The sequence below is a fragment of the Xiphophorus couchianus genome, chromosome 12, assembly GCF_001444195.1.
Source record: "Xiphophorus couchianus chromosome 12, X_couchianus-1.0, whole genome shotgun sequence".
In the NCBI taxonomy this organism is placed as follows: Eukaryota; Metazoa; Chordata; class Actinopteri; order Cyprinodontiformes; family Poeciliidae; genus Xiphophorus; species Xiphophorus couchianus.
In genome coordinates this window covers 1,259,814-1,400,811 of record NC_040239.1, presented here as the reverse complement: position 1 = coordinate 1,400,811, position 140,998 = coordinate 1,259,814, and the positions used below count along the sequence as shown (strand labels likewise).

Sequence of the window (140,998 nt, the reverse complement as noted above, 5' to 3'; positions counted from 1 at the left end):
GTTTAGCTAACAGGCGGAGCTAACAGGCGGAGCTAACAGGTTTAGCTAACAGGCGGAGCTAACAGGCGGAGCTAACAGGTGGAGCTAACAGGTTTAGCTAACAGACGCAGCTAACAGGCGGAGCTAACGGGTTTAGCTAACAGGCCGAGCTAACAGGTTTAGCTAACAGGTTTAGCTAACAGGTTCAGCTAACAGGTGGAGCTAACAGGTTTAGCTAACAGGTGGAGCTAACGGGTTTAGCTAACAGACGGAGCTAACAGGCTGAACTAAAAGGTGGAGCTAACAGGCCAAGCTAACAGGCTGAGCTAACAGGTGGAGCTAACAGGCCGAGCTAACAGGTTTAGCTAACAGGTGGAGCTAACAGGTTTAGCTAACAGGCGGAGCTAACAGGTGGAGCTAACAGGTTTAGCTAACAGACGCAGCTAACAGGCAGAGCTAACGGGTTTAGCTAACAGGCGGAGCAAACAGGTTTAGCTAACAGGCCGAGCTAACAGGTTTAGCTAACAGGCGGGGCTAACAGGTTTAGCTAACAGACGGGGCTAACAGGCTGAGCTAAAAGGTGGAGCTAACAGGCCGAGCTAACAGGTTTAGCTAACAGGTTTAGGTAACAGGTGGAGCTATCAGGTTTAGCTAACAGGCGGAGCTAACAGGTGGAGCTAACAGGTTTAGCTAACAGGCGGAACTAACGGGTTTAGCTAACAGGCGGAGCAAACAGGTTTAGCTAACAGGCCGAGCTAACAGGTTTAGCTAACAGGCGGAGCTAACAGGTTTAGCTAACAGGTTCAGCTAACAGGTTTAGCTAACAGGTGGAGCTAACAGGTTTAGCTAACAGGCGGAGCTAACAGGTGGAGCTAACAGGTTTAGCTAACAGGTGGAGCTAACAGGCCGAGCTAACAGGTTTAGCTAACAGGTGGAGCTAACAGGTTTAGCTAACAGACGCAGCTAACAGGTGGAGCTAACAGGTTTAGCTAACAGACGCAGCTAACAGGCGGAGCTAACGGGTTTAGCTAACAGGCGGAGCAAACAGGTTTAGCTAACAGGCCGAGCTAACAGGTTTAGCTAACAGGCGGAGCTAACAGGTTCAGCTAACAGGTGGAGCTAACAGGTTTAGCTAACAGGTGGAGCTAACGGGTTTAGCTAACAGACGGAGCTAACAGGCTGAACTAAAAGGTGGAGCTAACAGGCCAAGCTAACAGGTTTAGCTAACAGGCTGAGCTAACAGGTGGAGCTAACAGGCCGAGCTAACAGGTGGAGCTAACAGGTTTAGCTAACAGGCGGAGCTAACAGGTGGAGCTAACAGGTTTAGCTAACAGGCGGAGCTAACAGGTGGAGCTAACAGGTTTAGCTAACAGACGCAGCTAACAGGCAGAGCTAACGGGTTTAGCTAACAGGCGGAGCAAACAGGTTTAGCTAACAGGCCGAGCTAACAGGTTTAGCTAACAGGCGGAGCAAACAGGTTTAGCTAACAGGCCGAGCTAACAGGTTTAGCTAACAGGCGGGGCTAACAGGTTTAGCTAACAGACGGGGCTAACAGGCTGAGCTAAAAGGTGGAGCTAACAGGCCGAGCTAACAGGTTTAGCTAACAGGTTTAGGTAACAGGTGGAGCTATCAGGTTTAGCTAACAGGCGGAGCTAACAGGTGGAGCTAACAGGTTTAGCTAACAGGCGGAACTAACGGGTTTAGCTAACAGGCGGAGCAAACAGGTTTAGCTAACAGGCCGAGCTAACAGGTTTAGCTAACAGGCGGAGCTAACAGGTTTAGCTAACAGGTTCAGCTAACAGGCGGAGCTAACAGGTTTTGGTAACAGGCGGAGCTAACAGGTTTAGCTAACAGGTGGTGCTAACGGGTTTAGCTAACAGACGGGGCAAACAGGCTGAGCTAACAGGTGGAGCTAACAGGCCGAGCTAACAGGCCGAGCTAACAGGTGGAGCTAACAGGTTTAGCTAACAGGCGGAGCTAACAGGTTTAGCTAACAGGTGGAGCTAACAGGTTTAGCTAACAGGCGGAGCTAACAGGTGGAGCTAACAGGTTTAGCTAACAGGTGGAGCTAACAGGCCGAGCTAACAGGTTTAGCTAACAGGTGGAGCTAACAGGTTTAGCTAACAGACGCAGCTAACAGGTGGAGCTAACAGGTTTAGCTAACAGACGCAGCTAACAGGTGGAGCTAACAGGTTTAGCTAACAGACGCAGCTAACAGGCGGAGCAAACAGGTTTAGCTAACAGGCCGAGCTAACAGGTTTAGCTAACAGGCGGAGCTAACAGGTTTAGCTAACAGGTTCAGCTAACAGGTGGAGCTAACAGGTTTAGCTAACAGGTGGAGCTAACGGGTTTAGCTAACAGACGGAGCTAACAGGCTGAACTAAAAGGTGGAGCTAACAGGCCAAGCTAACAGGTTTAGCTAACAGGCTGAGCTAACAGGTGGAGCTAACAGGCCGAGCTAACAGGTGGAGCTAACAGGTTTAGCTAACAGGCGGAGCTAACAGGTGGAGCTAACAGGTTTAGCTAACAGGCGGAGCTAACAGGTGGAGCTAACAGGTTTAGCTAACAGGCGGAACTAACGGGTTTAGCTAACAGGCGGAGCAAACAGGTTTAGCTAACAGGCCGAGCTAACAGGTTTAGCTAACAGGCGGAGCTAACAGGTTTAGCTAACAGGTTCAGCTAACAGGCGGAGCTAACAGGTTTTGGTAACAGGCGGAGCTAACAGGTTTAGCTAACAGGTGGAGCTAACGGGTTTAGCTAACAGACGGGGCAAACAGGCTGAGCTAACAGGTGGAGCTAACAGGCCGAGCTAACAGGCCGAGCTAACAGGTTTAGCTAACAGGCGGAGCTAACAGGTTTAGCTAACAGGCGGAGCTAACAGGTTTAGCTAACAGGTGGAGCTAACAGGTTTAGCTAACAGGCGGAGCTAACAGGTGGAGCTAACAGGTTTAGCTAACAGGCTGAGCTAACAGGTGGAGCTAACAGGCCGAGCTAACAGGTTTAGCTAACAGGTGAAGCTAACAGGTTTAGCTAACAGGCGGAGCTAACAGGTGGAGCTAACAGGTTTAGCTAACAGGCTGAGCTAACAGGTGGAGCTAACAGGCCGAGCTAACAGGTTTAGCTAACAGGTGAAGCTAACAGGTTTAGCTAACAGGCGGAGCTAACAGGTGGAGCTAACAGGTTTAGCTAACAGACGCAGCTAACAGGTGGAGCTAACAGGTTTAGCTAACAGACGCAGCTAACAGGCGGAGCTAACGGGTTTAGCTAACAGGCGGAGCAAACAGGTTTAGCTAACAGGCCGAGCTAACAGGTTTAGCTAACAGGCGGAGCTAACAGGTTTAGCTAACAGGTTCAGCTAACAGGTGGAGCTAACAGGTTTAGCTAACAGGTGGAGCTAACGGGTTTAGCTAACAGACGGAGCTAACAGGCTGAACTAAAAGGTGGAGCTAACAGGCCAAGCTAACAGGTTTAGCTAACAGGCTGAGCTAACAGGTGGAGCTAACAGGCCGAGCTAACGGGTTTAGCTAACAGGCGGAGCAAACAGGTTTAGCTAACAGGCCGAGCTAACAGGTTTAGCTAACAGGCGGAGCTAACAGGTTTAGCTAACAGACGGGGCAAACAGGCTGAGCTAACAGGTGGAGCTAACAGGCCGAGCTAACAGGCCGAGCTAACAGGTTTAGCTAACAGGCGGAGCTAACAGGTTTAGCTAACAGGCGGAGCTAACAGGTTTAGCTAACAGGTGCAGCTAACAGGTTTAGCTAACAGGCGGAGCTAACAGGTGGAGCTAACAGGTTTAGCTAACAGGCTGAGCTAACAGGTGGAGCTAACAGGCCGAGCTAACAGGTTTAGCTAACAGGTGAAGCTAACAGGTTTAGCTAACAGGCGGAGCTAACAGGTGGAGCTAACAGGTTTAGCTAACAGACGCAGCTAACAGGTGGAGCTAACAGGTTTAGCTAACAGACGCAGCTAACAGGCGGAGCTAACGGGTTTAGCTAACAGGCGGAGCAAACAGGTTTAGCTAACAGGCCGAGCTAACAGGTTTAGCTAACAGGCGGAGCTAACAGGTTTAGCTAACAGGTTCAGCTAACAGGTGGAGCTAACAGGTTTAGCTAACAGGTGGAGCTAACGGGTTTAGCTAACAGACGGAGCTAACAGGCTGAACTAAAAGGTGGAGCTAACAGGCCAAGCTAACAGGTTTAGCTAACAGGCTGAGCTAACAGGTGGAGCTAACAGGCCGAGCTAACAGGTGGAGCTAACAGGTTTAGCTAACAGACGCAGCTAACAGGCGGAGCTAACGGGTTTAGCTAACAGGCGGAGCAAACAGGTTTAGCTAACAGGCCGAGCTAACAGGTTTAGCTAACAGGCGGAGCTAACAGGTTTAGCTAACAGGCGGAGCTAACAGGTTTAGCTAACAGGTGGAGCTAACAGGTTTAGCTAACAGGCGGAGCTAACAGGTGGAGCTAACAGGTTTAGCTAACAGGCTGAGCTAACAGGTGGAGCTAACAGGCCGAGCTAACAGGTTTAGCTAACAGGTGAAGCTAACAGGTTTAGCTAACAGGCGGAGCTAACAGGTGGAGCTAACAGGTTTAGCTAACAGACGCAGCTAACAGGTGGAGCTAACAGGTTTAGCTAACAGACGCAGCTAACAGGCGGAGCTAACGGGTTTAGCTAACAGGCGGAGCAAACAGGTTTAGCTAACAGGCCGAGCTAACAGGTTTAGCTAACAGGTTTAGCTAACAGGTTCAGCTAACAGGTTTAGCTAACAGGTGGAGCTAACGGGTTTAGCTAACAGACGGAGCTAACAGGCTGAACTAAAAGGTGGAGCTAACGGGTTTAGCTAACAGGCCGAGCTAACAGGTTTAGCTAACAGGTTTAGCTAACAGGTTCAGCTAACAGGTTTAGCTAACAGGTGGAGCTAACGGGTTTAGCTAACAGACGGAGCTAACAGGCTGAACTAAAAGGTGGAGCTAACAGGCCAAGCTAACAGGCTGAGCTAACAGGTGGAGCTAACAGGCCGAGCTAACAGGTTTAGCTAACAGGTGGAGCTAACAGGTTTAGCTAACAGGCGGAGCTAACAGGTGGAGCTAACAGGTTTAGCTAACAGACGCAGCTAACAGGCGGAGCTAACGGGTTTAGCTAACAGGCGGAGCAAACAGGTTTAGCTAACAGGCCGAGCTAACAGGTTTAGCTAACAGACGGGGCTAACAGGCTGAGCTAAAAGGTGGAGCTAACAGGCGGAGCTAACAGGTGGAGCTAACAGGTTTAGCTAACAGGCGGAACTAACGGGTTTAGCTAACAGGCGGAGCAAACAGGTTTAGCTAACAGGCCGAGCTAACAGGTGGAGCTAACAGGCGGAGCAAACAGGTTTAGCTAACAGGTGGAGCTAACAAACGGGGCTAACAGGCGGAGCTAACGGGTTTAGCTAACAGGTGGAGCTAACAGGCGGAGCTAACAGGTTTAGCTAACAGACGGGGCTAACAGGTTTTGGTAACAGGCGGAGCTAACAGGTTTTGGTAACAGGCGGAGCTAACAGGTTTAGCTAACAGGTGGAGCTAACGGGTTTAGCTAACAGTCGGGGCAAACAGGCTGAGCTAACAGGTGGAGCTAACAGGCCGAGCTAACAGGCCGAGCTAACAGGTTTAGCTAACAGGCGGAGCTAACAGGTTTAGCTAACAGGCGGAGCTAACAGGTTTAGCTAACAGGTGGAGCTAACAGGTTTAGCTAACCGGCGGAGCTAACAGGTGGAGCTAACAGGTTTAGCTAACAGGCTGAGCTAACAGGCCGAGCTAACAGGTTTAGGTAACAGGCGGAGCTAACAGGTTTAGCTAACAGGCGGAGCTAACAGGTGGAGCTAACAGGTTTAGCTAACAGACGCAGCTAACAGGTGGAGCTAACAGGTTTAGCTAACAGACGGAGCTAACGGGTTTAGCTAACAGGCGGAGCAAACAGGTTTAGCTAACAGGCCGAGCTAACAGGTTTAGCTAACAGGCGGAGCTAACAGGTTTAGCTAACAGGTTCAGCTAACAGGTGGAGCTAACAGGTTTAGCTAACAGGTGGAGCTAACGGGTTTAGCTAACAGACGGAGCTAACAGGTTTAGCTAACAGGTTCAGCTAACAGGTGGAGCTAACAGGTTTAGCTAACAGGTGGAGCTAACGGGTTTAGCTAACAGACGGAGCTAACAGGCTGAACTAAAAGGTGGAGCTAACAGGCCAAGCTAACAGGTTTAGCTAACAGGCTGAGCTAACAAGCGGAGCTAACGGGTTTAGCTAACAGACGGGGCTAACAAGTTTAGCTAACAGGTGGAGCTAACAGGCGGAGCAAACAGGTTTAGCTAACAGGTGGAGCTAACAAACGGGGCTAACAGGCGGAGCTAACGGGTTTAGCTAACAGGTGGAGCTAACAGGCGGAGCTAACAGGTTTAGCTAACAGACGGGGCTAACAGGCGGAGCTAACGGGTTTAGCTAACAGGCGGAGCAAACAAGTTTAGCTAACAGGCGGAGCTAACAGGCCGAGCTAACAGGTTTAGCTAACAGGTTTAGCTAACAGGCGGAGCTAACAGGCGGAGCTAACAGGTGGAGCTAACAGGTTTAGCTAACAGACGCAGCTAACAGGCGGAGCTAACGGGTTTAGCTAACAGGCCGAGCTAACAGGTTTAGCTAACAGGTTTAGCTAACAGGTTCAGCTAACAGGTTTAGCTAACAGGTGGAGCTAACGGGTTTAGCTAACAGACGGAGCTAACAGGCTGAACTAAAAGGTGGAGCTAACGGGTTTAGCTAACAGGCCGAGCTAACAGGTTTAGCTAACAGGTTTAGCTAACAGGTTCAGCTAACAGGTTTAGCTAACAGGTGGAGCTAACGGGTTTAGCTAACAGACGGAGCTAACAGGCTGAACTAAAAGGTGGAGCTAACAGGCCAAGCTAACAGGCTGAGCTAACAGGTGGAGCTAACAGGCCGAGCTAACAGGTTTAGCTAACAGGTGGAGCTAACAGGTTTAGCTAACAGGCGGAGCTAACAGGTGGAGCTAACAGGTTTAGCTAACAGACGCAGCTAACAGGCGGAGCTAACGGGTTTAGCTAACAGGCGGAGCAAACAGGTTTAGCTAACAGGCCGAGCTAACAGGTTTAGCTAACAGACGGGGCTAACAGGCTGAGCTAAAAGGTGGAGCTAACAGGCGGAGCTAACAGGTGGAGCTAACAGGTTTAGCTAACAGGCGGAACTAACGGGTTTAGCTAACAGGCGGAGCAAACAGGTTTAGCTAACAGGCCGAGCTAACAGGTTTAGCTAACAGGCGGAGCTAACAGGTTTAGCTAACAGGTTCAGCTAACAGGCGGAGCTAACAGGTTTTGGTAACAGGCGGAGCTAACAGGTTTAGCTAACAGGTGGAGCTAACGGGTTTAGCTAACAGTCGGGGCAAACAGGCTGAGCTAACAGGTGGAGCTAACAGGCCGAGCTAACAGGCCGAGCTAACAGGTTTAGCTAACAGGCGGAGCTAACAGGTTTAGCTAACAGGCGGAGCTAACAGGTTTAGCTAACAGGTGGAGCTAACAGGTTTAGCTAACCGGCGGAGCTAACAGGTGGAGCTAACAGGTTTAGCTAACAGGCTGAGCTAACAGGCCGAGCTAACAGGTTTAGCTAACAGGTGAAGCTAACAGGTTTAGCTAACAGGCGGAGCTAACAGGTGGAGCTAACAGGTTTAGCTAACAGACGCAGCTAACAGGTGGAGCTAACAGGTTTAGCTAACAGACGGAGCTAACGGGTTTAGCTAACAGGCGGAGCAAACAGGTTTAGCTAACAGGCCGAGCTAACAGGTTTAGCTAACAGGCGGAGCTAACAGGTTTAGCTAACAGGTTCAGCTAACAGGTGGAGCTAACAGGTTTAGCTAACAGGTGGAGCTAACAGGTTTAGCTAACAGACGGAGCTAACAGGCTGAACTAAAAGGTGGAGCTAACAGGCCAAGCTAACAGGTTTAGCTAACAGGCTGAGCTAACAGGTGGAGCTAACAGGCCGAGCTAACAGGTTTAGCTAACAGGCGGAGCTAACAGGTTTAGGTAACAGGCGGAGCTAACAGGTTTAGCTAACAGGTGGAGCTAACAGGTTTAGCTAACAGGCGGAGCTAACAGGCGGAGCTAACAGGTTTAGGTAACAGGTGGAGCTAACAGGTTTAGCTAACAGACGGAGCTAACAGGTGGAGCTAACAGGTTTAGCTAATAGGCGGAGCTAACAGATGGAGCTAACAGGTTTAGCTAACAGACGGAGCTAACAGGTTTAGCTAACAGGCGGAGCTAACAAGCGGAGCTAACAGGTTAAGGTAACAGACGGAGCTAACAGGCGGAGCTAACAAGTGGAGCTAAAAGGTGGAGCTAACAGGTTTAGCTAACAGGTTTAGCTAACAGACGGAGCTAACAGGTGGAGCTAACAGGTTTAGCTAATAGGCGGAGCTAACAGATGGAGCTAACAGACGGAGCTAACAGGTTTAGCTAACAGACGGGGCTAACAGGCGGAGCTAACAAGTTTAGCTAACAGGTGGAGCTAACGGGTTTAGCTAACAGACGGGGCAAACAGGCTGAGCTAACAGGTGGAGCTAACAGGCCGAGCTAACAGGTTTAGCTAACAGACGCAGCTAACAAGCGGAGCTAACAGGTGGAGCTAACAGGTTTAGCTAACAGACGGGGCTAACAGGCGGAGCTAACAAGTTTAGCTAACAGGCGGAGCTAACAAGCGGAGCTAACAGGCGGAGCTAACAGACCGAGCTAACAGGTTTAGGTAACAGGCGGAGCTAACAGGTTTAGCTAACAGGTGGAGCTAACGGGTTTAGCTAACAGACGGGGCAAACAGGCTGAGCTAACAGGTGGAGCTAACAGGTCGAGCTAACAGGTTTAGCTAACAGACACAGCTAACAGGCGGAGCTAACGGGTTTAGCTAACAGGCCGAGCTAACAGGTTTAGCTAACAGGCGGAGCTAACAGGCGGAGCTAACAGGTTTAGCTAACAGGCGGGAGCTAACAGGTGGAGCTAACAGGTTTAGCTAACAGACACAGCTAACAGGCGGAGCTAACGGGTTTAGCTAACAGGCCGAGCTAACAGGTTTAGCTAACAGGCGGAGCTAACAGGTTTAGCTAACAGGTTCAGCTAACAGGTGGAGCTAACAGGTTTAGCTAACAGGTGGAGCTAACGGGTTTAGCTAACAGACGGAGCTAACAGGCTGAGCTAACAGGCCGAGCTAACAGGTTTAGCTAACAGGCTGAGCTAACAGGTGGAGCTAACAGGCCGAGCTAACAGGTTTAGCTAACAGGCGGAGCTAACAGGTGGAGCTAACAGGTTTAGCTAACAGACGCAGCTAACAGGCCGAGCTAACAGGTTTAGCTAACAGGCGGAGCTAACAGGTTTAGCTAACAGACGCAGCTAACAAGCGGAGCTAACAGGTTTAGCTAACAGACGGGGCTAACAGGCGGAGCTAACAAGTTTAGCTAACAGGCGGAGCTAACAGGTTTAGCTAACAGACGCAGCTAACAAGCGGAGCTAACAGGTGGAGCTAACAGGCGGAGCTAACAGGTTTAGCTAACAGACGCAGCTAACAAGCGGAGCTAACAGGTGGAGCTAACAGGTTTAGCTAACAGACGGGGCTAACAGGCGGAGCTAACAAGTTTAGCTAACAGGCGGAGCTAACAAGCGGAGCTAACGGGTTTAGCTAACAGACGGGGCTAACAGGCGGAGCAAACAAGTTTAGCTAACAGGTGGAGCTAACAGGCGGAGCAAACAGGTTTAGCTAACAGGTGGAGCTAACAAGCGGAGCTAACAGGTTTAGCTATCAACGGGGCTAACAGGCGGAGCTAACGGGTTTAGCTAACAGGTTTAGCTAACAGACGGGGCTAACAGGCGGAGCTAACGGGCGGAGCAAACAAGTTTAGCTAACAGGCGGAGCTAACAGGCCGAGCTAACAGGTTTAGGTAACAGGCGGAGCTAACAGGTTTAGCTAACAGGTGGAGCTAACGGGTTTAGCTAACAGACGGGGCAAACAGGCTGAGCTAACAGGTGGAGCTAACAGGTCGAGCTAACAGGCCGAGCTAACAGGTTTAGCTAACAGGTTTAGCTAACAGGCGGAGCTAACAGGTGGAGCTAACAGGTTTAGCTAACAGGCGGAGCTAACAGGTGGAGCTAACAGGTTTAGCTAACAGACACAGCTAACAGGCGGAGCTAACGGGTTTAGCTAACAGGCCGAGCTAACAGGTTTAGCTAACAGGCGGAGCTAACAGGTTTAGCTAACAGGTTCAGCTAACAGGTGGAGCTAACAGGTTTAGCTAACAGGTGGAGCTAACGGGTTTAGCTAACAGACGGAGCTAACAGGCTGAGCTAAAAGGTGGAGCTAACAGGCCGAGCTAACAGGTTTAGCTAACAGGCTGAGCTAACAGGTGGAGCTAACAGGCCGAGCTAACAGGTTTAGCTAACAGGCGGAGCTAACAGGTGGAGCTAACAGGTTTAGCTAACAGACGCAGCTAACAGGCCGAGCTAACAGGTTTAGCTAACAGGCGGAGCTAACAGGTTTAGCTAACAGACGCAGCTAACAGGCCGAGCTAACAGGTTTAGCTAACAGACGCAGCTAACAGGCCGAGCTAACAGGTTTAGCTAACAGGCGGAGCTAACAGGTTTAGCTAACAGACGCAGCTAACAAGCGGAGCTAACAGGTTTAGCTAACAGACGGGGCTAACAGGCGGAGCTAACAAGTTTAGCTAACAGGCGGAGCTAACAAGCGGAGCTAACGGGTTTAGCTAACAGACGGGGCTAACAGGCGGAGCAAACAAGTTTAGCTAACAGGTGGAGCTAACAGGTTTAGCTAACAGGTGGAGCTAACAAGCGGAGCTAACAGGTTTAGCTATCAAACGGGGCTAACAGGCGGAGCTAACGGGTTTAGCTAACAGGTTTAGCTAACAGACGGGGCTAACAGGCGGAGCTAACGGGTTTAGCTAACAGGCGGAGCAAACAAGTTTAGCTAACAGGCGGAGCTAACAGGCCGAGCTAACAGGTTTAGCTAACAGGCGGAGCTAACAGGTTTAGCTAACAGGTTCAGCTAACAGGCGGAGCTAACAGGTTTAGGTAACAGGCGGAGCTAACAGGTTTAGCTAACAGGTGGAGCTAACGGGTTTAGCTAACAGACGGGGCAAACAGGCTGAGCTAACAGGTGGAGCTAACAGGCCGAGCTAACAGGTTTAGCTAACAGGTTTAGCTAACAGGCGGAGCTAACAGGTGGAGCTAACAGGTTTAGCTAACAGGCGGAGCTAACAGGTGGAGCTAACAGGTTTAGCTAACAGACACAGCTAACAGGCGGAGCTAACGGGTTTAGCTAACAGGCCGAGCTAACAGGTTTAGCTAACAGGCGGAGCTAACAGGTTTAGCTAACAGGTTCAGCTAACAGGTGGAGCTAACAGGTTTAGCTAACAGGTGGAGCTAACGGGTTTAGCTAACAGACGGAGCTAACAGGCTGAGCTAAAAGGTGGAGCTAACAGGCCGAGCTAACAGGTTTAGCTAACAGGCTGAGCTAACAGGTGGAGCTAACAGGCCGAGCTAACAGGTTTAGCTAACAGGCGGAGCTAACAGGCCGAGCTAACAGGTTTAGCTAACAGGCGGAGCTAACAGGTTTAGCTAACAGACGCAGCTAACAAGCGGAGCTAACAGGTGGAGCTAACAGGTTTAGCTAACAGACGGGGCTAACAGGCGGAGCTAACAAGTTTAGCTAACAGGTGGAGCTAACGGGTTTAGCTAACAGACGGGGCAAACAGGCTGAGCTAACAGGTGGAGCTAACAGGCCGAGCTAACAGGCCGAGCTAACAGGTGGAGCTAACAGGTTTAGCTAACAGGCTGAGCTAACAGGTGGAGCTAACAGGCCGAGCTAACAGGTTTAGCTAACAGGTGAAGCTAACAGGTTTAGCTAACAGGCGGAGCTAACAGGTGGAGCTAACAGGTTTAGCTAACAGACGCAGCTAACAGGTGGAGCTAACAGGTTTAGCTAACAGACGCAGCTAACAGGCGGAGCTAACGGGTTTAGCTAACAGGCGGAGCAAACAGGTTTAGCTAACAGGCCGAGCTAACAGGTTTAGCTAACAGGCGGAGCTAACAGGTTTAGCTAACAGGTTCAGCTAACAGGTGGAGCTAACAGGTTTAGCTAACAGACGCAGCTAACAGGTGGAGCTAACAGGTTTAGCTAACAGACGCAGCTAACAGGCGGAGCTAACGGGTTTAGCTAACAGGCGGAGCAAACAGGTTTAGCTAACAGGCCGAGCTAACAGGTTTAGCTAACAGGCGGAGCTAACAGGTTTAGCTAACAGGTTCAGCTAACAGGTGGAGCTAACAGGTTTAGCTAACAGGTGGAGCTAACGGGTTTAGCTAACAGACGGAGCTAACAGGCTGAACTAAAAGGTGGAGCTAACAGGCCAAGCTAACAGGTTTAGCTAACAGGCTGAGCTAACAGGTGGAGCTAACAGGCCGAGCTAACAGGTGGAGCTAACAGGTTTAGCTAACAGGCGGAGCTAACAGGTGGAGCTAACAGGTTTAGCTAACAGACGCAGCTAACAGGCGGAGCTAACGGGTTTAGCTAACAGGCGGAGCAAACAGGTTTAGCTAACAGGCCGAGCTAACAGGTTTAGCTAACAGGCGGGGCTAACAGGTTTAGCTAACAGACGGGGCTAACAGGTTTAGCTAACAGACGGAGCTAACAGGCTGAGCTAAAAGGTGGAGCTAACAGGCCGAGCTAACAGGTTTAGCTAACAGGCGGAGCAAACAGGTTTAGCTAACAGGCCGAGCTAACAGGTTTAGCTAACAGGTTTAGCTAACAGGTTCAGCTAACAGGTTTAGCTAACAGGCCGAGCTAACAGGTTTAGCTAACAGGCGGAGCTAACAGGTTTAGCTAACAGACGCAGCTAACAAGCGGAGCTAACAGGTGGAGCTAACAGGTTTAGCTAACAGACGGGGCTAACAGGCGGAGCTAACAAGTTTAGCTAACAGGCGGAGCTAACAAGCGGAGCTAACGGGTTTAGCTAACAGACGGGGCTAACAGGCGGAGCAAACAAGTTTAGCTAACAGGTGGAGCTAACAGGCGGAGCAAACAGGTTTAGCTAACAGGTGGAGCTAACAGGTTTAGCTATCAAACGGGGCTAACAGGCGGAGCTAACGGGTTTAGCTAACAGGTTTAGCTAACAGACGGGGCTAACAGGCGGAGCTAACGGGTTTAGCTAACAGGCGGAGCAAACAAGTTTAGCTAACAGGCGGAGCTAACAGGCCGAGCTAACAGGTTTAGGTAACAGGCGGAGCTAACAGGTTTAGCTAACAGGTGGAGCTAACGGGTTTAGCTAACAGACGGGGCAAACAGGCTGAGCTAACAGGTGGAGCTAACAGGTCGAGCTAACAGGCCGAGCTAACAGGTTTAGCTAACAGGTTTAGCTAACAGGCGGAGCTAACAGGTGGAGCTAACAGGTTTAGCTAACAGGCGGAGCTAACAGGTGGAGCTAACAGGTTTAGCTAACAGACACAGCTAACAGGCGGAGCTAACGGGTTTTAGCTAACAGGCCGAGCTAACAGGTTTAGCTAACAGGCGGAGCTAACAGGTTTAGCTAACAGGCGGAGCTAACAGGTGGAGCTAACAGGTTTAGCTAACAGACGCAGCTAACAGGCGGAGCTAACGGGTTTAGCTAACAGGCGGAGCAAACAGGTTTAGCTAACAGGCCGAGCTAACAGGTTTAGCTAACAGGCGGGGCTAACAGGTTTAGCTAACAGACGGGGCTAACAGGTTTAGCTAACAGACGGAGCTAACAGGCTGAGCTAAAAGGTGGAGCTAACAGGCCGAGCTAACAGGTTTAGCTAACAGGCGGAGCAAACAGGTTTAGCTAACAGGCCGAGCTAACAGGTTTAGCTAACAGGTTTAGCTAACAGGTTCAGCTAACAGGTGGAGCTAACAGGTTTAGCTAACAGGTTCAGCTAACAGGCCGAGCTAACAGGTTTAGCTAACAGGCGGAGCTAACAGGTTTAGCTAACAGACGCAGCTAACAAGCGGAGCTAACAGGTGGAGCTAACAGGTTTAGCTAACAGACGGGGCTAACAGGCGGAGCTAACAAGTTTAGCTAACAGGCGGAGCTAACAAGCGGAGCTAACGGGTTTAGCTAACAGACGGGGCTAACAGGCGGAGCAAACAAGTTTAGCTAACAGGTGGAGCTAACAGGCGGAGCAAACAGGTTTAGCTAACAGGTGGAGCTAACAAGCGGAGCTAACAGGTTTAGCTATCAAACGGGGCTAACAGGCGGAGCTAACGGGTTTAGCTAACAGGTTTAGCTAACAGACGGGGCTAACAGGCAGAGCTAACGGGTTTAGCTAACAGGCGGAGCAAACAAGTTTAGCTAACAGGCGGAGCTAACAGGCCGAGCTAACAGGTTTAGGTAACAGGCGGAGCTAACAGGTTTAGCTAACAGGTGGAGCTAACGGGTTTAGCTAACAGACGGGGCAAACAGGCTGAGCTAACAGGTGGAGCTAACAGGTCGAGCTAACAGGCCGAGCTAACAGGTTTAGCTAACAGGTTTAGCTAACAGGCGGAGCTAACAGGTGGAGCTAACAGGTTTAGCTAACAGGCGGAGCTAACAGGTGGAGCTAACAGGTTTAGCTAACAGACACAGCTAACAGGCGGAGCTAACGGGTTTAGCTAACAGGCCGAGCTAACAGGTTTAGCTAACAGGCGGAGCTAACAGGTTTAGCTAACAGGTTCAGCTAACAGGTGGAGCTAACAGGTTTAGCTAACAGGTGGAGCTAACGGGTTTAGCTAACAGACGGAGCTAACAGGCTGAGCTAAAAGGTGGAGCTAACAGGCCGAGCTAACAGGTTTAGCTAACAGGCTGAGCTAACAGGTGGAGCTAACAGGCCGAGCTAACAGGTTTAGCTAACAGGCGGAGCTAACAGGTGGAGCTAACAGGTTTAGCTAACAGACGCAGCTAACAGGCCGAGCTAACAGGTTTAGCTAACAGGCGGAGCTAACAGGTTTAGCTAACAGACGCAGCTAACAGGCCGAGCTAACAGGTTTAGCTAACAGGCGGAGCTAACAGGTTTAGCTAACAGACGCAGCTAACAAGCGGAGCTAACAGGTTTAGCTAACAGACGGGGCTAACAGGCGGAGCTAACAAGTTTAGCTAACAGGCGGAGCTAACAAGCGGAGCTAACGGGTTTAGCTAACAGACGGGGCTAACAGGCGGAGCAAACAAGTTTAGCTAACAGGTGGAGCTAACAGGTTTAGCTAACAGGTGGAGCTAACAAGCGGAGCTAACAGGTTTAGCTATCAAACGGGGGCTAACAGGCGGAGCTAACGGGTTTAGCTAACAGGTTTAGCTAACAGACGGGGCTAACAGGCGGAGCTAACGGGTTTAGCTAACAGGCGGAGCAAACAAGTTTAGCTAACAGGCGGAGCTAACAGGCCGAGCTAACAGGTTTAGCTAACAGGCGGAGCTAACAGGTTTAGCTAACAGGTTCAGCTAACAGGCGGAGCTAACAGGTTTAGGTAACAGGCGGAGCTAACAGGTTTAGCTAACAGGTGGAGCTAACGGGTTTAGCTAACAGACGGGGCAAACAGGCTGAGCTAACAGGTGGAGCTAACAGGCCGAGCTAACAGGTTTAGCTAACAGGTTTAGCTAACAGGCGGAGCTAACAGGTGGAGCTAACAGGTTTAGCTAACAGGCGGAGCTAACAGGTGGAGCTAACAGGTTTAGCTAACAGACACAGCTAACAGGCGGAGCTAACGGGTTTAGCTAACAGGCCGAGCTAACAGGTTTAGCTAACAGGCGGAGCTAACAGGTTTAGCTAACAGGTTCAGCTAACAGGTGGAGCTAACAGGTTTAGCTAACAGGTGGAGCTAACGGGTTTAGCTAACAGACGGAGCTAACAGGCTGAGCTAAAAGGTGGAGCTAACAGGCCGAGCTAACAGGTTTAGCTAACAGGCTGAGCTAACAGGTGGAGCTAACAGGCCGAGCTAACAGGTTTAGCTAACAGGCGGAGCTAACAGGCCGAGCTAACAGGTTTAGCTAACAGGCGGAGCTAACAGGTTTAGCTAACAGACGCAGCTAACAAGCGGAGCTAACAGGTGGAGCTAACAGGTTTAGCTAACAGACGGGGCTAACAGGCGGAGCTAACAAGTTTAGCTAACAGGTGGAGCTAACGGGTTTAGCTAACAGACGGGGCAAACAGGCTGAGCTAACAGGTGGAGCTAACAGGCCGAGCTAACAGGCCGAGCTAACAGGTGGAGCTAACAGGTTTAGCTAACAGGCTGAGCTAACAGGTGGAGCTAACAGGCCGAGCTAACAGGTTTAGCTAACAGGTGAAGCTAACAGGTTTAGCTAACAGGCGGAGCTAACAGGTGGAGCTAACAGGTTTAGCTAACAGACGCAGCTAACAGGTGGAGCTAACAGGTTTAGCTAACAGACGCAGCTAACAGGCGGAGCTAACGGGTTTAGCTAACAGGCGGAGCAAACAGGTTTAGCTAACAGGCCGAGCTAACAGGTTTAGCTAACAGGCGGAGCTAACAGGTTTAGCTAACAGGTTCAGCTAACAGGTGGAGCTAACAGGTTTAGCTAACAGGTGGAGCTAACGGGTTTAGCTAACAGACGGAGCTAACAGGCTGAACTAAAAGGTGGAGCTAACAGGCCAAGCTAACAGGTTTAGCTAACAGGCTGAGCTAACAGGTGGAGCTAACAGGCCGAGCTAACAGGTGGAGCTAACAGGTTTAGCTAACAGGCGGAGCTAACAGGTGGAGCTAACAGGTTTAGCTAACAGACGCAGCTAACAGGCGGAGCTAACGGGTTTAGCTAACAGGCGGAGCAAACAGGTTTAGCTAACAGGCCGAGCTAACAGGTTTAGCTAACAGGCGGGGCTAACAGGTTTAGCTAACAGACGGGGCTAACAGGTTTAGCTAACAGACGGAGCTAACAGGCTGAGCTAAAAGGTGGAGCTAACAGGCCGAGCTAACAGGTTTAGCTAACAGGCGGAGCAAACAGGTTTAGCTAACAGGCCGAGCTAACAGGTTTAGCTAACAGGTTTAGCTAACAGGTTCAGCTAACAGGTTTAGCTAACAGGCCGAGCTAACAGGTTTAGCTAACAGGCGGAGCTAACAGGTTTAGCTAACAGACGCAGCTAACAAGCGGAGCTAACAGGTGGAGCTAACAGGTTTAGCTAACAGACGGGGCTAACAGGCGGAGCTAACAAGTTTAGCTAACAGGCGGAGCTAACAAGCGGAGCTAACGGGTTTAGCTAACAGACGGGGCTAACAGGCGGAGCAAACAAGTTTAGCTAACAGGTGGAGCTAACAGGCGGAGCAAACAGGTTTAGCTAACAGGTGGAGCTAACAGGTTTAGCTATCAAACGGGGCTAACAGGCGGAGCTAACGGGTTTAGCTAACAGGTTTAGCTAACAGACGGGGCTAACAGGCGGAGCTAACGGGTTTAGCTAACAGGCGGAGCAAACAAGTTTAGCTAACAGGCGGAGCTAACAGGCCGAGCTAACAGGTTTAGGTAACAGGCGGAGCTAACAGGTTTAGCTAACAGGTGGAGCTAACGGGTTTAGCTAACAGACGGGGCAAACAGGCTGAGCTAACAGGTGGAGCTAACAGGTCGAGCTAACAGGCCGAGCTAACAGGTTTAGCTAACAGGTTTAGCTAACAGGCGGAGCTAACAGGTGGAGCTAACAGGTTTAGCTAACAGGCGGAGCTAACAGGTGGAGCTAACAGGTTTAGCTAACAGACACAGCTAACAGGCGGAGCTAACGGGTTTAGCTAACAGGCCGAGCTAACAGGTTTAGCTAACAGGCGGAGCTAACAGGTTTAGCTAACAGGCGGAGCTAACAGGTGGAGCTAACAGGTTTAGCTAACAGACGCAGCTAACAGGCGGAGCTAACGGGTTTAGCTAACAGGCGGAGCAAACAGGTTTAGCTAACAGGCCGAGCTAACAGGTTTAGCTAACAGGCGGGGCTAACAGGTTTAGCTAACAGACGGGGCTAACAGGTTTAGCTAACAGACGGAGCTAACAGGCTGAGCTAAAAGGTGGAGCTAACAGGCCGAGCTAACAGGTTTAGCTAACAGGCGGAGCAAACAGGTTTAGCTAACAGGCCGAGCTAACAGGTTTAGCTAACAGGTTTAGCTAACAGGTTCAGCTAACAGGTGGAGCTAACAGGTTTAGCTAACAGGTTCAGCTAACAGGCCGAGCTAACAGGTTTAGCTAACAGGCGGAGCTAACAGGTTTAGCTAACAGACGCAGCTAACAAGCGGAGCTAACAGGTGGAGCTAACAGGTTTAGCTAACAGACGGGGCTAACAGGCGGAGCTAACAAGTTTAGCTAACAGGCGGAGCTAACAAGCGGAGCTAACGGGTTTAGCTAACAGACGGGGGCTAACAGGCGGAGCAAACAAGTTTAGCTAACAGGTGGAGCTAACAGGCGGAGCAAACAGGTTTAGCTAACAGGTGGAGCTAACAAGCGGAGCTAACAGGTTTAGCTATCAAACGGGGCTAACAGGCGGAGCTAACGGGTTTAGCTAACAGGTTTAGCTAACAGACGGGGCTAACAGGCAGAGCTAACGGGTTTAGCTAACAGGCGGAGCAAACAAGTTTAGCTAACAGGCGGAGCTAACAGGCCGAGCTAACAGGTTTAGGTAACAGGCGGAGCTAACAGGTTTAGCTAACAGGTGGAGCTAACGGGTTTAGCTAACAGACGGGGCAAACAGGCTGAGCTAACAGGTGGAGCTAAACAGGTCGAGCTAACAGGCCGAGCTAACAGGTTTAGCTAACAGGTTTAGCTAACAGGCGGAGCTAACAGGTGGAGCTAACAGGTTTAGCTAACAGGCGGAGCTAACAGGTGGAGCTAACAGGTTTAGCTAACAGACACAGCTAACAGGCGGAGCTAACGGGTTTAGCTAACAGGCCGAGCTAACAGGTTTAGCTAACAGGCGGAGCTAACAGGTTTAGCTAACAGGTTCAGCTAACAGGTGGAGCTAACAGGTTTAGCTAACAGGTGGAGCTAACGGGTTTAGCTAACAGACGGAGCTAACAGGCTGAGCTAAAAGGTGGAGCTAACAGGCCGAGCTAACAGGTTTAGCTAACAGGCTGAGCTAACAGGTGGAGCTAACAGGCCGAGCTAACAGGTTTAGCTAACAGGCGGAGCTAACAGGTGGAGCTAACAGGTTTAGCTAACAGACGCAGCTAACAGGCCGAGCTAACAGGTTTAGCTAACAGGCGGAGCTAACAGGTTTAGCTAACAGACGCAGCTAACAGGCCGAGCTAACAGGTTTAGCTAACAGGCGGAGCTAACAGGTTTAGCTAACAGACGCAGCTAACAAGCGGAGCTAACAGGTTTAGCTAACAGACGGGGCTAACAGGCGGAGCTAACAAGTTTAGCTAACAGGCGGAGCTAACAAGCGGAGCTAACGGGTTTAGCTAACAGACGGGGCTAACAGGCGGAGCAAACAAGTTTAGCTAACAGGTGGAGCTAACAGGTTTAGCTAACAGGTGGAGCTAACAAGCGGAGCTAACAGGTTTAGCTATCAAACGGGGCTAACAGGCGGAGCTAACGGGTTTAGCTAACAGGTTTAGCTAACAGACGGGGCTAACAGGCGGAGCTAACGGGTTTAGCTAACAGGCGGAGCAAACAAGTTTAGCTAACAGGCGGAGCTAACAGGCCGAGCTAACAGGTTTAGCTAACAGGCGGAGCTAACAGGTTTAGCTAACAGGTTCAGCTAACAGGCGGAGCTAACAGGTTTAGGTAACAGGCGGAGCTAACAGGTTTAGCTAACAGGTGGAGCTAACGGGTTTAGCTAACAGACGGGGCAAACAGGCTGAGCTAACAGGTGGAGCTAACAGGCCGAGCTAACAGGTTTAGCTAACAGGTTTAGCTAACAGGCGGAGCTAACAGGTGGAGCTAACAGGTTTAGCTAACAGGCGGAGCTAACAGGTGGAGCTAACAGGTTTAGCTAACAGACACAGCTAACAGGCGGAGCTAACGGGTTTAGCTAACAGGCCGAGCTAACAGGTTTAGCTAACAGGCGGAGCTAACAGGTTTAGCTAACAGGTTCAGCTAACAGGTGGAGCTAACAGGTTTAGCTAACAGGTGGAGCTAACGGGTTTAGCTAACAGACGGAGCTAACAGGCTGAGCTAAAAGGTGGAGCTAACAGGCCGAGCTAACAGGTTTAGCTAACAGGCTGAGCTAACAGGTGGAGCTAACAGGCCGAGCTAACAGGTTTAGCTAACAGGCGGAGCTAACAGGCCGAGCTAACAGGTTTAGCTAACAGACGGAGCTAACAGGTGGAGCTAACAGGTTTAGCTAATAGGCGGAGCTAACAGATGGAGCTAACAGACGGAGCTAACAGGTTTAGCTAACAGACGGGGCTAACAGGCGGAGCTAACAAGTTTAGCTAACAGGTGGAGCTAACGGGTTTAGCTAACAGACGGGGCAAACAGGCTGAGCTAACAGGTGGAGCTAACAGGCCGAGCTAACAGGTTTAGCTAACAGACGCAGCTAACAAGCGGAGCTAACAGGTGGAGCTAACAGGTTTAGCTAACAGACGGGGCTAACAGGCGGAGCTAACAAGTTTAGCTAACAGGCGGAGCTAACAAGCGGAGCTAACAGGCGGAGCTAACAGACCGAGCTAACAGGTTTAGGTAACAGGCGGAGCTAACAGGTTTAGCTAACAGGTGGAGCTAACGGGTTTAGCTAACAGACGGGGCAAACAGGCTGAGCTAACAGGTGGAGCTAACAGGTCGAGCTAACAGGTTTAGCTAACAGACACAGCTAACAGGCGGAGCTAACGGGTTTAGCTAACAGGCCGAGCTAACAGGTTTAGCTAACAGGCGGAGCTAACAGGCGGAGCTAACAGGTTTAGCTAACAGGCGGAGCTAACAGGTGGAGCTAACAGGTTTAGCTAACAGACACAGCTAACAGGCGGAGCTAACGGGTTTAGCTAACAGGCCGAGCTAACAGGTTTAGCTAACAGGCGGAGCTAACAGGTTTAGCTAACAGGTTCAGCTAACAGGTGGAGCTAACAGGTTTAGCTAACAGGTGGAGCTAACGGGTTTAGCTAACAGACGGAGCTAACAGGCTGAGCTAACAGGCCGAGCTAACAGGTTTAGCTAACAGGCTGAGCTAACAGGTGGAGCTAACAGGCCGAGCTAACAGGTTTAGCTAACAGGCGGAGCTAACAGGTGGAGCTAACAGGTTTAGCTAACAGACGCAGCTAACAGGCCGAGCTAACAGGTTTAGCTAACAGGCGGAGCTAACAGGTTTAGCTAACAGACGCAGCTAACAAGCGGAGCTAACAGGTTTAGCTAACAGACGGGGCTAACAGGCGGAGCTAACAAGTTTAGCTAACAGGCGGAGCTAACAGGTTTAGCTAACAGACGCAGCTAACAAGCGGAGCTAACAGGTGGAGCTAACAGGCGGAGCTAACAGGTTTAGCTAACAGACGCAGCTAACAAGCGGAGCTAACAGGTGGAGCTAACAGGTTTAGCTAACAGACGGGGCTAACAGGCGGAGCTAACAAGTTTAGCTAACAGGCGGAGCTAACAAGCGGAGCTAACGGGTTTAGCTAACAGACGGGGCTAACAGGCGGAGCAAACAAGTTTAGCTAACAGGTGGAGCTAACAGGCGGAGCAAACAGGTTTAGCTAACAGGTGGAGCTAACAAGCGGAGCTAACAGGTTTAGCTATCAAACGGGGCTAACAGGCGGAGCTAACGGGTTTAGCTAACAGGTTTAGCTAACAGACGGGGCTAACAGGCGGAGCTAACGGGCGGAGCAAACAAGTTTAGCTAACAGGCGGAGCTAACAGGCCGAGCTAACAGGTTTAGGTAACAGGCGGAGCTAACAGGTTTAGCTAACAGGTGGAGCTAACGGGTTTAGCTAACAGACGGGGCAAACAGGCTGAGCTAACAGGTGGAGCTAACAGGTCGAGCTAACAGGCCGAGCTAACAGGTTTAGCTAACAGGTTTAGCTAACAGGCGGAGCTAACAGGTGGAGCTAACAGGTTTAGCTAACAGGCGGAGCTAACAGGTGGAGCTAACAGGTTTAGCTAACAGACACAGCTAACAGGCGGAGCTAACGGGTTTAGCTAACAGGCCGAGCTAACAGGTTTAGCTAACAGGCGGAGCTAACAGGTTTAGCTAACAGGTTCAGCTAACAGGTGGAGCTAACAGGTTTAGCTAACAGGTGGAGCTAACGGGTTTAGCTAACAGACGGAGCTAACAGGCTGAGCTAAAAGGTGGAGCTAACAGGCCGAGCTAACAGGTTTAGCTAACAGGCTGAGCTAACAGGTGGAGCTAACAGGCCGAGCTAACAGGTTTAGCTAACAGGCGGAGCTAACAGGTGGAGCTAACAGGTTTAGCTAACAGACGCAGCTAACAGGCCGAGCTAACAGGTTTAGCTAACAGGCGGAGCTAACAGGTTTAGCTAACAGACGCAGCTAACAAGCGGAGCTAACAGGTTTAGCTAACAGACGGGGCTAACAGGCGGAGCTAACAAGTTTAGCTAACAGGCGGAGCTAACAAGCGGAGGCTAACGGGTTTAGCTAACAGACGGGGCTAACAGGCGGAGCAAACAAGTTTAGCTAACAGGTGGAGCTAACAGGTTTAGCTAACAGGTGGAGCTAACAAGCGGAGCTAACAGGTTTAGCTATCAAACGGGGCTAACAGGCGGAGCTAACGGGTTTAGCTAACAGGTTTAGCTAACAGACGGGGCTAACAGGCGGAGCTAACGGGTTTAGCTAACAGGCGGAGCAAACAAGTTTAGCTAACAGGCGGAGCTAACAGGCCGAGCTAACAGGTTTAGCTAACAGGCGGAGCTAACAGGTTTAGCTAACAGGTTCAGCTAACAGGCGGAGCTAACAGGTTTAGGTAACAGGCGGAGCTAACAGGTTTAGCTAACAGGTGGAGCTAACGGGTTTAGCTAACAGACGGGGCAAACAGGCTGAGCTAACAGGTGGAGCTAACAGGCCGAGCTAACAGGTTTAGCTAACAGGTTTAGCTAACAGGCGGAGCTAACAGGTGGAGCTAACAGGTTTAGCTAACAGGCGGAGCTAACAGGTGGAGCTAACAGGTTTAGCTAACAGGCGGAGCTAACAGGTTTAGCTAACAGACGCAGCTAACAAGCGGAGCTAACAGGTGGAGCTAACAGGTTTAGCTAACAGACGGGGCTAACAGGCGGAGCTAACAAGTTTAGCTAACAGGTGGAGCTAACGGGTTTAGCTAACAGACGGGGCAAACAGGCTGAGCTAACAGGTGGAGCTAACAGGCCGAGCTAACAGGCCGAGGCTAACAGGTGGAGCTAACAGGTTTAGCTAACAGGCTGAGCTAACAGGTGGAGCTAACAGGCCGAGCTAACAGGTTTAGCTAACAGGTGAAGCTAACAGGTTTAGCTAACAGGCGGAGCTAACAGGTGGAGCTAACAGGTTTAGCTAACAGACGCAGCTAACAGGTGGAGCTAACAGGTTTAGCTAACAGACGCAGCTAACAGGCGGAGCTAACGGGTTTAGCTAACAGGCGGAGCAAACAGGTTTAGCTAAACAGGCCGAGCTAACAGGTTTAGCTAACAGGCGGAGCTAACAGGTTTAGCTAACAGGTTCAGCTAACAGGTGGAGCTAAAAGGTTTAGCTAACAGGTGGAGCTAACGGTTTAGCTAACAGACGGAGCTAACAGGCTGAACTAAAAGGTGGAGCTAACCAGGCCAAGCTAACAGGTTTAGCTAACAGGCTGAGCTAACAGGTGGAGAGCTAACAGGCCGAGCTAACAGGTGGAGCTAACAGGTTAGCTAACAGGCGGAGCTAACAGGTGGAGCTAACAGGTTTAGCTAACAGACGCAGCTAACAGGCGGAGCTAACGGGTTTAGCTAACAGGCGGAGCAAACAGGTTTAGCTAACAGGCCGAGCTAACAGGTTTAGCTAACAGGCGGGGCTAACAGGTTTAGCTAACAGACGGGGCTAACAGGTTTAGCTAACAGACGGAGCTAACAGGCTGAGCTAAAAGGTGGAGCTAACAGGCCGAGCTAACAGGTTTAGCTAACAGGCGGAGCAAACAGGTTTAGCTAACAGGCCGAGCTAACAGGTTTAGCTAACAGGTTTAGCTAACAGGTTCAGCTAACAGGTTTAGCTAACAGGCCGAGCTAACAGGTTTAGCTAACAGGCGGAGCTAACAGGTTTAGCTAACAGACGCAGCTAACAAGCGGAGCTAACAGGTGGAGCTAACAGGTTTAGCTAACAGACGGGGCTAACAGGCGGAGCTAACAAGTTTAGCTAACAGGCGGAGCTAACAAGCGGAGCTAACGGGTTTAGCTAACAGACGGGGCTAACAGGCGGAGCAAACAAGTTTAGCTAACAGGTGGAGCTAACAGGCGGAGCAAACAGGTTTAGCTAACAGGTGGAGCTAACAGGTTTAGCTATCAAACGGGGCTAACAGGCGGAGCTAACGGGTTTAGCTAACAGGTTAGCTAACAGACGGGGCTAACAGGCGGAGCTAACGGGTTTAGCTAACAGGCGGAGCAAACAAGTTTAGCTAACAGGCGGAGCTAACAGGCCGAGCTAACAGGTTTAGGTAACAGGCGGAGCTAACAGGTTTAGCTAACAGGTGGAGCTAACGGGTTTAGCTAACAGACGGGGCAAACAGGCTGAGCTAACAGGTGGAGCTAACAGGTCGAGCTAACAGGCCGAGCTAACAGGTTTAGCTAACAGGTTTAGCTAACAGGCGGAGCTAACAGGTGGAGCTAACAGGTTTAGCTAACAGGCGGAGCTAACAGGTGGAGCTAACAGGTTTAGCTAACAGACACAGCTAACAGGCGGAGCTAACGGGTTTAGCTAACAGGCCGAGCTAACAGGTTTAGCTAACAGGCGGAGCTAACAGGTTTAGCTAACAGGCGGAGCTAACAGGTGGAGCTAACAGGTTTAGCTAACAGACGCAGCTAACAGGCGGAGCTAACGGGTTTAGCTAACAGGCGGAGCAAACAGGTTTAGCTAACAGGCCGAGCTAACAGGTTTAGCTAACAGGCGGGGCTAACAGGTTTAGCTAACAGACGGGGCTAACAGGTTTAGCTAACAGACGGAGCTAACAGGCTGAGCTAAAAGGTGGAGCTAACAGGCCGAGCTAACAGGTTTAGCTAACAGGCGGAGCAAACAGGTTTAGCTAACAGGCCGAGCTAACAGGTTTAGCTAACAGGTTTAGCTAACAGGTTCAGCTAACAGGTGGAGCTAACAGGTTTAGCTAACAGGTTCAGCTAACAGGCCGAGCTAACAGGTTTAGCTAACAGGCGGAGCTAACAGGTTTAGCTAACAGACGCAGCTAACAAGCGGAGCTAACAGGTGGAGCTAACAGGTTTAGCTAACAGACGGGGCTAACAGGCGGAGCTAACAAGTTTAGCTAACAGGCGGAGCTAACAAGCGGAGCTAACGGGTTTAGCTAACAGACGGGGCTAACAGGCGGAGCAAACAAGTTTAGCTAACAGGTGGAGCTAACAGGCGGAGCAAACAGGTTTAGCTAACAGGTGGAGCTAACAAGCGGAGCTAACAGGTTTAGCTATCAAACGGGGCTAACAGGCGGAGCTAACGGGTTTAGCTAACAGGTTTAGCTAACAGACGGGGCTAACAGGCAGAGCTAACGGGTTTAGCTAACAGGCGGAGCAAACAAGTTTAGCTAACAGGCGGAGCTAACAGGCCGAGCTAACAGGTTTAGGTAACAGGCGGAGCTAACAGGTTTAGCTAACAGGTGGAGCTAACGGGTTTAGCTAACAGACGGGGCAAACAGGCTGAGCTAACAGGTGGAGCTAACAGGTCGAGCTAACAGGCCGAGCTAACAGGTTTAGCTAACAGGTTTAGCTAACAGGCGGAGCTAACAGGTGGAGCTAACAGGTTTAGCTAACAGGCGGAGCTAACAGGTGGAGCTAACAGGTTTAGCTAACAGACACAGCTAACAGGCGGAGCTAACGGGTTTAGCTAACAGGCCGAGCTAACAGGTTTAGCTAACAGGCGGAGCTAACAGGTTTAGCTAACAGGTTCAGCTAACAGGTGGAGCTAACAGGTTTAGCTAACAGGTGGAGCTAACGGGTTTAGCTAACAGACGGAGCTAACAGGCTGAGCTAAAAGGTGGAGCTAACAGGCCGAGCTAACAGGTTTAGCTAACAGGCTGAGCTAACAGGTGGAGCTAACAGGCCGAGCTAACAGGTTTAGCTAACAGGCGGAGCTAACAGGTGGAGCTAACAGGTTTAGCTAACAGACGCAGCTAACAGGCCGAGCTAACAGGTTTAGCTAACAGGCGGAGCTAACAGGTTTAGCTAACAGACGCAGCTAACAGGCCGAGCTAACAGGTTTAGCTAACAGGCGGAGCTAACAGGTTTAGCTAACAGACGCAGCTAACAAGCGGAGCTAACAGGTTTAGCTAACAGACGGGGCTAACAGGCGGAGCTAACAAGTTTAGCTAACAGGCGGAGCTAACAAGCGGAGCTAACGGGTTTAGCTAACAGACGGGGCTAACAGGCGGAGCAAACAAGTTTAGCTAACAGGTGGAGCTAACAGGTTTAGCTAACAGGTGGAAGCTAACAAGCGGAGCTAACAGGTTTAGCTATCAAACGGGGCTAACAGGCGGAGCTAACGGGTTTAGCTAACAGGTTTAGCTAACAGACGGGGCTAACAGGCGGAGCTAACGGGTTTAGCTAACAGGCGGAGCAAACAAGTTTAGCTAACAGGCGGAGCTAACAGGCCGAGGCTAACAGGTTTAGCTAACAGGCGGAGCTAACAGGTTTAGCTAACAGGTTCAGCTAACAGGCGGAGCTAACAGGTTTAGGTAACAGGCGGAGCTAACAGGTTTAGCTAACAGGTGGAGCTAACGGGTTTAGCTAACAGACGGGGCAAACAGGCTGAGCTAACAGGTGGAGCTAACAGGCCGAGCTAACAGGTTTAGCTAACAGGTTTAGCTAACAGGCGGAGCTAACAGGTGGAGCTAACAGGTTTAGCTAACAGGCGGAGCTAACAGGTGGAGCTAACAGGTTTAGCTAACAGACACAGCTAACAGGCGGAGCTAACGGGTTTAGCTAACAGGCCGAGCTAACAGGTTTAGCTAACAGGCGGAGCTAACAGGTTTAGCTAACAGGTTCAGCTAACAGGTGGAGCTAACAGGTTTAGCTAACAGGTGGAGCTAACGGGTTTAGCTAACAGACGGAGCTAACAGGCTGAGCTAAAAGGTGGAGCTAACAGGCCGAGCTAACAGGTTTAGCTAACAGGCTGAGCTAACAGGTGGAGCTAACAGGCCGAGCTAACAGGTTTAGCTAACAGGCGGAGCTAACAGGCCGAGCTAACAGGTTTAGCTAACAGGCGGAGCTAACAGGTTTAGCTAACAGACGCAGCTAACAAGCGGAGCTAACAGGTGGAGCTAACAGGTTTAGCTAACAGACGGGGCTAACAGGCGGAGCTAACAAGTTTAGCTAACAGGTGGAGCTAACGGGTTTAGCTAACAGACGGGGCAAACAGGCTGAGCTAACAGGTGGAGCTAACAGGTTTAGCTAACAGGTTTAGCTAACAGGCTGAGCTAACAGGTGGAGCTAACAGGCCGAGCTAACAGGTTTAGCTAACAGGTGAAGCTAACAGGTTTAGCTAACAGGCGGAGCTAACAGGTGGAGCTAACGGGTTTAGCTAACAGACGGGGCTAACAGGCGGAGCAAACAAGTTTAGCTAACAGGTGGAGCTAACAGGCGGAGCAAACAGGTTTAGCTAACAGGTTTAGCTAACAGGCGGAGCTAACAGGCCGAGCTAACAGGTTTAGCTAACAGGCGGAGCTAACAGGTTTAGCTAACAGGTTCAGCTAACAGGTGGAGCTAACAGGTTTAGCTAACAGGTGGAGCTAACGGGTTTAGCTAACAGACGGAGCTAACAGGCTGAGCTAACAGGCCGAGCTAACAGGTTTAGCTAACAGGCTGAGCTAACAGGTGGAGCTAACAGGCCGAGCTAACAGGTTTAGCTAACAGGCGGAGCTAACAGGTGGAGCTAACAGGTTTAGCTAACAGACGCAGCTAACAGGCCGAGCTAACAGGTTTAGCTAACAGGCGGAGCTAACAGGTTTAGCTAACAGACGCAGCTAACAAGCGGAGCTAACAGGTTTAGCTAACAGACGGGGCTAACAGGCGGAGCTAACAAGTTTAGCTAACAGGCGGAGCTAACAGGTTTAGCTAACAGACGCAGCTAACAAGCGGAGCTAACAGGTGGAGCTAACAGGCGGAGCTAACAGGTTTAGCTAACAGACGCAGCTAACAAGCGGAGCTAACAGGTGGAGCTAACAGGTTTAGCTAACAGACGGGGCTAACAGGCGGAGCTAACAAGTTTAGCTAACAGGCGGAGCTAACAAGCGGAGCTAACGGGTTTAGCTAACAGACGGGGCTAACAGGCGGAGCAAACAAGTTTAGCTAACAGGTGGAGCTAACAGGCGGAGCAAACAGGTTTAGCTAACAGGTGGAGCTAACAAGCGGAGCTAACAGGTTTAGCTATCAAACGGGGCTAACAGGCGGAGCTAACGGGTTTAGCTAACAGGTTTAGCTAACAGACGGGGCTAACAGGCGGAGCTAACGGGCGGAGCAAACAAGTTTAGCTAACAGGCGGAGCTAACAGGCCGAGCTAACAGGTTTAGGTAACAGGCGGAGCTAACAGGTTTAGCTAACAGGTGGAGCTAACGGGTTTAGCTAACAGACGGGGCAAACAGGCTGAGCTAACAGGTGGAGCTAACAGGTCGAGCTAACAGGCCGAGCTAACAGGTTTAGCTAACAGGTTTAGCTAACAGGCGGAGCTAACAGGTGGAGCTAACAGGTTTAGCTAACAGGCGGAGCTAACAGGTGGAGCTAACAGGTTTAGCTAACAGACACAGCTAACAGGCGGAGCTAACGGGTTTAGCTAACAGGCCGAGCTAACAGGTTTAGCTAACAGGCGGAGCTAACAGGTTTAGCTAACAGGTTCAGCTAACAGGTGGAGCTAACAGGTTTAGCTAACAGGTGGAGCTAACGGGTTTAGCTAACAGACGGAGCTAACAGGCTGAGCTAAAAGGTGGAGCTAACAGGCCGAGCTAACAGGTTTAGCTAACAGGCTGAGCTAACAGGTGGAGCTAACAGGCCGAGCTAACAGGTGGAGCTAACAGGTGGAGCTAACAGGTTTAGCTAACAGACGCAGCTAACAGGCCGAGCTAACAGGTTTAGCTAACAGGCGGAGCTAACAGGTTTAGCTAACAGACGCAGCTAACAAGCGGAGCTAACAGGTTTAGCTAACAGACGGGGCTAACAGGCGGAGCTAACAAGTTTAGCTAACAGGCGGAGCTAACAAGCGGAGCTAACGGGTTTAGCTAACAGACGGGGCTAACAGGCGGAGCAAACAAGTTTAGCTAACAGGTGGAGCTAACAGGTTTAGCTAACAGGTGGAGCTAACAGGCGGAGCAAACAGGTTTAGCTAACAGGTGGAGCTAACAAGCGGAGCTAACAGGTTTAGCTATCAAACGGGGCTAACAGGCGGAGCTAACGGGTTTAGCTAACAGGTTTAGCTAACAGACGGGGCTAACAGGCGGAGCTAACGGGTTTAGCTAACAGGCGGAGCAAACAAGTTTAGCTAACAGGCGGAGCTAACAGGCCGAGCTAACAGGTTTAGCTAACAGGCGGAGCTAACAGGTTTAGCTAACAGGTTCAGCTAACAGGCGGAGCTAACAGGTTTAGGTAACAGGCGGAGCTAACAGGTTTAGCTAACAGGTGGAGCTAACGGGTTTAGCTAACAGACGGGGCAAACAGGCTGAGCTAACAGGTGGAGCTAACAGGCCGAGCTAACAGGTTTAGCTAACAGGTTTAGCTAACAGGCGGAGCTAACAGGTGGAGCTAACAGGTTTAGCTAACAGGCGGAGCTAACAGGTGGAGCTAACAGGTTAGCTAACAGACACAGCTAACAGGCGGAGCTAACGGGTTTAGCTAACAGGCCGAGCTAACAGGTTTAGCTAACAGGCGGAGCTAACAGGTTTAGCTAACAGGTTCAGCTAACAGGTGGAGCTAACAGGTTTAGCTAACAGGTGGAGCTAACGGGTTTAGCTAACAGACGGAGCTAACAGGCTGAGCTAAAAGGTGGAGCTAACAGGCCGAGCTAACAGGTTTAGCTAACAGGCTGAGCTAACAGGTGGAGCTAACAGGCCGAGCTAACAGGTTTAGCTAACAGGCGGAGCTAACAGGCCGAGCTAACAGGTTTAGCTAACAGGCGGAGCTAACAGGTTTAGCTAACAGACGCAGCTAACAAGCGGAGCTAACAGGTGGAGCTAACAGGTTTAGCTAACAGACGGGGCTAACAGGCGGAGCTAACAAGTTTAGCTAACAGGTGGAGCTAACGGGTTTAGCTAACAGACGGGGCAAACAGGCTGAGCTAACAGGTGGAGCTAACAGGCCGAGCTAACAGGCCGAGCTAACAGGCCGAGCTAACAGGTTTAGCTAACAGGCGGAGCTAACAGGTTTAGCTAACAGGTGGAGCTAACAGGTTTAGCTAACAAGCGGAGCTAACAGGTGGAGCTAACAGGTTTAGCTAACAGACGGGGCTAACAGGCGGAGCTAACAAGTTTAGCTAACAGGCGGAGCTAACAAGCGGAGCTAACGGGTTTAGCTAACAGACGGGGCTAACAGGCGGAGCAAACAAGTTTAGCTAACAGGTGGAGCTAACAGGCGGAGCAAACAGGTTTAGCTAACAGGTGGAGCTAACAAGCGGAGCTAACAGGTTTAGCTATCAAACGGGGCTAACAGGCGGAGCTAACGGGTTTAGCTAACAGGTTTAGCTAACAGACGGGGCTAACAGGCGGAGCTAACGGGCGGAGCAAACAAGTTTAGCTAACAGGCGGAGCTAACAGGCCGAGCTAACAGGTTTAGGTAACAGGCGGAGCTAACAGGTTTAGCTAACAGGTGGAGCTAACGGGTTTAGCTAACAGACGGGGCAAACAGGCTGAGCTAACAGGTGGAGCTAACAGGTCGAGCTAACAGGCCGAGCTAACAGGTTTAGCTAACAGGTTTAGCTAACAGGCGGAGCTAACAGGTGGAGCTAACAGGTTTAGCTAACAGGCGGAGCTAACAGGTGGAGCTAACAGGTTTAGCTAACAGACACAGCTAACAGGCGGAGCTAACGGGTTTAGCTAACAGGCCGAGCTAACAGGTTTAGCTAACAGGCGGAGCTAACAGGTTTAGCTAACAGGTTCAGCTAACAGGTGGAGCTAACAGGTTTAGCTAACAGGTGGAGCTAACGGGTTTAGCTAACAGACGGAGCTAACAGGCTGAGCTAAAAGGTGGAGCTAACAGGCCGAGCTAACAGGTTTAGCTAACAGGCTGAGCTAACAGGTGGAGCTAACAGGCCGAGCTAACAGGTTTAGCTAACAGGCGGAGCTAACAGGTGGAGCTAACAGGTTTAGCTAACAGACGCAGCTAACAGGCCGAGCTAACAGGTTTAGCTAACAGGCGGAGCTAACAGGTTTAGCTAACAGACGCAGCTAACAAGCGGAGCTAACAGGTTTAGCTAACAGACGGGGCTAACAGGCGGAGCTAACAAGTTTAGCTAACAGGCGGAGCTAACAAGCGGAGCTAACGGGTTTAGCTAACAGACGGGGCTAACAGGCGGAGCAAACAAGTTTAGCTAACAGGTGGAGCTAACAGGTTTAGCTAACAGGTGGAGCTAACAAGCGGAGCTAACAGGTTTAGCTATCAAACGGGGCTAACAGGCGGAGCTAACGGGTTTAGCTAACAGGTTTAGCTAACAGACGGGGCTAACAGGTGGAGCTAACAGGTTTAGCTAACAGACGCAGCTAACAGGCCGAGCTAACAGGTTTAGCTAACAGGCGGAGCTAACAGGTTTAGCTAACAGACGCAGCTAACAAGCGGAGCTAACAGGTTTAGCTAACAGACGGGGCTAACAGGCGGAGCTAACGGGTTTAGCTAACAGGCGGAGCAAACAAGTTTAGCTAACAGGCGGAGCTAACAGGCCGAGCTAACAGGTTTAGCTAACAGGCGGAGCTAACAGGTTTAGCTAACAGGTTCAGCTAACAGGCGGAGCTAACAGGTTTAGGTAACAGGCGGAGCTAACAGGTTTAGCTAACAGGTGGAGCTAACGGGTTTAGCTAACAGACGGGGCAAACAGGCTGAGCTAACAGGTGGAGCTAACAGGCCGAGCTAACAGGTTTAGCTAACAGGTTTAGCTAACAGGCGGAGCTAACAGGCCGAGCTAACAGGTTTAGGTAACAGGCGGAGCTAACAAGCGGAGCTAACGGGTTTAGCTAACAGACGGGGCTAACAGGCGGAGCAAACAAGTTTAGCTAACAGGTGGAGCTAACAGGCGGAGCAAACAGGTTTAGCTAACAGGTGGAGCTAACAAGCGGAGCTAACAGGTTTAGCTATCAAACGGGGCTAACAGGCGGAGCTAACGGGTTTAGCTAACAGGTTTAGCTAACAGACGGGGCTAACAGGCGGAGCTAACGGGCGGAGCAAACAAGTTTAGCTAACAGGCGGAGCTAACAGGCCGAGCTAACAGGTTTAGGTAACAGGCGGAGCTAACAGGTTTAGCTAACAGGTGGAGCTAACGGGTTTAGCTAACAGACGGGGCAAACAGGCTGAGCTAACAGGTGGAGCTAACAGGTCGAGCTAACAGGCCGAGCTAACAGGTTTAGCTAACAGGTTTAGCTAACAGGCGGAGCTAACAGGTGGAGCTAACAGGTTTAGCTAACAGGCGGAGCTAACAGGTGGAGCTAACAGGTTTAGCTAACAGACACAGCTAACAGGCGGAGCTAACGGGTTTAGCTAACAGGCCGAGCTAACAGGTTTAGCTAACAGGCGGAGCTAACAGGTTTAGCTAACAGGTTCAGCTAACAGGTGGAGCTAACAGGTTTAGCTAACAGGTGGAGCTAACGGGTTTAGCTAACAGACGGAGCTAACAGGCTGAGCTAAAAGGTGGAGCTAACAGGCCGAGCTAACAGGTTTAGCTAACAGGCTGAGCTAACAGGTGGAGCTAACAGGCCGAGCTAACAGGTGGAGCTAACAGGTGGAGCTAACAGGTTTAGCTAACAGACGCAGCTAACAGGCCGAGCTAACAGGTTTAGCTAACAGGCGGAGCTAACAGGTTTAGCTAACAGACGCAGCTAACAAGCGGAGCTAACAGGTTTAGCTAACAGACGGGGCTAACAGGCGGAGCTAACAAGTTTAGCTAACAGGCGGAGCTAACAAGCGGAGCTAACGGGTTTAGCTAACAGACGGGGCTAACAGGCGGAGCAAACAAGTTTAGCTAACAGGTGGAGCTAACAGGTTTAGCTAACAGGTGGAGCTAACAGGCGGAGCAAACAGGTTTAGCTAACAGGTGGAGCTAACAAGCGGAGCTAACAGGTTTAGCTATCAAACGGGGCTAACAGGCGGAGCTAACGGGTTTAGCTAACAGGTTTAGCTAACAGACGGGGCTAACAGGCGGAGCTAACGGGTTTAGCTAACAGGCGGAGCAAACAAGTTTAGCTAACAGGCGGAGCTAACAGGCCGAGCTAACAGGTTTAGCTAACAGGCGGAGCTAACAGGTTTAGCTAACAGGTTCAGCTAACAGGCGGAGCTAACAGGTTTAGGTAACAGGCGGAGCTAACAGGTTTAGCTAACAGGTGGAGCTAACGGGTTTAGCTAACAGACGGGGCAAACAGGCTGAGCTAACAGGTGGAGCTAACAGGCCGAGCTAACAGGTTTAGCTAACAGGTTTAGCTAACAGGCGGAGCTAACAGGTGGAGCTAACAGGTTTAGCTAACAGGCGGAGCTAACAGGTGGAGCTAACAGGTTTAGCTAACAGACACAGCTAACAGGCGGAGCTAACGGGTTTAGCTAACAGGCCGAGCTAACAGGTTTAGCTAACAGGCGGAGCTAACAGGTTTAGCTAACAGGTTCAGCTAACAGGTGGAGCTAACAGGTTTAGCTAACAGGTGGAGCTAACGGGTTTAGCTAACAGACGGAGCTAACAGGCTGAGCTAAAAGGTGGAGCTAACAGGCCGAGCTAACAGGTTTAGCTAACAGGCTGAGCTAACAGGTGGAGCTAACAGGCCGAGCTAACAGGTTTAGCTAACAGGCGGAGCTAACAGGCCGAGCTAACAGGTTTAGCTAACAGGCGGAGCTAACAGGTTTAGCTAACAGACGCAGCTAACAAGCGGAGCTAACAGGTGGAGCTAACAGGTTTAGCTAACAGACGGGGCTAACAGGCGGAGCTAACAAGTTTAGCTAACAGGTGGAGCTAACGGGTTTAGCTAACAGACGGGGCAAACAGGCTGAGCTAACAGGTGGAGCTAACAGGCCGAGCTAACAGGCCGAGCTAACAGGCCGAGCTAACAGGTTTAGCTAACAGGCGGAGCTAACAGGTTTAGCTAACAGGTGGAGCTAACAGGTTTAGCTAACAAGCGGAGCTAACAGGTGGAGCTAACAGGTTTAGCTAACAGACGGGGCTAACAGGCGGAGCTAACAAGTTTAGCTAACAGGCGGAGCTAACAAGCGGAGCTAACGGGTTTAGCTAACAGACGGGGCTAACAGGCGGAGCAAACAAGTTTAGCTAACAGGTGGAGCTAACAGGCGGAGCAAACAGGTTTAGCTAACAGGTGGAGCTAACAAGCGGAGCTAACAGGTTTAGCTATCAAACGGGGCTAACAGGCGGAGCTAACGGGTTTAGCTAACAGGTTTAGCTAACAGACGGGGCTAACAGGCGGAGCTAACGGGCGGAGCAAACAAGTTTAGCTAACAGGCGGAGCTAACAGGCCGAGCTAACAGGTTTAGGTAACAGGCGGAGCTAACAGGTTTAGCTAACAGGTGGAGCTAACGGGTTTAGCTAACAGACGGGGCAAACAGGCTGAGCTAACAGGTGGAGCTAACAGGTCGAGCTAACAGGCCGAGCTAACAGGTTTAGCTAACAGGTTTAGCTAACAGGCGGAGCTAACAGGTGGAGCTAACAGGTTTAGCTAACAGGCGGAGCTAACAGGTGGAGCTAACAGGTTTAGCTAACAGACACAGCTAACAGGCGGAGCTAACGGGTTTAGCTAACAGGCCGAGCTAACAGGTTTAGCTAACAGGCGGAGCTAACAGGTTTAGCTAACAGGTTCAGCTAACAGGTGGAGCTAACAGGTTTAGCTAACAGGTGGAGCTAACGGGTTTAGCTAACAGACGGAGCTAACAGGCTGAGCTAAAAGGTGGAGCTAACAGGCCGAGCTAACAGGTTTAGCTAACAGGCTGAGCTAACAGGTGGAGCTAACAGGCCGAGCTAACAGGTTTAGCTAACAGGCGGAGCTAACAGGTGGAGCTAACAGGTTTAGCTAACAGACGCAGCTAACAGGCCGAGCTAACAGGTTTAGCTAACAGGCGGAGCTAACAGGTTTAGCTAACAGACGCAGCTAACAAGCGGAGCTAACAGGTTTAGCTAACAGACGGGGCTAACAGGCGGAGCTAACAAGTTTAGCTAACAGGCGGAGCTAACAAGCGGAGCTAACGGGTTTAGCTAACAGACGGGGCTAACAGGCGGAGCAAACAAGTTTAGCTAACAGGTGGAGCTAACAGGTTTAGCTAACAGGTGGAGCTAACAAGCGGAGCTAACAGGTTTAGCTATCAAACGGGGCTAACAGGCGGAGCTAACGGGTTTAGCTAACAGGTTTAGCTAACAGACGGGGCTAACAGGTGGAGCTAACAGGTTTAGCTAACAGACGCAGCTAACAGGCCGAGCTAACAGGTTTAGCTAACAGGCGGAGCTAACAGGTTTAGCTAACAGACGCAGCTAACAAGCGGAGCTAACAGGTTTAGCTAACAGACGGGGCTAACAGGCGGAGCTAACGGGTTTAGCTAACAGGCGGAGCAAACAAGTTTAGCTAACAGGCGGAGCTAACAGGCCGAGCTAACAGGTTTAGCTAACAGGCGGAGCTAACAGGTTTAGCTAACAGGTTCAGCTAACAGGCGGAGCTAACAGGTTTAGGTAACAGGCGGAGCTAACAGGTTTAGCTAACAGGTGGAGCTAACGGGTTTAGCTAACAGACGGGGCAAACAGGCTGAGCTAACAGGTGGAGCTAACAGGCCGAGCTAACAGGTTTAGCTAACAGGTTTAGCTAACAGGCGGAGCTAACGGGTTTAGCTAACAGGTTTAGCTAACAGACGGGGCTAACAGGCGGAGCTAACGGGTTTAGCTAACAGGCGGAGCAAACAAGTTTAGCTAACAGGCGGAGCTAACAGGCCGAGCTAACAGGTTTAGCTAACAGGCGGAGCTAACAGGTTTAGCTAACAGGTTCAGCTAACAGGCGGAGCTAACAGGTTTAGGTAACAGGCGGAGCTAACAGGTTTAGCTAACAGGTGGAGCTAACGGGTTTAGCTAACAGACGGGGCAAACAGGCTGAGCTAACAGGTGGAGCTAACAGGCCGAGCTAACAGGTTTAGCTAACAGGTTTAGCTAACAGGCGGAGCTAACAGGTGGAGCTAACAGGTTTAGCTAACAGGCGGAGCTAACAGGTGGAGCTAACAGGTTTAGCTAACAGACACAGCTAACAGGCGGAGCTAACGGGTTTAGCTAACAGGCCGAGCTAACAGGTTTAGCTAACAGGCGGAGCTAACAGGTTTAGCTAACAGGTTCAGCTAACAGGTGGAGCTAACAGGTTTAGCTAACAGGTGGAGCTAACGGGTTTAGCTAACAGACGGAGCTAACAGGCTGAGCTAAAAGGTGGAGCTAACAGGCCGAGCTAACAGGTTTAGCTAACAGGCTGAGCTAACAGGTGGAGCTAACAGGCCGAGCTAACAGGTTTAGCTAACAGGCGGAGCTAACAGGCCGAGCTAACAGGTTTAGCTAACAGGCGGAGCTAACAGGTTTAGCTAACAGACGCAGCTAACAAGCGGAGCTAACAGGTGGAGCTAACAGGTTTAGCTAACAGACGGGGCTAACAGGCGGAGCTAACAAGTTTAGCTAACAGGTGGAGCTAACGGGTTTAGCTAACAGACGGGGCAAACAGGCTGAGCTAACAGGTGGAGCTAACAGGCCGAGCTAACAGGCCGAGCTAACAGGCCGAGCTAACAGGTTTAGCTAACAGGCGGAGCTAACAGGTTTAGCTAACAGGTGGAGCTAACAGGTTTAGCTAACAAGCGGAGCTAACAGGTGGAGCTAACAGGTTTAGCTAACAGACGGGGCTAACAGGCGGAGCTAACAAGTTTAGCTAACAGGCGGAGCTAACAAGCGGAGCTAACGGGTTTAGCTAACAGACGGGGCTAACAGGCGGAGCAAACAAGTTTAGCTAACAGGTGGAGCTAACAGGCGGAGCAAACAGGTTTAGCTAACAGGTGGAGCTAACAAGCGGAGCTAACAGGTTTAGCTATCAAACGGGGCTAACAGGCGGAGCTAACGGGTTTAGCTAACAGGTTTAGCTAACAGACGGGGCTAACAGGCGGAGCTAACGGGCGGAGCAAACAAGTTTAGCTAACAGGCGGAGCTAACAGGCCGAGCTAACAGGTTTAGGTAACAGGCGGAGCTAACAGGTTTAGCTAACAGGTGGAGCTAACGGGTTTAGCTAACAGACGGGGCAAACAGGCTGAGCTAACAGGTGGAGCTAACAGGTCGAGCTAACAGGCCGAGCTAACAGGTTTAGCTAACAGGTTTAGCTAACAGGCGGAGCTAACAGGTGGAGCTAACAGGTTTAGCTAACAGGCGGAGCTAACAGGTGGAGCTAACAGGTTTAGCTAACAGACACAGCTAACAGGCGGAGCTAACGGGTTTAGCTAACAGGCCGAGCTAACAGGTTTAGCTAACAGGCGGAGCTAACAGGTTTAGCTAACAGGTTCAGCTAACAGGTGGAGCTAACAGGTTTAGCTAACAGGTGGAGCTAACGGGTTTAGCTAACAGACGGAGCTAACAGGCTGAGCTAAAAGGTGGAGCTAACAGGCCGAGCTAACAGGTTTAGCTAACAGGCTGAGCTAACAGGTGGAGCTAACAGGCCGAGCTAACAGGTTTAGCTAACAGGCGGAGCTAACAGGTGGAGCTAACAGGTTTAGCTAACAGACGCAGCTAACAGGCCGAGCTAACAGGTTTAGCTAACAGGCGGAGCTAACAGGTTTAGCTAACAGACGCAGCTAACAAGCGGAGCTAACAGGTTTAGCTAACAGACGGGGCTAACAGGCGGAGCTAACGGGTTTAGCTAACAGGCGGAGCAAACAAGTTTAGCTAACAGGCGGAGCTAACAGGCCGAGCTAACAGGTTTAGCTAACAGGCGGAGCTAACAGGTTTAGCTAACAGGTTCAGCTAACAGGCGGAGCTAACAGGTTTAGGTAACAGGCGGAGCTAACAGGTTTAGCTAACAGGTGGAGCTAACGGGTTTAGCTAACAGACGGGGCAAACAGGCTGAGCTAACAGGTGGAGCTAACAGGCCGAGCTAACAGGTTTAGCTAACAGGTTTAGCTAACAGGCGGAGCTAACAGGTGGAGCTAACAGGTTTAGCTAACAGGCGGAGCTAACAGGTGGAGCTAACAGGTTTAGCTAACAGACACAGCTAACAGGCGGAGCTAACGGGTTTAGCTAACAGGCCGAGCTAACAGGTTTAGCTAACAGGCGGAGCTAACAGGTTTAGCTAACAGGTTCAGCTAACAGGTGGAGCTAACAGGTTTAGCTAACAGGTGGAGCTAACGGGTTTAGCTAACAGACGGAGCTAACAGGCTGAGCTAAAAGGTGGAGCTAACAGGCCGAGCTAACAGGTTTAGCTAACAGGCTGAGCTAACAGGTGGAGCTAACAGGCCGAGCTAACAGGTTTAGCTAACAGGCGGAGCTAACAGGCCGAGCTAACAGGTTTAGCTAACAGGCGGAGCTAACAGGTTTAGCTAACAGACGCAGCTAACAAGCGGAGCTAACAGGTGGAGCTAACAGGTTTAGCTAACAGACGGGGCTAACAGGCGGAGCTAACAAGTTTAGCTAACAGGTGGAGCTAACGGGTTTAGCTAACAGACGGGGCAAACAGGCTGAGCTAACAGGTGGAGCTAACAGGCCGAGCTAACAGGCCGAGCTAACAGGCCGAGCTAACAGGTTTAGCTAACAGGCGGAGCTAACAGGTTTAGCTAACAGGTGGAGCTAACAGGTTTAGCTAACAGGCGGAGCTAACAGGTGGAGCTAACAGGTTTAGCTAACAGGCTGAGCTAACAGGTGGAGCTAACAGGCCGAGCTAACAGGTTTAGCTAACAGGTGAAGCTAACAGGTTTAGCTAACAGGCGGAGCTAACAGGTGGAGCTAACAGGTTTAGCTAACAGACGCAGCTAACAGGTGGAGCTAACAGGTTTAGCTAACAGACGCAGCTAACAGGCGGAGCTAACGGGTTTAGCTAACAGGCGGAGCAAACAGGTTTAGCTAACAGGCCGAGCTAACAGGTTTAGCTAACAGGCGGAGCTAACAGGTTTAGCTAACAGGTTCAGCTAACAGGTGGAGCTAACAGGTTTAGCTAACAGGTGGAGCTAACGGGTTTAGCTAACAGACGGAGCTAACAGGCTGAACTAAAAGGTGGAGCTAACAGGCCAAGCTAACAGGTTTAGCTAACAGGCTGAGCTAACAGGTGGAGCTAACAGGCCGAGCTAACAGGTTTAGCTAACAGGTGGAGCTAACAGGTTTAGCTAACAGGCGGAGCTAACAGGTGGAGCTAACAGGTTTAGCTAACAGACGCAGCTAACAGGCGGAGCTAACGGGTTTAGCTAACAGGCGGAGCAAACAGGTTTAGCTAACAGGCCGAGCTAACAGGTTTAGCTAACAGGCGGGGCTAACAGGTTTAGCTAACAGACGGGGCTAACAGGTTTAGCTAACAGACGGAGCTAACAGGCTGAGCTAAAAGGTGGAGCTAACAGGCCGAGCTAACAGGTTTAGCTAACAGGCGGAGCAAACAGGTTTAGCTAACAGGCCGAGCTAACAGGTTTAGCTAACAGGTTTAGCTAACAGGTTCAGCTAACAGGTGGAGCTAACAGGTTTAGCTAACAGGTTCAGCTAACAGGCCGAGCTAACAGGTTTAGCTAACAGGCGGAGCTAACAGGTTTAGCTAACAGACGCAGCTAACAAGCGGAGCTAACAGGTGGAGCTAACAGGTTTAGCTAACAGACGGGGCTAACAGGCGGAGCTAACAAGTTTAGCTAACAGGCGGAGCTAACAAGCGGAGCTAACGGGTTTAGCTAACAGACGGGGCTAACAGGCGGAGCAAACAAGTTTAGCTAACAGGTGGAGCTAACAGGCGGAGCAAACAGGTTTAGCTAACAGGTGGAGCTAACAAGCGGAGCTAACAGGTTTAGCTAACAAACGGGGCTAACAGGCGGAGCTAACGGGTTTAGCTAACAGGTGGAGCTAACAGGCGGAGCTAACAGGTTTAGCTAACAGACGGGGCTAACAGGCGGAGCTAACGGGTTTAGCTAACAGGCGGAGCAAACAAGTTTAGCTAACAGGCGGAGCTAACAGGCCGAGCTAACAGGTTTAGCTAACAGGCGGAGCTAACAGGTTTAGCTAACAGGTTCAGCTAACAGGCGGAGCTAACAGGTTTAGGTAACAGGCGGAGCTAACAGGTTTAGCTAACAGGTGGAGCTAACGGGTTTAGCTAACAGACGGGGCAAACAGGCTGAGCTAACAGGTGGAGCTAACAGGCCGAGCTAACAGGTTTAGCTAACAGGTTTAGCTAACAGGCGGAGCTAACAGGCGGAGCTAACAGGTGGAGCTAACAGGTTTAGCTAACAGACGCAGCTAACAGGCGGAGCTAACGGGTTTAGCTAACAGGCCGAGCTAACAGGTTTAGCTAACAGGCGGAGCTAACAGGTTTAGCTAACAGGTTCAGCTAACAGGTGGAGCTAACAGGTTTAGCTAACAGGTGGAGCTAACGGGTTTAGCTAACAGACGGAGCTAACAGGCTGAACTAAAAGGTGGAGCTAACAGGCCAAGCTAACAGGTTTAGCTAACAGGCTGAGCTAACAGGTGGAGCTAACAGGCCGAGCTAACAGGTTTAGCTAACAGGTGGAGCTAACAGGTTTAGCTAACAGGCGGAGCTAACAGGTGGAGCTAACAGGTTTAGCTAACAGACGCAGCTAACAGGCGGAGCTAACGGGTTTAGCTAACAGGCGGAGCAAACAGGTTTAGCTAACAGGCCGAGCTAACAGGTTTAGCTAACAGGCGGGGCTAACAGGTTTAGCTAACAGACGGGGCTAACAGGCTGAGCTAAAAGGTGGAGCTAACAGGCCGAGCTAACAGGTTTAGCTAACAGGTTTAGGTAACAGGTGGAGCTAACAGGTTTAGCTAACAGGCGGAGCTAACAGGTGGAGCTAACAGGTTTAGCTAACAGGCGGAACTAACGGGTTTAGCTAACAGGCGGAGCAAACAGGTTTAGCTAACAGGCCGAGCTAACAGGTTTAGCTAACAGGTTCAGCTAACAGGTGGATCTAACAGGTTTAGCTAACAGGTTCAGCTAACAGGTGGATCTAACAGGTTTAGGTAACAGACGCAGCTAACAGGTTTAGCTAACAGGTGGAGCTAACGGGTTTAGCTAACAGACGGGGCTAACAGGCGGAGCTAACAGGTTTAGGTAACAGGTGGAGCTAACAGGTTTAGCTAACAGACGGAGCTAACAAGTGGAGCTAAAAGGTTTAGCTAACAGGTGGAGCTAACAGGTTCAGCTAACAGGCGGAGCTAACAGGTGGAGCTAACAGGTTTAGCTAACAGGTTTAGCTAACAGGCGGAGCTAACAGATGGAGCTAACTGGTTTAGCTAACAGACGCAGCTAACAGGCGGAGCAAACGGGTTTAGCTAACAGGCCGAGCTAACAGGTTTAGCTAACAGGCGGAGCTAACAGGTTTAGCTAACAGGCGGAGCTAACAGGTGGAGCTAACAGGTGGAGCTAACAGGTTTAGCTAACAGGTTTAGCTAACAGGCGGAGCTAACAGGCGGAGCTAACAGGTGGAGCTAACAGGTTTAGCTAACAGGTTCAGCTAACAGGCGGAGCTAACAGGTGGAGCTAACAGGTTTAGCTAACAGGTTTAGCTAACAGGTTTAGCTAACAGGCGGAGCTAACAGGTGGAGCTAACAGGTTTAGCTAACAGACGCAGCTAACAGGCGGAGTTAACGGGTTTAGCTAACAGGCGGAGCAAACAGGTTTAGCTAACAGGTATAGCTAACAGGTTCAGCTAACAGGCGGAGCTAACAGGTTTAGGTAACAGACGCAGCTAACAAGCGGAGCTAACAGGTGGAGCTAACAGGTTTAGCTAACAGGTGGAGGCCTCATTCACAGGTTCTGGTTGGGTCTGAATGGTGACTGAGTGACTCGATCTGCTTCAGCAGGAAAATCTTTCGGTTCCTGTTATTATTAACTGAGTTTCTGTCTGATTGTTGTGTGAAGCAGGAGATCCGGTCAGTTTCTCTGGCCTCGGCGTTACAGTGACGTCACTGAGTTGGTTCTTCGTCTCTCATGACGATCCGTGTCTCTGCTGTCTGCTCTGTAAGTAGATTATCAAACTCTGAATGAATGAATGAATGAATGAATACAAACTGGACCTGAGTTCGGCTCCAGGCTCTTTCTCAGTGACCAGAGACGTGGAATAAATACTGATTAGAAAATATTCTCTCTCTGGTTCTTTGGGCTTGAAACAGTACTATGGCAAGCCGTTTTAACATAAATTCGGTTTCGTCTGACTATCCGTAATTACATCCTAGATATCTAAAAATGCATTTTGACTAGACAAAATTACATTTTGACTATCTGGAATGGTAATTTAAGATATCTGTATGTACATTATGACTAGGAAGAATAATAATTTAAGATATCTTCAATTACATTTTGACGAGTCAAAATTCCTTTCAAGATATCTCAAATTACGACGCTGGATCCATCATTTGACGGGAAACATCCGTATTGACAATTTAAGATATCTTAAAAGGAAAAGCTGAATAATTCAAGATATCTCTAATTCATTTAGAGAGGAATTTTGACTAATCAAACTTACAATTCAAGATATTTTTTATTTAGTTTTGTCTACACTTTATTTGCTTTTAAGATATCTATAATTTAGTTTTCACTAGTCAAAACTACATTTCTCCTATCCAAAAATACATTTAAGATATCTTGAATTATGTTGTCATTCGATATCTTTAATTAGAATTATGACTAGTTAAAACTAAAATCGAGATATCTTGAATTAAATGATGACTAGTCATAATTTAATGGTACATATCTGAAATGTGTATTTCAGATAGTCAGTAATTCATTGTAGATATCTTGAATTGAAGTCTCCTTACAAGTCAATGGTAAATCTGACGTCATTTCGACTAGTCAAAATGTAATTAGCGATATCTTAAATTGCTAAAACGTCTAGTCATAAAACAATTTGATATCTGGAATGTAAGGGCAGCAAAACCGAATTTATGTTAAAACGGCTTGCCATAGTTTCCTCACCGCCAGCACATTGGCAAAAACTGTTTTCATTGGTTGTTTTAGAAATGTGGTGCATTTGAGGAAATCGGAAAATGGGTGTCATGTTGCATTCAAGCACTATTTGGTCACAAAACGTTTTCTGAATGAGCAGCAAATGAGAAAAATGAGAAAATTAAAGTGTGAAGTCCGCTGATGAGCGGGAAACGACTTTAGAGGGTCTGAGCTCTGGTTTCACACACACACACACCCACCCACACACACACACACCCACCCACACACACACACACACACACACACACACACACACACACACACACACACTGAGCAGCTGACAGCAGTAGAAAGAGGCCAGCAAATGTATTTATAGCAGAGCTTCTCTGAGTCGGACCGGTTCTGTCCCGGTTCTGTCCCGGTCCTCCATTGCAGCGTCGCCATGCCTGGCAGCCAGACCCGGAGCCGGCCCAGGGACCGGAATAACATCCTGAACCGTCCCGAGTTCATGTCCCTGAACCAGCCGGTCCGCAGAGAAACCTCCGGGGAGGGGCGGTCCAGGAGAACCGCCACGAGACGGCCGAGTCAGCAGGACGACGCCACGGCGAGGTAAGAGGCTCCGCCCACTGCTACTAGCAGGTAAGAGGCTCCGCCCACCTATACTAGGAGATAAGAGGCTCCGCCCACCGCTACTAGCAGGTAAGAGGCTAGGAGAAGCCAGGCTGACCCCTGACCCCCACCAGCAGTGAGTTGGGTGTGAACCCCGCTCTGCTGTCACTCAATGTTCTGGTTCTGGTGTTGGAGGTTCTGTAGAGTCATCGTCATGGAGATGTAGGAATGTTGTTACCATGACGATGTGACAAAGTTCTCAACAGTCCTTTATGTCTGTCCCTCTGTGTCCCCAGGGGGTCCAGGGACTCCTCCGATGGGGCCCCATCAGGAGACGGGGTTCCGAAGGACGGGTCCCGCTGGCCCGAGCAGGACTGCATGCAGCTGAACCCGTCCTTCCGCGGCATCGCCATCAACTCGCTGCTCGCCATCGACATCAACCTGTCCAGGCGTCTGGGTATGTGCATGGTGGGGCCCCGCGGCCCCGGGGCCCCACTGCGCCCCATGGTGGCCCTGCTGGCCTTCTCTGGACACGCGCTGCCCTGGCTCTGCGGGACGCTGCTCTGCCTGTGGCGCAGCGACTCGCTGGCGGGACAGGAAGTCCTGGTCAACCTGCTGCTGGGTGAGCCTGATGACCTTTGACCCGTCTGTCTCTGGTGACCTTTGAATCGTCTGTCTCTGATGACCTTTGACCCCCAGCCCTGCTGCTGGACCTGATGACCGTCGCGGGCGTCCAGAAGCTGGTGCGGCGCCACAGCCCGTGGAACGCCCCCCCAGGGTTCCTGGACCGCGTCGCCCTGGACTCGTACTCGTTCCCCGCCGCCCACGCCAGCCGGGCCGTCGTGGTTTCCCGCTTCCTGCTGAACCACCTGGTGCTGGCGGTGAGTGGGCACCGCCGCCGGTTGCCGCCCGCATCTCGGCAGAGCTGACCCCACGCCGACCTTTGCCCCCCAGGTGCCCCTCCGGATCCTGCTGTACCTGTGGGCCTTCCTGGTGGGCGTGTCCCGGGTCCTGCTGGGGAAGCATCACCTGTCGGACGTCGGCTGCGGCCTCGCGCTCGGGTTCCTGCTCTTCAGCCTGGTGGAGTCCGTCTGGCTGGACTCGGCCGCCTGCCAGGCGCTGCTGGCCGTCGGCTCTCTGCACTGGGCGCCACTGGTGTAGAGGGCGCCAGACTGGAACCGGAGCCTGACCGGACCGGAACCAGAATCAGGAGATCACCTGGTTAGACAACTGTTTAACCCGCTGCTGGTGCGTTGACAACAACGATGTAATGATGACAAAACCTTCATCCAGACATTTTGTGTTTTAAAATCGTCCGTCTGCATTCAGCTGTTCTCGGGTCGGCGGCATTTTTCCTCCTTTACATTTTTCCAGAAATGGAATAAAGTCCATTCCTCCATCTAAATGCTCTGAGTAAAGCTGCTTGCTGCTTGTTCCCACTGACAACTGACAACATTTCCTTCTGATTATTTTCCACCAAATCTCTACGACCATTTAATAGCAATCAATCAATCAATCAATCAAATGTTATTTTTATAGCCCATTTCAGCAGCATTTCAAAGAGCTTTACATCATAACAAACACAGAAACACAAAGCAGTATAGAATCAATCATTAAGTCAAGTTACATCAATAAATTCATAATTGATTACATTTCAAATACAATCCTAAACAGGAGGGTTTTTAGTTGAGATTTAAAAGAAGTCAGTGTTTCAGCTGTTTTACAGTTTTCTGGAAGTTTGTTCCAGATTTGTGGTGCATAGATGCTGAAAGCTGCTTCTCCTCGTTTGGTTCTGGTTCTGGGGATGCAGAGCAGAACCAGAACCAGAACCTGAGAGGTCTGGAAGGTTGATACAACAACAGCAGATCTTTAATGTATTGTGGTTCTAAGCCGTTCAGTGATTTATAAACTAACAACAGTATTTTAAAGTCTATTCTTTGAGCTACAGGGAGCCAGTGGAGGGACTTTAAAACTGGTGTTATGTGCTCTATCTTCCTGGTTCTAGTCAGAACGCCAGCAGCAGCATCTGGATCAGCTGCAGCTGTTTGATTGATTTGTTGGACAGACCTGTGAAGACGCTGTTGCAATAATCAATACGACTGAAGATGAAGGCATGGATGAGTTTCTCTAGATCTGGCTGAGACATTAGTCCTTTAATCCTGGAAATGTTCTTCAGGTGATAGAAGGCCGACTTTGTAACTGTCTTTATGTGGCTCTGGAGGTTCAGGTCAGAGTCCATCACTACTCCCAGGTTTCGGGCCTGATCGCTGGTTTTCAGTTGTAATAACTGAAGCTGTGCATTGACTCTAGATCTATAACTCTAGATCTATCGCTCTAGATCTGTGACTCTAGATCTATAACTCTAGATCTATAACTAGATCTATGACTCTAGATCTAGAGCTATAGATCTATAATTCTAGATCTATAGCTCTAGATCTATAACTCTAGATCTATAACTCTAGATCTATAACTCTAGATCTATAACTAGATCTATAACTCTAGATCTATAACTCTAGATCTATAACTCTAGATCTGTGACTCTAGATCGTTCCTCTTTGGGTCCAAAAATAATAACAATCATCAAGTCCAGCCAGACCGCAGCGCATGGTCGACCCAAACATCGTCCTCCTGGTCAGAGATGTTGACCGTTTACCTACAAACCCACTGACCTGATTGGCAGGTTCCCTCATATCAATGAACCAGCCTCCAGGTGTGTAACAGAGGTGATGAAACACCCCATGATCCCCACCTGAAAATGAATTTGGTGCTGCTGCTTGTTAAAACACCTGGGTGGACCTAGCCCCGCCTTCGAGGTGCAGCTCCTCCCCCTGTCAGCTCCTTCAGACTAGCCAGCAGCAATTAGCAACCAGCTGTTGAGCTCTTTAGGAGCTGCTGGTAAAAACATTAAAGGGTTAATAAAGAAGCCTTGTTAGGACGACTTCCTGGAGGCGGAGCTTCAGAAGGAGACAAGTAGGAAAAATTTATTGTCAAAATGAGTCGGTGCTTTGCTCTGAGAGAGACTCTGAAGGGGTCAGGAGGGGTCAGGGTGGGACACCCTCCCTGACGGTGTCAGCGGTCTGGACAGTCCCGTCTTCTTCCCGTTTCGGTTTATTTCTCTCTTAATCCTCTGAATGTTTTCGTTTCCCTGAATCCAAAATGTTCCTCAGTGAGTCGCCATGAAATCAGAAACATTTTTTATTAGGAAATTATTTTACAAAAACAAAAACATTTACAAGCAGCAACTTCAAAACATGTTTTAGTGCAACATTGTAGCCATCGTTCCTGAACGCACCGCGGCCCCTGAACGCACCGCGTTGTACTAGTAAAGTAACTAATAAAGTTCAGTTTCGTCTCTCAGTCGTTTCCTGGTTCTGATCGTCTCCAGGTGGAAGAACTAACTGTCCATCTGCTCCAGTCTCCATGAACTGGTTCTGGACCGCTGGACTTGGATCTGAACCAGTTTCAGACTGGCTTTGGTTTGACCGTCTGGTTTGGGTCAGCTTGCATGAACTGGTTCCGTAGAACCGGGTCTGGGTTGGCACTGGATCCCTGAGAGGTGATTGGCCGAAGCTGCGGAGTCGACAACCGGCAGGACAAACGAGATGAGGTCAGAACCGGTTCTGGTTCCGGTTCTCATTCCGGTTCCAGTCCGGAACGGAGCTTAGGGAACAGCAGCTCCGGTCAGGACTCTCCTCCTCCTCCTTTGTCTCTCCTGGATTTGTTTCAGCTCCTCCTCCTCCTCTTCCTCTTCCTCCTCCTGATTGGTCGGACAGGTTGGCTTCTTCCTGCTGATTGGCTGCACGGTGGCCAGCAGCGCCGGCAGCGTGAACAGGGACAGGAAGCGGGCCTTCAGCAGCTGGTGGGCGGGGTTTGTGGAGAAGCGCTGCGCCACCAGCTGGCGGACGGCCTGCAGCTCCTCCTGCCGCCCTGCAGACAGAAACCAGACGCCTCGTGTCGAAAATACCACAAAAATATGCGGCGCCATATTTTACACACAGGTCAGCATGTCTGAAAACCAACGTGGCGTCAAAGTTTGTGTAAATATATGCAAACTTTTGACCTGCTGTGAAAATGTGTGGCAGTAAAACTCCAATGTAAATAATTTTCCTCAGTTTTTGGACCGGTACCGGTACCGGTACCTGCTTTAAGTTCTGCTCAGAGCTCCAGGATGATCAGTCTGGATGAATCTAAACGATCAGAAACCAGCAGATCAATCTGATCTCTGATCAATGGCTCCATGTTCTCCATCAGAGCCAAAGCTCCTCAGGTAGCAGCTCACCTTGATGCAGCTACTGATATACCTGGGATTGTCTCCACACCTGATCACCTGATCAATAATCAAACTGTTTGATCAGCCCTGGTTTCTCTCTAGTGAGAATAAATAGATGCATTCAGACGATGAGTTTCATCTTTATGAGACACAAACTGAGCAACATGATTATTTACATTGAGGTTTTCACATCCTTTATTTCTATTTTCTTTATTCTGTGTGTGTGTGTGTGTGTGTGTTAGGTTGTCTGAGGATAAATGTGGTTCAGTTTCATCATTTAAACACTAAAATATTAAAATCATAAATCTTGGGGTTTTAATACGGCGGGCCGAGGGCTTACCTGGCAGCTCGCCTGAGGCGCAGTAGGTGTGGTCATTGGGGCGGCGGCCGTCCGCCATCAGCTGCAGAGCCGACGCCGTCACTGACGCCTTCGCCCGCAGGAGGCCACTGAGCGCGCTCAGACTGCTGACAGATGGCGGCAGGTAGGGGAGGGCGCACCTCGCTCCAGGTACGACCACGCCCCCTCTCCCTCTCAACCAATCGTGAACCTCCTCTGGGGGCTCCAGACACATCAGGGTGGGGTCAAAGTGGAGGCCCGCCGTCGGGAGGGGGGGGCCGGTCGGGCCCACCGTCTGCCTCCCCGCCGCTCCCTGATAGGCCAGCAGCAAGTGGGGGCGGGGCCAGCCGGTCGGCCTCAGATCAGGTGACTGGATGACGGCTGGGAGGAGGGGCTTAAATCTACAGGTGGGAACAGGTAAGAGCTGGAGGTCACGAGGGTCAGCTGGGGTCACCGAGGACAGTCCTGCCGTCAGAGGGGGCGGGGCTTCAGAAATTAGGGGAGGACCTCTGGGTAAGAGCCCCACCTGCAGGGCTGGGGGCGGAGCCTGAGCCACAGGGACCGAACCAGGGGTCATGACCCAAATGGACCGGTTAGGAAGGAAATGGAGACCAGTGACCTGAGAGAGGGGCGGGGCCTGAGAGTGGGGCGGGGCCTCCATGGCACTGCTTTCCTTTGATTGGGCCCTGCCAACACGTTTCTGCTTAGAGGAGGCGGAGCTTCTTTTCTTTGTAGCCTGGAAACAGAACCAGAAGAGCCTGAGGTCCAGACCAACCAACCAGAACCAGGTTCCTTTGGTTCTGCCGGTCCGGCCCGGTTCCTTCAGCAGGACGAGACTCTGAGGTCACCTCCCTCACCTGGAGCTCCTTGGACTCCTGGATCTTCAGGGTCGGCCTCCTGGTTCTCTTCCCCTCCTGGACCGGCCCGGCGCCGCCCGCCTCCGCCAGCCCCCTCTTCCTGCCCCCACTCTGACGGACGGCGGCGTCTGTGGAGGTGGGCGGGGTCTGAACGGGGCAAGAAGGTGGAGCAGAGGTCAGAGGTGAGGAGGAAGAGCTAACTGCTGCAGGACCGTCTGAGTTCTGGGTCCGGTCCGGTTCTGGAGAACCTGCTGAATCCATGGGTCCAGTCTGAAAGCAGAACCACAGAGCAGTCAGTTGCTCAGGTAACCAGAGAGACTCCTGATAGGTCCAGAGAAACAGTGGGTAGTTAGCATAAGCTAATGCTAAGCGCTACAGAAAACATTCTGCGTCAAAGCAGCTTAGCATCAAGTTAGGAGAGTAAACTGTCCTCTTCAAAATAAGAGCATGGATATAAATATAAACTACTAGAGGTTTTATTACCCAAAACGCAAAATTTACTCACATGAAACTTTACAAGTCAAAAAGTAAATCATCACTTTCATGTCTGTCTTGAAAACTTAGATGTTGGGAAGCTAACTGTGCTACATGTTTTCACAGTTAGCTTAGCGCGTTAGCATGCGGGACAACCTGCTGCTGTCAGCAGAACTTTACCTCCAGATCCGCTCCGTTCTTTGCTCCTTCATCACCTGTCCGTGCCACACCTGCTTTAGCTCCGCCCACATCACTACGAGACCCAGCTGCTCCATCACTGGCTCCGCCCACATCCTTCAGCTCTGCTGGACTTCCTCGAGCAAGGCTACTGGTCAGACTGGAGCCAACTGGAACCACTGAGGAGGAGGTGCAGGATGGTTCGGGGTTTGGGAGCACAGGAGCAGGAGGAGCAGGTGGAGCAGGTGGAGCTCCAGAAGGAACAAAGTAGATGGAGGCAGCAGGGACTAGGAGACTACGAGGAAACATCTGAGGATATCTGCTAGAAGGGTGCTGGGGTGGAGCCTGCAGGATGGGTGGAGCCTGCATGATGGGCGGAGCCTGCAGGATGCGTTTCTCCTGCAGCAGGACTCGCCGCTGGTCCTCCTCCTCTTGGCTCCTCCTGTTGGCGAGGAGCTCTGAGACCCGTTTGGGCCCCCGGGCGTGGGGCGGGGCCTGCAGGTCCGCCTTGCTCTTCCTCTCCTCGATCATCTGCCGGCAGCCCAGCGTGTCTACGTTCATGGCCTGGAGGAGCAGCGTGAAGGCGGAGGAGGTGGAGACGCCGCTCCTCTCTCCTGCCTCCCTCAGTGCATCTGCGGCGCTCCGTTTCTGGCTCTTTGGGATCAGCAGGTTCCCGATCCACGGCGTGACGGCGACCTGCAACTCGTACCTCAGCTCCTGGGCCTGCGGGCGCGGCCGCCGCCCCGGCTGGGGGGCAGAGCCGACCTTCTGCTTCAGGGCGCTCAGGTGGAGACGCAGCGCCTCCCGGGACGCCATCGGCACGGCGGAGGAGCTGCGGCGCTCCTCCCAGGACAGCTCTCTGGGCGGAGCCCCGATGACGACGGAGGGCCCGGGCCGACCCAGCACGGTGGAGCGGACCGCGGTTCGGTCCGGAGCCTCGCCGGAGGAAGGGAGCTCCACCAGCGTGAAGCTCAGGGAGGTGGAGCTTTGCTTCACCTCAGCTGGAAGCCACTCCTCCATCGGCGGCAGGATGTACTCCTCCTCCTCTTCTTCCTCCTCCTCCATGCTCCTCTTCCTCTTCTTATTACAGTCTTCATCACTGTCCATGTACTGCACCACCTCATCCTCATCCTCATCCTCATCCTCAGTTACCTGCACCTCCTCTTCCTCCTTCATCTTCAATATTCCTCTCCTGATGCTAACATTGAAACCTCCAGCACCCCGCCCTCTTCCTCTTCCTCTTCCTCCCTTCTTGCAGGTCTTCCTGATTTTCCTTCTGTCCTGTGAGAGAAACAGACGATCAGCCTTCTGCTTTCAGAAACTCTGATTTCCCATCAGTTCCTAAACACAGCAGCTAATGAACCTGCGCTCCTGACAGCCTCCTGACCCCTGAGTGACCCCTGAGTGACCCCTGATTTACCTGAGCAGGTTCTCGCACCAGCTTCCTCCACTCTCTCAGACACTGAGCATCGAGGCGATGAGGGATCTCTGCGGCGATCTTGGCCCAGCGACCTGAAACACAGACGGTCAGTTCAGAACCAAACAGCAGGTGATTCATCATCATCATCATCATCATCATCATCAGAACCTCACCAACTCCATGTTTCTTCACCAGCTGCTCCAGCAGCTCCACCTCATGTCTCTCAAACGGACCTTTCTTTATGTTCTTCTTCAGACAGTCCAGATACCTACGGACAAACGGACGGACAGACAGACTGGGCTGACTGAGGCAAACCCAGAACGCTGCCTCCTGCTGGTCCTCACCTGTCTCTGCAGGCTCCATCGGTGCGTCCAGGAACTTCCAACCGGACCTTCCACCAACACTTCTCGCCGTGACGAGCCACAGCCTGCAGCAGGAGCTGGACGGACAGACAGGCGGACGGACAGATCAGTCTGAGACCGGGCCGAGCGCTCCGGGACCAGGGTGGGTCCATCTGGGTGGGAGGCGTACCCGGTCCTCCTGCTTGGTCCACGAGCCTCTCTTCAGGCTCGGGTCCAGAACCTGGTTCCACCTGTAGACGAGTTGAGTCGGATCACGACCCTCCATGAAGTAACTGACTGGAAGCAGAGAAGAAGAGTCCATCAGAGACGGGGTGTGATGTCATAGCGTGATGTCACAGTGATGTCATTACTCTGCGTGTACGGGATGAAGTTCCCGATCCTCATCTTCTGGACCAGCTCTCTCAGCTGCTCGTCTTCCTCCGCCGTCCAGCTGCTGCGTTTCAGAGAGTCGGAGACGAAACGCTGGAACATCTGGAGACACATGAAGGCCGTCCTGCCCGTCTGAGGACAGACAGACAGACGGGTCAGAGAGACGGGTCAGAGACAGACGCCATCCGCCCCGTTCCCTCCCTCACCCCCAGCTCCTGGGCGATCGAGTCCCAGTGTCTGTCCTCGTGTCTCCTGCAGATGGCGCTCAGTCTCTGGACCTCCTCGCTGCTCCAGGCCGTCTTGTTGATGGACGGGTGGAGGACGTTCTGCCAGAACAGACGGATGTCCTCTGCGTCCTTCGTCCCTTCAAACTGAGGAAGAGGAGCAGGGCTGATCAATCGATCAATAGATCAATAGATCAGTCGATCCATCAGGTTATTTACTGACGTCGATGTTGGAGATCTTCTGCCAGTCGTGTTCTTCGTAGCGATCACCAGTAAGCTCCTCCTCTCTCTTCATCCTAACCAATCAGAGCACAGAGCCAGATCCATCAGGCTGTCAACCCGACCCAGTCCAGAACCCGGTCCAGAACCCGTCTGACCTCAGCAGCTGCAGGTCTTTCTCCAGGTCATTGATCTGCTCAGTCAGCTGCTGTCTGTCGGCTCCCTGAGCCGAGGAAAACTTGGAGGTCAGAAAGTCCAGCCTGGAGGGACAAGAGACACGTAGTGACACGTAGAGACACGTAGAGACACGTCAGGATGCGTCCCCCCCCAGCAGCAGGTCAGGTTCTGGTACCTGGACAGTTTGGGCAGCATCAGTCTCTTCAGGTGGTCTCTAGTCACTGAGTGGACCAGCAGCGTCTTCTGCCAGCTCTCCCCTGAACACAGAGAACTGGGTCAGAACAGAACCAGCTGATGGACCGGGTCACAACAGAACTTACATCTTTTCAATTTCAGCTTCTTGTCTTCTGGACATCCCATCATCCTCTGAGCCTTCAGCTTCACCTCCTGATTGGCTGGAGGGCCCTGGACAGAAACAACGCAGCATCCCATTGGTCCATTTCCCTCTGTGTGTTTCTCTGTGTGTGTGTGTGTGTGTGTGTGTGTGTGTGTGGTACCAGGCCCGTCAGACGGTCCTTGAAGTACGGTTTCAGGAAGCTTCCCAGGAACATCTTAGCTGGATGCTGATTGGACGAGGCGGGACCTTCTCTGGTGGACTCTCTGATTGGTCCATTCATCTGGGCTGTGAGCTCCCTCTGCAGGCAGAAACGTTGCACTACAGTTCGGATCGGTTCTGGATCTGGGTCCGGAGCCACACAGGGTCACGACAAGGCCTGAACCGGGTCGGAACCGGGTCCTCACCTGCTGCCTGCGGTTGTGGGCCAGCAGCGCCTCCAGCTGGTCCAGCGTCTCCTGGACCACCTGCTGGTAGACCAGGTTCAGCTGGAGACACGAGGACGCACTCGGAGACAGGTCCGGCTCGGTCTGGGGACATGAACGCCGAGAAGACACTCGCACCTAAAGCGACACATGCGACCCCTGACCCCAAACAGTACCGACCCTGTCACTTGAGTCACTGCTGTCCTCGCTGGACACGTCAAGGGACTCGCTGTGGGGACCCAACATGTCCTCCAGGTTCTGGATCTCTGACTGGATCTTCTGCTTCTGGGCCAACAGGTCAGCTGGGCTCTGAACACACACACAGAGACACACACACACAAGCCTGTTAGTGGTTCTGTGGGGAATCGGACCAACATATGTACCAGGTCCTCTGTCTCACCTGTCCCTCCTGTCCCTCCTCATCCTGACTTTCTGATCCATCATCTGAAAGTCAGAGACACACAGTGAGACGTCCCAGATCCCAGATCCCTGATCCCAGATCCCTGATCCCTGATCCCAGATCCCTGATCCCAGATCCCTGATCCCACCCGGAACCATCGACCCTCCTTTCAGAAGCAGCTTCACTTTCCAGCCTGTAATTATCACTTTTATTCTCTACGACTTCCTGTTGGGCTTTTATTGTGGTAATCATGACTTCCTGTTGGGCTTTTATTGTGGTAATCATGACTTCCCGTTGGGCTTTTATTGTGCCACCAGTGGCCATGTTTCTGTCAAGCTAGCTGAGGCTAACAAGTTGAGCTAACATTCACTGAAAACGGTTTGTTAAAGTTCTGCTGACCCGGTGGGGCAGAAAGAACCAGATTATTTTAACATGTAGCCGCCAGTTCTAACAGCTCCGAGTCAATTCTAGAAAAAACAGATCTGGGTCGACTTCACCAGCTCAGCAGGGTCAGATTAAACCGGGTCAGATTAAACCAGTCCAGATTAAACCGGGTCAGATGAACCTGGTTCCTCTGGTTCTGGTAGATCCAGTCAGGGTGGTCGCTCGGGGCTGAATGTGGAAACTGAACTAAAGTTTCCAGTTGGACTCAAAGTTCCAGCAGGTTCTGGTTCTGGTCGTGAAGTTCTGCCTGTAACTCAGAAATGCTTCCTGGTTTGATCTGATTCTCATCATTTATAATGTGGTTCTGATTGTTCAGCTGTTGAGATTGGATTAATACCGGGCCGGAACCGGGCCTGGACCGTACCCGTCTCACTGCTCAGCAGGTCCAGCTCGTCCCGGGTCACAGCCAGGCTGCGCTCCAGCTCCTCCACCTGCCTCTGGACCCGGTCCCTCTGGGCCGACAGGGACATGTCTGCGGGACAGAGAGAGTACTGTCTGTAGAGTTCTGGTTCTGGCTCGGCCCGGTTAAATTTATGCAAGAAATGAACCAAACCTGGTTCGGACTCGGTTGGTGATACCAACAGAACCGGCCCGTCCAGGACCTACGGATGTGGATCCGGCCGGTTCTGTTGGTTCTTCAGTCTAAAGTCCATCAGAACCATTTTTCCCTAAATATAAAGAATTACATTTTAAAGTAATAAATAACGTTTATCCTTCAAATGAGTTCTTAAGAGAGAGATTTAAGTTTAATGTTGAGAATTGTGGTTTTTGTAAAACTCAGTTGGAAACAACTAAACATTTGTTTTATCAATGTAAAGAAATATTAAACTTATGGGATCAACTTCGAAACTTTCTGTCTTCTAAAACAATAAATGTGGATTTTATTTCCTTACAAAACATTAAATTCGGTTTATCTATCTAAGAAAAATCTTTTGAATTTTTAGTCAATGTTCTAATGATTATAACCAAATATTATATCCATAAATGTCGCTATGCAAAATGCTGCCTCTCAATCTCTGCTGTAAAAAATGAACTTTCCTTTTTTAAAATATGTCTGAGAAAAATGCAGAATTTAAACACAATTAAAATGTTTGAGTTAATGGAAGAATTTCCCCTCTGATTAAGTTATTTTATCTTATTATTATTATATTTTTTATTTGATCTATTTTTATTTATTTATTTTTTTCATTATTTGAATACTTTGTTCTAGCCTTGTATCTAATTGGTTTTGTCAACAGCAGGAGTTGTGATATTAGCATGCATGGGTCCCACCAGGGGCCCCAAGAGCAATTCATCAATAAAATAATGATTTCTACATACATGATCAAATATATATTATTGTAAAAACAAATCACTTCATGGTGAAATTGTGAACTTTTGATATTATAATGACACAGAAATTATTACCAAAAAAACAAAACAATCAGCTCCACTGAGGGGCCCCTTAGTGGCCTGGGGGCCTCAGCGGCTGCTTAGTTTGCTTATACTTTGGGCTGGCCCTGAGTGCGACAAACAGAACCTGGTGCTGGACTTGGTTCTGAACCTGCCTGGAGCAGTCCAAATGGGCCTCGGGTTCTTTATGGTTCTGCTGGATCCGGTTTTATCTGAACGGAGGGTTTGTTCTGGCCCGAAAGGATCAGAACCTGCTAGAACCCATCAGTCTTTGTCCTCCGACGATGGGGTAGGATTATCGTCTTTCCGAACTTACCTGGTTCTGATGATTCCAGTCTGAGCCCTCCTCCTTAGCCGTTGTTCTGAACTGGACCTTCAGGTTCTACGGGAGCGGATGCAGAACCGGGCTTGGTCGAACCTGCCGCCGCTCACCTTGACCAGCTGTCTCCACCAATCACCGCCGCTGCGCTGTTACCATTTTACCCATCAGGCTGTGCGGCAAAAACAACGATGTATCAACGTTTCGTGGTTCGGACTCGGTTCTGGTTCATCGGTACCGTCAGCAGTGGGCCCGACGGGTAAGGGTCCGGTAGAGCGGAGCGCTACTGTCAGAAACTTCGGAACCAGAAACGAAACCGTCTGTGAGAATTACTTCCTGTTACTACTTGTATTTTCAACCTAAACTTTATTAGCAACATCAGGACAAACACAGCACTTCCGTGTCTCTAATAAGCGGAAATACGTCAGAATCGCGTCTCATGGCCATGGACCATATCACAGAGGCCGCTTTTCATTGGCTGATGCCCATTCTACGTGGTCACGTGCGTGGCTGTCTCTCAAACACACTTAGCTTCCCGTTAGCTAAGTACAGCATAATAGCAGAACTGATACAACTTGTACACCTTGTAGCCTGCCTGCTACACAGTCTGACGTTAACTAAACAGATCAATATGCAATGTGTCTGTATCTGACATACACTAAAGATTTTATTTTAGCAGAAAAGGCTTTGGACTAAACTGTTGCTCATGTTAGCACCAAGTACAGCTAGTCAGTCAACCATCGCTGTGTTCAGGGAAGCTCTGATTAATAATCGAGAAATAAATATCAAACCTGGAAACTTGATATCGTAACGGACTGAATGTTATGTTTTTAACGTCTTTGCTCGTCTTGCGGGGAGCAGGCGGTTGCCACGGTAACAGGTGTGCTTAAACTACAGAGAGAGAGAGTAAAAAGGTAGGAGTGGTTTTGAGTTGATCACCTGTTCAGGTTATTTTACCTTTGTTTCCCTTTGCTGTGGCTCATTACAGCCGCTGTAGTTTCTAAACGTTGGACTAATTACCTCGTTAGTTTGTGAGTTTACGTCATTCACAACAAACATCAAATAGAACAAATATATTTCATTAAATTTAACAAACAAATGGCTTCTACCGCGGTAATTATGTGAAATTAAATGAATTATATCCCAACTTCAGAAGATTTGCCTTTACCTTTACAGAGCTCTTTGGTTCCTCCTATCAGTCTGTAGCTTCTCATATTGAGGTCAAAGTTCAGATCTACCATAACTGACTGACACCTGCTGGCCTCAGGTTTGCAACCAGCTTGTGACTGAGAAACCAGTAACCTCCTCCCAGATGATGACATGAACTTGTTAGTTCCTCTGTCCATGTAGCAGCTGATTTATTGTGAAAATCCAGTAGAAATGATTCACTAATCAGTCATGTTTACATAGAAACAACCAGGCTTTGTTTGTGAGACTTGCGGTCATGTGGGTCGGTTGTGGGCGGAGCTTGGTAAGGTCCATTATAACGCTATTTAATTTGATCAATACTCCCCCCAACATGTCTGAATATTCACTTCAAAATTACAGCAGTAAATTATGGTTGGATGGATGCAATAAATTAGATAAATTAGAGAGTTTTAACTCAGGTCACGTGCAGCCGCTAGCCAATCAGGAGCCTGGTTAATTAGCGAGTAGTTTAGCCTGGTTAACCTTGACTAACCTGTTCGTGTTCATCAGCAGACTGATCTATAAATCATCTGGATGAGGTTAACCATCTGGGACTGACCTGTCCTGCTCAGAAACGACTGGTTAAAACTTGTAAACAGGAAGCAGTTTGTTTCATCAGCTTCTCTTTGTCCAAAGATTTATCAAATATTCTCATCATCAAATCATCCATAATTATACCGACAAGATAAATATTGGAAATAAAACTTAAATTAGTTACATTTAAGGGGCTGCACAGTGGCGCTGTTGCCTTGCAGCAAGAAGGTTCTGGGTTCGATTCCCGGCCCGGGGTGAGTCTGCATGTTCTCCCTGTACATGGTGGGTTCTCTCCGGTTCTCCGGCTTCCTCCCACAGTCCAGAAACATGACGGTTAGGTTAATTGGTCTCGTTGTGTGTCCTGTCTGTCTCTGTGTCGCCCTGTGACAGACTGGCGACCTGTCCAGGTGACCCCGCCTCTCGCCCGGAACGTAGCTGGAGAGGCAGCAGCTCCTCCTGACCCCACTGGGGACCAGAGGTTAGAAAATGGATGGATGGATTTATTTAATACTCGTACACAGTCCACAGTGTTTCTATTTGATGATAATCTTCCTCATTCTCAGAAATGTAACTGTTTGTCTCTTAGTTTTTGTCTGTTGTGCTTCCTGGAACATTATTGGGACTGGAACACACCTGAACAGGTGAGTGAGCTGTCTGAGTTTCAGTCAGGCTTCAGAAACTTAAGCAAAATATTATCTTGGCCATGGATAAAGACAGGGTTCTGGTTCTGTTATGTCTCAGCATTGGTTCTGATCCGATTCATAGCAACTCCCTTAGAAAAGCTTGAACATGTTGTAGAGTTCAGAACCGGGCTGGTTGAATGTCCAGTACCTGCAAAACGCTCAGCAAGTCCAGAGTCCATAGATTCAGGTTACATTCACCCAAAGGTGCTGATGGATGGATGGATGGATGGATGGATGGATGGATGGATGATGAACTGATGGATGGATGGATGGATGATGATGAACTGATGGATGGATGGATGGATGGATGATGATGAACTGATGGATGGATGGATGGATGATGATGAACTGATGGATGGATGGATGGATGGATGATGATGAACTGATGGATGGATGGATGGATGGATGAATGAATGATGGATGGATGACGGATGGATGGATGATGGCTGGATGAAGGATGGATGGATGGATGATGGATGGATGAATGATGGATGAATGATGGATGGATGGATGGATGGATGGATGATGAACTGATGGATGGATGGATGGATGATGATGAACTGATGGATGGATGGATGATGAACTGATGGATGGATGGATGAATGATGATGAACTGATGGATGGATGGATGATGATGAACTGATGGATGGATGGATGATGATGAACTGATGGATGGATGATGATGAACTGATGGATGGATGGATGGATGATGATGAACTGATGGATGGATGGATGATGATGAACTGATGGATGGATGGATGGATGATGAACTGATGGATGGATGGATGGATGGATGATGATGAACTGATGGATGGATGGATGGATGGATGATGATGAACTGATGGATGGATGGATGGATGATGATGAACTGATGGATGGATGGATGGATGGATGATGATGAACTGATGGATGGATGGATGGATGATGATGAACTGATGGATGGATGGATGATGATGAACTGATGGATGGATGGATGGATGGATGATGATGAACTGATGGATGGATGGATGGATGATGATGAACTGATGGATGGATGGATGGATGGATGATGATGAACTGATGGATGGATGGATGGATGGATGATGAACTGATGGATGGATGGATGGATGGATGATGATGAACTGATGGATGGATGGATGGATGGATGATGATGAACTGATGGATGGATGGATGGATGATGATGAACTGATGGATGGATGGATGGATGGATGATGATGAACTGATGGATGGATGGATGGATGGATGGATGATGATGAACTGATGGATGGATGGATGGATGATGATGAACTGATGGATGGATGGATGGATGAATGAATCGATCGTATTAATTGAATCTGCGCCTCCTAACTACAATTTCTTCAGTGAGAATAGAAAACATAAAAAAGGAGGAGGCGTGGCTTCAATATTTAAGAATACCATAAATTGTAGTAAAATCTCTTTGGGTCTCTTCACCTCTTTGAGTATCTTGGAATTGAGGTTAAAGGTCACAAATGAACTTTGACAGTAACTTTATACAAAACTCCAACTTTTGTGGAAAATTTCTTTACTGACTTGAATGAACTTCTGTCTCTTATATGTATTGATTATGATTGTTTAATAATTGTTGGTGATTTCAACATTCATGTTGACAACCCCCAAGACAGAGGGGCAAAAAAGCTCGCTAATATTTTAGAGACTTTTGGTCCAACACAACATGTGAAACAAGCAACACACACTCAAGGACACACACTGGACCTGGTTATCGGTAAGGGTGTGAATATTTCCAATGTCTCTGTAACTGATGTCGCCTGTTGCATCACTTCCTGTTATCTTTGAAAATTCTTTATCTTTTAACCCACTTGGACAAACAGCAACCATCACAAAACGTTCTCTCACTGAAAACACAGCAGAAACTTTTAATCAAATCTACTCTTCTTCCTCACCCTTAAGCTGTAATGATGTAGATAAGTTGGTAAAAGATTTTCAGTCTAAAGTCTCAGATATTATTGATTCCATTAAAATGAAGGTTGTGTCTGGTAAAAAGAAATCTCCATGGAGAAATGCACAAACAGTTAGATCTGCAAGACAACTCTGCCGTAGAGCAGAACGAAAATGGCGTAAAACTCAACTCCACGTTCATTGTGACATCTATAAAGAAAGTCTACGTAACTATCATTTAACACTAAAACATGCAAGAGAGGCTTTCTTTGCAGATGTCATAAACAAAAACATTAACAATGCTCCAGCTTTATTTGCAACAGTTAACAGAATCACAAACCCTCCTGTGATGTTACCGCCTGAATTCCAATGTTTTGCCGCCTGCAACCAGTTTTCCAGCTTCTTTTCAGAGAAAATTCAAAAAATCAGAGGATTAATCTGAACATCCACTATAAAGTCAGAACCAATGCTGAGCCCAAACAAAACAAATACAGGAAAAATGACCCAAATTCAACTACTTAATTATAAAACCCTACAGGAAATTATAAGTCAATAAGCTCCAGTTCCTGCTGCCTGGATGTCCTAGATCTATAACTCTAGAACATTTCTTTAAGAAAGTCCTGCCTGTTATTGCTGCTGATCTGATCCAGATAGTAACTCATGGCTCTCATCAGGCGTTTTCCCCCAGGCTCTGAAAACAGCAGTAATCAAACCACTGATAAAAAAGAACAATCTGGACAAATCACTACTGCAGAATTACAGGCCGACCTCTGACCTCTGACCTCCCATTCATCAGCAAAGTTATTGAAAAAGCTGTTTAAACAATTAACTAGCTTCCTAATGATAACCAACCTCTTTGACTCCTTCCAGTCAGGTTTCCATGGTTACCACAGCTCAGAGACTGGCCTAGTCAAAGTGTTCAATGACATCCATATAAATACGGACTGTGCCAGAACCACAGTGCTGGTTCTGTTGGACCTCAGTGTTGACCATGACATATTACTGAACCGACTGGAGAGTTGGGTCGGACTCTCCGGTCCAGTACTTAACTGGTTTGAATCCTACATAAAGAACAGGGATTTCTTTGTTTCAATTGAAAACTTTTCATCAAAGAGGTCAAAGGTCACCTGTGGGGTACCCCAAGGTTCAATGCTAGGGCCCCTTTTATTCAATATTTATATGCTCCCACTAGCTCAGGTTATAACAGGAAATAATATTAGCTACCATAACTATGCAGATGACACACAGCTCTACATTACGATGTCACCAGGTGACCTTTGACCCCATCCAATCACTGAACAGATGCTTAGAACAGATAAATGTGTGGATGAGCCAAAACTTTCTCCAGCTGAACAGAAACAAAACTGAAGTTATTATTTTTGGACCTAAAGAGGAACGATCTAGAGTTATAGATCTAGAGTTATAGATCTAGAGCTATAGATCTAGAGCGATAGATCTAGAGGTATAGATCTAGAGTTATAGATCTAGAGTTATAGATCTAGTTATAGATCTAGAGTTATAGATCTAGAGTCACAGATCTAGAGGTATAGATCTAGAGTTATAGATCTAGAGTTATAGATCTAGAGCTATAGATCTAGAATTATAGATCTATAGCTCTAGATCTAGAGTTATAGATCTAGAGTTATAGATCTAGAGTCATAGATCTAGTTATAGATCTAGAGTTATAGATCTAGAGTCACAGATCTAGAGTTATAGATCTAGAGCTATAGATCTAGAATTATAGATCTATAGCTCTAGATCTAGAGTCATAGATCTAGTTATAGATCTAGAGTTATAGATCTAGAGTCACAGATCTAGAGCGATAGATCTAGAGTTATAGATCTAGAGTCAATGCACAGCTTCAGTTATTACAACTGAAAACCAGCGATCAGCCCGAAACCTGGGAGTAGTGATGGACTCTGACCTGAACCTCCAGAGCCACATAAAGACAGTTACAAAGTCGGCCTTCTATCACCTGAAGAACATTTCCAGGATTAAAGGACTAATGTCTCAGCCAGATCTAGAGAAACTCATCCATGCCTTCATCTTCAGTCGTATTGATTATTGCAACAGCGTCTTCACAGGTCTGTCCAACAAATCAATCAAACAGCTGCAGCTGATCCAGATGCTGCTGCTGGCGTTCTGACTAAAACCAGGAAGATGGAGCACATAACACCAGTTTTAAAGTCCCTCCACTGGCTCCCTGTAGCTCAAAGAATAGACTTTAAAATACTGTTGTTAGTTTATAAATCACTGAACGGCTTAGCACCACAATACATTAAAGATCTGCTGTTGTTGTATCAACCTTCCAGACCTCTCAGGTTCTGGTTCTGGTTCTGCTCTGCATCCCCAGAACCAGAACCAAACAAGGAGAAGCAGCTTTCAGCATCTATGCACCACAAATCTGGAACAAACCTCCAGAAAACTGTAAAACAGCTGAAACACTGACTTCTTTTAAATCTCAACTAAAAACCCTCCTGTTTAGGATTGTATTTGAAATGTAATCAATTACAAATTTATTGATGTAACTTGAATGATTGATTCTATACTGTATTGTGATTCTGTGTTTGTTATGATGTAAAGCTCTTTGAAATGCTGCTGAAATGGGCTATACAAATAACATTTGATTGATTGATTGAACTGATGGATGGATGATGGATGGATGATCTACCCTTACTGAGCAGATTCAGACACTCCAGTCTGTTGACCGACAGGAAGTGTGTCTCTTTCAAAATAAAAGCACAATGTTTTAATACTCAGCTCTTACTGCTTTATCAGCAATGACTGTTACATCATCAGGTCACATGACTAAAGCTGATGGTGCTTTCGGGATTGGCTCGTAAAGACCAGTGTCAGTGTCTCAGCGGCGGCGGTACAGGATATCCCAGCTGTCTTTCCACTTCAGCGCCTGAAGCTGATTGGCTGTCAGCTCGGGGTTCCCGTAGGTCAGAGGACAGAAGGTCCAGTAGGACAGGAAGATGGACATCAGGACAGCCGCCGTGCAGACGCTCAGCACGTGGCGGGACGTCCCACTGCTGCGGACAGAAACAGAGCCATCACTGTCCACAGGAAGCAGAAGAGCAGCCTTTCAAAGTAAAGGCAAAGCTAAAGCTGAGTGGGTGGAGTTAGCATGTCCTCCATGTTCTCCACCACCTGGTGTCTCCAACGTTACCCATCTCTGCGTGTGCGTACCTGAGCAGTTGAGTGTGTATGTGCTCCAGCAGGGCGGGGCTCAGCAGGTAGAGGTAGCAGAGGGCAGGCAGGTAGTGGTACAGGAAGAGAGTCCGCTCCATCAGCAGGAAGGGCAGGAAGTTCACCGCCCAGCCGCCGCCGCAGAGCAGGCCCACAGACGCAAACCGCTGCCACGCATCTGCAGACGCAACACGTCGGAACCGGGTCAGAACCGCATCAGAACCGGGCCGAACAGCAGAACCTGCCAGGAAACTGTACCATCAGGTAGGTCTTTGAAGCCCCGCCTCCTCCTCAGCAGGTACAGCACCGCCAGCAGCTGATAGGCCAGCAGGCTGAGGTTGGCCACGCCCCATGACACTGGGTTACCAATCAGATGGATCTGAGCCTGAAACACAGCTGGCCAATCAGAGATCAGGACCAAATACTGTGTGTGTGTATTTCTGAGTGTGTGTGTGTGTGTGTGTGTGTGTGTTACATTGGACGAGGGGTGCAGCCAGTAGGCAATGTTGGTTTCCATGGTGATCCACTCTAAAGGGGCGGAGCTGTACTTGTGTTCAGACTCTTCCTGTTTCACGGTCAGCATCTTCCACTGCAGTGACATCACAGTATGACATCATCAGAGGGATCACAGCATCACCTGGGAGTGACATCGCCGTGATGCGTTCATGGTCATACCTGGAGCTCCGTGAATTTGGACCAGAAGGAGATTTTTCTGTCGACGTCGATGTGTGTCGGAGAGTGAAGCTCCGCCTCCCGCTCCTTCTGCTCCTGACCTGCAGGTGATGCATCATGGGAGATAGTGATGTCACTACACGAGGCCATCAGCTGCTGCTCCCCAAACCTTCATGTTCTCTTCTCTATAGTTGGGGATGTTGACCTTTGACCCTGTCTCTCTGTGTTTAGAGATCTAGGATAGTTGTAACCGCAGACTTTATCTGAGAATATTTGTTTCAGATTTAAACACAGGAATCAACTATGTTGTTTATGCTGCAATGCATCCTGGGTAAATGACGTATGCTAGCTGCTACAGTGCTAGCTGCATCCAGCTGGAACAGTCAGAAACGCTCAGTCCTTAGAGTAGGGGTCTCAAACTCCAGTCCTCAAGGGCCGCAGTCCTGCAACCTTTAGATGAGCCTCTGCTGCACCTGAACAGAATAATGAGGTCATTAAGGTTCTGGAGAACCGATCCACACCAGGAGGAGGTGATGAAGCCGTTTCATTCCAGTGGTTTGTACCTGTGGCTCATCTAAAACCTGCAGGACAGCGACTGGAGGCCTGGAGTTTGACTCCTGTGCCTCAGAGTGTGAACCAGAGAAAGAAAGATGGAGATGAGGAGCAAACTGGTGAGGAGGAGAGAGACAGCTGCTGGTAGCTAACCAGCTAACGCTAACCAGAAAGGAAAGCGTAGCGTCGCAGAGCTCCAGTCGCTAACGCAAGGTGTTTGCAGTTAGCATTGAGATCAGAACATTTTCTGATATCACAACGTTTTGTTATCATGTCACTTTAAGCTTTATTCATTCATTATATTCAGTCTGTTTTTAGTCGGGTTAGCAGGAGGTTTCCTCTCCACTGTCGCTCCATGTTATTGAAGGAATCTGGACTCCATGTTGTGACAGACTGATAGCTGACTATCTAGACTCGGTTCTGCGGGTTCTGCGGGTCGTACTGGTTCCGTATCGGTGCTCCTCCACCGTCCAGCCCAGGCTGCCGCTGTGAGCCTTCAGCAGCTTCTCCGCCACAACCTCCATCTGACGGAAACCCCAGTCTGGGAGAGGCAGGCCGCTCAGCTGTACACACACACACACAGGTTAACCTGATGCTCTGCTCAGCCACTGCGGTGACATCACTTCCTGTGAGGACCTTGAGGACAGCTGAAGTGTTGAGGTGGACCAATCGGACCTCAGAGACGATCGTCTTCCACTCCTCTGACTCCGCCTCCCTGTTGTAGATCTCCTGAAGGCAAAACACAAAGACCAGGCTCAGCAGAACCAGAACCAGAACCGGGCTCGGTAGGTGTTCCTGCTGGTCATTACTGGTGCAACTGGAGGTAAAGCTGAACTAGCATCTAGCTTAGCGTCTGGTTCAGCCAGAGGATCAATCTTGCTCTGCTCTGTCCTGTGGCTCCTCCCCCTCCTTAACTCAGAGTAAAGTGTCCCTGGTGCGGTCCGGTTCGGTCGGACTCACCAGCCTCCACAGGTTCTGGGTTGCCATGGAAACGTTGAAGTCTATGTATCCGGAAACCTCCTGCGCGTGCGGACTCATGGGCGCGGCCACATCGTGGCTACCACAGAAGAAGAAGAAGGTCAGCGCTGACGGCAGCAGAGTGACATCACAGCAGGTGAGCTGCGTACCTGTTGAGGAGGCGTGATGTCATCCCATGAACCAGCTGGATGATGTCACCGTGTTGCACGGGTCGGGGCGGAGAGTCCACCACCAGCTCCTGTCTGAGACACACACCTGCTGGGACCTGCAGAACCCAACCCGGTTCTGCTCCAGTTCTGACCTACCTGGCCGGGTCCTTGATGATCCACCAGTTGTTGACGTCCTTGAAGGCGTAGCAGGTCACCTGCTGCTGGTGGGAGCTGCCCCGCCCATTTTCATACCTGAACACAGAAACAGGAAGTTACCATTTTGTCCTCAGAGGCTTCTGATTGGCTGCAGGGTCGAGCCGGCGGCACCTGATTGGATAGTTGGCTTTGTGCGAGTGGAGCCAGCAGGGGACGGGCCGGGGGGCGGAGCTTCGTAAGGTCACCTGACTACCGAACGCCACCTGCAGGGGCTGACCCTGCGTGACCCTGGAGAGACCGCCCTGAAACGGACAAGCAGTCCACTAGCTGCCGATCAATCAGAACCATTGATCTGTGATCGGACTGGACGTCGGGTGAGTCATCGTCACTTCGGATCGAGTCAGGAACGTCGGGTCGGGGAAATGTCCTGCTGGTTTGACCTTTCACAGGTCAGGAAAAGTTTTATAAAATATAGAGACTTTGCGAAGTCGGTCCGCTATGCTAGCTAACATGTAGCTGAACTGCAGTCTGTGTTTCGCTTCACGCAGATCACCAGCAGAGCTAAGATCTCGGTCTGTCGGTTTCCATGGCAACGGGTGCAGTCCACACAGAGAGTGATTAAAGTCAGAAAATAAGTGTTTCTGTTTGTGACGGTTAAAAACGACCGACTGCCTCACGTGGTTCATATTCACAACATCCAGGAAACATTTCAGGCAGTGAGGCAGAAAACAGTGGAATTAAATTATTGACCAACATTTTCAAAAATGCGTTTAGTGTACAGACAGAAACCAAACTGTATACAGATTTATGTACAAATATTTTTACATTTTACACATCAAAACATTGGCAAGTTTCTGAGATTTAATTTAAACCAGTTTATAGAAATCAGACAAGAAGCTACAAACATTTGACAGATTTCTGCTCATCCTGCACTGGATAGCTCATTAGCAGCTCACAGCTACAGCGGCTAGCAGCTATTTCTGCTAACAGCGGCTAGCAGCTATAGCATCTAGTAGCTATAGCGGCTAACAGGCAGGACCCTCCAGTCGGTTCCTGCTGAGGAACACCTGAGCCAGGTGAGAGGGCGGGGCTACCTGCAGGCTGGCCTGAAAGGCGGAGCTCATCAGCTGGTCATGTGGTCCGCTGCGCTGGAGGACGCTCAGGTGGACGTAGAACCAGAACACGTAGAGCAGAACCGGAACCACCAACAGGCACAGAACCTTCCAACCACACTGAACACACACACTCATCTGCTCCACACACACGGAGAGAACCGGGTCAGACAGAACCGGGTCAAACAGAACCGGGTCAGACAGAACCTTCTGGACTCACATGACTCTGGGCCCGGTCTCCAATTAGCTTCCAGCTGTTCAGCGAGGCCACGCCCAGCAGCAGCAGGTAGGAGAACAGGCCCGTGTACTTCACCCTGCCGAGGTCAAAGGTCACATTAAACACGTTACGCTAAACATACTAAACAAGACATGCTATGCTAAGCATGACGCTGGCATGTGGCAGAGCGGTCCTCACCCGACAGCAGCCGCACACGACACACCTGAGAGGAGGAGCCAGCCGTACCTGGACCAGCACCTGAGGAAGAGGAGGAGATGATGGTGAGAGCTGATCCCTTGGGGTCGGGGTCAAAGGTTACAGGCGGTACTCACCTGCCGGGGGCGTTGTGGAAGCGGAGGTATGAGAAGAACGCCAGCAGGACGAAGAAAATGAGCAACGACTCCAGCAACATGAAGCGTGATTGGACGATCAGAGAGTTCTCTGAAACCATAGAAACGCTCACATCAGGTGATCCTCATAGGCCCTGAACGCGCCACGAGCCGGCCGGGTCCTGAACGCACCACGACCCAGCCGGGTCCTGAAGACTCACCCAGCAGCAGCAGCAGAGCGGCTCCCAGGGCCGACAGGTGAGAACACCTGAGCTCCAGAGTCAGCAGGTAACCCAGCGGGACGCAGAGAGCTCCACCCAGAGCCGGCAGCAGCCGGAGGCTCCACACACTGAGGCTGCAGGGATACGCTGAGACACAAAACCAACGCACCTCATTCATTAGAGAGGCTGGACAAAACCAGAGAAGAAGAACAATCCACAGACCTCCGACTGCAGCAGCAGGACATCCATCCATCATCCATCCATCATTCATCCAGCCATCATTCATCCATCATTCATCCATCATTCATCCATCCATCATCCATCCATCATTCATCCAGCCATCATTCATCCATCATTCATCCAGCCATCATCCATCCATCCATCCATCATTCATCCATCATTCATCCAGCCATCATTCATCCATCATTCATCCAGCCATCATCCATCCATCCATCCATCCATCATTCATCCATCATTCATCCAGCCATCATTCATCCAGCCATCATCCATCCATCCATCCATCCATCATTCATCCATCCTTCATCCATCCATCCTTCATCCAGCCATCATCCATCCATCATCCATCCATCCATCCATCCATCCTTCATCCAGCCATCATCCATCCATCATTCATCCAGCCATCATCCATCCATCATTCATCCATCCATCATCCATCCATTATTCATCCATCCATCATCCATCCATCATTCATCCATCCATCATCCATCCATCATTCATCCAGCCATCATCCATCCATCATTCATCCATCCATCATCCATCCATCATTCATCCATCCATCATCCATCCAGCCATCATCCATCCATCATTCATCCATCCATCATCCATCCATCATTCATCCATCCATCATCCATCCATCATTCATCCATCCATCATCCATCCATCATTCATCCAGCCATCATCCATCCATCATTCATCCATCCATCATCCATCCATCATTCATCCATCCATCATCCATCCAGCCATCATCCATCCATCATTCATCCATCATTCATCCATCCATCCATCATCCATCCAACCATCCATCCATCATCCATCCATCCATCATCCATCCAGCCATCATCCATCCATCATTCATCCATCATTCATCCATCCAGCCATCATCCATCCATCATTCATCCATCCATCATCCATCCAGCCATCCATCCATCATCCATCCAGCCATCCATCCATCATCCATCCAGCCATCATCCATCCATCCATCCATCCATCATTCATCCATCCATCATTCATCCATCCATCATTCATCCAGCCATCATCCATCCATCATTCATCCATCCATCATCCATCCAACCATCATTCATCCATCCATCATTCATCCATCCATCATTCATCCAGCCATCATCCATCCATCATTCATCCATCCATCATCCATCCAACCATCCATCCATCATCCATCCATCCATCATCCATCCAGCCATCATCCATCCATCATTCATCCAGCCATCATCCATCCAGCCATCATCCATCCATCCATCATCCATCCAGCCATCCATCCATCATCCATCCAGCCATCATCCATCCAGCCATCATCCATCCATCCATCCATCCATCATTCATCCATCCATCATTCATCCATCCATCATTCATCCAGCCATCATCCATCCATCATTCATCCATCCATCATCCATCCAACCATCATTCATCCATCCATCATTCATCCATCCATCATTCATCCAGCCATCATCCATCCATCATTCATCCATCCATCATCCATCCATCATTCATCCATCCATCATCCATCCATCAGTCATCCATCATCCATCCATCCATCCATCCATCATCCATCCAGCCATCATCCATCCATCCATCCATCATTCATCCAGCCATCATCCATCCATCCATCATCCATCCATCCATCCATCCATCCATCCATCATTCATCCAGCCATCATCCATCCATCCATCATCCATCCATCCATCCATCCATCATCCATCCAGCCATCATCCATCCATCCATCCATCATTCATCCAGCCATCATCCATCCATCATTCATTCATCCAGCCATCATCCATCCATCATTCATCCATCCATCCATCATCCATCCATCCATCCATCATTCATCCATCATTCATCCATCCATCATCCATCCATACATCATCCATCCATCCATCATTCATCCATCATCCATCATTCATCCATCCATCATCCATCCATCCATCCTTCATCCAGCCATCATCCATCCATCCGTCATCCATCCATCATTCATTCATCCATCATTCATCCATCCATCCATCCATCCTTCATCCATCCATCATTCATCCATCCATCATCCATCCATCCATCCTTCATCCAGCCATCATCCATCCATCCATCCATCCATCCATCATTCATCCATCATCCATCATTCATCCATCCATCCATCCATCCTTCATCCAGCCATCATCCATCCATCCGTCATCCATCCATCATTCATTCATTCATCCATCATCCATCCATCCATCCATCCTTCATCCATCCATCATCCATCCATCCATCCATCCATCTATCATCCATCCATCCCAGCCTGGATTAGAGGATTTTGATGGTGTTGTTGAAAGAATGTCTGATCTGTTCTGACCCAACGTTGGACATTCTGGCCAACGTCCATCATGAATGCTTGATTGTTATTGGTCCAAGTTGGACGCGTCTTGCGCTTTGGGGCGGAGCTTCATGGAGGGATTTCTCATGATGGTGGACAACAGAAAGTATGACAGCGGAGTGCAGGAACCAAAGAAAAACACAGAGAGGTGGTGAAGGAAATATCTGAGCCAACAGGATTTTTTAAACCTCATGTTGGACATGGAACAGAACCACCGTCCCTCTCCGCTTCTTAAACGTTAGCCTTGCTAGCAGCAGCTCTACGGTCCACCAGAACCTGGATCTGGGTCTGATCTGGTGCCTGAGGTGTTACAGACGGCGGAAGGTTTACAAAAAATCAGAAACGATTCCTCTCCAGATGGCGCATTGAAAGCCAGCTCCGTGCGGTGAGACATCCAAACCGCCACGGCTGTTAGCGATGCTAAAGTCAGCGATGCTAAAGTCAGCGATGCTTTGAAACGGGTTTCTGTGACTGGAAAAAAAGCAACAGAACGATTTAAAGAGCATGAAAACAGCAAATCGCCTGCTCTGCTCACTCAGTGCGAACTGTAAAAAGTGGAACCAGCTTGTTGCTGCATTCACACCAAACACGTTTTGAGCGTCAGGCGTCGAGGGCCGTTGCAGCGCGATTCTTTTTTTTTATTTTTATTTTATTCATCCCAGCAGGGAAATTATTTCGCAGTTACAGCACACGACAGGAGCTGCGTCTGCAGGCAGCCAGCTGAGCCGGCGCCATTTTTTTGAAGGAGGACATGCGGCAGAGGTCGTCGGGACTGGGAGTCGAACCTGCGACGTCCGCGGGTCTAAGGCCTCCAAACGTGGGGCGTGCTAACCCGCTGCGCCACCACAGCGGATTCGAACCGTTTGGAGCGTTTGACGCGTCTGATGCTCCACATAGACGTTGAATGTAAAGCTGACGCGCCTGACGCTCTAAACGCGTTTGGTGTGAACGCAGCATTAGCCTCCAGCTAGCAGCAGCGGGAGGAACTGTCCTACTGCTACAGGCGAAGGTCAAAGGGTACAAAACAGCTAAATGTCCTGACACAGATAAACCAAAGGTTTGACCAGGTTTGGCTGTCAGAGGGGAAATATTGACCCTGACTGTCTGAGCTTCTAATTATTATAAACCTGATAATTAGAGAGAAAGATTCAGTTGATAAAATTTGAAAGAGATTTGAGAGATAAAAGATATGAAGGATAAATAAATTCAGTACATAGAGAATGAATAGAGAACGTCTTTCTGAGGAATATTCAAGATGTTCCCGTGTTTCTTTAATAACTACTAAATATGTTTAGTTTGTTATTTTGTCTCAACATTTATTAGTTAGCAGCTGTTCTACAGACACACTGAGGTTCAAAAGAAAGCAGCAAAATTCTCAGGATGATTTTTAAAAGACCCGACTGGATGATTTCTGTTTAAAAAGAATTTAAACAGAACCTAACCCTAACCCTCATCAACATGAGGAAACCTGCAAGGGAGGCGACCTGGTGGGCGGGGCCATTACTCAGCCCCGCCCACAGTGGCTGATTATTGACACCTTGTAGGTTTTTATATATATATATAAAATTTATTTATATATGTGTGTGTGTGTGTGTGTAACCATGATTACATGGGGCCCGCCCCTTGGCTCAAGCCCAGGGGCCCATATCCTCCTAAACCCGGCCCTGCATCATCCAGCCATCCTCTAACTGGTCCCAGTTGGTTCTAACTGGTTTCCCCTGACCGGTTCTGATGGTACCTGCTCCAATTCGGTTCCCGACAAAGTTCCCGTCGAAGCCGCCCAGGTAAGCTGCAACAGGAAGAACAGGAAGTGAGTCGCGAGCCCCGCTGCGTGGCGGCAGCCCGTTGCCATGGTAACCCACCTCCCAGCGCCAGGAGGGCGTGGCCTAGCGGCGGCCCGCTGTCGTCGATGAAGAACGTTCTCTTCATGTAGAGAGAGAGGAACTGGCCGTAGTAGACCTCATCGAACCTGCACACACACAGAGGTTCTGGTTCCGGCTCCGGGACCAGGACCGGACCGTACGCAGCGGACACTCACACCACGGCGCCGGGGTGGCCCAGCCCGCTCAGCCGGGTCCACAGAGACAGCAGGGTCACCAGAACCAGAACCAGGTCCAGCCGGGTCGTCACCACCAGGGGGAGATGCAGCATGGCTGGCGCCTAAATGGGTCAGAACCAGAACCGTCAACCTAGCAGAACCAGTTGCTGAAACAGAACCAGAACTGCATGGCTCCAAAGAGCTCGGAGGGCTCAGAACGTCTGGACCGGGCTGGAGGTCCGGCAGTAGCAGAACTCTTCAGATTCTGAAGTTCAGAACAGATCGTCCTCTTGTCGGACCGGCACCAGAACCAAGATGGACGGTTCTGACTTTTCAAACGGCCCAAGGGGCTCTGGAGGAGGTTCAGAACCGAACTTTCTGAAGAGGATCCAGTTTGAACTCCGGAATGAAAACTGAACTTTAGAACCCGGTTCCGTTCTGAGCCGGATCAGTGCTGTGCTCTCTGAACTGGACCGGTTCTTTATGATGAACCGAACCATTCCGTCCACCAGGATCAGATCCTGTCTGGACCAGCAGCGATTCGGTACGGTTCGGTTCTGCCGGGTCAGCTTTCTACTCTCGCGAGACTTGCCTTTAATCCTGCTCGCGGCTCTGCGGGTCCCCTGCTGACGTCATCCAGGTACCGGTTCGGCTGGTCCCGTCTCTTAGCAGCTGCAGACCGGCCACTTCTTCTTCTTCTTCTTCTTCTTCTTCTTCTTCTGCTTCTTCTTCTTCCTATTTGGTAGTGGATGGTAACCAAGACAACGGCTCATTACCGCCACCTGGCGATATTGATTTTTCATCAACAGATTGGAAATAATTGGCTATTTTTACGTTTTCAATAGAAACTTCCTGTAGAATTTATTCCTCTTCGTTTTGCAGAAGTTTTCTTTATTTTAATAAGCTGGTTCTACAGTAGATGTGAACTGAATCCAGATCTGATCCAGATCTGGACCAGGCCCGGCAGCACTGGACAAGTCCACCTCGCTGCAGCAAACAGAGAGGGGCGGGGCCGGACCGCTGTCAGTCTCATACCTTATATGGAAATGGGACTATTTCTTTCCGGAAATGAAGGGGGCGCTAGTGACACTATTTCCTGTACCGACCGTGTTATAATAATTATACTAATAATAACGTATTTTATTTGACAACGCCTTTTAAAACCCAAGAACACTTTCAACATTAAAAATACAAATTAAATAGTAAAGAAATGGCTACAAAACGTGATATGTCACGTGGTATGTCTGTCACGTGGTATGTCACTTTTTTATTTTTAAATCTTTATTAAATCTTTATTTAAAATGATATTAGTAAGAAACAATCTAGAATAAGCAACAATAAGGAAACATTATGGAGATGTATTTATCTATCCTTACACCCAATCTATCTCAAACAAAAGTAATAAAACATGAATCAAATCAATATTTTGGAGACAAATGTACATTAAGAGCACATTTATCCATCCATTAATTATCATGATTGATCCCTATAGTGGGGTCATGAGGGCTGCTGACCCTGGACAGATCGCCTGTCCATCGCAGATTAAGAAAACAGATATAAACAAATGAAGTTCAAATAATATATTTTGATGTTGTGAATGGTATTCTTAAAATAAATAAGTTAAAATCTAAAATATAATGGCCTCTGGCTTATTAAATAAGAACTAGATGGAAAAGAGGTTTGGTCAGTAAAACATTGAGTCAACAATTTTGGCCAACTTAGTACGTCCATTCACAGAGCACTTTTGTTGTTTATTTGCCAAATATTTTTCTTATTATTCACATTGTGAATATAATTTACAAACAAACCAAAGGACATCTGAACTTCTAACAAGTGCCATTCAGAAAACTATAATATTTTTGGTTGCAGGGGACCTGGCTCAGCTATTATCATTGTTTACCATAATGTCTCATTGGAAACTTTTGCTATAAGGACTCCAGTTCAACCAGTAAACTGACTGGTGTCCCACTATTCCATTTAGAAATTCCATATCAATTCTACCAATTGCAATCGATTCATAAAATAAAGACCTTAAATATCCAATTGTTGCAAAACCCAAAGAGATTAATTAAAACTTTAAATGTAGCTTCATCCTGGAAAGACTCACACAGAGAGAAAGTTTTAGAAAGTTTATTTGACAAGAAATAATCTTTGGGGCTCGATCTTTTTTCTATATGAAAACCTTTTTGAATAAAGTCACTGGTTACATAAATTAAACCAATGTGTAATTTCTAACTATAACTGTCTTCATCTCACCTGCTCAGCCAATCACCTGATCATGTGTCTCCATCCCAGCCTAACGGCGCCGGGCTCATCTCTCTTCATAAAGTCAGGATACCTTTAATCTTATGTTTGTATTATGACTTTGTATCTGAACAATATGTTTCTGTATGTGCTACTTTATTACAAAAAACCCAACAGTTGATTCTGTTAAAACATAAACTTAGTTGTATGTCAGGTTTGTAAAGAAACTTTGATTCCAGTCATTGTTCAAAAAGTATCGGAAACATTGTATTTACACATATGAAATATTGCAAGTTATTAGCTTTGCTTGCATTTAAACTTTTTAAAACAAGGTTATCCTATTGTTAAACAATACTGTTACAATATATTTACAACTACTTTATTGGTTCTACTCTCTCCAACAAATTACAGCCACAATGTAACTTTGTGTGGAAACGGCACCATTTCTATGAAAACTAAATAATGTAAATCAACTGAACTACAACAAAAGGAACATTCAAAAATGTAAATAATATTGAACGAACACATTATTAAAAAGGATGACTGCACAAGTCAAAAGGCAAATATTCTTTAGCAGAAATGATTTAAAATGGCATGTCACAAAAATAAACTAACAATGTGTGACAACTGAAATGTGTGAAAGACTGAGGAAAGCAACTAATATTCTCCTTGCATTCAGTATTGACAGTCAGTGCAGTGTCCAGGTCGGCCATCACAGTAGTTACCAGGGTACTCTCCTCGTCTTCCATCGCCGGTGACGCCCACAGTCTTTATATCACCGGTTGCAGGAAAAACACGTTACAACCGCAAAAGGAATCCGGTTTTCTGCCTTGAATGTTTTTGAAAATTTGCCCCAGTTGATCTCACCTGTTAATGAAAAATCGATTTCATGTAGTTGAAATCTAATTTCACATGTTTTAGGTGAAAAAAGTCAAAGGTCCTTACCATCCAGCCAAGCAAAGTGAGTCTTCTTCCTGAAAACTGGGTCAGACTCAACGGCTTCAAAGCACCTGCAGGTCAAAGCCAAGGTGAGGTAAGCTGAGTCTCCCTGTGCTAGCGCCACCTCCTGGAGAACAGCTTCAAGAACATTCAGAGGCATCTGAAAAAAACAAAAAACAAACAAAATAAAAAATCACATTGCACATTATGATCAGTAAAACAGTAGTTAATAATTGCCATTTCACCAAATACTTATTTGGTGTTGCTTATTCTAGATTGTTTGTTACTAATATCATTTTAAATAAAGGTTTAATAAAGATTTAAAAATAAAAAAGTGACATACCACGTGACAGACATACCACGTGACATATCACGTTTTGTAGCCATTTCTTTACTATTTAATTTGTATTTTTAATGTTGAAAGTGTTCTTGGGTGTTTTAAAAGGCGTTGTCAAATAAAATACGTTATTATTAGTATAATTATTATAACACGGTCGGTACAGGAAATAGTGTCACTAGCGCCCCCTTCATTTCCGGAATGAAATAGTCCCATTTCCATATAAGGTATGAGACTGACAGCGGTCCGGCCCCGCCCCTCTCTGTTTGCTGCAGCGAGGTCCTTCTCGCATTGGGGGCTTTGGGGGGCATCAGTCGTTCCTCCCCGGACTGGAAGCTGGTTGTTGTTTTTACCTTAAAGTTGCCGACTCTGTGATTCCTGTATCGGTTTGATACAGTAGGTGCGTCTACACTCCCCATATCTGTGCCCTATGTCCCTCTTTTTCAGCAGTTAAAGCTGTTTAATCCGTTATTAACACGTCGTAACCCGTTTTTCCGAGCCGCCTTTAAACGCAACATGAGGCCTAATGTTGACAGTATGAATGTTTTTGTGCTCTCATTTGTTGTTGTTTTTATCATTATTGGATTATTGTGAGTCACATCACGTGACCTGTCTAATTGAAAACACTCGTGTACAATAAAAGGTGTGTCCTTCATGCAAAGAGGGTTCAACACGAAAGCCACAACCTGTGTGAGTCTCATGTTGTCACGTTGAACGCTGTGCTGAAGGGTGACTCTGCTAACACCTAAGACGCTAGCTGGGTTTACACCTGCTGCAGCTGCTCAGAGCTGCTCAGGTAGACCTTACCTGTAGACCTGATGGATGGATAAATAAAGACACATAGCATAATAGAATACAGACAGTAATGTTCGCTAGCTTGGTTAGCCACCTAGTTTCAAGAAACATGGTCTTTCGTGCCCACACACACACACACACACACACACACACACACTCACACATAATGGATGTTGACATCGTCCATTATTGACATTTAATCATTGATGTTGTAAAATTGCTGTTATTATAAAAATGTTCTACAAATTGTTCTAAAATGCTTAAAAAAGTGAAAAATGAAAATATTTCAAACATGAAATAATACTTGTGTGAAATAAAACACAGTATTATAAAAAAACATTATTTTGAATCAAAATGACCAAAGTAGCAGAATAAACACATTGTTTGAAACCGGGGTCAGAGGTTAAACATGGCGTCTCCTCCCGTCTGCACTGTCCGTCGTTTTTTAAATTCATTTCATTTAAATCGTCTTTGCTAGTATTGATTAGGACAGAAATAGTCATTTCTACATAGACGGATTAGTTCCACCTGAATGTGCGACTCTGTTCATAGTGATTATTATAAATGTCTGATTGTCTAAAACGCTCCAATCCTTTAAAACGTCCACTTCTCTCATTTATATTCATTTCCGAGTAAATATAACAGATTTATGGCAAGCCGTTTTAACATAAATTCGGTTTTGCTGCCCTTACATTCCAGATATCAAATTGTTTTATGACTAGACGTTTTAGCAATTTAAGATATCGCTAATTACATTTTGACTAGTCGAAATGACGTCAGATTTACCATTGACTTGTAAGGAGACTTCAATTCAAGATATCTACAATGAATTACTGACTATCTGAAATACACATTTCAGATATGTACCATTAAATTATGACTAGTCATCATTTAATTCAAGATATCTCGATTTTAGTTTTAACTAGTCATAATTCTAATTAAAGATATCGAATGACAACATAATTCAAGATATCTTAAATGTATTTTTGGATAGGAGAAATGTAGTTTTGACTAGTGAAAACTAAATTATAGATATCTTGAATTGTAAGTTTGACTAGTCAAAATTCCTTTTAAGATATCTCTAAATGAATTAGAGATATCTTGAATTATTCAGCTTTAAGATATCTTAAATTGACATTCTGACATTACTGATATCTTGAATATGTTTTCTGTCTAGTCAAAACATCCCAGATTTACGTGGCCTTCTAGCCTCAGGCTGCTCGTTGTGCCAGTTCCTGGTCCACAATGTCAGGTCAGTCCAGCTCAAATACGGGTTTTTAACACAATATTCATATAACCTGCAGCTTGTGCTTGACATGAATTAAGAAATACGGATCATTTGTTCTCTGCAACAAGAAGACTTTTTCGACGTTAAGTCAAGGTAAGTGGATGTTCAGACTGGAACTGTAGCTTCCTAGGCTACGTTAGCTTCGTGCTAATGGAATAATGAAATATTAATTGGGAAAATTTAAGTAGCCTATTTAGTTACCACTGGAGTTGCTATTCGCCCTATTAAATATGGAATAGTCCATTAATTTGGCAAGTAAATTTTAGTCCCGTATTGAATAGATTTGTTGTGTTTTTGATTTGTGTTAGCAGCAGGTGAGAGGCGGAGTTCACCTGGACAGGTAGCCAGTCAATCGCAGTCTTTGTTCATTAGGAGAAATTAATTATTGGCTTTCACATTTTCATTTCACAATTTTCATAATCTACACAATTTTTTAAATTTCATTTGTAAAACTTCAATAAGCAGCTTTTTCAAAATAGTGACATCTGGCGGCCTTACTTATATTATAGCTCATATCCAGCAGTTTCTCTCAGTAAGATCTTCATTACCAAAGAAAAATGATGAACCAGGAGCTCCAAAATGAACCTGAATGGGAGCTGGTCTGAACTGAATAACTTTGTGTGTCAAAGCTAAAATCTGGTTGGCTTTGAACCGGCAAGAGTTGGAAAAGGACGAAAGTTAAAAATTTACAAGAGAATTGTGTGAGGGAGCTGAAGGAAAAGGTTGGCAGAAGCAGACTCTACATTCACCACGAGCAGATGTGTCACAGGTATGATTGTTTTGTACACAAAAATAATTTTATGTGGTATGGTAAATCCAGAGTAATATCTTCCACTATAATTTGAAATGTCTTGGCCATGTCTAGGTAACCTACTCAACCTCAGCAATGTCCAGCAGTTTGTTTCCAGAACCCTGCAGTTCCAGAACTGCAGCAGGAGTACAGGATGTCTCTCCAGAGGCTGGGAGGACCAACACACAACATCTGGGGGAAGAGCAGGTCATTCATTTCAAGAACAATATATGCATTTTAGTTTTATATCTTATTTCTGATGTGAACTTTAACAATCTGTGCTGTATTCACAATAGACACTTCTAGATTGGCGATCTCTGCGGTCCCAGCAAGACGAAGAGTCTTTATTAGCAGACCAAGAGAAAGTGAGTTAACATTTTTGTTATCATCATTTGTTGTTGTTGCTCATAATGTTGTTTTCTACCAGGAAAGGAGAAGACAGTTTTACCAGGTCTGACAGGAAAGACATATCCATCCATCCATCCATCCATCCATCCATCCATCCATCCATCCATCCATCCATCCATCCATCTTCTTCCGCTTATCCGAGGTCGGGTCGCGGGGGTAGCAGCTTCAGAAGGGAGGCCCAGACTTCCCTCTCCCCAGCCACTTCTTCCAGCTCCTCCGGGGGAATCCCGAGGCGTTCCCAGGCCAGCCGAGAGACATAGTCTCTCCAGCGTGTCCTGGGTCTTCCCCGGGGCCTCCTCCTGGTGGGACGTGCCCGGAACACCTCACCAGGGAGGCGTCCAGGAGGCATCCTGACCAGATGCCCAAGCCACATCAACTGGCTCTTCTCGATGTGAAGGAGCAGCGGCTCTACTCTGAGTCCCCCCTGGATGACTGAGCTTCTCACCCTATCTCTAAGGGAGAGCCCAGCCACCCTACGGAGAAAACCCATTTCAGCCGCTTGTATCCGCGATCTCGTTCTTTCGGTCATGACCCAAAGCTCATGACCGTAGATGAGGGTGGGAATGTAGATAGACCGGTAAATTGAGAGCTTCGCTTTTGGGCTCATCTCTCTCTTCACCACGACGGACCGGTACAACGCCCGCTTGACAGCAGACGCTGCACCAATCCGCCTGTCGACCTCCCGCTCCCTTCTTCCCTCATTCGTGAACAAGATCCCGAGATACTTAAACTCCTCCACCTGGGGCAGGACACCCCCCCTGACCCGGAGAAGGCATTCTACCCTTTTCCGGCTCAAGACCATGGCCTCGGATTTGGAGGCACTGATTCTCATCCCGGCCGCTTCACACTTGGCTGCGAACCGCTCCAGCGAGAGCTGCAGATCACGATCTGATGAAGCCAAAAGGACCACATCGTCTGCAAAAAGCAGAGACGAGATCCTAAGGCCACCAAATCGGATCCCCTCAACACCTTGGCTGGTCTAGAAATTCTGTCCATGAAAGTGATGAACAGAATCGGTGACAAAGGGCAGTCCTGGCGGAGTCCAACTCTTACCGGAAAAGAGCCCGACTTACTGCCGGCAATGCGGACCAGACTCTGACACCGGTCATACAGGGACCTGACAGCCCGTATCAAAGGGCCCGGTACCCCATACTCCCGGAGAACCCCCCACAGGGCTCCCCGAGGGACACGGTCGAACGCCTTCTCCAAGTCCACAAAACACATGTAGACTGGTTGGGCGAACTCCCAGAACCCTCCAGGACCCTGCTGAGGGTGTAGAGCTGGTCCAGTGTTCCACGACCAGAACCAGAACCAGACTGCTCTTCCTGAATCCGAGGTTCGACTATCCGACGGACCCTCCTCTCCAGGACCCCTGAGTAGACCTTGCCAGGGAGGCTTAAGAGTGTGACCCCTCTATAATTGGAGCACACCCTCCGGTCCCCCTTTTTGAACAGGGGGACCACCACCCCGGTCTGCCAATCCAGGGGAACTGCCCCCGATGTCAATGCGATATTGCAGAGTCGCGTCAACCAACACAACCCTACAACATCCAGAGCCTTAAGGAACTCCGGGCGGATCTCATCCACCCCCGGGGCCCTGCCACCGAGGAGCTTTTTAACCACCCCGGCGACCTCGCCCCCAGAGATTGGAGAGCCCAACTCAGAGTCCCCAGGCTCAGCTTCTTCAATAGAAGGCATGTTGGTGGGATTGAGGAGGTCTTCGAAGTACTCTGCCCACCGGCCCACAACGTCCCGAGTAGAGGTCAGCAGCACACCATCCCCACTATAAACAGTGTTGGTGCTGCACCGCTTCCCCCCCCTGAGATGCCGGATGGTGGACCAGAATCGCCTCGAAGCCGTACGGAAGTCTTTCTCCATGGCCTCTCCAAACTCCTCCCACGCCCGAGTTTTTGCCTCAGCAACCACCCGAGCCGCATGCCGCTTCGCCTGCCGGTACCCATCAGCTGCTTCCGGAGTCCCACAGGCCAAAAAGGCCCGATAGGACTCTTTCTTCAGCCTGACGGCATCCCTCACCGAAGGTGTCCACCAAAGGGTACGAGGGTTGCCGCCGCGACAGGCACCGACAACCTTGCGGCCACAGCTCCGATCGGCCGCCTCGACAATGGAGACACGGAACATGGTGTTCGTTATGGACAATCCATGACGAGCACAGAAGTCCAGCAACAGAACACCGCTCGAGTTCAGGTCGGGTGGGCCGTTCCTCCCAACCACGCCCCTCCAGGTCTCACTGTCGCTGCCCATGTGAGCGTTGAAGTCCCCCAGCAGAACAAGGGAGTCCCCAGGAGGAGCACTCTCCAGTACCCCCTCTAAGGACTCCAAAAAGGGTGGGTAATCTGAACTGCCGTTCGGCCCGTAAGCACTAACGACAGTCAGCACTTGGCCCCCCACCCGTAGGCGGAGGGATGCTACCCTCTTGTTCACTGGAGTAAACCCCAACGTACAGGCGCCGAGATGGGGAGCAACAAGTATGCCCACTCCTGCCCGGTGCCTCTCACCTTGGGCAACTCCAGAGTGGAAGTATGTCCAGCCCCTCTCAAGGAGGCTGGTTCCAGAACCAGAGCCGTGTGTCCAGGTGAGACCGACTATTTCTAGCCGGAACCTCTCGACCTCACACACTAGCTCCGGCTCCTTCCCCACCAGAGAGGTGACATTCCACGTCCCAAGAGCCAGTTTCTGCAACCGAGGATCGGACCGCCAGGGTCCCCTCCCTTGGCCGCCACTCATCACACAGTGCACCCGACCCCTTTGGCCCCTCCCACAGGTGGTGGGCCCATGGGAGGGGGGGCCCATGTTTCCCCTTCGGGCTGAGCCCGGCCGGGCTCCATGGGTAAAAGCCCGGCCACCAGACGCTCGCCATCGTGCCCCCCCTCCAGGCCTGGCTCCAGAGTGGGGCCCCGGTGACCCGCGTCCGGGCGAGGGAACACGAAGTCCAAGGTTTTCTTTCGTCATTGGGGTCTTCGGGCTGCGCTTTGTCTGGTCCCTCGCCTAGGACCTGTCTGCCTTGGGTGACCCTACCAGGGGCATGAAGCCCCAGACAGCATAGCTCCTAGGATCATCGGGACACTCAAACCCCTCCACCACGATAAGGTGGCAGCCCAAGGAGGAAAGACATAATGTTAGGTAAATTGTATATTGTTATCGAATATTTGTTGTTTCATGTGCCTTTATAATGTTCTTGTCTTATATGCCTTTATTTGTTTCATCTTAGCATAAAGAAAGTTTCTGTGTTGTTGAATTACTTTGATTCCTTTCTCAGAAAGCCTCTCTGAGGAAGAGCAGAGAACCGTTTTCAACAGGTTATCGCTCAGCAGAAACCTCTGCATCCTGACCTGCTAGATATAAAACCGTCGCTGTGAAGACGTACAACTTGCTCTGTGTTATCCTGTGTCTGGAACAGAATAATCTAGTGTGTAGATACCATGTGTTTTGTTAGTGACTAGCAGTGTTGTATAGTAACGAAGTAAAAACACGTCACTACTTTACTTAAGTATATTTTGGAGTACTTCATACTTTCCTGGAGTATGAAAATTTTTGATGACTTTCACTTTTACTTCACTATATTTCCGAACTTAATTGCGTACTTTTACTCCGATACATTTTCAATGTGTGGTTTAGTTACTCGTTACAAAAAAGCGAGAGAGAGAAACAAAGTGTTTTGACCCACCTACTGATTAGCAAGTAGGCTACCGAACAAAGTCCGTAGCCTACTTGCCTGGGCTTGTTCATCACCACCAATAGGATACACCTGTTTCGCTTCTCCCATTAAACACAAAGCAAGTCTCGCAATCAGCAGCAGCCACATGGAGGAGGAGACGGAGACCACAACGACTGCAACTACGTCGGACACGGCTCCAGGGGAACCACCAGCTGGTGATGAGAGCCCATGGCCTTATTTAAACACAATATACTCTTTCGTGGGTGTTAAAGATTCGTCGTACCGCATGCAGTTTATGTTATTCCTGCCCAAAGATGTGGAAATTCTATCTTACAAAAACTCCCCGTCCAACTTGAAGAAACACATCGAGGTAACTTCTTATGAAATGGTTATAATCCTCCTGTTTCAGTAACTATAGCTTGGTCACTAGACACTACTGTATTGTGAAACGTTGACCATAAATGAACTTTGTTTGGCATTGTTTCAGTTCCATACGTGGTGTATTTAGCTTAGGCTTAATGTTGACTGTAGCAGGCTACCTAGACTCCTCTGTTCAAGGGGGGACAGAAGCCATAGCGATAGCAATTTAGACTAAATTTAACGAATATAGGAAAGGCATGCAAGTTCAAAACCAGGTTTACAGATGCCAATAAGCTGCATTTCCCTCCCAATTCTTTTTTTCTTTTGCATAATGACCAGTTGTGTGCACCACCTACTGACTGTAGCATTGACTGATTCACTGATTTGTGAAGTAGAGTAATCGTAACAGATCTTTTTCTTCATGTTGGCCGCATTTTCTGTACTATTTATTTTTCTCATTTTCAGCACTGACCTTACTTGAAGGGAAAACTTAAGGTTTACAAAAACTTTGTATTTTCTGTCCTGGAGGGTTTACTAAGAAGCTGGTTCAGTTGTAAAGCAGGTTAAGTTAACCTTGTGCTATAGGTAAAGCACCTAATTTTCTTAACTAAATGATGCCTGCAGGTATATCTATTAGCAGGTTTAATTTTGCCTGCACTTGGTTGTGTACATTATTTTAAGTGTATTTGACAAGTTTACCAAAATATAAAAAATGTCATTCAAACTGCATTTGCTTTGTTTTACTTTTCATTACATTACTTGAGTACATCCATTTTTACAGTAATTTCCATACTTAAGTACAAGAAGTTTCAGATACTTTAAGACTTTAACTCAAGTAACATTTCAGTCAGTGACTTGGACTTTTACCAAAGTCATATTTTGGAGAGGTACTTGTACTTTTACTTGACTCTGAGATTTCAGTACTTTATACAACACTGGTGACTAGCATTTGCGTTGCAATCATGTGACTGAAGTGTTTTCCCCGCCCCTTTGAGACGCTCAGGGATCCTAACAGCAATAAAAAGGGAGAACGGACACAAATGTTTTCAGAACGAAGAGATGTGAGACTGAAAACATCTCTGGCTGTTCTCCTCGTGAGGACAAAAGAATCTGACTCTCTTGTCTTTCCTGTGTTTGTTAAATCTGTCACATATAAAAGTAAGAACTGTTACATTGTTAGGATGTTAGTGGTTTATGGATCAACTAAAGGCTTTAGTGCTCATGTTTTAGGCAACTCAAGAACGTCAGCAACGACTGGCGGCATATAAAGAACCGTCAAGTGGACTGCTGGTGAAGTTCAAATATCCGAATGGATTCATCAGGAAGAGAACTTTCAATGTGTCGGACCCAATTCAGGTAATGTGTTCATTCAGAGAATCTATCTTATTTATTTTTAAGTAACTGAAATAGCATTACCCTTTTTTAAGGTCTTGTTTGACTCAAGTGAAATAAATATTCAGTGTTCAAAAAGCAGCATCATCCACACCAGCTGAGAGTCACTTATGGATCCTGGCATAACAACATCTGCAACTCTCTACGTGTTTTGGATTTCAACTCTAGATATTCAGAGTTGAAATATATACAATGACATACAATGTCGTCTCGGTATTTTTTATTTTTTTCCCCAAAATGTTTCAGAATGCCGCAACTAGACTTTTGACTGGATCCCAGAAACGGGAGCATTTAACACCAGAATCGGCTTCCCTGCATTGGTTACCAGTTTGTTATCGGATTGATTTGAAGTCTTTCGTTGGTTTTTGAAACTTGACATGGCCTCGCTCCAGCTCATCTTCACAGCCATCCCAGTGCTGGAACACTTTGGTCAAATAATAAGTTGCTCTTACATGTTCCTTGGACTGAGCGACAGTGAAGAGCAGCAGCGTTCGCTGCCACTGCTCCTAATGTTTGGAACAACTTTCTAATTTTTTAACATTCGATCTGCTCACAGGCTGGAACATTTCATATCGCTCCTTAAAACTCATTTTTATTCTTTGGCTTTTTGTCAGGCCTGACTTTGTAATTTTCTTGTCTGTTTTAATTTGTGTTTTTGTTACATGAATACTGCACAGACCTTTGGTGCAATAAAATCGGGTTTAAAAGTGCTTCATAGATAAAATTGACATTGACATGATTAGGTTTTATTTAGGAAAGGTGTCCAGTTCAGGAAGGAGTGCTGGAGCAGTCACTGTCCAAAGTCTACAGACATTTCTTTCTGACCGACGTCTTTGTCAGCCCAGCCACCACTGGCCCCAACATCTCCTCAGGTCCTGTCCACCATGCCCAACTGCCCAGAAACATCAACTTCGTTCTCCTCTGGGGCGATTGTGTCCCGGCCCTCCACTCAAGTACAAGGACACCAGCAGCTTCTCCTTGATGCTGTTCCTCCTGAGAACCCTCAGGAAGTTCAGTCTTTGCTGGGCCTTTTTTATCAGCTCCAAGGTGTTCATGTTCCATGTGAGGCCCTGTTCAATGTGGACCCCCAGGAAACGGAAATCAGCTACCCTCTCCACACATTTTCCCCCAATGGTTAGTGGTGTAATGTCCGTTTTATTCCTCCTGTAATCTATTATGAGTTCTTTTGTCTTTGAGTTGTTGAGGAGCAGATTGTTCTCCCTGCACCACTGCAACAGCCGCTCCACCTCTCCCCTGTAGGCGGACTCATTGCCTCCTGAGATGAGCCCCACCACTGTGGTGTCATCAGCAAACTTGATGATGGTGTTGCTGTGGTGGGCAGAGGTGCAGTCGTATGTGTACAGACAATAGAGCAGGGGGCTCAGCACACAGCCCTGTGGAGAGCCAGTACTAAGGCTGAGGGCAGTGGATGTATGTTTTCCCACCCTAACTCTCTGCTGTCGGTTGGTCAGGAAGCTCAGGATCCACATGCAGGTGGAGTGAGGGAGGCCCAGGTCCCCCAATTTGTCCACCAGGACACGCAGTCAGAACGTATCTAAATGTTGCAGGAAACCAGAAATCGATGCCTGGATCTGAGGATCATTGTGTTGAGATCTGAAAGGTTCTGATCCTCCAGTAAGTAAAATAACACCAGACCCGATCCGATCCATCAATCAGCCGTTTCGTCCTGTGTAGAGATAAATATAAAATGTTATTTATACACATAGAAATTCAATAAATTAGAATCGAAAGGCAATTTATTTCACTTAATTATATTCACTTGGGTTGGCTGCACAGTGGCACAGTTGGTAGCTCTGTTGCCTTGCAGCAAGAAGGTCCTGGGTTCGATTCCCAGCCCGGGGTCTTTCTGCATGGAGTCTGCATGTTCTCCCTGTGCATGCGTGGGTTCTCTCTGGGTACTCCGGCTTCCTCCCACAGTCCAAAAACATGACTTAGGTTAATCGGTCTCTCTAAATTCTCTCTAGGGGTGTGTGTGTGTGTGTGTGAATGGTTGTGTGTCCTGTCTGTCTCTGTGTTGCCCTGCGACAGACTGGCGACCTGTCCAGGTGACCCCGCCTCTCACCTGGAACGTAGCTGGAGAGGCAGCAGCTCCTCCTGACCCCATTAGGGACAAATGGGGTTCCGACCAGCGAACCATTCCGCCACCCAGTGGTCGTTTTCCAGACCACTGGGTCTCCTTTACCGCTCAAACATGCACAATATGTCGATAAATAATTTTAGGATATTATAAGAAAGTTGTGAGATTTACCATTTTCCACCAAACTAACGAATTTGCCACTTCAGCACAAGCACAGTGAGAAACGTTCAGAGGACAAAAACACTAGACTCAGGGAAACTCAGATGACCCAGCTTTCTGCTAGCATGTAAACGCACCATTTACACACAAATCTGGGAGCTCCGGAAGCGTGAAATGAGTCTCAAAAATCCTCGTGCATTGTAACCGGATCTGTGCGTAAATGCAGTTTTGTGTTTTCTCAACATTTGTAGGTGTAGGAGAAAGTTTATTTTATTTCTACGGTTTACAAATCATGTTTCACAGACACAACTATCCAAAGTTACACACAAAGATGCTTCCACGAGTTACAACTCCAGTATTACACACACACAGATATTTTGAGACTATTTTCACTCCATATGCTGTCAGGACCTCTGATGGACGGAAGTTAAATCTGGTTGAACTTTATTGAACTTCTTCTGCAGCTCAAATCATTTATTCAGAAAAATCACTAGTGAACGTCCGTCCAGCTGTCCTTTAGTATGTCATCGGCCAGGTGTGTGACTCACACACCTGGAGACACACACACACACACACACACACACACACACACACACACGCAGACACACATGTGTGTCTCCAGGTGTGTGTGTGTGTGTGTGTCTCCAGGTGTGTGTGTGTGTGTGTGTGTGTCTCCAGGTGTGTGTGTCTCAGTAAATCTCTGTCCTCCATCTTGAGCTGCAGCTCCTGATCGATCTGTCACCATCGTTCTGGTTCTGATGAAGTCCAGCCAGACCAGACTGATGGCTTCAGGAAGCAGGTTATCAGGTTCTGGGCTGACCCGGTATCGGCCTGGCTTTGAGGAGTTTCTGAAACAGAACCCCCTGGTACCGGGTCGGTACCGGGTCGCTGATGGTTGAGTTGAAACAATAAAAATCGTCTCTGAAGGAACTAATACCTGAGATTTAGCAGAGCTGCCGTTTGGTTCTGATCGTCTAACTGATCAATAGCTGATCAACCATCGGTGCAGTCGGGCCCAGAGGTCAGAGGTCAGCAGGCTGATGATAAGAGAAGTGGTTCCGTCTGACTGGACTCTGGAGCAGAACCAGGTGGAACCGGTGGAGAACACGTTCTGATGCGGAAGGGGCCACGCCCCCTCCTGACATGGTTCTGCCGGCACCGGTCCAGTCTGGTACCAGTCTGGGTCAGAACCAAGTCCACAAAGCCCAGCGGTATCCAGCAGACTCCAGTTGGCCGCTGCTCCTCCGCAGCTCATCTCTGATTGGCTCGTGGAGCGTTCCGTGGGCGGATCCTCAGAGAGAGTTCCCACAGAGCTTCCTCTGCCAGGTGATCGCTGAAGTCATTAAAGAACGACATGATGTCATCATCCCGCGCCAGAGAGTACTGCCTGCAGGGACACAGACCACACACTGATACGCTGATGGATGGCGGTTGGATGCATGTTGGATGCACTCACTCCCTCTGGAAGCTCCTCAGAGTGTCCAGGATGTTGAACTGCTGCCAGCACTTGGAGAAGTTGACCTGTGACCCCTGTGACGTTGTCAAGGTGTCGGGGTTCCCCAGGTGGACGAAGGTCAGGTCCTGCAGGATCAGCCCCCTGCAGGTGGAGCGAGTCAGACAGGGACAGGTGTTAGAGGCGTTGTCATGGCAACGCCTAGGCCAGCCCTCGGCAGGTGAACCTACAGGTAAGGGATGCAGGGAGGCTCCGCCTCCGCCAGCGCCGCGCGGTACGCCCTGAAGGACGACGAGCTGTCGATGAGCGAGGACACGTCCTCCAAGCTCTGGAAGACACAGGGGACAGTGAGGGGACAGGTGGGACAGTGAGGACAGGTGGGACAGTGAGGGGACAGGTGGGACAGGTACCTCTGCCGTGCTCCGCTGCCAGTCCAGCCGCCTCAGGGGGGCGGAGTCCAGGGCCGACAGGATGGACAGGTAGGAGTTGAAGTTGTTGAGTTTCCTCAGGTGCTGCGGAGACACAGGAGGGACACGTCCACCAGCTGGACAACACGGGGACACCGTCCTCATCCTCACCACTTACCTTCATCACCTTCAGGAACTTCAGCAGGTGTTTCTCTCTGTCCTGAGCTTTGTCCTGCAGGATGACCACGGAGCGCACCCTGGAGGTCAGAGGTCACACACAGCAGAGATCAGCTGGACTGACCCAACAGAACCAGGACCAGAACCTGGACCAGAACCAGAACCTGAACCTGGGTTTTCCTCACCAGAAGGAAACGTTGTTGAAGTGCTGAGTGAACTCTGTCAGGTGAGGACTCCTCTCCTCGTTCTGCTCCTTGGACCAAAGCAACACCTCTGGGAGCTGGACAGGTGAGACAGACGGGTGAGACAGACGGGTGAGACAGACGGGTGAGACAGACGGGTGAGCACCTGGATCTTGCAGAACAGGTCCGAGTCCAGCAGGGTGAGCTGTTCAGCCAGGTCCTGACTCCTGAAGTCCAGCAGAGTTCCTGGTCTGCCAGGTGAGACACACAGATGAGACAGCGACCAATCAGAACGCAGCGTGGGCCGTCTAGTGCAGTCGGGTGGGCGGGGCTACCTGGCGGCTACGCCTTTGGCCGCGAGGGGGCGGAGCGACTGAGGGGAGCCAATCAGCTTCCACCTCTCCTCCATCTTGGACAGGATGTTGGCGTGCAGGAGGCGGGCCATCCCCAGCTCTCCACCAATCAGAAGGCAGAACACCAGGTCAAACAGCATCAGCAGCAAATCAGATTCCAGCTCCACAGAACTGCAGAAAGAGAGAGCCGAGCGATCGGAACCAGAGGTCCGGTTCCCCACCAGAACCAGAGGTCCGGTTGGGCCCGGCGGTCTCACCTGAGCCCGGCCACCACCCTGACCAGCAGCTGGATAGAGTTCCCAGCGGCCGTCGGGTCAGCGGCGCCACCTTCCCTCAGGGTTCTGTACGTGTTGCTGGTTAAGGACATGACTGACCCGGACCGTGGTTCTGACCCGGCCAGAAGGACCGAGGCGTCCCTCGGGTGTTTAAGGATATCTGCGCTGCAGCTTGCTGATGACATCACTGGGTGTGGCGAAGCCGCGGTAGGTGCAGAGGAAGGCCTCCTGGTACTGGTTCTGTTCTGTAAAAACCCAAACAGGACACCATCAGGTCCAGTCCAGTTCTGTCTAACAGAACCTCAGCTGTCCTCTGCTGCTGGTCGGGTCAGCCTGACCAGGGGAGTTCTGTTGGTTCCTGCTCACCTGAATCCCCCCCCCCCCCCCACACCCTCAGAGACAGGTGGCCTCGTGTGATTGGCTGGCAGACGTACCGCTGCTGCCGGGCTGTGTGGCTTGGACCAATAGGATCTCAGGAGACGCAGCCTTCACCTCTGGCCCCTCCTCCTCCTGAGGGCAGAGGGGCGGGGTTAGAGCACAGGTGAGACTTGTGACCACAGTAGAGTGGGCGGGGCCAAACCTCAGACTTCAGAGTGATTCTGTGACGGATCTCGTTCGGGTCAGCCAATAGGAGCTCGTCTTCTTCATCTTCCTCTCCGCTTCTCTGGCTGAACTCTGACCCCTGCTGGTGGTCCACAGAGCTGCAGAGCAGTGAGGCTGAGAGTCTGCACAGGTGTGTGTGTCTAAAGGACAGATGTGTGTACAGGTGTGTGTGCCTCACCTGTCCTCGTTCTCAGACTGCGTGTCCTGGAGATGAAAAAAATCACAGGAATGAAATTACACCTGGAGAAACTCTGATGACAAAGCAGCAGATAATTGAACATTTCAGTAAAATCTCTCACCTGCACTCATTATGACCTGTGGCAGACATTGTTCAAGATGGCCGCACAGTCCATTTGCCAGCGTCCAATTATGGGTGCATATGTTGAACCATACAAATCATTTATATTGTCTAGATCAGTGGTCCCCAACCTTTTTAGTGCCGCGGTCGAGACTCTTCGCATATTTACTGGGGACCGGGGGAGACTGGGGGGGACCACTGGTCTAGATCACAGGTGTCAAACTCCAGTCCTGTAACGTTTAGATGAGCCTCTGCTGCTTCACCTGGACAGAATAATGAGGCCATCAAGGTTCTGGAGAACCTGAAGGTTCTGGTGATCCACAGGAGGTGATGAAGCCGTTTCATTCCAGTGTTTTCTAGCTGTGGCTCATCTAAAACCTGCAGGACAGCGACTGGAGGCCTGGAGTTTGGCAGCCCTGGTCTAGATCTTGTGTTTCCTTTCTCTGTTGGACACTTTTCAAAATGGCCGCCAGAATGTGTGTTTGCACCAAAATCAGCAGCGGTGGTGAGCACAGCTAACCAAAAGGTTAGCTTCTCTTCCCGCTAATTCACTAAACAAGAATATTATTGCTAAACTGAAGAGCAGAAGCTAATGCTAGAAAATATGATGACTGTCGCTACGTCTGATCTCGTTTTCGTTGACGACCGGTCTGAGGCCCGCTAACAGCAACGTTGTCAGATTCTGGCAGGTTCTGGTTCTGCTGCATTTTATTACTTTAACGTTTATGAACGTGAGCGAAGCTGAAAACTTCTGATGGGACAGAAAGTTCATGAAAATGGGGAACATTTCATGGCAATGACTGGCTCAGAAACGGCAGCCATCTTGAAATGCCAGAGCCTGATGGGAAATATGACAAACATCCGAGCTGAGAGGTTAGCATGCTAATGCTAACAGTTACAGACAGAGAGTTTCTATGAGCTTAGGCCCGGTTCTGCAGAGGTTCTGCTTACAGAAAGCTTGCTCTGACCTCTGACCCTGAATGAAGGGCTAAGGTCATCCTCAGGCTCAGGTTCTGGTCCGCTGATGTTCTCATCAGAACCAAGAGGTTCTGGCCTGACCTGGCACACAGAACCCAAACAGAACCCTGGAGTTCTGCTTCTTCCTCACCTGCTGTTTCTTCTTTGGTGGTAAAGCAGGGGCAGGAAATGGAGCTCCAGAGGGGGCGGAGCCTGTGGTCAGGTGATCCAGCTGGTGGGCGGAGTCTTGATCTCGCTGTCGGACTTTAAATTTCTGGTAGAAGGAAACCGCAGACGGGTCGGTGCAGGACGTGGAGCAGAACTGCAGGTACTGATGGACTGAGGACAGGTGGAGGACAGGTGGAGGACAGGCATGTCAAAACTACAGTTATTATGTTTGGACTTAAAGATGAATGATGTAGAGTTATAGACCCAGATTTATGGATATACAGTAATAGATCTAGAAGTACAGATCTGGAGTCAACTTCAGTTCTTCCACCTGGATTCCAGAGATCAGACTGACCTCTGACCTCTGCCCTGAGTCTCCAAAGCCACATAAAGCCGATTATAAAAGTGGGTCTTCTCCCAGCTCCAGAACATTTCCAGAACCAGAGACTAAAGACTCGGATCAGAGAAACTCATCCAGGCTTTGATTCCTGCAGCAGCGTCTCCACAGGTCTGATTGACAACCCAACGGTCCAGAACACTGCTGCTGGAGTTCTGACTAGAACCAGGAGGATAGAGACACCACCTGGTTCTTCATTGGTAGTTTATAAATCACTGCTGCTGAATCAACCTGCTGGTTCTGGTTCTGTTCTGCATCAGAACCAGAACGAAACATGAAGAAGCAGCATTCAGCTTCTATGCTCCACAGATCTGGAACAAACTTCCAGAAAACTGAAAAACATCTGAAACCCTGAGCTCCTTTCAGGCTAAACCAGCTGGTTGGAGTTGCTATGGAAACATAATTTAACGACGGCTCTCAGCGAAACGTTTCAATTGTTGATTCTATGTTGCCTGAATTTGTGTTTTTATGATGCGAAGCATCATTTTATGCTTTACAGATAAAGTCTGATTGATTTAAAGGATTTTCAAACTTCCACCAATCAGCTGCTCTGATTTTACTCACTGTGTCGCTTCTTCTCAGGGAGGGGGGGGGGCGTCTTACAGGGGGACAGGGGGGAGGACATGGGGGCTTCAGGGCCGGTGACATCATCACTGGGGGCGGGGCTTGTGTCCACATGGGTGGAGTTAAATCCAAAGGTGCCCGCCTTCTGAGAGCCGCTGACGCCTACAGGGAGAAGACAGGACAGACAGAGGGACAGGAAATGTCCCATTTCTTTATAGACACTTAGAAGTTGAAGTTGCACCAAAGTGCTTAACACACGTCCATAAATAAACTATTTCTAAAAAAATAAATAAATAAGTTCCAACATTACAATGAATCACATACTTCAGTGAGTAAAAATGACGTTAAGAAGCACCTAGAAACCGTTTAAGAGTTAATCAGACCTGAAACTAAACAGCAAATCCTCAAATAAAGAGCTACAGAACAGAAGCAGAACCTTAGCTAAATACAAAAACTCAAACGACTCGTGTATTTAAAGGCTGTCAGAGCCAACAGCAACGTTTTTACAGCTGACTGGTGAAATAGAGGGAAGCTAACAACAACTGTTTCAGTACTAGCATAAAAATGATTCTGTCCTAATAAAAAAGTCCAAAACTTTTATTTTCGCTAAAATGAAGAAAGTTTGAGTGAATGATTTGACTTGAAATAAATAGCCTAAGACTGTAGAGCCATTTTTATTATTTCTACAATAAGCTAACTGAGCTAGCCAAGCTAACAGAGCTAGCCAAGCTAACAGAGCTAGCCAAGCTAACTGATCTAACCAAGCTAACAGAGCTAGCCAAGCTAAATGAGCTAACTGAGCTAAGAGGATGACACAGTCTACTGTGTCAAATGCTTCTCTGAATCCAGCAGCAGCTCAGAGTCCAGACAGAGACAGAGGGACAGGTGTGTCCTCACCTGTGGTGCTGCGGCGTCTCTTCTCCGGCAGGGCAGGGGGCAGCGTCTCCGAGGACGACAGGTCGGTGTGGAGGAAGTCGTAATCTGGGTCATCCTCTGAGAACAAGACAGAATCAGAACCGGGTCGAGCCTGTCAGACAGTTTCTACACCATGACCAGAACCAAGAACCAGGACTGAGGCGGTTCTGAGTCCAGTCGGTCTCTGGAGGACTGCAGGACAGAACTAGGCTGGTCCAGAACCAGGTTCTTGGTCCAAGTTGCAGCCAGCCCGATCCAATGCAGCAGCTCGGTTCTAGTTCTTGTTTACCTTCCTGCTGCAGTCACTGCCAGCAGGGGGCAGCAGTCACCAAATACAGGAAGTGTCAGCTGAGAGGATGTGATGTCATTCACACCCCCTGCTGTGGGCAGGAAGTGTGTGTGTGTGTGTGTGTGGTGGTTACCACTTGGTGAGGTGTTGGCTGCAGAGTCTGCAGAGGAAGAAGAGAGTCGCTTGCAGCAGCTGTCATCCTGAAACACAGAGACAGAGTGTGTGTTGTCAGCATCTGAAGGTCTTCCGGCCCACCAGAAGTTTGATCGCTTTTTCTGAATGAATGTCTAGCTGCCATTACCATAGCAACCAAGCAGACGGTATGTTTCCGGAGTATAGAAACCAAACGGAGCAAAAATGAGGGGAGCGAAGGCTGCGCCCTGTGGAGCCGCAGCAGAGGATTCAGAACCAGCCGGGTTCCATCTGATGTGGTACTGCTGAAACCTGGCTGGTTCTGTGAGCAGTTAGCAGCAGTTAGCATCAGTTAGAAATTCTTAGCAGTAGTTAGCAGCTGTTAGCAGTTGCTAGCAGGTGTTAGCAGCAAGTATCAGCTTTTAACAGCGGTTAGCTCAAGTAGAACAGCAACAGATTCAGCAGACCCGTTTGAATGTTATTAACTTACTGAACGTTCTGACTTTGCTAAACGGACTGAAAGACCTCCATAGTGTAACCAAGAAACAACAACTTCCTGTGAGACTTTAAAAATAAAAGCCGCTTGGCTTAAAACTAACTAAGACATTTGGTCAAGAAGTGGCTGCACTCCGACAACCCTGCTGACCCGTTTACGTCACATGACCTTACCTCCACCTGCAGGTCTTCCTCAGGCTGCCGGATTATTGGTGTTACTATGGCAACCCTGCAGTGGGCGGAGACAGGGAGCGGCGGCGTCTGGCGCCTTTTAGGAGGCAGAGCGGGAGGGCTGAAACAGGGAGAGAGAGACGGTTTTGTGATGTCACTGCCTTCACTCATGTCTTTGTTTTGTCTGAATGTTGCCATGTGCCCTAATGTGTCTTTCCTCTTTTTATTTAATTCCCATTTTATTATTTAGAAACTGTGGAGTACTCACTATTTAGACCAATATTAAACTTCTTCGATTAATTTTTAGATTATTATGCAAAGAAACTCCTATTACTGCAGCCCACAAAAGGAATTAGAAAGAACTTAGAATCCAGAAAACACCGTCCCCTGAGACACCGTCCCCTGAGACACCGTCCCCTGAGACACCGTCCCCTGAGACACCGTCCCCTGAGACACCGTCCCCTGAGACACCGTCCTCTACCTTTTGTGTCACTGAACAGATGTCCAGGCTGTCCAAAGAAAAGACGAAGCTTTTCTTCAATCAGAAATGAAAACATCATGTCTCAGATTGTCCCTCCGCTCACACTGACCCAGTCCGGTTCTGGTTCTGATCCGGTTACAGTCTGATCTGCAGCTGATCGTCTTTCTGGCCGCCTCTTCTTCTTCTTCTGCTCTCCATGCAGACAGGAAGTTAGTGGAGAGAGCAATGGTCTACTTCCTGTTTCTCCTCCTTCTCACCGAACATCAGACTCAGCAGAACCAGAACCAGGACCTGGAGAGGTTCTGCAACAGACCGGTCCAGTTCAGTGTGAACGGTACCAAACCGGTCCAGACCAGGTCGAAGCTGGACTCACCTGAACGCAAGCTCCGTAGGGGGCGTGGCCTGTGGGAGGGTCTCTAGGACGGGCATTGGGGGTTTGGGCGGGGCACGTATCCCCGCCCCCTTTGTCTCCGTCCCGTCCCCACGTCCCTCGCCTGAGGGACAGTGCGGCATCCCGGTGGACGTCTCCTGGTCTTCAACGTCCCTGGATTGTGATTGGTCAGGAGACAAAGGGGCGGAGCCTTCCCGTCTCTCTGCAACCAATCGGACGAGCTCCTGGAGGCCAAAAGAACATTTACTGTCCCCGGTGGCCAAACAGAGGACACAGAGACCGTCCACCGAGGACACCTGTCCTCACCTTGGCGCTATTCAGCACACCCCTGATCACCGTGGTAACGCTCTCAGAAGACCCGCCATCGTCATGGGAGACGCCCTGCAGCATCACCCGGTCGGCCCAGTGGATCAGCTGCGCGACGGTGGCGTAGAGACGGGCGAGACGGGCGGAGACGGTCTTACTGCAGGGACAGACAGGGTGAGAACAGGAGACAGGGTGGAGACAGGGTGAGGACAGCGTCCCCTCCCTCACCTGTCCAGCTCGTCCGGCTCCAGCTCCACTAGCGCCTGGACAGCCTCCAGGATGCCGGTGGAGGCTCCGCCCAGCAGGCCGCCCACTATGGACCGGTCCAGGCCCGGTTTTTGTCCCGAGGGTTGGTTCAGGTCCAGTCTGTCCACCAGGGCCTTGAAGTACTGCAGAGAGCTGAGGACGGCGCGCTCCTGGTCCAGCAAGATGGCCGACTGCAGAGAGGCAGCGTCATCAGAACCTCAGGAACCGGCTGGACCGGGTCAGTTCTCCTGGGACTAGTACCAGCAGATCCAAGAAGTTCTGAGCCGACCCGGTTCAAAGACCGATCCCAGCTTTTTGACTCGTTTTTCTTCAGAACCAGAACCCCTTGATGTTCCTCTCAGGGTTGATGTGGAGGACTGCTAACCATGCTAATGTTGCTAACACTGCAGTGAACAGAGTCTGGATTATCATGCTAACCGTGCTAAGTGCTAACAGAGGAAAGCCAGGTGACCTCGTGACCTCTGCAGGTTCTTGTTCTAAACTACTTTACTCAGAGCGCAGAAAACTGGAGTTTAGGATAATTATTTACTATTTTATTCATCTAATATTATTGTAATTAATGTCATGATTTTATTAATTACTGCTTTCTGGCTGATTATGATGATTAATATCAGAATAAGTTCTGACCGGGTTCTGACTCAGGTCCAGGTCCGGAGGCTTGGCCCGGGTCCGGTTCCGCTGGGGGTGGAGCTTATCCTTCAGCTTCATGGTGAGGAAGACGATCTGAGAAGCTGAACAGGAAACCTTGATCAACAATCCATCAAAATAAAAGCCTCTCAGGTGAGTTGGCAGCAGGTAAATCTGTGATTTGATTGGCTCAGCCGGTTAAGCCACGCCCACCCGGATGCTTCCAGAGGACTGCAGGCATCAGCCAGCAAAGGTCAAAGGTCAGGGCACGCAGAAAGCCTCTGCTCTAGGAAACAAGATGGCCACCGGTCTCAGGGTGACCCGTCACAGCAGAACCAGAACCAGAGAGGCTGGGTCTAAACCGGGTCACCAACAGAACCAGTATCCAAACACAGCAGCAGATCTGGAGCACAACGGGGTCTAGTCAAAGTAGGAGCTGGTGCTGACCCGTTCCGTTGTTCTGTTAGAACCCTGAGAAGACCAGGATTGGACCGGTTCTGACAGCTGAACTCAGACTGGATCAGAACCGAGCCGGTCCAAACAGAACCAGCTGAGTGGGTTCATCTGGTTGGAACCAGAACCGGGTCCAGAACCATATCAGAACCAGAACCAGGATGTTAAGGCTGAACTGGTGATACCAGAAATGTTCTTCCTGTCTGGTCCCAGAACCCAGATCGGTTCTGATCCGACTGACTTCTGACATCGTCCGGGTTCTGGTGCTGCCTTCACTGTCACCTCAAAGCGTGGGACAGAACCGGAGCAGGTTCTGCTGCAGGAAGTGAAGCACAAAGGAAACTCACCTGACTTCGAGTCTGAGCGGGAAGACATCGCTGGAGGGGGGGGCCCCAAGGGGGCAGGTGGACGCCGGGGACACGGTGGGACCCAGCGGGGACACGGTGGGACCCAGCGGGGACGGACAAAACTCTCTGATCCTCTGTCTGGGTTTCTGTCGACCAGCCGCCTCACTTCCTTCCTCCTCCTCTTCTTCCTCTTTCTGTGAAACTCAGCCTCCTGGTAACCATGGCAACAGCCATGACGCTGCTCGGAGGTCGCAGCAGTTCCTCACGCAACGCCTCCCCCTGCTGGCCGAAAGCACTCAACACAGGAAGCTCACCTCCAGCTGCAGGCAGGTTGCTGCCAGAACCCGAACCGGTTCAGACTGGATCCAGAATCGGTTCTGGGTTAGATTGATAAATCTTGTAAAATTTCCTTTTAGATCCAGAAATTTCCATCCATCTCTTCAGGATTGGATGGAATCTCCTCAAACTGTCAAGAGCCTGGAATGTCCTGGAATATCCTGGAGGATTCGGTCAGCCTGTTTTCCTTGCTGATTCTTGAAGCTGCAGTAACTTTTATTAAATGTTTTTTCTCCATGTTAGTGAATTTGCCTCCATGGTTGTTGTGAAACATATCCAATCAGAGCCAGGAGGAGGGGCATAGTGCTGTCAGTCATCCTCATGTATGCGCTGCTAAATCTGCTAATGGATATTAGCACATTTAGCTAATGTGCTAAATGTGCTAAATGTGTTTCTTTCCTGTCAGGGTAAGAAACAACTTACCCTGACAGGAAACTTTATCTGCTTTCATCAGTCGCTAACTAGCTTATCATTCATTCAAACTGGATGTAGTGTGTAGGGAGGGTCTGAGCAGGATGCACACAAGGATGAGTGACAGTGCTAACACCCTCCTCCTGGCTCTGATTGGTCAGTCAGGACATGATGAGTTTCAGCAAATATATGCACCATGTTCCAAATTATTATGCACGTGATATTTTCTCAGATTTTCCTAAATGTTCAATGCAAATGATGGTCAGTATAATTTTCAAGTCATGAACTATTACAGTATAAATCATATTTTACTGAACAAAGATCCCCATGACAACAGGATGTTTTTCAAAAATAAAAAACTCAAAATGCAAAATGATCCAAATTATTATGCACAGCAGACTTTCCAAACATTTTATGGATCATAAAGCATTAAGTGTTCACATGTAGTAAAATCAAAAGCTATTTCAATCAGAACCATCTTAACAGATCCAGTTCCATGTTAACTTTGGACCTTCTCTGGTATCACAGCACAATTCTGGATCCATTGAACTTGTGAGTTTGTGGAAAGTTTCTGCTGAATTTCTCTGCAGGATGTCAGAAAATCTTCCCAGAGCTGCTGGTTGATATGAACTGGATTCAGATCTTCTGCTTGAGGAAACTCCAAAGGTTCTCAGTAGGGTAGAGGTCAGAGGTCAGAGGAGGATGGTGACCACACCATGAGTTTCTCCCCTTTATGCCCATAGCAGCCAATGACACAGTGGTTTTCCTGGCAGCATCAGATGGTGGATTGTCATGATGAAGATGATTTTGCTACTGAAGGTTTGGCTCTTCTTTTTGAACCATGACAGAAAATGATCAGTCAGAAAGTCCAGATACTTTGCTGAGGTCATTTTCACACCTTCATGGACTCTGAGGGGGCCGACCAGCTCTCTCTCTCTCTCTCCCCATGATTCGGCCCACAGCATGACTCCACCACCTCCTTGCTGACATCACAGTCATGTTGGGATGTGGTGGCCGTCCACCACCGATCCACTACTGCGTCCATCTGGACCATCCAGGGTTGCACAGCAGTCATCAGTGAACAAGTCTGTTTGAAAATTAATCTTCATGTCCGGCTGGGCCCACTGGGACCGGTTCTGCTTGTGAGCTCTGGTTAGGGGCCCAATAGTAGGTTCCTGCACCACAAGCCTCAGGAGGATCCTCCACCTTGAGGTTCCAGCAGCTTCAAATAACCGTTTGCTGCTTTGTAAGGACATTTTAACAGCTGCTCTGTGGTGTCTAACAGAAACTTTCCTCATTCTGTCTTTATCTGTAAAACCATCTTTGTTCTGAATCAGCCATAAATCTCTTCACAGGACCATAACGCTTCAGTTTTCATTAAATATCTGAAGCGTTTTCATATCTTGTCATACGGCACTAAACTATCTGATGGTTTCCCTCAGCAGAGATCCTTTCTCTTTCCCATATTGATTGAAACCTGTGGCCTGTTTAATAATGTGGAACATCCTTCTTAAGTAGATTTCCTTTAATTGAGTTCAGCAGACAAACTAATCAACCAGCTCTCTGAAATTAATTATAGTGATTCAAAGAGCTCTGACACACAATAGCATCTATAAATTTAATAGCACAACAAAAAATTTAATCTTTATGACACTTATATCCAATTTGCATAATAATTTGGAACACGGTGTATATGCATTTTCATAGAAATGAACTCCTGCAGCTTTATATATTAAAGCTCAGTAGGTTCTGATCCGGTTCTGATCCAATTTTAATAAAGAGCCGAGGGCCATGGTTTGATCCACATAACTTTATTGAGGTCACATGACACACGGTTGGTGGGCGGAGTCAGAGTATCGATACGTTTATTATTAGAATGATCAGAGTGAGTCACTGAGCATGCTCAGACTAACAGCATCACATCACGGGTACCACACGCTAACGACACGCCAACCACATGCTAACCACACGCTACATGGAGCACCAGAATCACGACACGGAAAACAGACCATGATCCATCAGAACCACACTGTTCAGAACCAGGTCAGCAGGACCGGACCGGGTCAGTAGGCCCACGCTGCTGTGCTCACGCCACTCAGAACCGGGTCATCAGAACTCAGTCAGAACTTCGGAGCATCAGATGGTGGCGGGGAGTGAAGGGGCGGAGCTTAGCAGCATTAGTTCTAATGGTTTCTGATTGGTTCCTCTGTGTCCGCTCTGATTGGTCCATGCTAGCTGTTTTCAGGTTCAGAACTAATTAGGAAGCAGCAGCTGGGTCCAGAGCCTAAACCGGGTCGACCCAGATCCCGATCCATGCATGCAACAACCCAAACAAACAGAACTTTGATCTAGAATCTGATGAAGCCCGGCTCCGTCCTGATGACTGGGTTCATTCAGTATTGGAACCAGTTTGAACCAGTTCGGACCAGTTTACACCAACCGGAACCAGCTGGAACCAGTCAATGACAAGGAGGACCAGTCTGGATACGATTTACACCAGTTGGATCTGTTGGAACCAGTCGAGGGCAGATCTCCCAAACTGCAGTTTGGACCAGATGGAACCAGTCTGGATGAGGGAAAAATCGAGTCCACCACAGAACCAACTGGGTCAAACTGGGATCAGCAGAACATGATCAATAAGTGGCAGATCATCAGTAATTGATAGGCAATAAATAACGATAAAACAACAAGAAAAAAACTCAACAAATAACCGATAACTGATAAATATCCGATAAATAACCGATAAATAGACGGCAAATCAAACTTTACACTGTAAAGAAACGTCTCAGCTTCGTTCCGGAGGAACCAGGAAACTAAAATCCAGAACTGATCCCAGCCTGAAGATCCGGAGCGGAGTGAGGCATCTTGTTCTGTAGGACGTCTCTGCAGTTGTCCATGTCCACAGTGAGACAGACAGGTGGACAGCAGGTGGTTTGGATTCATCACAACGAGCTACTAATGGTCACCAACATGAGGGGAGAGGATCACACACGGTTCAGGGGTCAGAGGTCGTCGGGTCAGCCCTCCATGGACGACTGGGGGCTCTCTCCGTGGGCGGGGCTACCTTTACTGGGGCGACTGGGACAGGGGACAGAGAGAGGACAGGTCAGCAGTGGGTCAGAACCAGCCCAGCAGGAACCCATCTGGACTGAATCAGAACCAGAATCCCATCAAAAGTATGGCGGTGCCAACAAGCCCAGTCCAGGTGGATCAACAGAACCTGAAAGTTGATTGGACCAAACCCAATGGCGATGGCTGGAGAACCCAGGACCCACACAGGACTGACAGCAGACCCTTCCAGAACCATCAACAGAACTTTCTCACCGGGTGAGAGGAACCAACGTTCTGCTGGGTCCACTGAACCAACAGTACCAGTAGCAGAACCAGAACTGGCCGGGATGGGTCGGTGTTCGCTTGTGCTTCAGTGGTGGTGATTGGGTGGAATCAGGGGGCGGAGTCATGAGGCGGGGTATTTGGGCGGAATCATGAGGCGGGGTATTTGGGCGGAGTCATGAGGCGGGGTATTTGGGCGGAGTCATGAGGCGGGGTATTTGGGCGGAGTCATGAGGCGGGGTATTTGGGAGGAGTCATGAGGCGGGGTATTTGGGAGGAGTCATGAGGCGGGGTATTTGGGAGGAGTCATGAGGCGGGGTATTTGGGAGGAGTCATGAGGCGGGGTATTTGGGCGGAGTCGGGATGGAGACGCAGCAGCTCTGTGACTAGGACAAACAAAAACAAATGAACAGAGACGGACAGACACCTACAGGACAGTCACATGACTAACGATGATGCAGAGGAAGTGGGCGGGATCACAGAGTGAGAATCTGATTGGATGACTGGAGATGCACAGACATCAGACAGACAGCTGACGTACCATTGGTGGAATCCTCACTGGTCACTGATTGAGATTCTGAAAGAATAACCATATATGGTCAATATGGGGGGGAGTGGTCACTGACACACTGACAGCTTCCTGTTTGCCTTATATGGTACTGGTAGAACACGATCACACAAACAGAGAAGAACAGGGATATAAAGAGACACACACTTGGACATGGATGGATGGATGGATGATGGATGGAGGGGATTAAAGGGGCGGGGCAAAAGAAAGAAGTCTCTTTCTTTTCTTCTGCTGTAGAGGTTGTTTGTGGATCGCAGTGTGTCGTTCTACAGCACCAAAAAAAACAACAACTTCCTCTTTATGTGACCAATCACAGATCAGCTTCTGAGCGGATCTGCGTCCTCATTGGTTCAGCAGACATTTTGAAAGCAGGACAGGCTGCTGATGAACGCACCATCAATCATTAAGGAGCGATCTGGGACAGAGTTCAGGCTTATTTACACACACACACGTTTGTGGGGACTTTCCATTCACTTCCATTCATTTCTACAGCCTAACCCCAAACAAAACTCAATTCACCCCTCAGTCCTAAATCTGACCTGTAACCCAAAAACAGTGTTTCCCCTTGTGGGACCAGGCTTTTGTCCCACAAGGAGCAGCGGGTCCCCACAACGTAGTGTGTGTCAGGAAAATGGTCCCCACAAGGTATTACAAACAAACAAATACACACACACACACACACACACTAGCTATACCCCCCATGTTGTCTAATGTTGGTTTCAGACACTGAGGCCCTGTCCCAATCCTCTCCCTCCCTCCTTGTGTCCTTCAGATACCATTCATGTTGAAGGTTAGAGGTCGCAGTGTGTCCCACATTCTCCACATCCGCCCTTCGCCCCGCCCATATTGGGTTTACGTGAAGTCCACATTTTTACAGACTTCAGAAGGACCTGGCTGCAGCAAACAGGAAGGGCGGGACAGACCTCTGTCAGTCTCAGACCTTATTTGGAAATGGGACCATTGCACTCTGGAAGTGAAGGGGGCGCTATTTCCTATGTTATCCTTGGTCTCCCATTTTTATCTCCTTTTGAAATCTGTGATATATTTTCACCTTTAGGAAGGATTTTCACTGTCAGCATGTATTTGAACTTTTCTCTTTTATTTACTTCAGCTCAGCTCACAGTTTTTAACAGATTCTGTAGCTTTCTGTGAACTTCTAAATCTGCTCCTTAGTGGCATCTTTTCGGGCCTGATACTGCCTCTAGTGGCGTGGAGGTGGTAACACAACTAATCTAATTATGTTACTAAATCAGAATACCACAACGTCTTTATTATTTACAACAACTTCTGCTCTGCATCAGAACCAGAACCAAATGAGGAGAAGCAGCATTCAGGTTCTATGCACCACAAATCTGGAACAAACTTCCAAAAAACTGTAAAACAGCTGAAACACTGAGATCATGTGTCACTGATCGCCTTGAGCTTAAACTCTGCGTCGTCAGCTCGTCTCTTATTAGGAGCCATTTTGGGGTCTTTACACAAAACCCAGCCTGCACCGCGCGCTTCTTCTTCTACGGGAAAATGAAGTCGGCGGCTGCTTACCGTAGTTGTGAGACCTGTTGTGGCTCAATATTGGTCCATATAAAAGGCGCAGTGGGTTACAAGGCGCACTGTCAGTTTTTGAGAAAATTGAAGGTTTTTAGGTGCAACTTATAGTGCGGAAAATACAGTAAATTATTTAGGACAGCAGTACTACAGGTTGAATAAATTAATCTTTACAAACTTTCCATTTTTGATAAGTAAATTAGTCCTAAAATAGAAACGTCTCATTGGAGCCATGAGTTGAGGTTGAATTTATCTTCTTTAATCTTGTTTTCAATAGTTACGGTTGGCTCTTGGTTTTTGGTTATAACAGTTCCCAAGTATTTAATTTCAGATTTAATTGGAATACTAGATATTTATTTTAGGTTGGTGTCATGAATGGCTATCAGCTCACATTTTTTAAACGTATCATTAGTCCTGGAGCCTCTGAAAAAAAGTTTCATTTTATCAATTACAATTGGAACCTGCTTGTGATTTTTTCTTTCTTTTAACATTTTTTTTCCTACCCCTCCAGGGGGTCCCCTGTGGGCTCCAGTGTCCCCCACATGATAGCAGGCCACAGGAAACGGGGAAGGAGAGGGGCGAAGACACGCCGTCGGGTCCGGGAGCCGAACCCGCGACGGCCGCGCCGAGGACCCAAGGCCTCCAAACACGGGTCGCGCTAACTGCTACAAACACGGGTCGCGCTAACCGCTACGCCACCATGGCACGCCCTGCTTGTGATTTTTTAAGGAAACGGTGGCGTCATATTAACTGGCTACTGATTAATTATATACAGAAAATGTCTAATTTCTCGATGTCTGCTCAGTTTTTAAGATAGATTGCTAACATTTCTGCAACTAAATTATAGAGATACGGGGAAATAGGAAACCCCGAGGATTAAAACATTAATGTTAAATCTAGCTGTGGTTTAGGTAATATTACACAACTATTAATGTTCGATAAAAACCTCTAATTAAGTTAATAAAGTTTTCTCCAAAACCTAAATGTTCAAGAACTGAGAATAAGACTTGGTGTTGCACCGAGTCAAAAGCTTTATAAAAGTCAAGGAAAAGAATAAAGTCATCATTATTGATCATCATCGATGATTATTGATCATGTCCCTATATTCAATCAGGTCCTTCATCAGGCTGATGATGTTGTGGATTGACCTTCGTTTTAAGAAGCCAGATTGTGATTCTGTAATAATGTTTAGATGTTTGGTAAATATGGATGTTAGTAATTTATAATCTGAATTTCTGAGAGCAATAAATTTTCTATTCTCAATAAATCTTGGATCCTTGTCTGGTTTGGGGATACATATAACAATTCCTTGTATCGTATAATTTTTAAACATTTCTGTAAAAACCTGATGCAGTAATATTTTTATGTCTTCCCAAAAGTGTTTCTAAAAGTTTCCAGTCAGTCCATCTGGACCCGGTGCTTTGGTTAATGATTAACAGCCTTATTAAGTTCTTCTATTGTAATATTGTTGTCACAGGTTTGTTTGTAATTATCTTCTATTTTAGGGATAAATGTTTTAATTTGTTTAAAAAAGGTGAGAGATTTTTGTTCTCAGAATTTGGAGATATACAAGTTGCTACTAAATTTAAAAATCTCTGTTGATATTAATGTAGAGGCTAAGCCAAAGCTTTAAGCCCCTGAGGTGGTACACCGGGGTAAAGTTGACACGCCGATCACTTATCCGCTGATTGAAATGAGAGCCGTCCTTGATGTTAGTCCAGTTCATCCATTTATTTCCATGACTCGGCAATCATTATCTTATTTCCTTTGTACAACAAGTCATTCCTCTAACATGTTGTCAATAACACCTCTAACATAGTTCCAGCGATCCACACAGCATTCATTCAATAGCATTGCGTCACGTTAATATTGCGTTGTGTTGCGTTGCGGTCAAAAATTGTTTCCCCCTTTCGGGTGGAACACACCTCCTGTCATCAACACCGCATGCTACCTAAATAGACAGCTGACAGATCATGTGACCCAAACCATTTAGAATACAGAAAGGCACAATCTGCTCCTACACACCGGCCCCTAATTGTTATGGCAGGCATACATAACAATTATACAATAACAATAGGAGCAAGTGAATACATATCTGTTGATTTACACCCCTTGTATCAAACAAAGTTTGGTAACAAGTCTTTCAATAATATTGTTCTTTGTCTGCAGTTTTACAGATCGCACCATGCCTTTTTTATCACAGAAAACCGATATTACTTTAGCAAGAGGCCAGGAGCCACGTGGGGCAGATGAATCCATGATGACAACGACATCTCCAGATTTCAAATTTTGTTTCTGTTGATTCCACTTCTGTCTTTCTTGCAATAGGGGCAAATACTCCTTGATCCAGCGTTTCCAAAATAAATCTGAGATGTATTGAACTTGTCTCCAACGACGCTTCACATACATATCTGAGGGTTCAAACAGCCCAGGTGGTAAGGCAGGTTTTCCTTTTAGTAGCAGTAGATGATTTGGTGTGAGAGGTTCCAAATTGAGCTCTTTTAAATCCTTTGCCCAGTGTTCTTCTGGGATAGACTGCAACACTGCTCGACTGTTACTGATCCATTTCTCCAACTGAAAGCCACCTCTTTTACAGAGAGCATTTAATTCATTCACCATTTTTATGGCCTCTTCCTCTGAACCCAAACTCATCAGGCAGTCATCAACATAAAAGTTTTGCTTGACAGCAAGAACAGCTTGATCAGAAAAATCATCTTTGTTGTCATCTGCAGTTTTCTTTAGTGCATAACTAGCACAGCTTGGAGATGAAACGGCTCCGAACAAGTGCACAGTCATTCTGTAGACTTTCAGTTCTCTGCTGAGGTCTCCTTCTGGCCACCAGAGAAAGCGCAGAAAATCCCTGTCTTGTTCTGCAACCTTCACCTGATGGAACATGGCCTGAATGTCACCCATGAATGCTACAGGCTCCTGCCTGAAGCGAAGGAGTACTCCAAGTAAGGAACTGGTAAGGTTCGGACCTTGTAGTAGTTCTTTATTTAATGATGTTCCTTGATAAGTGGCTCCACAATTAAACACCACTCTTAACGAACCCTTTTTTGGGTGAAAAACACTATGGTGAGGAATGTACCATACTTTCCCAACTGTACCTTTCAACTGTTGATCTGGTACTTGCTCGGCATAACCTTTTTCAATAACATCCTGGAGGCAACTTGAATATTCCTTATGAAGTCGAGGGTCATTTACGAACCTCCTTCTTAATCCAAGTATCCTCTGCTTGGCTACAGAGTAGCTATTTGGTAGCGTAGCATCTGTGTTCTTAAAGGGTAGTTTCAGACAATATCTCTTATCCTGTAAAATTGAAGAGGATTCCATGATTTCCATAAAACGAATGTCTTCCCTTGACATTTCAGTTTTCTCTGAGGTTTTCTCATTGAAGTCATGGTCATACTGTTTGTTGAGCAGGAACTCCAAGTTAGATACAGAGATCTTGTTTACTAGAGCAGAACGTGGCTTCACTTTAGTACTGCTGTTATTTCCATCTTCATTCAATAGACCATTGATCACCCAGCCCAACACTGTCCTTGTAGCATATGGGCCATCTCCACAGCTGTTGACCACTTCCCAAGGCTCTAGTATCTTGGGAGCGTTGGTTCCTATCAACAAGTCAACATTAGCTTTTATGGTGGGGATTTGAACCTTTGACAAATAAGGCCATCTTTCTATTTCTGCAGCAGTAACAATATTATCTGAAGTAACTGGCATTTGCTTCTGTGTAAGGACTTCTGGCAGAGGATGAAAGTTGTTTCCATTCAACCCTGATACCTCAATGCCAGACAATGAATAAGCAGCAACAACCCTTTCCTGCCCCATTGTTTTTAAAAGAAAGTTAGTCCTTTTCCCTGAGATGTTTAATCTTTGCATAAGATGTTCTGAACAAAATGTAGCTGTACTACCAGGATCTAAAAAAGCGTATGTCTGTATGACATCCACTCCCTTGGTAGATTTTACTTGTACTGGAATAATGGACAGAATACAGCGACTCTTTCCGGCCCCTGTATGTCCACATGTCTGGGGAAGAGATGATGGTTTAACTCCTGTTGGCTCTTTTACTGGTTCAGGTTCAGAATTTGCCTTTGGAATATGCAACACAGTTGGGTGTCGTTGATCACAAATTTCACAGATTAAACGTTTATTACAATCTCTGCTGATGTGACCAGTACACAAGCATCCAAAACAAATCCCTTTGTCCTTCAAAAGACGGATTTTTTCTCTGTGTTTCTTGTTTTTAAACTGTTGGCATTTATCCATAAAGTGAGCACATGAACAACAATGACAGTATGGCCTTTGTGTCTTTGATCCATCTTCAGAGTAATCCACTGATGTTGCTGTGGTAGCAAAACTACTCCCTTTACTTCTGATTCTTGACTGTAGCTTGAAGCTGCTGGAAGACCTCAGGCCAGCTGTATGTTGTGGTGCATACACTTCAATGTCACCAAAAATTGGATCAGACAAGATCCTCACATGTTTCTCCAGAAATACAACCAAATCAATAAAATGAGCTCTGTGGTCGTATGACTCCAAAATATCATGAGCAACAGCCCTCCATCTCTCTCTGAGTTTGTATGGCAGCTTAGAAATGACCAGTTTCATGTTACTTGGCATATCCAACTCCTGCATATAATGAAGTTCTTCCATCACATTGCAACATCCTCGTAGAAACAAAGCATAAGCTTGTAGAGCTTTAACGTCCTCTGGTTTTATTGATGGCCAGTTCAGAGCTTTGTTTATATAAGCAGTTACTATTTTGTATTCATTTCCAAAATGTTCCTGCAGAAGACCCTTGGCTACAATGTAGCCACGTTCAGGATCCATATGCTGGCAGCTGCGGACCAGTTCCTTAGGCTGTCCTGCAGTGAACTGCTCCAAATAATACAGACAGTCAGCTTTACTGGCTTTGTTTTCCACTCCTTGTTCAAACGCTTTAATGAAAGCTTTATATTGAAATGGATCTCCTTCAAACACAGGAATGTCTCGTGGTGGTAAAGACAGTAGACGCTGTTGATGCACAAGTGCAGCAGTTATTTCATTTTGCTTATGCATAATAGTGACAACATCTCCATTTTGAACTTGATCAGTTTGATGATTTATCCTTTGTCTGGTTTGATTTCCACAAACAGTTGTTACATCATGTTGCAAAACATGTGAATTTTGTAAGTCCATTTGATCATGTGCATCAAAATACTGCTTGCTCATAGAACTTTTCATTTCAGTCTGTTTTGGTCGCACATCCATTGTTTGCAGTTTGGTTTGTGTTGGTACTGCATTTCTTTGCTGCGTTACTTTACATGCTGCAGGATAGTAATCCTTTGCCATGACATTAAGAGTTTTATCTGATGTCAGTTTCCTTTTTTCCCCTTCAAAATAAGAGTTCATTCCGTCAGTTGGTGCACGGGAAAGACACTGTTCATCAGAAGCCTGCAGAACTGCCAACTTTGCAGTAGACGCAGCTAGCTCAGTTTCTAGCTCAAGCTGTTCCTTTTTCCTTTTTATCAGTTGCTCCTGTTCCTCCAGTGCATGACGTTCCTTCAAAACAGCCATTCTTGCAACCAGTGCAGCTCGCTCTGCTGCAGCTTTTATTTGTGCAGAGGAAGTTGTACTTGTCCGATTGCTGGTAACACTTTTGTTGTAATGTTTACTCACATTGGAAACACTATCATTAGGCCTAATATCATCGTTATCCAACCCATGATTAATATCAGCACCACTAATTAAATGACCAGCACTTTCATTTTTAGGTTCATCATTTTCTTTTGATTTAACCCACCTTTTCACATTTTCAGCAAATTCATCAGTGAACAACATTTTTGCTTTAAACCATATTTCATGTTTTTCTTTCTCCTCAACCGGCAATAAATTCATTAATGAATCATGCATGCATCTTATTTCAACACACAAGTCAATGTACCCATCAAGAGACGTTTGAACTTCTGAAACCAAACCATTTTGCATCAACTCTTGTATCTTTTTCCTTAAACTGCTAGCTTTATTTAGCTTAGCCTTTCTACTAGCTTGCAATCGATCTAACCGATCAGCAATTGCTTTAGCAGAAAGTTTAACCACTCGTTTGCCCGTTTGTGTGTCACAACTGCTGGTCAGAAAGTCCTGGTTGTCAGCAGTAGATGGCGCACTAGCACCCGCTGGTAAATCCACGTCCGCTATGCAATCTTCCATAATAAAAGTCCGTCAGTCAATAGATTGCAACCAGTTAATTGATACAAAGTTAATTGTTCCTCCACTTCAGCAACCAATGCATTGGATTTATGCCATTATGTGTGCACACGTTTAGATTTAGATTCAGATGGCCATGTTAATAAGTGTAGCGCTACACATACCTATTCGATGCATGCATTTCAAATCCAGCAACAAGGAAATCCAGGTGTCCTCCTGAACGCCGATCCTGTCCGACGTCACCCCAGGCTGCAGATGAGCTGATGCCAATCAGCTGACGCTCCGTTCCCAACAAACAGGCTCCGTCTGCGTCCCTCGTCGTAGACAAACGCCATCCAAAGTTCCTTTCCCACGATCAGTTCTTGTCATAAACAATTTTTGACTTTTATGTAGAGGCTAAGCCAAAGCTTTAAGCCCCTGAGGTGGTACACCGGGGTAAAGTTGACACGCCGATCACTTATCCGCTGATTGAAATGAGAGCCGTCCTTGATGTTAGTCCAGTTCATCCATTTATTTCCATGACTCGGCAATCATTATCTTATTTCCTTTGTACAACAAGTCATTCCTCTAACATGTTGTCAATAACACCTCTAACATAGTTCCAGCGATCCACACAGCATTCATTCAATAGCATTGCGTCACGTTAATATTGCGTTGTGTTGCGTTGCGGTCAAAAATTGTTTCCCCCTTTCGGGTGGAACACACCTCCTGTCATCAACACCGCATGCTACCTAAATAGACAGCTGACAGATCATGTGACCCAAACCATTTAGAATACAGAAAGGCACAATCTGCTCCTACAATTAATCTTTCATTGTTGGTTTCTACATGATTTATTATTAAGGATTTGACAGAATTTTGTTGTTTTCTTCTTTCCATTTTACAAAAGTCGGAGAGTTTTTTCTCCGTTTCATTCTCGATCTAATAAAAGCTCCTTCGGCCCGTTGGATCAACATTTCATCTAGTTTAGGTTGCAGGATTCCTATTTATTGTTTGTCTTCAGCTGAGGGGTTGGGTTTATTGCAATATATATTTAGTTGTTGTACAATATCTAGATCTTTTTTAATTTGTTTACTGAATGAGACAGAAAATGGTCTGATCTTGTATTTTAGGAATTCCCATTTTTGAACAGGACTATTTAAATCTTCAGTATCTTTTATATTTTGGATGAATTCTTTGATTTTTTGTTAGTAGGTGTCATTTTTAAGAAGATTGTAGTTAAATTTCCAATATTTACTTGCGCCTGATTTCTAGTTTTGAGGTTTCATTTGTAAGGAAATAAGACTTTGGTCAGCAGAAATATCTGAGTTGGTTTCATTGGTCAATAATTCATTTGTTACAAGCCAATGATCAAATCTTGATTCGCTATTTGAACCAAACCATGAAAATTTCATACAGTTGGGATTAAGATGACGCCACACGTCAACTAGATTTTGTTCATTGCAGAAATTGTTAATATTTTGTTTGGGTAACTTGAGTTATGTTTAGAATCCATTTATCATAAAATTCATCTTGAACAAGGTTGAGATCGCCACCGATTCTAACACTGTTTGTTGAGTTAAATGATTTTAGGTGATCTAAGTTTAGAGATGTTTCTTCTAGCAGTAATTTGTTCTGGTTTAGATTATTATAACCATATATATTTAACAAAATAAGCATTAAGTTATCCAAACAGACAGTGAGGAATAACCACTGACCATTTTCATCCATTTTATTTAAAATGATTTGACTCTGGAAGTTTTTTAGAAGAATAGCGACCCCTGCTGGTCTTGAAGAAATAAGTTCATCTCCCCATTGTGTTTAGTCCAAAAGATGCTGCCTTCATGTTTTGACTGAGTTTCCAGTAAGAAAATTATATTTGCATTTTTCCCTTTTCAAAATAAAAAGAAACTTTTCCTTTTAGTAAAATCTCTTAGGACCCTTGCATTGACAGAAATTAGTGAAAGTCCACTTTTCAAGTTAAACATAAAAATGAATAAAATAAAATAAAAACTGAACAGTATTTGAAAGGGTTTTACCTGAGAAGAAACTCAACTGTAGGTAGCAAAAACTCCTGAACTGATAAAATGACCTGAAGTCAGAAATGTGGTGTAGATCTATTGTGTCTCTAAGGAGTAACTCGGTGTGGTTGATAAAGGCATTTTGACCTTTGAACCCGCCTGTATCCCAGCTGTCCGTGCTTGCTGTACTTTGCTTCCCGGTCTTCTTCGGTGAGATCCTCAGAGAAACGGATGTTGGGCTCCCAGCGGACCGGCTGTTGCTTAGTGGATCTCCAGAGTTCATCCCTGAAGATCCGACCTGTAAACTGGACAATAATCTGTGTACAGTGTCCAGAATAATGTCCATCTTCTCTTTCCAGTGCTGCATAATCTGCTAAATGAGATTCTCGACTTTCTGTCTTGTGTCTTTTGCGCAGATACCAAATTCTTTTATAGCTCTGGTTCTGCCGCTTTTCTTTCAAAATCTTGGACTTTTGTCAGCTCGGCGTTTGTGGTTTTAAGTTGTGCGAACTCATTTTCCATCTTTTGGTTTGTATTTTTACAATCTTGAATTGCAGCACTAATAAACTCCACCGCTTTAGCAATGTTAGCGTTACCGTTTCATTTCTTCTCCAAAGTTCAGCATCATTTTCTGCAGATTTTCAGCTGCTTCTAAAATCTTGGCACTGGATGTATTTGAACTGACCTCCTGGTCTCCTTCGTCTCCCTGTGTGGTCCTGGGGCCTTACACGGTGGTGTTGGGGCCTTACACAGTGGTCCTGGGGCCTTACACGGTGGTCCTGGGGCCTTACACGGTGGTGTTAGGGCCTTACACAGTGGTCCTGGGGCCTTACACGGTGGTGTTGGGGCCTTACACAGTGGTCCTGGGGCCTTACACGGTGGTCCTGGGGCCTTACACGGTGGTGTTAGGGCCTTACACAGTGGTCCTGGGGCCTTACACGGTGGTGTTGGGGCCTTACACAGTGGTCCTGGGGCCTTACACGGTGGTCCTGGGGCCTTACACGGTGGTCCTGGGGCCTTACACGGTGGTGTTAGGGCCTTACACAGTGGTCCTGGGGCCTTACACGGTGGTGTTGGGGCCTTACACGGTGGTGTTGGGGCCTTACACGGTGGTCCTGGGGCCTTACACGGTGGTGTTAGGGCCTTACACGGTGGTGTTGGGGCCTTACACGGTGGTGTTAGGGCCTTACACGGTGGTGTTGGGGCCTTACACAGTGGTCCTGGGGCCTTACACGGTGGTCCTGGGGCCTTACACGGTGGTGTTAGGGCCTTACACAGTGGTCCTGGGGCCTTACACGGTGGTGTTGGGGCCTTACACAGTGGTCCTGGGGCCTTACACGGTGGTCCTGGGGCCTTACACGGTGGTCCTGGGGCCTTACACGGTGGTGTTAGGGCCTTACACAGTGGTCCTGGGGCCTTACACGGTGGTGTTGGGGCCTTACACGGTGGTGTTGGGGCCTTACACGGTGGTCCTGGGGCCTTACACGGTGGTGTTAGGGCCTTACACGGTGGTGTTGGGGCCTTACACGGTGGTCCTGGGGCCTTACACGGTGGTGTTGGGGCCTTACACGGTGGTGTTGGGGCCTTACACGGTGGTCCTGGGGCCTTACACGGTGGTCCTGGGGCCTTACACGGTGGTGTTGGGGCCTTACACGGTGGTGTTGGGGCCTTACACGGTGGTGTTAGGGCCTTACACGGTGGTGTTGGGGCCTTACACGGTGGTCCTGGGGCCTTACACGGTGGTCCTGGGGCCTTACACGGTGGTGTTGGGGCCTTACACGGTGGTCCTGGGGCCTTACACGGTGGTCCTGGGGCCTTACACGGTGGTCCTGGGGCCTTACACAGTGGTGTTGGGGCCTTACACAGTGGTGTTAGGGCCTTACACAGTGGTGTTGGGGCCTTATACGGTGGTCCTGGGGCCTTACACGGTGGTCCTGGGGCCTTACACAGTGGTGTTGGGGCCTTACACGGTGGTCCTGGGGCCTTACGCGGTGGTGTTGGGGCGTTTTTAGTCCCGTTGGCATCGGTGTCCATACAGTAGTCGTGAGTTAGCAGAGCCTTGTTAGCTTTGCTGTTAGCTTTGCTGTTAGCCATTATCGTCGTTGTTTTTCTCTTGCTTGTCTTATCTTTCCCGTCATCACTGGACGCTTTAATTCATTATTATTGTTAGTTCATGATGAAACTCCTTTTTTGTGTCAAGTCCGGACTTCATAGATGTTCAACTACCTATTGAAGGAGTTCGCTACCCAGAGCTCATTACTGCGCATCCGCTCTCTCCGCCATCTTGCTGCCAATCTGGCGAGGTACATTACCCACAATTCATTGCTGCATGTGATGTTTTGAGTTAAAAGGCAGATTTATGGCAATGTTTTGTTTTGTTTTGTTTTTTTCAGTCTTTATAGAAAATTCAAAGAAAATAGCAGGACAAGGAACACATTAGTAATAAAAAAAGATTGACGTGATAAACTAGGAAAAAAAGAAGAAATAAAAAGAATAAAACAAAATAAACAAAACAAAATGTAACAAATGCAAGACGAATTTCAAATCTGAAATTAAGATATTAACATATTGGAATAAAAATTGGGCTTTTGTGATGTTGCAATGTTTAAGCACTCTCTAAAGTAAAATTATTTCACTTTAAAAATGGAGAGGATTTTTATAAAGCAGTATTTGTGAATAAAACTTAAGATAAAATATATCATAATTTAACTCTTCATCCCCTGTTAGAAGACCAAATTTTATTATATTAAAACTTAAAGATAGAATGGATTTCTTGTATAATATCCACTTTTGAAAATCACAATTGAAAAAATGTTTACTGTCTCTGTGTCAATAAAATAATTTATTTCTTGAAAAAAATTGTTTATTTCCAACAGCTAGGATAATGTATTTTTAAGTATTTTGAGATTTGTGTAAAATGATTGTATTTTATTTCATCTCGAACTATTTTTGTTATCGCGAGATTTGCATGTATACGACAGACTGAGATCGAATGAACAGAAGCAGCTTCATGTCTCCTGTAGCTGTCAAGGTATTTTGGAATTATTTTTGTAATATATATGAATGTATCCGTTTTTAATTACTTTATATTTTAATTTAGAGTGGACAAGACAAAGATTATTAATACAAGACCTCCAAAGAGGCAGGCGGCCATGAGGCAACTTTTGTTAAAGCACATATCACCTGTCTGTCTGAAAATATATCTATATCTAAAGCTTTGTCTTTATTTCTATAGTTTTCACGGCGTTTAATAAAGAGCCCGTCGAAAGGAAGCCGTGCCAGAGTTGTTGCTTTGGAGCTACAGTCTCAAAATCTCATCACAAAACGCAGGAATTGATATTTATTTTGAATTTCTTTTGCAGAAAATCATTATAGGGGAAACTTTCTACATAGTTATGCCCGAGTCTGATTGTTGGTTTTTGACCTTTGACTGTAATGTGAATTTATCCCCTTATGGATGAATAAAGTTCATTCATTCATTCTGGAAGCTGAAGTCACTGCTCTGACCCAGCGGCACCTGAACACATTCATGCTGTGTTCAGGTGCTGCTGGATGATGGGAAATCACAATTCATAGAAAACCAAATAGATCACATTTCCCAGAATTACAAACTGTTGCAGAACCACTTCGGCCCAGTTAACAGAACTGGGACATGAGAGTTAAGCACCAGAACAGCTCCTAGGCCCAGAACCGGACCAGGCCGGGACCCGGACCAGGAACACCATGGAGCTGCCTCAGAGCTGTTTGTGAGCATAAAGTCTCTCCGGTAAGAAATGACCAGGGGCCTCATGTATTAAAGTTTTCACAATGAAACTGAAACTTGGCATAGGACAAATTTGGAAAAATGCAGCGCACAAAAAAAATCAGATGTATGAAGCTGTTGGCTCAGACCTGCCACCGTTCCTTTACTCATCCTGATTTACAGGAAACAGAGCAGCTGCTGCTCCGCCTGTCGCCTCCATAAATACATCTGAATGTAAATTAGTATAAATACCAGGTAGTCTGCCGCCACGGGAAGCAGTAACCATGGCAACGGTTAGCAGAGTAGGTATTTAGAACAATAATAATTATAGATTTTATTTAAAGGGTGCTTTCAGGGTACATAAGGTCACCTCACAAAAATCTAAATAATAAATTTAAAAACCTCCAAATGAATCCTAAAGATCTCAGAGCAGCAGAGCGTTCAGCCGGGATTTAAACGTTTCTTCTGAATCCAGGAATCAGGAGCAGAAGTTACATTTACAGAGTCCAGATGATTTCTGGCTCCACTGGAGGACGGCTGCAGCTGGACCGGTACCGGTACCGGTACCTGCTTTAAGTTCTGCTCAGAGCTCCAGGATGATCAGTCTGGATGAATCTAAACGATCAGAAACCAGCAGATCAATCTGATCTCTGATCAATGGCTCCATGTTCTCCATCAGAGCCAAAGCTCCTCAGGTAGCAGCTCACCTTGATGCAGCTACTGATATACCTGGGATTGTCTCCACACCTGATCACCTTCAATAATCAAACTGTTTGATCAGCCCTGGTTTCTCTCTAGTGAGAATAAATGACCCATAGATGGACTTCCGGGTCAGCGCTGCAACAAGATGGTCGCATGGCAACAGGCTCGTCGGTAACTAAAATCTCCCCCTCGTCCAACTCAGTTGATTATCAAAACTTCAATCTAATCCACTTACAGGGGAAAAATGCCGAAAACTAATAAGACTGAAAAGAAAACTAGAACACAAGATAGACGGAGAAAGCTAGCGTTAACTTACAACATACGCTGCTGGAGAGTATCGAGATGCTTTCTAACGACCTAAAAGAGTTTAAAAACGAAATGAAACATGACGTAGAAGAACTCAAAGAAGATGTAAATGATGCGCCAGCTACAGAACTGGAAGGGCAGCAGACCCGAATATCTGACCTGGAGTCTGCGTGCTTGGAAATGAAAGACGCGCTGCTTGAGACATTAGAAAGGAACAAAGCAATGAACGACAAACTTGTGGATTTGGAGAGCCGAAGCCGGAGAAACAATCTTCGTATCTCCGGAGTGAAAACAAGGCAGATCGGTGACCCATATTAACCAACTAACCAACTAACCAAGCAGCTGAAGCTACGGATGGAAGTGAACTACAGGCACCCAGAGCCAGACTTTGAAATCTGGGGCCACAAATGACAATATATATATCCAGTGAACCCTCGCTAAACGTTGTTCACCTTTCACGGCTTCGCGAGTTTTTTGTGCAGTTTTTGTTTCACAGTGCATTGTGTTCTGCGTCCTGATTGGCTAAACAGTCTCTGCAATTCTTCTCCACCTGTGTACCAATAACGTTACGGTATTTAAAGATACGTAATACAGCTTGGAAAATTTTGGCAAATATTTTTCCCCAGAAGAAAAAAAGAGCGACAACAACTACCGATAATAACTACGTTCTTCTCTCAAAAAAACTCACCTGCACCTCAGGCTTCAGGAGAAAAAGCCAGTAGAGGGCGGAGTCAGGCGGCGGCGTCACAGTCAGAGGATCAGAGAAACACGAGTCACAATTTGTCCTGCTGTTCTTCATATTGATGATTAAAATGATTATTTTACTGTAGTTATTTGTAAGAAAGCGTTCTATTTGTTAAAACATGCTGGGACCTGAAAACAGGTTTTGTTCTTTGGTTTCAATGTAGAATATTTAATTATGCTGTATAATAATTGTAAAAAAATAAACTTCACGGATTTCGCCGATCACTGGTTCTTTTGGGAACCTAACCCCCGTGAAAAACAAGGGTTCGCTGTATACGCAGCCCCAAGGTCCATAATTGTGAATTTTTTGCAATTCAGTAAGAAGGAAATTATTCTGAGGAACGCTTGGGGACAGAAAGTGGAGATGGAAAGCAAGCGCCTTTATTTTGACAAAGATTATGCTACGGATGTCATAGAAAAATGCCGAGCATGCGGTCCGTTAAAGGCAGCGGAAACAGAAAGGTGCCAGATTCCAGAGCCGGACACCAAGATGACAATCTTCTGCTGTCTGGAGTTGGACCTGCGAGACGAAGCAGCGTCGGACACGACCAAGAGAGGCTTCGGCTTGACCTGGGTAACAAAAGAGAACAAAGCGGCCAAGGAGAGGCTGGACGCGCTGTTACCGTAGAAACGGATCAACAGCACCGGTGCTGGACAACGTGCGAGGGAAAAGCTCACAGAGTTCAGAGGATAGGATGATCGAATCACAGGAGGAGTTACCGACCCGGTTCTGGAGACCCAGTTCTGCTACTAAAGGTCTTTAGATACCCAATGGAGTAAATGTTGCAGCGTTTGCCAAATTCTGGACTTATCCAGTACCAGTGGACCTCATTCTACTACTAGAGAGGACCCCACCCTGTGATGGCCTCCTCCCACCAGCAGGGGCGCCATCACACCTCTCTACTGTTCTGTTTCTTCTTCTGTGTTTTATTAGCTTGTTCAGCTATCTGTTGGGGTTCTTCTAGAATCACATGGTGACCTTATTAACCTAAATAATGGCTGATAATGTCAAGATTGTTTGGTTGGATGTGAACGGTATGAATAACCCTATAAAATGTAAAAAAATTCTAACTAAAATGTGAAAAGAGAAAGCACGGTTAATCTATTTACAGGAGACACTTTTCTAAACCGGAACATGAAACCCTCACAGGATTTTTGGAAACAAAAGACGGTTTCAATTCTAACCCATGACCCAGTAAAATCTGATTGAGCTGTCAGACAAAGGAGGGAGATGGAAAGGAAACGGCGGTCAAAGTTCACGACGTTCACAACCCCAAACAGTAACAAAGCCTTCATTAACAGCCTTCTCAACAAAATAGTTATGGAAACAGAGGAAACGCTGGTCTGGGGATTTCAATATGATATCAGCATCATAAAACACAAAACAACAACAACAAAACTCAACTACAAAATAATTTCAGTTGGCAGTTGAAGAATTTGGACTTGACATCTGGAGGGAATTTTAGCCCAACATAAAGATTATCATCATTACTCTGCACCCAATAAAGGTTATTCTAGAACTGACTACTTTTTTCATGAATAAATCTGACATATATAAGGTAAAGGAAAGCAACATAGAAGAAATGAGTATATCTGACCATCCATCCATCTTCTTCCGCTTATCCGAGGTCGGGTCGCGGGGGTAGCAGCTTCAGAAGGGAGGCCCAGACTTCCCTCCCCAGCCACTTCTTCCAGCTCTTCCGGGGAAATCCCGAGGCGTTCCCAGGCCAGTCGAGAGACATAGTCCCTCCAGCGTGTCCTGGGTCTTCCCCGGGGTCTCCTCCCGGTGGGACGTGCCCGGAACACCTCACCAGGGAGGCGTCCAGGAGGCATCCTGACCAGATTCCCCTCAACTGGCTCCTCTCGATGTGAAGGAGCAGCGGCTCTACTCTGAGTCCCTCCCGGATGACTGACCTTCTCACCCTATCTCTAAGGGAGAGCCCAGCCACCCTACGGAGAAAACCCATTTCGGCCGCTTGTATCCGCGATCTGGTTCTTTCGGTCATGACCCAAAGCTCATGACCGTAGATGAGGGTGGGAACGTAGATCGACCGGTAAATCGAGAGTTTCGCTTTGTGGCTCAGCTCTCTCTTCACCACGACGGACCTGTACAACGCCCGCTTAACGACAGACGCTGCGCCAATCTGCCTGTCGATCTCCCGCTCCCTTCTTCCCCCATTCGTGAACAAGATCCCGAGATACTTAAACTCCTCCACTTGGGGCAGGACACCCCCCCTGACCCGGAGAAGGCACTCTACCCTTTTCCGGCTCAAGACCATGGCCTCGGATTTGGAGGCACTGATCCCCATCCCGGCCGCTTCACACTCGGCTGCGAACCGCTCCAGCGAGAGCTGCAGATCACGATCTGATGAAGCCAAAAGGACCACATTGTCTGCAAAAAGCAGAGATGAGATCCTGAGGCCACCAAATCGGATCCCCTCAACACCTTGGCTGCGCCTAGAAATTCTGTCCATGAAAGTGATGAACAGAATCGGTGACAAAGGGCAGCCCTGGCGGAGTCCAACTCTCACCGGAAACGAGCCCGACTTACTGCCGGCAATGCGGACCAGACTCTGACACCGGTCATACAGGGACCTGACAGCCCGTATCAAAGGGCCCGGTACCCCATACTCCCGGAGAACCCCCCACAGGGCTCCCCGAGGGACACGGTCGAACGCCTTCTCCAAGTCCACAAAACACATGTAGACTGGTTGGGCGAACTCCCAGAATCCTCCAGGACCCTGCTGAGGGTGTAGAGCTGGTCCAGTGTTCCACGACCAGGACGAAAACCACACTGCTCTTCCTGGATCCGAGGTTCGACTATCCGACGGACCCTCCTCTCCAGGACCCCTGAATAGACCTTGCCAGGGAGGCTTAAGAGTGTGACCCCTCTATAATTAGAGCACACCCTCCGGTCCCCCTTTTTGAACAGGGGGACCACCACCCCAGTCTGCCAATCCAGGGGAACTGCCCCCGATGTCCATGCAATATTGCAGAGTCTCATCAGCCAACACAACCCTACAACATCCAGAGCCTTAAGGAACTCCGGGCGGATCTCATCCACCCCCGGGGCCCTGCCACCGAGGAGCTTTTTAACCACCTCGGCGACCTCGCCCCCAGAGATTGGAGAGCCCAACCCAGAGTCCCCAGGCTCAGCTTCCTCAATGGAAGGCATGTTGGTGGGATTGAGGAGGTCTTCGAAGTACTCTGCCCACCGGCCCACAACGTCCCAAGTTGAGGTCAGCAGCACACCATCCCCACTATAAACAGTGTTGGTGCCATACTGCCCCCCTCCCCCCCCTACCCCCCTGAGACGCCGGATGGTGGACCAGAATCGCCTAGAAGCCGTACGGAAGTCTTTCTCCATGGCCTCTCCAAACTCCTCCCACGCCCGAGTTTATGCCTCAGCAATCACCCGAGCCGCATGAGGGGGCACTAGTGAGCACAGAATGGAGTAGACGTGTTTTTCCGGGCTCCTCACCACTTGCAAGTAATTTCTTATTTATTTTGATTTTCCACTCATATTTCGGTTCCCCTGTGCTTCGACCACCTGTCTTGACATTGAAGATGACTAAACCCAAGGCGGATAAAGGAAAGAAGCGAGATAAGGCTTCAGAAGAGACGACGGAGCAGCACGTGCTGGGGCTAGCTAAGCAAGCTACAACCGTAACGGGCGCTGATTCAGCATGTGAGCATGACGCGGGATCCTCTACCATCCTCGCGGCAATAAATAACATGAATAAGATAATGAACGATAGAGTTAATGATCTCGAAGCAACTCTCGCTTCGACCCAAGCAATGTTATTAAACCTTGTTGACCGGATTAAAGAGGTGGAAGATGATGCATCCAATCACGAGGGCCGCCTTTCCAAGCTGGAGGGAACCTGTGCTAGGATCCAGGCAGAGAACGAGGCTCTCCGCATGAAGGTGATCGATCTTGAGGCTCGGTCCAGGAGGCAGAATATTAAAATTATTGGGTTGCCAGAAAAGATCGAGGATGGAAGTCCTAGAGATTTTCTGATGAAGTTCATTCTGGAACTGCTTGGTGTGGATCAGTTTCTTACACAGCTGGAGGTGGACCGGGAGCATCGGCTGGGAAGCAGGCTGCCTGGTGATGGCGCGCGGCCGCGGGTAATGATAGCACAAATTCACTACTTCCATGTGAAGGAGACGATTCTTCGACTGGCCTGTCAACAGTTCCCCCTCAGTTTCAAGGGGAAGCCGATCTACATTTTCCCTGACTATCCAGCAGAGGTGATGAAGCAGCGGCAGGCTTTTGATGCGGTGAAGAAGCGGCTCCAGGAATCTGGAGCGAGGTGCGGGGTCCTGTATCCTGAGCGTTTACGGGTCACCGTTGGCTCTACGGATAAGACTTTCTCCTCGCCGCGGGATGCAGAGATCTTTGCAGAATCCTTACAAAGTCACTGAGTATCTGGAGGTTAGAGCCACTGTGGTATGTGCTCATTGTTTTGGGTCATTGGGGACCGGAATCGCTTTTATAACAGCTGGATGTTTGTACCATAATCTAAGTCTGTTAAATTTGAGTGGATAGAGGAGCCTTTTTGCGGAGTTAGTTTGGTATTTGTATGGTCCATACGGCCGGCTTCCTCTATTTTGCTATGTGGGGTTTTTATTCTCTCTTTGTTTGGGAAAGTGGGATGGGGGGATAGGGGTAACTTTTTTGGTTGTTTTTCTTGTTCAAAAAGCATTTTACATGTTGCAATACATTGTCAGGCTAACACATGAGTGCTTTGAGGCCATTCTGTTGAACATTTTCTGTGTACCATAACACGTCATTACAGGATGGTGGCATAAACTTTACCAGTTGGAATGTCAGAGGTTTGGGGCATGTCCTAAAAAGGGCTAAAGTATTTTCTCACTTAAAGTCCTTATCAGCGGACATTGTATACCTTCAAGAAACACACATAAGACCAGGCATGGAGAGGTTATTGAGATGCAGTTGGGCAAACCAAATTTTCCAGTCTACTTTTTCAGGTAAAGCTCGAGGGGTGGCAATTCTGATTCGTAGAACAGTTCCTTTCCTTTTGGGTCCACTGTGACTGACCCAAATGGTAGATTTATATTGGTAATGGGATATTTATACTCCTTTCATGTCACGCTTCTTAACGTATATGGCCCTAATTTTGATGACCTGAGCTTCTTTAGAAAAATATTTAATTTGCTTCCTGACCTGGCTGATACTCATCTAATTTTGGGAGGGGATTTTAACTGTGTGCTAGACAACTACCTGGATAGATCAACTCGAACAAGGCAGCCTCCCTCCTCCTCCTCTGTGGTTTTGAACACCCTTATGACCTCAACAAATCTGGTTGATGCCTGGAGGCTGCAGCATCCGGTGGAGAGGGATTATTCCTTTTTTTCAAATATGCATAAGTCCTATTCAAGAATAGATTATTTTCTTCTTGACTCTAAACTAATATCTAATGTAATATCTTCAAAATACCATACACTTTTAATCTCGGACCACTCTCCAGTCTCACTGACTCTCGACCTTAACCATAAGAAACAACAGTACTTCTGGTGCTTTCACCAATCCTTGCTATCAGCGGAGACATTTTGTAAATTCCTAGACGATAAAATTTCTGAATTCTTAGACACTAATGATACAAAAGATGTTACAGATTCTACTTTATGGGAAACTTTTAAAGTTGTGATCAGAGGCCATATTATTTCTTTCGAAAAGTTTCTGAAAAACAAAAGGCGAGAACGCCTCGCAGGAATTGAGACTGAATTGGCACGCTTAGAATTTAACTACAAGTCCTCTAATGACCCTTTGACTTTACAAAACATTTTTGCTCTAAAATATGAATATAACTCCATCCTGTCCAGACAGGTGCTTGATCAGTTGTTCAAAATTAAGCAGAAACACTTTGAGTTGCCCCACAGATTACTGGCTTGTCAACTGCGGGGTTTGCAGGCCAACAGGGCAATTCATAAAATTAAGTCCAGGACAGGAAAAATTATAACTGATCCAAAAGGTATAAATGACTCCTTTATAGAATATTATGAACGACTGTACATGTCTAAGGCAAAAGGAAATATCTCAAACTGGCTCAAAGATCTAAAGATGAGTGAAGCCGCTGGTGAGGCTCTTAATGCAGACATCACTGTGGAAGAGATCCTGGATGTAACTAAAGCATTCACCAAGGCCAAAGCCCCAGGGCCTGATGGTTTTGGAACTGAACTTTATAAACGATATGCCGAGAGGATCGCTCCTCTCCTTCGGAGGATGTTTACTCATTCTCTTGATTCAGGTAAATTTCCCCCTACCATGTATGAAGCCAATATAACTTTAATATGTAAAGAAGGCAGGGAGGAGACGGAGCTTTCATCATATCTTCCTATTTCATTATTGAATTCTGACATTAAAATCTTCGCTAAAGTACTGGCAAATAGACTAAATAAACATGTTTCCTCTATTATACACCCGGACCAAACGGGCTTTGTTCCTAATAGGTTCTCATTTTTTAATATCAGACGGTTAATGAACATTATGTATCATAAATATGACAGTAGGTTTCAGGGAGCGGCTCTTTGCCTTGATGCTGAAAAGGCATTTGACCAACTGGAGTGGCCCTACATCCTGACTGTACTTGAGGAGTTTGGGTTTGGTGATAAATTTGTGTCTTGGATTAAAACAATGTATGGTCATCTATCTGCCTCTGTCCTTACAAACCAGGACAAGTCAGAGCCCTTTCTACTGCACCGGGGGACCCATCAGGGTTGCCCTCTTAGCCCCTTGCTTTTCGCGGTCGCTATGGAGCCCCTCGCCATTAGTATTAGAAAACACCCCTTAATCAAACCGATTCAATTGGGAAACATTGACTATCACATTTCATTGTATGCTGATGATGTTGTGGTCTTCGTGTCACATCCTGAGCAGTCAGTGCCAGTTCTCCTAGACCTTATTCAGTCATTCGGTGAGATTTCAGGTTATACTATTAACTGGCAGAAGAGTGAATTTATGTCACTGGGTGTAAGCCTCACTTCCGACTTCTTAGATAACCTATTATTTAAAATAACGGACAAACTGAAATATCTTGGGGTATTCTGCCAAAGGACCCTAAACAAATTTTCAAATTGAATTTTTTGGAAAAAGTGGAGAATCTTCGGAAAGACATTGATAAATGGAGAACATTTCCTCTGTCGATGATGGGCCGTATAAATGCTATTAAAATGGTGACCTTACCTACATTTTTATATCTTTTTCAGGGTCTGCCTATTTTTTTAACAAAGGCTTTTTAAAAATCATTAGACTCAATAATCCTGCCTTTTGTTTGGGGCTTTAAAGCCCATAGAATATCAAAAACTCACTTACATAAACCAACAGAGATGGGAGGATTGGGATTACCCTGTTTTCAGCATTATTACTGGGCAGCGAATGCAAGAGCCCTGGTATACTGGCAGGAAGGTGATGCTCAAGAATTGTCTGCAAATTCCCCCCCATGGGTGGCTATTGAAAGAAGTGGTGTTACTGACAGCTCTCTTCTCTTCGCAGCACCGATATCTCCCGCCATTAGTGGGGTAAATAATTTGATCGTTTTAAATTCTATGAAAATATGGAAACAAATTAAGTTGCACTGTAAGTTACCGGAGACCTCAGTTCACGCCCCAGTTTACTGTAACCATGCTTTTCCCCCATCACTATCGGATACGTCCTTTAAAAACTGGAGACTGAAAGGCCTTAATACTCTGAAAAACTTGTACATTAACAAAAAGTTTGCTTCATTTGCTGAAGAGCTATTTTTCCCTTCTGGATACGGATTTCTTCAGATATTTGCAAGTTAGAAACTATGTTCGAACTAATATTCCGAATTTCATATCTCTCCCGGAAGAAAATAAATTCTGCAAAATTCTGCTGGGCTCTCCAGGATCGAACAAGTTAATCACGAGTTTTGTTGACGTCTTTGCAGAGCGAATTAACTTTACCACAGACTCCTTGAGGGCTGCATGGGAGGAGGAGCTGGGTTTGTGGATCGGGAGTGAGGTCTGGGAGTGAGGTCTGGGAGTGAGGTCTGGGAGGATTCGGATCCTCTATCAATGTAAGACACCAGTTAATTCAGTTCAAGGTGTTTCATAGACTTCACTATTCTAAAGTTGAACTGCACAGAATATTTCCTTCAACATCTTCAAAGTGTGATAAATGTAAGTCTGCGGATGGCTCCCTGTCTCATTTGTCCTGGACATGCCCCAAGCTCTTTCATTATTGGTGTGAGGTTTTCAACTTGTTTTCTAAGGTTTATGGATGCGCGTTGGTTCCTGACCCCCAGGTTGCATTGTTTGGACGCTCTCCTTCTTTGAGGAACTGCAGCATTTCTATGCAAACGACGGTGGTGTATGGAATGGTAATAGCCAAAAAAGTAATATTGAGACTTTGGAAAACTGACAAAGTTCCTCAGTTTAAAATGTGGTTGAGCGACTTTACTGAGATTCTCCATGTGGAGAAGCTACGATATGATGTTGTGGGTTTTTCTAATAAGTTCTGTAGTATCTGGCAGCCGGCTTTGGACCATCTTTCTCGATCCAAGGCCGACCCCGACACTCGCTCAGTTTCATAGTATGCCACCTTACGGACAGATAATAACGTCCTTAAGCAGAAATTGTACTCAATGCAGTGTAATCAACTCTCTGGATAATTTTCCTGACTTGTTATTATAAATTTTTCTTTCTTTTTTTTTTTTTTTGGTTATTGTACGTCTTTATTTTTATTACTGGATTGATAAGAGTATACTGCTTTCATACAGGATTTTGTTACATACATGCATGTGTATGTAAGTCTCCGTGAATATGTGTATATGTATATATATATGCTTCATACTCTCATGTATGATTTATGTATGTTATATTCTGAAAAACTAATATATATATATATATATATATATATATATATATAAAAATTTTAAAAAACACCCGAGCCACATGCCGCTTCGCCTGCCGGTACCCATCAGCTGCTTCCGGAGTCCCACAGGCCAAAAAGGCCCGGTAGGACTCCTTCTTCAGCCTGACGGCATCCCTCACCGAAGGTGTCCACCAACGGGTTCGAGGGTTGCCGCCGCGACAGGCACCGACAACCTTGCGGCCACAGCTCCAATCGGCCGCCTCGACAATGGAGGCACGGAACACAGTCCACTCAGACTCCATGTCCCCCACCTCCCCCGGGACGTGTTCAAAGTTTTGCTGGAGATGGGAGTTAAAGCTCCGTCTCACAGGGGATTCCGCCAGACGTTCCCAGCAGACCCTCACAACACGTTTGGGCCTGCCAGGCCTGACCGGCTTCCTCCCCCACCACCGGAGCCAACTCACCACCAGGTAGTGGTCAGTGGACAGCTCCGCACTTCTTCACCCGAGTGTCCAAGACATACGGCCGCAGATCCGATGAAACGATGACAAAGTCGATCATCGAACTGCGGCCTAGGGTGTCCTGGTGCCAAGTACACATATGGACACCCTTATGCTTGAACATGGTGTTCGTTATGGACAATCCATGGCGAGCACAGAAGTCCAGCAACAGAACACCGCTCGAGTTCAGATCGGGTGGGCCGTTCCTCCCAACCAGGACCCTCCAGGTCTCACTGTCATTGCCCACGTGAGCGTTGAAGTCCCCCAGCAGAACAAGGGAGTCCCCCGGAGGAGCACTCTCCAGTACCCTATCTAAGGACCCCAAAAAGGGTGGGTAATCTGAACTGTCGTTCGGCCCGTAAGCACAAACGACAGTCAGGACCCGGCCCCTCATCTGTTGGCAAAGGGAGGCTACCCTCTCGTTCACTGGAGTAAACACCAACAATAGGCACCAAGATGGGGGCAACAAGTATGCCCACTCCTGCCCGACGTCTCTCACCTTGGGCAACTCCAGAGTGGAAGTATGTCCAGCCCCTCTCAAGGAGGCTGGTTCCAGAACCAGAGCCATGTGTCCAGGTGAGACCGACTATTTCTAGCCAGAACCTCTCGACCTCACGCACTAGCTCCGGCTCCTTCCCCACCAGAGAGGTGACATTCCACGTCCCAAGAGCCAGTTTCTGCAACCGAGGATCGGACCGCCAGGGCCCCCTCCCTTGGCCGCCACCCATCACACAATGCACCCGACCCCTTTGGCCCCTCTCACAGGTGGTGGGCCCATGGCAGGGGGCGCCCATGTTTCCTCTTCGGGCTGAGCCCGGCCGGGCTCCATGGGTAAAAGCCCGGCCACCAGGCGCTCGCCATTGTGCCCCCCCTCCAGGCCTGGCTCCAGAGTGGGGCCCCGGTGACCCAAGTCCAGGCGAGGGAACATGAAGTCTAAGGTTTTACTCATCATTGGCGTCTTATATCTGACCACTTTGAACTGCCTGTCTGGTATTTCTATGGAAAGCTAGAAAAAGACAATAACTTTAGTAACACGCTCATTTTTATCATCCCAGTTTCTAATATCCCTCCTAATTTCTTGGTCCACCCTAATAAAGTTAGCTTTAGTTTTAATATTAAGGAAGAGTGGTCAGATATACCACTCTTCCTGTTACCAAAGTTACTGTCTTTTTCTAGCTTTCCATAGAAATACCAGACAGTTCAAAACATGGAACCAGATTACATCTAGATTCATATGGGACGATATGAATCTAATTGTAATTTGAAATATTACAATTAGGAAAAGAGAAAGGAGTTGTGACATTTCCTGGGAAAACAAAAATAAAGTTTGAAAAAAAAGAAATGACCCCATAGATGCATTCAGACGATGCGTTTCATCGTTATGAGACAAAAACTGAGCAAAATGATTATTTACAGTGGAGTGAGGTTTTCACATCCTTTATTTCTATTTTCCTTATTTTGTGTGTGTCTGAGGTTTCATCGTTTAAACAATAAAATATTAAAATCATAAAATCATCGGGTTTGATGCTTCCTGCTCTAAATAACTGAATGTCATCAGATTTCAGTGGATTTCTGTGAGTTTTGACTGTTTGTAGTTTGTTTTTGTTCACAGTTTTCGTTACTGCTGCACATTTTCACTGCAGGTCGAAAGTTTGCATATTTTTACACAAACTTACACAAAGTTCATTTTCATACACGCCGACTTGTGCATAAAATATCTCGCTGCACATTATGTGCGTACGGCGCTTTAGCCATGAGGCCCCTGGATTCTCTGGCTGCACAACCCGTCTGCTAATGGCACTGGACCAGAGAAACCAGTGGGGCTCCCAGTCCAGACGGTGGTCAGTCCCTCCCTGTGGTCATGTGACCGTTTGAACAACACAGAGACGCTTCGTTACGTAACGAGGCTTCATCCAACTGGGGAACCCTTCATGGCTGCTAAGACGTCAACAGTAACCACTGCAACCTGGCGACTTCTGAAGCTGCAGAACCGGGTTGGACCGGGTCCGGCCGCACTCACCTGGGGACTCCAGGAGGGGGCGCTCTATTGGGCCGTGAGGGGACAGACGGCGGCGCTCCTCCAGGATCGGGGGAAACCGTGGGGCGGGACGGAGCGGCGCGGCCCCCGGGGCGGGGCGGACCGGGAGGGGCCCGGCGCTGGGGGGTCGGGCTGGACATGGGAGACCTGCGGAGACACTCGGAGGCTCAGAGACCGCCTCGCCGTCCCACAGGGACAGGAAGAGCTGCCGCCAGCTTACCTGCGTCCAGACGGCATCCCCGTCACCTGCAGCCACGAGTCGTCCACAGGGGGAGGCGCTGCCGTGGTAACGGTGGACGTGCTGATGTCCCCGATGATGTTCAGAGCTTCTTTCAGAGCAAAGTACATTCGGAGCATCTCGTCCCGGCGCTGGGCCTGAGACAGAGACAGAGTCAGAATCAGAAACAGACAGACAGAGTCAGGGACAGTCAGACTGGTGCTAAATTTACACTGACCCATGATAGAAGCTAAAACATAAAGTAGCTTGCTAGCTATCGTGGTTGTTAGCAGATAGTTAGCATTAGCATCAACTGATAACTAGCTGCTAATATCAGCGTGTGTCTCAAGCTTCAGCCTGACTGAAAATAACGTCTCCATGTCGCAACAGATGATCTGTGCATGGATGGAGTTCAGTTCTCCCAGTTCTCCCAGTGCGAACTGTAGAAATACACCACTCAGTCAGAAACAACCAATCAGAGAGAGGAGGATGGTGTTAGCGCTGTCAGTCACCATCGTGTACACGCTGCCCCACCTTGGCCTGGTCTGCTACGCTGCAGCTGGTTTACCACGACAGAGTCTGACACAAATGCTAATGCTAGTTAGCTTAGCGACTGATGACGGTGGATTCTTGTAACTGAGGTTGTTTGTCCACTATTAGTACATTTAGTAGCCTGTACCCGAGGGTGATTAGTAGTGCTAAGCCCCTCCTCTGGGCTCTAATTGGTTGTTCTTGGAGAATTTCTTCAGATCGAACTGTTCTCTGATTGTCACCATGGAGACACATTCACCGATAAGGAAAAACCATTTAATAAGTTACTGCAGCTTTAAGGTCAACCACTATTTATTTAGGTATTCAAGAGTTTGACCCCTGACCCCCCTCCCCCACCTGCTCCTGCGACTCCTCCATCAGGCTGTTCTGGTCTCCGCAGGAGTACAGGTGAGCCAGCAGGTCAGAGTGGATGAACTCCTTGGTCTGGGGAGCAGAACGAACGTCACATGACACTTTGTCCTGACTGCACCTGTCGGCGCCTGTCCAGGTGTGCGAGGCGTACGTTGTTGACCATCAGGTGCATGATGGTCTTGGGGATCAGGTCCCTGACGGTGCGGTGGATGATGGACAGGTATGAGTCCACCAGGTTGCGGACGATCTCCACCTGTCTCTCCAGCTGAGGGTCCATGCTGTGGATCTGTCCATCAGAACTGGACTCCTCTGCCTCCACCTGCCAACACACACACACACACACACACCCACCGCTCCAGAACTTCCAGAACCGGCCGGCCCGGCTCCCATAACCCTCCACTCACCTTGTCCTTGTCCTGCAGGGCAGAGACAAGACAGACAGAGTGAGGACAGAGTTTAAAAGTGGACCTGCGGTGAGGTGGAGCGCAGAGGCGGAGCCTACCACGCTGCGTTCAGGATACACCCCGGCGCGTAGGAAAGACGCCTTCCAGCTGTCCACCTCCTCCTGGGACTCGCTGGCCAGCTCCAGCTGCCGGTAGTCCTTGTAGACGTTCCTGCGGGGACAGTAGAGGGGATGGGCTGAGCGTCCAGAACCGGGCCGGGGATAGAGAGGACGGGGTCAGAGGTCAACCTGTGCTCGGTGTTGAACAGGGCGAAGATGTGCTTGCTGGACATGAAGCTCTTCTCGATGTCCTTCAGCTTCAGGTTGTCCACCGGCAGCATGTACTTCTTCTCCTTCTCCTGCAGGGGGCGACAGTGTGACACGTCAGGTCTGGTTCTGCTGGGAAACCAGGTCAGAACCGGCTCATCTGAAGCCCTGTTCTCAGAACCACCAACAGTCCTGGTTCTGGACCGGTACCGGCTGTTCAACGTCCGTCTGAGGAAACCAGACCAAGACCGGTCTGGGTCAGAACCAGGATTGCTGCAGCCGGGTCAGTGTGACCAGACCAGAACCAGGTCTGTCTAGCAGCTGCCTGCAGAGGCTGTGGTTCTGGTTCTGGTTCTGGTACCTCGTCGTCCTTGTACCAGGACAGGGCCTCCGCCGTCAGGACGAACCAGTACTCCTTGGCTCCGCCCTTCATGATGCCGATGTTGTTGATGGTCAGCCAGCCCTTCCGGATCACCTGAACCACAGACATCAGGCACCATCAGAACCCAATCAAAACCAGACCAGAACCAGCCAGTCCACTCACTTACCATGATCTCGTCCTGGTTCCCTGCAGCCTTTTTCTTGTTTATCTGGCTGCTCTTCTGCTGCGCACTGACACACACACACACACACACACACACACACAAACACAAACACACTCTGTGTTAGGGGAGACACAGCTTCAGCTCATGTGGGTCACCTGACCCAAACACCGGGGGTTCTGGCAGGTGTACCCAGCAGAACTGGATGAGTTCCTCTGGTTCTGATCAGTTTAGGGATCTTACTTTGCGAAACCGATAAAATCCTCGTGGTTGGTGTTAACATAGGCCAGCTCGATGTCGATCAGCAGAATCACCTGGGGGAGGCAGCAGATACTGACGTTACCTGAAGGTCCCTAGAGACAGGTGGAGCAAAGTAGGACTCACCTGGTCTTTGGTGCGACTCTCTCTGTCTCTGATATGCTGAGTGACGATTCTTTCCATTTCCTCTCGGAGCATTGGATACTGCGCCAGCTGCAGACAGAACGGAGGAAGTAGGAAGTAGGAAGTAGGAAGTAGGAGTGGCCCTGTGACGGTTTTACCTTAAACCAAAGATTGTTTCAGCAGAAACAATTGTCTGGATGTTTCTGCAGTCTTATGAACCTCTAACTCTCTGGAATCACAGACCTGCCTTCACACTCTGGACTCTGTCTCTCCAATTATCAGTGACCTTTCACCTACCTGAGGACGGCACATCTGAGAGAAAATGTCACAATGGCAGATCAGACAAAAGTGCAGTAGTTCAGTTTCTACCGTTATGGATGTTTTACCCAAACCCACAGCGGCCACTGAAACTACTGGAATTCAACAGAATTTGTTGAAGCATCCAAACAAAAATGGAACCTAGAGCTAAATCAGTTGCTCAACCTTTTGAGGCAACCATTGCCGTCAAACCTCACAAATCATTGACCCTGTAGTACCCCGTAGTACCCTGCTGGTGCCCTGTAGTACCCCGTAGTACCTTGCTGGTGCCGTGTAGTACCCCGTAGTACCCTGCTGGTGCCGTGTAGTACCCCGTAGTACCCTGCTGGTGCCGTGTAGTACCCCGTAGTACCTTGCTGGTGCCCTGTAGTACCCCGTAGTACCTTGCTGGTGCCCTGTAGTACCCCGCAGTACCTTGCTGGTGCCCTGTAGTACCCCGTAGTACCTTGCTGGTGCCGTGTAGTACCCCGTAGTACCTTGCTGGTGCCCTGTAGTACCCCGTAGTACCTTGCTGGTGCACTGTAGTACCCCGTAGTACCTTGCTGGTGCCCTGTAGTACCCCGTAGTACCTTGCTGGTGCACTGTAGTACCCCGTAGTACCTTGCTGGTGCCCTGTAGTACCCCGTAGTACCTTGCTGGTGCCCTGTAGTACCCCGTAGTACCTTGCTGGTGCCCTGTAGTACCCCGTAGTACCTTGCTGGTGCCCTGTAGTACCCCGTAGTACCTTGCTGGTGCCGTGTAGTACCCCGTAGTACCTTGCTGGTGCACTGTAGTACCCCGTAGTACCTTGCTGGTGCACTGTAGTACCCCGTAGTACCTTGCTGGTGCCCTGTAGTACCCCGTAGTACCTTGCTGGTGCCCTGTAGTACCCCGTAGTACCTTGCTGGTGCCCTGTAGTACCCCGTAGTACCTTGCTGGTGCACTGCCTCACGGTGTTGACCAGCTCACTGATCACCAGGTCAACACACTTCTGGCAGGGTTCTTTGATCTGGGCGATCTGACGCTTGACGATGGTCTCGAAGGCCATGTCCGGAGTGAACAGACCCGTCCTGAGGACCAACGCAGCTGGTCAGCACCAAGCTCTCACCTGTCCTGTAAGCACACCTGTTGGCCCGGTGCCAGAGCGGCCTCACCTGATCCCGTGGATGTTCTTGATGGCGTAGCTGATCTCCTTACGTAGAGTCTTCTCATCGCCCTCCAGCTGCAGTGGAGACACAGCGACACCTGGCTACCTGGTGCACCTGTTACCTGGTTACCTGGTACACCTGGTTACCCGTGTGAGGCGTTACCTTGACCAGTTCGAAGGGGAAGCGCTCGTGGAAGACGCGGTTGATCTTGGCTCCTCCTGAAAGCTCGTAAGTTTCCACCTGATCTCCAGAACCTTCGATCCGTTTCTCAAAGTCCACCGCGAACTGCTGCACCATTCTGAAACACAGAGAACACTGGGACAAGTGGGACAACCGGTTCTGACTGGTTCTTACTGGTTCTGAGCGCTGATGTATGTGTGGTTCTGTTCAGGTTCTGGTACTGACTGGAGCAGGGCCTTGGTCTTGCGGCTCGGGTCGTCGGGCCTGAAGTTCTTGTACTCCTCCACCTCCTTCTCGATGGACAGCAGCTGGCTCTGCAGCTTGCTCCGTAACCCTGGCAACGTGTCCCGGATGTGGTTGGTCAGTTGCTAGGAGACAGAAAAGTGCTAACCGGAGCAGGCGGTGGACCCGATGGGTCACACGATGGACCAATGATGAAATAGAACCTGCTGGAGCCTTGGACTGGACCCCAGATGAAGTCCAGCTGACCCGCAGTGACGTGGGCTGCTCACCTGGTTGAGGATCTTCTGCAGGTAGGCGGTGCCCATCCGGTCGGCCAGGTGACGGTAGGACGGATGGGACAGGAAGAACTTCCTCTCGGCCTGCAGAGCGGCGGTGATGTCCTTCTTCCCATCAATGTCCTTCTGACTGCGGTTCACCACCCCGATGTAACCTGCACCACAACACGTCCCTTAGTGTCCCACGGTGGACACCTGCACTCTGAGTGGACACCTTTGTTTGCGATGACAGAAAGCTGTGAACCAATCAGCAGCCAGGAAGCTGTGATGTCATACCTCTGCGCAGCGGCAGCAGCTTGTTCTCCAGGATGTCCCTGGCGTCCGTCCCTTCGTCCATTAGGTCCAGCTTGGTGATGACCCCAATGGTCCTCAGACCTGCAACACACAGACACACCTTCACTTCCTGTCTCTGCCCCCAGGCAGGAAGGGGGCGGGGCTGCGGCCGGACCTTGAGGGTCGACCTCCTTGGCGATCTTCAGGGCGTCGGAGTTGGCGAGGTCAGAGTTGGCGGGGGACACGGCCAGCAGGAGACAGTTGTCCTTGGTGACGAACTGCATAAGCATGTCTCTGATCTGATGCTCGATGTCGGCCGGCTGGTCGCCGACCGGAACCTTGGTCATGCCGGGGAGGTCCACCAGCGTCAGGTTCAGCACTGCACACAGGACAGGTGGACATAGGACAGGTGGACACAGGCCAGGTGGACACAGGCCAGGTGGACAGGTGAGTTACCGTTGGGGGAGTACACCCTCAGGTTGATGGGCACCGGACTGATTCCCTTGTTGTGTCCCGTCGCTCGGTCCGTCTCCGCCTCGATCTCCTGACGAACTTCATCAAAGTCGATGAACTTCTTCCCCTTACAGTGGAGGAACTCTGCATACTCTGATCAATAATCATCTGATCAATAATCATCTGATCCATAATCATCTGATCCATAATGTGGCTGCTGCAGGCCGTCTCACCTGTTGGACAGTTGATGAGCTGGAGCACCAGGGGGCGCCGCGTCACGATTCCTGATCCTCGAGGGAGGAAGTCCCTGAGCAGAGGGGGAGGAGCTTATTGAGGTCATGTGACTTTAAGGAATGCTGGTCAAATCCAGCAGCCGGCCCTTGGCTCTGCTGATGACTGCTTCCTGTTTCAGAACGTTTACCTGTTTGTAATGCGCCACTTCCTGCGCTGATCAGAACTAGGCGCCGCTAACGCTAACGCTAGCTACACATATGGAGGCTTCCCTCACTTCCTCTGCAGATAAAACTACAGACTCCATCTAAGCTCTGATTGGCTGCACGCAGAGACACACACGCAGAAACACACACACGCAGAAACACACACACGCAGAAACACACACACACAGAAACACACACACACAGAAACACACACTCGTCCTGCTGTCAGGAGATCTGACTGAAGCCCCTCCAGAGTCATGTGACTGGCAGCAGCCAATCAGAGCAGAGATGGAGACAAAGCTGAAATTATCAGCCAATCAGGTGCGAGCTTCCAGCAGGAATTAAACTATAGACCTGAAGACATCTGGACCCGACCGGAACCACTTCTAGTCCAGTCTCATCTCTAACTCTATTAAGCCTCTAGTTCTGCAGAACCAGAACCAGACCTGCTACTGGTTCTGGTGTCAGAGAAACAAATGGACCGGTCGGTACCAACCAGATCCTGCCGTCTTCTGCCAGAACCACAGAACGTTCTGGTTCTGCTCTGTCCTAGAAATTCAGAACCCAGTAAAACCGACTGGAACCAGAGGGACCCAAAAGATCCAGGGGGACCAAAAAGATCCAGAGGGGCCCAAAAGATCCAGGGGGACCAAAAAGAACCAGAGGGGCCCAAAAGATCCAGGGGGACTGCCGGGTTCCAAAACATTTCTTTTAGTTCTTCTGGGCCCCCCTGGTTCTTTTGGGGGCCCCATGTGGCTCCAGACGGCCCGCTTCCTGCCGTTGGGGGAACCAATCCTGGTCCCCCCAACTAGAACCGGTTCTGCAGAACCCTGGCAGCCAGAGTCCCGTGACTCTGTTCGGCTGTCCGCGGTTCGGTTCGGCTGGCCCGGCCCGGCCCGGCTCTTACTTGCCCACGAAGTTCTCCAGTACCGAGCTCTTGCCGGCGCTCTGGCCGCCCACCACGGCGATCTGCGGCAGGTCCAGGTTCGCGTTCTGGCCGATGGAGGAGAAGGCGTCCTGCATGCGGTTCACCAGCGGGATCAGCTCCTCCATGCCCCGGTTCCCCATGGCGGCGGCTCGGTTCGGCCCGGTTCCGGAGGTTCGGTGGAGGGATGCTGAGGATGCTGCTGTGACCTTCAACTCCTCCTCCTCCTCTTCCTCCTCGACGCTCCGCCGCTGCAGGGAGGAACCGCGCACACATCCGGGACACCTCTTCATAATAAAAGCCCCGACACGCTTTGCTTTACACTTTTCATTTTAAAAAGGCCCACATCCGGTGACGTCACACTGCGGCTTCTGATCAAATAATTATTGAAGTCACATTGATTTGTGTTGGAACAGAACTTATTAATAATGTAATAAACTCTGAGGGAAATAAATAAATTCTCTTTTTTTGACTTTATTCCATATTTTCTGCTGTTTTTAAAATATCTGAACTTTGGAAGCGTCTGATTCCAACAAGAAATAAATTTATCTTAATATTTTAACGTTAAGAATGGCTTCTGTTCAATCATATATTTATGACTGTCTTGTATTAATCTAATTTCTTCTAATATAGTTTTGGGGGAAAAAAATCAGTATCCAAACTTTTCTACTGAATGGAAACAAGCAACAAAGAGTGGAGAAATATTATTCCTAATGATCAATGATTGATAATAACCAGTTAGAGCATTGATGATGATGATGATGATGATGATGATGAGGCATAGTTTTTTAATTTGGACACAAAGTTTAGTTTCTGCAAAAATCAGGAACTAAATATAATTGATGTCCAAACATTTTCCAGAATAATTATCCTCAGGTAAAATAAAATCCGTTTCAGCTGAACGTTCGTCTCATTACTGGGACCAGAAACAGGGAAAGTTTGAAGAGGAATTTCAGGGGTTGGCAAAGTTACAGTTAAATGTAAAACGTAAAATGTGGTTTACATTTTTTATTGTGTTCAAGCTGCAGGACCAAAAATGACTGGCACAGCGACGCCTAAAAAACGAGTTTTTATCTGTAAATAAACCAAAATCTAAATGTTTAGATGCGACTTTGGTTCAGTCACTGATCTAATCACTTTTACAAAGATTTAAGGCTCTGACTAAAAACAAGTTTTAATGAGTGACTCCACTTTATACACGTCCTCATAAATATTGATTTATTGCAGTGGCTCCCAATACAACTAAGAGTTAGAGAGCTAAATATAAGTGAAATATTGGCTACTTTCCACAGAAAAAGGAGCTAAGTCCATGAAAGCAATGTAGCAGTTTAGCTAGTTTTAAAGCAATGTAGCAGTTTAGCTAGTTTTAAAGCAATGTAGCAGTTTAGCTAGTTTTGATTTAAGGCTCAACAGTTTATCAAGATTCAAAGTAATGAAATAAACTGCAGTCTGATTTTTATTCTTCCTATTGAGCAGTGAAAGGAAATAAAATGTCTTTCATGTTTTGCTGTAAGAATTTATGTTTGTGCTGCAGAGCCACAGCTAACAGCTAATGGCTAACAGCTAGCTCCTCTCTTCAGCGGCTCTACCGGTACCGGTACCGGTAAATTCTGTTCTCCCTGTGAAAATCTGCCCTCCTGTGTCGGGAGCGCGCACTGCAGCCAGAGAGGCGGATCTGGCGGTTCTGATCGTTTCCACGGCGGTTCTGAACAATTTCTCGGTAAAAGCAAATCATATAATCATGTCCAGGTTGTAACATTCAGTTCAACAACAAAATGGTAAAATAAATGAATCAACGAGGTTTTCTTACCGTTTTGTGTTATTTTAAACACCATGAGAATCTGTCTTTTTCCTACTTTTGTCTCAAGCCTGACAAATGAAAGTCAGTCACTAAACACAGTTTTCCAACACGATGTGTGAATTTATCATTTTTCATTGCTGATATAAGAAGATGGAAGTTGCTAACAGGACATGAAGACTAGACTTCCTGAAAAGATGAGAGTATTTCTGGAAAACCTCTTCTAATGTTAAAGATTACTGAATAAAATTAATTTATAGTTGCTAATTTTTAGTGGTTCAAACATATTATCACACATTACAATCACTGAGAATTTGGAAACGGTTGTAATGTGGGAACCGATGGGATTACCTGAAATAATCTGTTCCCCTCCATAAAATGGGAATAAATTAATTTACCAACAAGTCTTTAACTGTGTTTATTCCTCTCATAATCAACAGTAATCCTGCAAGTTTGAAAACATTTGCTCAACTTTTGCTAGAATTATGAGGAGGGAACCAAATAGTTTAGCCGTCTGAAATAAGCTGTTCTTTGTAGGGGAAGCAGATTATTTCAGGCGGCTAAAATATTTGGTTCCCCTCATAACTCTGGGAAATAAACAGCAAATTTTACAAAAATAACAGGACTTATTGTTGATGAAGAGAGGAATAAACTCAGTTAAAGCTTAAAGGGAAATTAATTTTTTCCCATGTTATGGAGGATAAACAGATTTTTTCAGTCAGCTACAATAAAAAGTGGTAATAATATTTTCAAAATCAGCGACTCCTCTAATTTTATGAAATATAAGACAGAAGAGATTAAACATTGTTTTGAAAATTATTATAAAAAGTTATATTTGCAAGCAGAAATTAATAATAATAATCAAATGCATGCATTACTGGAATCTTTGAGTTTACCAAGAATAACCGAAGATCAAAATCGTAGATTAACAAAGGAGATTAGAGAAGAAATGGACTCAGAAATGTCAAGATTGCAAACCAACGAGGCTCCCGGCACAGATGGATACTGAATTTTATAAACTGCTAAGAAAACCATTGATCTGATCCCCTTGTTAAAAAATACTTTCAAATGGGTATTAAAAGAGGGAGAAACGCCAAAGTCCTGGAGGGAAGCGTTGGTTTCGCTTATTCCAAAGGAAGGAAAAAATATAGAGCAGTTAGTGCCCTAAATTTAGACCATAGACTATTTACAGCAGTTATTACTAGACGTCTAGAGGTAATTCTGCCGGACATAATCAATTTGGACCAAACAGGATTCCTAAAGAAAAGACAGACAACAGATAATATCAGGTGCACATTGCTGGAAATGCAAAATATTAAAACAAGAACAGAAGCTGTAATATTGGGAATGGACGTGGAAAAAGCTTTTGACTGTCAGGTGGAATTTCTTATATAAGGTCCCAGAACAATTAGTTTTTAACAAAACATTTATCAAAACTATTCAATCATTATATTACCAACCCACAGCTCGGATCGAAATTAATGGGAACCTTTGAAAAGCATTTACATCCCAACGAGGACGCTCCATTAGCCCAGCTGTTTGTGATACATCTGGAGCAGAAGGAAAATATAAAGGGTATATTTATATGGAAGGAGGGGAACAAACGATAGTATTACTGATGATGTTTTGATTTACTTATCTCAACCAGGCAGGTCGCTTCCAGCACTAACCAATACAATGGATGAGTTTGGTCTGATGTCAGGCTACAAATTAAACACAAAGAAAACCCAAGTTCTCTCTTTCAGCTATTCACCACATCAATTTATTTTTAAAAATTAATTGGGATTGATAGGCATTCAAAATCTCTGAAATACCTCGGAGTATTTCTGTCTCATGACTGATCTGAACTAAAATCTTTAATCCTTGGTGTCTAGAATAAAGTCAGATGTAGGAAGGTGAAGTTTAATCCCTTTTACAAGCTTAGCATCAAGAGTAGAAATGATTCAAACAGATGTTTTACCAAGGTTCCTGTACTTATTTACAACTGTCCCAGTCGAGGAGGCAGATAAAGACTTTGCAGAATGGGAATAAATCATATCGAGATTCATATGGCAAGGAAGAAGATCAGGAATTAGATTCAGAACTTTGCAGTTATGGAAGGACGAAGGACGGTTAGCCGTACCGTCTTCACAGCTACTATGTTGCAGCACAGCTTGGTACTCTAATGAACATAAGCAAAATGGAAAGATATAGAATGTGCCATGTCACCCAGGGTACCTCTACAAGCCATAGTACCTTAGAGAGGAGTCAAATCCATGGCTAGGATTATTTCTTGACTTATGGAACGACAATATTTTAAATATGGATTGACAGAGCAGAGTAAAGTACCAAGGTGGATGATTCAGATTTTAAACCTAATGTAACAGACAAAACATTCAGTCAATGGGAAAAGTGTCCAAAGATATTTATTTCAGCAAATGAATCAAACTTGGGGAAGAAAATAATTTCTAAATTGTACACAGGATTGGAAAATTTGAAGAAAAGCAAAACAACATGCATAAAAGTAAGATGGGAAAAAGAAGCTAACTGGAGGCTAACTGGGGGCTAACTGGAGGCTAACTGGGGGCTAACTGGAGGCTAACTGGGGGGTTTCGCAGGAGAACTGGGAGGAGAAAACATCTGGTTCCTTTTCCTGGAGAAAGTTTGACTGGAAGAATATTGTAAGATATTTCATTACATCAGCACAAAGAAAATACCAAGATACAAGATGTTGGAGGCAATGTGGGTCAGACAGAACCGGTCACTGCCAGATGTTCTGGGATTGTGCCTACATGGAGCCTTATGGAACCGTGTGGATCAAGTTTTGACGTCCTGTACGGGAAGAAGGACGGAAAGGTTAAGAAGAGCAGCTGATAAATAAATGTACAGGATTCTGTTGGTAGGAAGCAAAACGAACATCATTAGGAAACGACTGGAGCTGCTAAAAGGGAAGATCGGATCAAACTGATGAATAATATTCAGATTATGGAAAGGCTGACTTTCCATCAGATTAGAATCTGGAAAATGTAAGAATTATTGGAAA

General features: G+C 48.0%; 4 protein-coding genes and 1 long non-coding RNA gene across 14 annotated transcripts; 2 read left to right on the top strand and 3 right to left on the bottom strand.

Annotated features, from left to right (window-relative positions):
* Positions 1-43,690: 43,690 nt before the first annotated feature.
* LOC114154804 (inactive phospholipid phosphatase 7-like) lies at positions 43,691-45,396 on the top strand. Its single transcript, XM_028034225.1, has 4 exons — positions 43,691-43,991; positions 44,288-44,613; positions 44,691-44,872; positions 44,946-45,396. Exons 1-4 carry the CDS (start codon positions 43,825-43,827, stop codon positions 45,150-45,152), a joined length of 882 nt encoding a protein of 293 aa, XP_027890026.1. The 5' UTR covers positions 43,691-43,824; the 3' UTR covers positions 45,153-45,396.
* Positions 45,397-47,168: 1,772 nt separating this feature from the next.
* On the bottom strand, positions 47,169-56,924 carry snapc4 (small nuclear RNA activating complex, polypeptide 4). 4 transcript variants are annotated; one of them, XM_028034125.1, is made up of 21 exons: positions 56,189-56,924; positions 55,034-55,148; positions 54,845-54,952; positions 54,037-54,080; positions 53,817-53,945; positions 53,619-53,741; positions 53,375-53,512; positions 53,198-53,282; positions 53,053-53,134; positions 52,859-52,960; positions 52,705-52,777; positions 52,464-52,628; positions 52,239-52,389; positions 52,058-52,164; positions 51,871-51,965; positions 51,700-51,794; positions 51,527-51,618; positions 50,110-51,387; positions 49,456-49,725; positions 48,602-49,334; positions 47,169-47,918 (listed from the first exon to the last, which is right to left on the bottom strand). In XM_028034125.1, exons 3-21 carry the CDS (start codon positions 54,948-54,950, stop codon positions 47,653-47,655), a joined length of 4,134 nt encoding a protein of 1,377 aa, XP_027889926.1. In that variant the 5' UTR covers positions 54,951-54,952; positions 55,034-55,148; positions 56,189-56,924; the 3' UTR covers positions 47,169-47,652. The 4 variants fall into 4 exon arrangements, with proteins under 4 accessions (XP_027889926.1, XP_027889925.1, XP_027889928.1 ...); XM_028034124.1 differs by lacking the exon at positions 55,034-55,148; XM_028034127.1 differs by lacking the exon at positions 55,034-55,148 and having other exon boundaries at positions 54,046-54,080.
* Positions 56,925-63,212: 6,288 nt separating this feature from the next.
* Positions 63,213-73,467, bottom strand: pomt1 (protein-O-mannosyltransferase 1). The gene is made up of 20 exons (XM_028034170.1): positions 73,321-73,467; positions 72,729-72,850; positions 72,553-72,659; positions 72,429-72,479; positions 68,092-68,238; positions 67,874-67,982; positions 67,740-67,799; positions 67,545-67,638; positions 67,307-67,462; positions 66,384-66,514; positions 66,213-66,308; positions 66,057-66,149; positions 65,890-65,986; positions 65,566-65,658; positions 65,372-65,492; positions 64,381-64,478; positions 64,181-64,294; positions 63,964-64,090; positions 63,706-63,883; positions 63,213-63,548 (listed from the first exon to the last, which is right to left on the bottom strand). Exons 2-20 carry the CDS (start codon positions 72,839-72,841, stop codon positions 63,374-63,376), a joined length of 2,160 nt encoding a protein of 719 aa, XP_027889971.1. The 5' UTR covers positions 72,842-72,850; positions 73,321-73,467; the 3' UTR covers positions 63,213-63,373.
* An 11,427-nt stretch (positions 73,468-84,894) lies between these two features.
* Positions 84,895-99,253, top strand: LOC114154817 (uncharacterized). Its single transcript, XR_003597622.1, has 3 exons — positions 84,895-84,904; positions 98,248-98,251; positions 99,096-99,253. It is a non-coding gene; the product is annotated as an uncharacterized LOC114154817 (long non-coding RNA).
* On the bottom strand, positions 87,458-136,486 carry LOC114154767 (dynamin-1-like). 7 transcript variants are annotated; one of them, XM_028034152.1, is made up of 23 exons: positions 129,178-129,276; positions 97,122-97,225; positions 96,456-96,664; positions 96,228-96,384; positions 95,904-96,145; positions 95,053-95,170; positions 94,385-94,451; positions 93,945-94,040; positions 93,048-93,209; positions 92,070-92,257; positions 90,842-90,867; positions 90,641-90,761; positions 90,495-90,570; positions 90,221-90,305; positions 90,043-90,132; positions 89,768-89,956; positions 89,599-89,683; positions 89,436-89,530; positions 89,252-89,330; positions 89,077-89,178; positions 88,897-88,994; positions 88,670-88,810; positions 87,458-88,600 (listed from the first exon to the last, which is right to left on the bottom strand). In XM_028034152.1, exons 2-23 carry the CDS (start codon positions 97,200-97,202, stop codon positions 88,465-88,467), a joined length of 2,643 nt encoding a protein of 880 aa, XP_027889953.1. In that variant the 5' UTR covers positions 97,203-97,225; positions 129,178-129,276; the 3' UTR covers positions 87,458-88,464. The 7 variants fall into 7 exon arrangements, 6 of the variants coding, with proteins under 6 accessions (XP_027889953.1, XP_027889949.1, XP_027889951.1 ...); XM_028034148.1 differs by lacking the exon at positions 129,178-129,276 and adding an exon at positions 97,922-98,248; XR_003597617.1 differs by lacking the exons at positions 87,458-88,600; positions 88,670-88,810; positions 88,897-88,994; ... (15 more) ...; positions 95,904-96,145; positions 96,228-96,384 and adding exons at positions 129,416-129,570; positions 130,301-130,387; positions 130,467-130,634; ... (15 more) ...; positions 135,050-135,123; positions 136,161-136,486 and having other exon boundaries at positions 96,527-96,664; positions 129,178-129,342.
* Positions 136,487-140,998: the final 4,512 nt, after the last annotated feature.

What these genes read in the sequence shown, in the direction of transcription:
- snapc4 (XM_028034125.1), bottom strand. Translation starts at nt 54,950, where the DNA reads ATGTCCCTGTCGGCCCAGAGGGACCGGGTCCAGAGGCAGGTGGAGGAG. An exon ending in CGATCGCCCAGGAGCTGGGG is followed by an intron (nt 52,390 to 52,463) that starts GTGAGGGAGGGA and finishes GTCTGTCCTCAG; the next exon opens with ACGGGCAGGACGGCCTTCAT. An exon ending in CGCCTCAGGCGAGCTGCCAG is followed by an intron (nt 47,919 to 48,601) that starts GTAAGCCCTCGG and finishes TTCTGTCTGCAG; the next exon opens with GGCGGCAGGAGGAGCTGCAG.
- LOC114154804 (XM_028034225.1), top strand. Translation starts at nt 43,825, where the DNA reads ATGCCTGGCAGCCAGACCCGGAGCCGGCCCAGGGACCGGAATAACATC. An exon ending in CAGGACGACGCCACGGCGAG is followed by an intron (nt 43,992 to 44,287) that starts GTAAGAGGCTCC and finishes CTGTGTCCCCAG; the next exon opens with GGGGTCCAGGGACTCCTCCG. An exon ending in CCTGGTCAACCTGCTGCTGG is followed by an intron (nt 44,614 to 44,690) that starts GTGAGCCTGATG and finishes TTTGACCCCCAG; the next exon opens with CCCTGCTGCTGGACCTGATG.
- pomt1 (XM_028034170.1), bottom strand. Translation starts at nt 72,841, where the DNA reads ATGCTGCATCTCCCCCTGGTGGTGACGACCCGGCTGGACCTGGTTCTG. An exon ending in CGCCCTCCTGGCGCTGGGAG is followed by an intron (nt 72,480 to 72,552) that starts GTGGGTTACCAT and finishes TTCCTGTTGCAG; the next exon opens with CTTACCTGGGCGGCTTCGAC. An exon ending in GGAGCACCGATACGGAACCA is followed by an intron (nt 64,479 to 65,371) that starts GTACGACCCGCA and finishes CATCACCTGCAG; the next exon opens with GTCAGGAGCAGAAGGAGCGG.
- LOC114154767 (XM_028034148.1), bottom strand. Translation starts at nt 97,949, where the DNA reads ATGTCTTCCCGCTCAGACTCGAAGTCAG. An exon ending in GAGACGCCGCAGCACCACAG is followed by an intron (nt 93,210 to 93,944) that starts GTGAGGACACAC and finishes TTCTCCCTGTAG; the next exon opens with GCGTCAGCGGCTCTCAGAAG. An exon ending in CTGAGGAGCTTCCAGAGGGA is followed by an intron (nt 88,601 to 88,669) that starts GTGAGTGCATCC and finishes GTGTCCCTGCAG; the next exon opens with GCAGTACTCTCTGGCGCGGG.